Raw genomic sequence first — 144,179 nt, forward strand, 5'->3', positions numbered from 1 at the left:
CTGCATGTGTGTGTGATGGGTTCTGGAGTGGGGATGGGGGGGAGTAATGGGTGAGGAATATCTCAGGGGTGAGGAGAAAATGCACAGGTGAGTCACAGGTGCAGCCGTCGTCGCACACGCTGCATATTTGAGGAGTATGATCACGGGGCGGAGGGGCACCTGAGCGTGGGGCGCGCCATGTGCCTCCCTGCTCGTCAGACAAATTATTCTGATGTCTCATTGTGTAGAGCAGGGAGTGTGGACGGGAAGACCTGTTGGTTGTGCTGAAAGACGGAATCGATTGTAGTCTTGTTCTGAACGCTTCAAAAGAAGAAAACTGGTCTCTGTCAGCAGACACATTTAGATGCGTGTGAATAGTCGGCCTGTGTGTTGCATTCAGTTCTGTGTGAAACTACCAAGGAAGTAATTTGTAGTTAAACTTCCCTGGAATAATACCTAAATTCTGCTAAACCCTCATTTATTTGACTGAAATTTTTACAGAAAGTTAGAGTTTTTTGTTTTTTTTTAAACAGCCCGTCCACCCACTTTCATCATATTTTTTGCACATTAAAATTTGAAGTTATGTTTGAACGACTATATCTCAGGAACTATTGGAGATAAAAGTCAAGGCTTAAATCCAAGGGTGACCGGGCCTTCTCCTTCTGGGCACCTCAGCTTTGGAATGACCTGCCTGAGGAGATAAGGCTCACCCAATCAGTAAATTCTTTTGAATCACCTCTTAAAACCTACTTTTATAAACTCGCCTTCAAGTAAAGTTCTCCTTTATCACTATGTTCTACCTGTCAAAGCACTTTGTGAATGTTCTTCTGAAAGGTGCTATACAAATAAAATAATAATAATTCTTATTATTATAAAAATCTAAAATTTTCACCATTATTTCTCATTTTACCGTTAATTCAGAATCTGCAAAATTGGCCACAAAAAGTCAACAAAAAAACTTTTTTCCCCATTTTTGTTAGTAAGTATTCCATATTTAAATATGTTCTGTTTTGTTTTGTATTATTGTGACATGAAACTACAGGATTCAAAAAATATCACGAGCTGCCTTCTGTATAATCAGCTTTTTTTAAAATATGTGCTCAAAGATGGGACATTTCATGAGAGCTTCAGTGTATTTTTCACACTTCAAGTCACACATAATCAGAGATTATTTGATCTACTTGTCCAATACTACAGATTCTTAATCCGAATCAATGCCATGATGAGAAATAGCAGTGAAAACTTCAGGCCTTTATCTTATAAAAAACTACTAAAAGTGGATTGAAGGATTATACAACACTGTACATATTAATCTACATTTTCACATGTACTATTTTAAATATCCATAGTTTACAAAAAAAAATTAAAGTAAATCAGAAAAGGTTGAATAAAAGGTGATTTGAGATGGAATAACCCGCATTTCTGTGATGTTGTTTCTTGAGTGTTTTTTTTCTTATTTGTTTGTTTGTCCCTCTTGAGAACTATGGAGGCTGCATTGGCAATTGTAAACAAAAGTCTGGACAGTATTTTGTGTCTAAACTAATTGGGGTTCATTCACAGAAAGCTCAAATCCGTCAGATGAGTAATTAGATGGATGAAATGACAGCATGCAGTAAATCTGTCTTTCAACAGCCTTTTAACATCACAAACGAATAGCGTCAGTAACGTCAAGTCTAGTAACATGCAGACCTTGCAGGTGTGGAGGGCTAATTTCTAAATCACACGAGGTCCTACAGTAATACTCATCCTCTGAAAAGTTTAGTAAGTTACCATGATGATGCTTTTGGCAGATGTTTTTTTTACAAACCAAAGTATTAGGCAACTTTGACCTAACCTGCTGGATAAAAAATGAAAGCACCATCAAAGCTGCTGCATTTTATCCTGAATCCCATTCATCTTGGAAGTGTCTGTATAAAATTTTCACCAGTTCATCCAAGTAGATGTTGAGATGTTTTACTGGATAAGGCATAGAGTTTGTTGTGCTGGTCCTGCCTTTGATTAAAAGTCTAATGATGACCTTGTCTTTATGATTCCTCTTCTGAGGACTATAAGTATCTGTACATATGTGGCAATCCATCAAGAACTTGTTGAGATGTTTCTCTAATTTGATTAATTTTATGATCAAAAACCTCTGTGTCTGTCCCTGCTCTGTGAATCCGACTTCTGGGATCGCATAAAGATAACTTGATAGGTTTTATACTCATGTTAAATGTTTTGCTGAACCATTTATCCATTTTAACCTTTGTACATATGTAGCCTTGGTGGCTCTATACCTACGTCTCAAGAGAAATCCTTCACTCTCTTCATAATTCCTACAGTCCCATCAAACGTCCTATAATGAAATATAACTGGATCATAAACAAAATGGGGTAGTTCAGTATGGAGGACAGTCTCTCCTCCAACTGCATTGGGAACATGTGAATCTATTGCACCCTTTCAGGTAACTTTATTTAATTTTATATTATTTAGAAGCATCAAAATTTAATGTATAAGATTACAATTCACACTTTTATTGAAGCTATGAGAGTAGATACAGAAAAAAGAACAGCAAAAAATTGTGATATGTAAGGACGTCCGTAACCCTAAAATTGTTTTGCATCCTATTTGGTCTGTTTTGTATGGTGATTCAGTGTTTCATATGATTTAGTATCAGGTAATAGTTGTGAAAAATGTGTAAGGATTCACTGTAATTTATTTCTCATTTAAGTGTGAAAGTATTTACTTGTAATTTGTACTTGAATTCTTTAGGAAATTTAAATTTTAAAAAAATGACATCTCAGGAGTTCTGCCTTAACTCTGGGCATTCTACATGGAAAATATTTTCAGCAAAAAAAAAAAACAAGCCCTTGGGTCAACAAACTGCTGAATTAGAGTTTTACTTGTCTACAAATTCATGGGAATGTGCTTGTTGTTCACAGCAAATAAGAAACAATGAAGCTCATGTGTAAGCTGAATTATTTACATCATGTGAGAAGACAAAAAATGTTGCATGTTCATGAGACGAAATTTTCACAGAGAAAGTTTCTCTCTGCCCTGACTCTGTGTGTGTGTGTGTGTGTGTGTGTGTGTGTGTGTGTGTGTGTGTGTGTGTGTGTGTGTGTGTGTGTGTGTGTGTGTGTGTGTGTGTGTGTGTGTGTGTGTGTGTGTGTGTGTGTGTATTTATTTCATTCACATCCTATCTTGACCTATGTGACTCAGCATGGGTTTCTGCGGTCATATAATCGGGATGCCCTAGCACATAGACCATAATCATCTTCTTTTCCGTCTCTCAACATTAAAGGCTGCTCATTTTTTCAACCATGTAATAATAGGGAACTTCCAATTCATGCCTTACAACGGCTTGTAACTTTGTACAAATCACATGGCCATCAAAAAGCTGCCGCTTCCCCGCTGGTGTTTATATCACTTGGGTTCAATTTTTTATTTTTTAAAAAAATGCTGAGAAAAATTCTTCAGATTTTCTATAAATGTGTTTTGGTTTAAGTCAGTGAATTGTTGCAGATATCAGGAGAAAGAAAAGAGGAAAGAAAAGACAGAAACGGAGACGGTGAAGGTCAGCGTTGTAGACAGAAGGAGTGACAAGAGATGAATCTCTGAGAAACTCTCCAAATAAAGCAGCGACATGGGAGGAGGGAGTAATCTCTCTGCCTCACCCGAGGAGAGGAGGGTGGGGAGAGCTTGGACCTCACTGCACACACACACATGCACACACACACATGCACACACGCACACGCACACACACACACACACACACACACACACACACACACACACACACACACACGCACACAGACGCGTTTCCATGCAAACAACTTGGCCGTGCCGGGCGGTTAGGTGGGAGGATGTAAGGGAGAGGGCTACACCCTTATGCGAAGCTTTGTTGTGTGACACATAGACAGCCCACCCTAACATTCCCACCCCTATATTTGGCCTTGAATACAATTGCAGGTTTGAGAGTGACAAATCGGACTGGGGCAGGCAGGCAGATTTCAGCTGAGGACGAGGGCAAAATTACACGAGTAGAAGGGGAAACCGCCACAGTGGAGCGGTTGTTTTGCAACAGTATTAAAGATAAAGACTCTGTCCAGCACAAACAGAGAACACTCATTTTAAATCTGATTTGTTGTATCTGCTCTGTCGCTTCGGATAAAAGCGTCTGCTAAATGAAATTGTAGAATGGTATAAATCATTTACAAAGCTCCAAAGTTGTGGATTTAAATCTTCCTATGTGGACGTTGTTAGTAATATTTCCAACTCGGGGTGTTTTTCTCCATTTCTCTGCATTTTGTCTGCTTGTTATCCGTCCAGTGCACGCTGGGAAATAGAATGCTGTGACAAGAAGTAACAAGACATAAAATGAAAAAAATCCTGAATAATAAGTGAGAAATAATTTATTGTATTTTTCTAAATACGTCTCAACAATTGTGGGTTGGTGATTAAAAAAATTTTGAGCACACAGATGAATATTTTTTATTTTTAAAAAGTATCATTTTGAAAATAGTTGTGCAGTTATTTGTCTATTTCTGGAGCATTGCAACCAATACAATTTGCACTGTGTCTAAATATGCAAAACCCTAAATAAACTCAATAAATACAAAATCTAAACTTGAAACAAGTCTGGAGATTTAAAAAAGGGGGGAATTTAAAGTTCAGATTTTCAGTTGGTTTTCATAATAAAATATTGATAATAAAATATTATAATGCCATAAATTGGGTGATGATTTAGTTTCAGTAGTTGTTAAATTTCACAGTTAATGAACTTAACTATTGCAGCCTTGGTGATTCCATCAGTTATTTTATCCTACATTCTCTTTTCTCCTATTTCTCTTATTTTAAGACAAAAACATAATTCTGAGATAATGTTTTTGCAGTAAGGACACACAAAATGTAAAAAATATTACAGAAGAAAAAAGTATGTGTAACTTTTTTAAAATCAAAAATAACAACCTTAAAATGTAAAATAATACAATAGTTGAACTGTAAACGCACATGTGCACCTGCAGTACAAATAGTTAAACTGTGCACAAAAGTACAACAGAAATTTTTTTTTTTAAATCTGTCAGTGTAGCAGCCATACATGTGTGTGTGTGCATTGTTTTTTGTTTATTTTACTACCCTTGTGTTACACGTCTCATCTATGTGTGTACATGTGAGCGTACAGTGACTGCGTGCTTGTGCTGTATGACTGTGTTTGTAATTATGCGTGTGTGTTGTGTGTGTGTGTGTGTGTGTGTGTGTGTGTAATTCTCTGCCTATATATGTGTGTCGGAGTAATTACACAGTAGTGGACTGGTGGTGGGACAGTAAATCAACTGTAGAATGACTTGGATTGGGCCGCTATACCGGCAGCACTCCTCACTCTAACCGGTCATCAGGGAGGGATACACTCTTAGAATAAATACTGTGTCTACTGTGTGTGTGTGTGTGTGTGTGTGTGTGTGTGTGTGTGTGTGTGTGTGTGTGTGTGTGTGTGTGTGTGTGTGCAGGCATGCATGCATGTCTATACACATCTGTGCACACACCAAATTTTCTGTATGTTTCTGTTTGCATGTGCGCACATGTTTTGTCAGTCTAAAGCGGTGTTTCCACGTGTGCTATGCAGTGTGTGTTTGTGTGTGTGTATGTGTGCACGTGCAGCGGCATGGGCGTGTCTGTGCACGAGTGTATTCGTACGTGCACAAACGTTGGTGGTGTGTCAGCAGAGTTCCTCACCCAAACAGGTCATGAAAAAGGGACTCTTGACTGCTGCCTTTTCACCGCAGCAGCCACTCGGCCTGCAGCCACACGGTTAGCTGCTATTAAAAACACTCTCCACAAACCCAGAGTGAAAGAAATATTTCAGTGCGTCACTCACATTTTAAAAGCATTTGTCAAATTTTATGAGACGGCCCTGCCAGCAGAATCGCAATCAGTTATAGTATATGTTTTTTGTAATCTTATGGATAGTTTTGGTTTGAAATGTCCAGGTTTGAGGATTTGTTTCTAAGTCATTCATTGACCTAAAAGGGGTGTTACCACAATGCACAAATACTATATTGCAAAAAAACCCAAAACACTAGGGCTGGCGCTTTAACGCGTTAATTTTGATTAATTACAGAAAAATAACGTGTTAAAAAAATAACACATTTAATCGCACCTTTCTCAGTTCCCTAATTTCTGACACATCGATGCACACTGCAGCCCAGTAGGGGGCGGTAATGCACCTAAAGTCTGTTTGCCAGCCGTGAAGACGGGACGCACTGTCATGGGCCACTAGCTGGTCACATGACAGTGAACTTTCAGTTTTATTACACAAACACTTCAGCAAAAACTATTTCCGAAAGCATTTGAGGTGAGAAATAAGCTGTACAGTTGCTGAATCTGTCCTCATTTTAGTTCAACGACAGCTAATTTAGACATTTAACGAATATTTCGCGATGCGTCGGACCTCTGCTGCCCGCACCGAATTTGCATAAAATATGAAGCCTACTTTATGCAAATGAGCTCTGGGGAGATGCATCGAAACACCGCTCAAAACGCACCACAACACAACCAGCATGCAATACGCTGCGTTTCACATAGACAATGAATGGAATGCGAGAAATTGACAGTCCTGTGGACACATTAGTCCTGGTACCAGTAAACGATGTAGCCAGCCTGTAATAGACCACTTTTCAAGACATTCAAAGTGCTTGAGTTTATAAAAAGTCTTAAAATGTTGAATTGCTATAATTGGACTATGAGTTTGCAGTAGTCTGTGAATGTAGTAGATAGATGAAAAATGCAGATAAATATAAATGAAACAGTTTTGCTGTTTAAGTTCACGTATATGTCTATTCATCAATTCAGTCGTCAACCAAAATTTATTTGAACTGAAAAACCTATGTGTCAAATATTGCTATTTGGCAAAAATGCGATAAATCACGATTAATTAATTACAAAGCCTCTAATTAAATAGGTTTTTTTAAAATTGTGACCCACAACTGAAAAAAACATACATTGATTATTGTAATTTTGTAAAATGACATTAGTGTCATCAGCAAAATATATCAAATGTATTTTAATTGTCCAAAAAGTGCAAGTTTTATATATAGTACACTACCAGTCAAAAGTTTGGAGACACCTTCTCATTCAATGCTTTTTATTTATTTGTATTATTTTCTACATTATACATTAATACTGAAGATTAACACATTTTGTTTACAACATAATTCCATATGTATTCTTTTATAGTTTCGATGTCTTCAGTGTTAATCTACAATGTAGAAAATAATTAAATAAAAACCATTGACTGAGAAGGTGTGTCCAAACGTTTGACTGATAGTGTACATACCTGAAATTTAAAATTAAAATAAATTGGTATTGCATTAAAGCAGCAAGTCTCAGCTTTAGTTTGAGCGGGTTACTGGGTCATTCACATGTGAGATGTAGTACCTTTTACCATTTAATGCTGAAACTGCAAAGGTTCAAAACTATTTGGACATTTGGCTCCAAAAAATTTCCTGGAATCTTTGTGTTTTTTCAATATTAGTTTGTGCTCAAAAGATCTCACACATGGCTCAGAGCTCAATCTGAGAATTTTTGAAGTTGCCTAAAGACTGATAAGAGGATAATAATGAGGCTCAGTAAAACAAAAAGAATTGATCCGAAATCAGGTACATTCTAGAAAGAAAACCTATTTGCGTGGTAAAAAAAGAAAAAAAAACCTTATGACTTCACTGCAAGTCAAGAATGCTCAGGTAAACACGTTTCCTTGTCAACAACCAGGAGAATACTCTCACAGGATTCACCAGAAGATTTAAAAACAGAAGGTCAGGTTGGAGTTCACAGCAGCATACAAAAGAAGACCAGCAGAGCCGAGAGAACAAAGTCCTATGTTCCTGTAGAAATGAAAAGAAGCAGCTCATGACCCAAAGCAAACGGCCTTATCCGTCAAACATGGTTCTGTTTTTGGCCTGGGTGTGTTTAGCTGCCAATGAAACTGGCACTTATTGATGATTCCACTGCTGAGATTAGCAGCAGGATGAGTGTAGAGGTGTTCAGGTGCTTCATGTGTGGTCAGATTCAGCCAGATTCATCAAAACGCAGTGGACGATATTCCATCATTCATCCGGACGACGAATATAAACATGCGGCCAACGCAGCTAAAGCGTGAAGAGGGGAAATAACGTCGAGTGTTGGGCGTCAATTGTCTGTTCAGAACCGAAGTAAGAGGCCTTAGAAGAAGCAAGAGATTAAAATGGCTGCATTGAAGGCTTGAAAAAGCATCGTGAGGAAGATACAAAGTGTCTGCTGATGACTGTGGATTAAATACTTTAGACAGTCATCGACATATTAAATAGGATTTTGCTGAACAACCAGACGACTGAGTGGTTCAGGTGTGTGCTCAGTTTTCATAGGAACTATCTCTTCAGAGAAAACTAGTTTGATTAAAACCTCCTCAAAGAGGTTTAGCAAATATAATTCTTATGATTGTCACGTACATTTAAAAAAAGTAAATATGTGGCCTTATTTAAGCCTGATGAGTGTGTTTGTATGTTTGTGTATGTGTGCGCCTTCGTGATGATGTTGAAACTGCCACTTCTGCCAACACACAGAACGTGACTGACTCCACAACTCAGAAATCAGAAACGCAGGCATGTTCCAGCATGAGTCACACACACACACACACACACACACACACACACTCACAAACAAACAAACACACACACACACACACACACACACACGCAGACTGTCCAGATTATTGGAACCAGCCATTATTGGCAATAAACGCCAATCAGCTTGCCTGCGCGTTTGTATATGTACCTCTTCCTTTACAAAGCATAAATGTGAAACTTGGACACACAGTCCTCCTATCGCTGCACACTGGGTGCCTTTTTGTACTATTTCTTCACGATGAAAAGAACCCAGTTTCTGCTGTGCACATGACCCACAATGCACCTTGCCTTACTAAAGCCACACACACAACTAAAGTTTGTATTCTCGATCATATCACATCTTTAGCCACGGTGACAGAAACCCCCAGCCTCCACTCACCATGACTACCACAGACCAACCACACACACACACACACACACACACACACACACACACACACACACACACACACACACACACACACACACTTGTGCTATCTCTCTACTGGTCTGAATTTGTGGTGACAGCCCACAGGTGCTCAGTGTGGGTACAGTTACTTTTGAAGTCCAATAGTTGACATATTACAAGTTACCTTGTTTAAAATGTAACGAGTACTTTAGGTATTTTAATTTATTTTGTTCCTACAGTAAGGTAAATCCGTTGTATCACTGGCAGAAAAACAATCAATCTTTGTGGCAGCAGTTGGAAGAAAAAACGTCCCCTTTAACAGGAAGAAACTTCCAGCAGACCCAGGATGAGGGAGGGCGGCTGTCTGCCTCAACCAGTTAGTGTGAGGTGACAAGAGATAAGGAAAGCAGAGAGACATTAGAAAAACAATGCAGAAGAGAAGAATAAACACTGGGGAGGTTGGTGAGGCCTGTAACTGCAGATCACAAACTTGTAGCTCTGCAGAGAGGACGAAACACAAACTACAGGAGTGAAAGAACACAAACACTGTGCGCCGAACTACATACTTTTTCTTAGTACTTTAAGTACGCACTGTTTCATGCAGTAGTCATACAATTGGCACACACGGCTTTGTCATAATCTCGCACCTTAAACTTTAACCGCTGCAGTCTGTAGTGCGAATGAGCTGTCATTTGTCTGCGTGCTGTCAGTGTGTCAAGCTTGTTTATAGTCACGTGAGACATCGTGATGTATGTGATGCAACTATGCAGAGGATTGTGGGTCAGAGCGTCCAGAAAAGGATACTGCAACATCCAGTTCATAGCATACCGTATTTAGCATTAAATCTTTTTCTTGCATACTATGGTATAGTAAAATATTGGAATGCATCTAAAGTTAGTGGCATGCAATGGTGGCATATAAATGTATGGACAGAGAAAGAGAGGTGAGTAGAAAAGAGGTGCTCAGTGAATCATGAGAAGACCCCAACAGCCTAAAGCAGCATGTCTAAGGGGTGATTCAGTGACACCTGAGCCAGTCCTCAGAAGCTTTATCAAAAAGTTTTGAACCTGACATAAAAGTAGAGAGGATGTTTGGTTCCTGATCCCAAACTGGGAGCTGGTTTCACAGAAAAGGAGCCTGATAATTGAAAGCTCTGCCTCCCTTTCTGCTTCTGGAAACTGCGGATCACAAGTGAACCTGCAGTGAGAGCAAAGTACTCTGTTAGGATGATATGGTACAGAAAGGTCTTTAAGACACAATGGAGAGTGGTCATTTACGTGAGAAGAAGGATCTTAAAGATTCTTCTGGATTTTAAAGGAAGTCAATGAAATGAAGCTAATATGGGAGCTCTGACTGCAGCATTTTAGATCAAATGGAGTTTCTGGAGCGTCCTTATAATAAGGAATTACAACAGTCTACCTAACAAATGCATGGACTAGTTTTTCAGCATCACTCTGAGGCAGATTTTTTCTCATTTTCATGCAGAGACAGAAGACTGACCAAGAGACTGGCTTTATTTGTGACTACTGTAATGTATTATATTTGATTACTTTTCTAAAACAAAAAAAAAAAAAAGTTTTAAACTGGGTAAGAAATCTGATAAGTCTTGAAAACATCACTGTCAAAATTTTGTTAAATGTTCTTAAATACTACCTTAATTAAGATTGAGATGTAACAGTTTTAAAGCACAATAAACTCTTTTCGCAGAATAGGAAGAGATGTAACCATAACCTCAAACCAAGTCTATGCAGAGGTCACCTCCATGCTGAGAGGTTTAGGCTGTACTCTAATATAAACACTTCTGGATTCAACTCTCTTGGGTGTGTTTCTTTGATTGGACTAATTCATCCAACCGATTAATTAGTCTAACTGGCCTCAAGTTTGAAGGATTCCGGGTTATTTTATCGCACCACTAAAGCAAAACAGAAAAGAAAGGGAAAAAATCCTGTTTTTTCAAAACTCCTTGATAATTATTTGTATTTAATCACATTTTAATGAGAAATATATGCTTGGATGTCATGCACTGACGCACAGAGGGTTTTAAAAATAACTCCAAGTTCAGTAACTAAAGACAATGAATACCATAGCAACTTCGTGCTTTAAGAGCTCACCTGGCTGAGTTCAACGCGAAAGTGAACCACCTGATTGCAGTGCTTGATCTGTAACTTTTATTTTCTATTATAAGTAGAAAAAAATCAGCCCACAATAAGTGTCAAGTGGTTTTAAAGCAGTTCACACCTGCTCATACGAAGCGAGCAAGAGAACAAATAAAACGCAATGCAGCAGCTGTGGAAAGAGAATGTGATGTTTAAGACATCGAGGCTGATGGAAAAGCCACTTTACTGACAAAATACTATATATTTTATATATTCTCTCCTTATATGTAATAAAAAATAAAGGAGTCTACATTTGTTTATTCCATTTTTTTACAATTCAGTCTTACTATTTTTCAGTTCTCATCCTCAATCATATTATTTCATTTGTGTGTCATAGTCAAATCAATGACTCAGATAAACCCAAATGCCATGGTTACTGTCCTATTTTGGCGATTTTATTTTATCATAATGAGCAGATTTAACTTTTTTAATAGCCACAATGTCAATTACACTCTCATATCTGTGTTGCACGCATAATATATTTTAGCATCAAATCTGAAAGCCTTAAAATGCCAATATGATTACAGTACAGCCATGACACACACACACACACACACACCACCATCATAACAAAGAAAGGAGTTTTTATTTTAAAAAAAAGAAAAGAAAAGAAAAAAAAGAGAAGGACCAGAGGAGCCCACAGTCTCTCAGCCTTGTGTGGGATGTAGTTTGGCTGGGCATGAACACAGCATAACCCGACAAACTCTTTTCATTTTCCCCCTTCCAGACAAGACACAAGCAAGCACACACACACACGCACACACACACACACAGATGTTGTGTTTCATAATTTTAACACCCCACTCTGACCCGAAGGCACCTCTTGCTATCACTGTGCTCACTGTACGGTTCAGACAAGGTCAGTTAGTGGGCTGAGAGTTCTGTTTTAACACCCCTAGTTGGAGTCCTGCCCGACACACACACACACACACACACACACACACACACACACACACACACACACACATGCACACACACACGCACGCACGCGCACGCACACACACACACACACACACGAAGAAAAGGAGTGAATGTCAGTCAGAAAATGTAGCCACATCATGCGAAGAAATATGGGAGAGCAAGTTACTGTAAAACAAAAAGCTGATATTTAAAAAGCTACTTTTTTACAAAAACAGAAGACGACATTCTAGATCTCATTCATACCGGTAAAAAACGAGCAGATACTTTGAGACAGCTATTTATAAAGACTTCACATAGAAAGTGCAGATCAGCTTATTATGATAGGAAATTATAAAAGAGTAATGTTACTGTATCAAATCCTGTGTATCGCATGTTTCCAAAAAGGCGGTACACATTCACATTGTCGTGTTAAAATACAGGACTGTGAATGCAACTCTTCACCTTTTTTTGAACTTTCCGTTTGTTGTCGAGTGGATTCAATTACTCCAACACTTACTCATGTCCAGACAGCATAATGCCACTGCATAGGCCCATAAATGAGAAAGACTAGAATAGAATAAAGTGCCAGCGCATTGACACGAGGGAGATGGTGTAATGAAAAATCCCTGAAGAGTGACGCAAATGAAGAGTAACACACACACACACAAAAAAAAAACATGTCATCAGCATCTGTCACGAACGTTCGGACTAAAAAGTTAGTTTAACAGATTTAAACAAACACATGACATCGTGTTGGGTTGTGTCTGTTTTTGAGACGTGGTTACATGAGAATACAGCTCTGGGATGGTTTTATGGTTAATTGGTTTTGGGTCGGCTTTGTGCCCCTCCAGTTGTTATTGTGACTTCACTTGGATGCTTGAGCTCCGCTGTACAGAAGGAAATATGTGCAGTTTGACACAAAGAAGCTGATTTCATTTTTATCTGCATTAATCGGCTTCTCTGTGCTTATGTTAAATCTCACTCTAAGTATGTAAAAGTATGATTTTGTGACCTTAAAACTTGTTAGCAGTGGTGTATTGCAGGCATATACTGACTTATTTATCAGTCAGTATTACATCTAGCCACTTCTAAATTCCCTGTGATGTACATCAGTCAGTACACTGAAAAAAAAGAGAACCGTTGGACCAACTACAGTGAGTTGCTTCATTTGGTAACATGCCATTGAATTAAGTTAATCCAATTTAACCCTCCTGTCGTCCTGCAGGTCAAAATTGATGCATTTTAAAGTTTGAAAATGTGGGGGGAAAAAAAAGATTTTCACAGTGAAACTTCTGATGTCCACATTTTCAACATTTTGGGGAAATCTTTGAACATGTTTTGGTGGAAAAAAAGAAATGTTAAAAATGTTTCTTAAGAACATTCACAAAAAAATCTACCAAAATCCAGCGAAATTCGCTGGATTTTGGTTTATTTTTTGTGAATGTTCTTAGAGAAAATATTAGAAGTTTATCACTTTAGATATTTTTAGGATTTTTTTGGAAAATTTTTACTCATTTTTTGAGAATATTTACATGAATTTTCTTGCCAAATTTGGGGGATTTTTAAAAAACAAATGTTTTACAGGAAACTTTTAAAGAATTATTGGAATTTTCTTCCTGAAGGTTTTGCAAATTTTCTGAAATTTGGGGAAATTTTTTGCTGATTTTTTGGATTTTTTTCAGACAAGGAAACTATATTTCTTGATGCCTGTAAATGAAGACAACAGGAGGGTTAAGTCAACATGTAATATTGTTGCTACTGGTTTAAGTTAGATATATTTAAATCATTCAGTGCCTCTCAAATGAGCAGTTCACTTTGCTGCACTTTAATTTTAACCCCCTAAGACCCAAGCTTTGGTTGGGCTTGCAATTTAGATTTCTTCTAGTTATTTGGGATAAAGTGTAACCAATAAATATAATAACTGGATAATATTGAATATATGATTATTATGTTTATTATACTTATTACTCTTTTTGAAGAAAAAAAAGATGTACACGTGAATGCCAGGTCTTAAGGGGTTAAGAAAAGCCACCTTGAAGTTTTCGATTCAAGTATTTACTTCATGCAAAATCTAAAATTGGATTTTGTCATTAGACCTACTTTCCCTACCTTTTCTTTACTCTGTTATTCTACCAGAAAACAGCAGTTGAGTTGTAGCAGAAAACTGAAATGTCACAATGATGAGGAGGAGCAAGCCTAAATTTCACCCTTTCATGGAAAGGATAATACCAGTTTTAAAGGACAAAACGTAATTTCAAGTGGATCGAATCCTTGAAAGGAAACCGTCATCACCAAACCAGAAAGTAATTTACTTCTACTACAGCTCAAATGCAGTGTTTACAGTGTAGAGTGCTGCAGGTCAGTTTTGTTCTTCTACATTGGTAAAGGCATGAAACACACTGTTCTGCCTCTGACTGGCTGTTACCATTGTGTCCATTTGTTAAGTCAGTTCAGTTTTTGTAAAATGGGCTTAAAGGTGCATTTAATCCATTAACAGCAGCTGTAAACATGTATCAAGAATAGCATCAAGAATTCCGTTTTGAGATATCTTATTTTGAAAATCAGCTTTGTCATTCTGAACGTTTGTTAAAAATAAGCCAATCTATGTTTCCCTCATCTTGAATATATTCCTTTATTAAGCCTGTGTAGGGCCAGTCATATGTGTTGTCAAATAATAGGAATAATCCGACTTGCACTGTCTGTCCCAAATCAGCTGCTCTCAGAAAGAGTTTACAAAAGAAACTACTGGCCCACAGTCTTACATGGTGGGAGATTTTCATGTGTGTATGGCCTCGGGAATAAGGAATAATTCACTTTAAATGTATAAATATGTATAGATGTCTCACCCTATAGTCTGTGAACCAGTATTGATCGTAAAATCTGCACCTACTCTGTGGCTGATGTTAATTTCATACTGCTCCTTACCCTCTAAAGTGAAGAAGTAGCAGTAAAGACAACGTGCAAATACTACTGACCCATTGGTGAACTATATATACAAGAGAAGTCTTACATGTCACTGTTTATAACACTTGGCATTTATCCTTTTCTGGACTTTAACAAAAAAAACTTGGGGACATAAATTCAGAGAGTAGCCACTTCTCCAGGCACCACGGCTTGTTTGTCATGTCATGGTTCAATATTCAGCTTCCAAAAAGTGTCATGTGGAAACTTTGGAACACTGAGAATAGACTTTTTATTGAAGTATGAGAGGAAGGGGGAGTAGATGATTTTTTTTTTTTTAATGAAATGTTTGAGGGTGGAAAAACATTTAAAACACAAAGAGTTTTTTAGATGTTTATATTCATCTTTTTTTGCCTGCTTTAAAACACTTCTATAAGGGATCTTTACAGTTTAGTGAAATTCAATTTACTGTGTAGACTGTTATGCCAATGCAAATACTGTCAATAAGTAACTGCTACATATTTATTGTGAAATAATTACTTTGGCGTGCATTAATTCAAGATACAATGAAACAACTGACTCAACTGACAAAAAAGCTGTTTCTTTAAAAAATAAACATCCAATATAGATGGTGCTTTAATATCCTTCCTGACAGTGCCAACTCAATTCTTTCTCTTTATTGTACAATATCTGGAGGCTGCAGCTTTAAATGACAGGCTAGAAATATATTTTTGCAATCAGGAGTTTTGTAGATAATATAAATTAGTGCTTGATATTCTTTCTGTTAGGATCCCAAGAATGTAATTTTAGTTCATTCTATTTAAACTGTGTAAACCCAAACTGTATATAATGGACTCTACTGCTGCTTTTGCACCTCTGGTGAGATGCTAAACTGCATTTCTTTGCACTTGTACTGGGTGCAACGACAATAAAGTTGAATCTAATCTCATTTTGAAGCATTTGGGAAAGCAGATTGTTCCTACGAAGCCACCTTTCTGTCCAAAATGTAACATCTTTTCATCCTTTTTTGCCCACAACCAACGATCAAACTATTTTTGAAGGTCAAAAGTACCTCCCTCCCTCCCTCCCTTCCTCCCATATCCACCCATCCTTGTACCCTCTTGCACCTGCTATCATTATCACCCCCCAAACCCCAACTCCTCCACCCTCCATCCCTACCTGTCACCCTCCCTCCTGCTCCCCGCTGCTTGTCGCAGCTCTCTCACCTCTCCCTCTGGTACCTGACACATCTCTCACCTCTCCTACTCCCCCTCCACTTTCTCTTTACCACCCGCCGGCCCCTCCGCCTCTTCTCTCTCTGCATATCTGTCCCCTCATTGTCTCAGTTTTTGCCTCCTCTACCTATGACTGTCCCTGCTGCTCTCTCTCTCTGCGATCCCCTCCCTCTCTGTCCCTTCTCTACTTTCTGACACTCTATGTGTCGCTGGTGAACTTCCTTCTGTGTTCCATCTGCCCCTTTCCCACCTCTCCCACTCCCTTCCAGCAGACCCACCTACTCAACGGGTGCTCACCATACATGCAGGCGGGCTCACTCGGCCCAGAGCTGTCGGCGTGCTCCTCGGACAGTCCTTTCTCTACCACGGTTCAGCAGCAGGGGGAGTGTGGGGCTGTTGAGGGCAGGACGGAGGAGTGGGTGTCCAGAACAGCCCCTCAGCCTCTGCTTCTGGAGAGGGAGGCTGAAGGATAAAACACGGAGCAAATACTCGTCATTTTGCAACTTAAATTACCCATAGTTTATTTTTCATCACTGAATAAGTCACTCTTCTCCTTAATAACATTTTTGTGCACCAAAAACAACAATGCTGCAATTATTAGACACTGATTTGCTGATTTGATTGGCAAAATTGGGAAAATATTTTAATAATAGTTACAATAACAATTTAATAAGTAACTATTGAAATCATTATTAAAATAAAACTGCCAAAAAAAATTCCTAAAACTGCTTTACTTAGTCTCACATTACATTTAAAATGAAATAATTAGGGGTTTGAACTACCTTTTGGACAAATCAGTGGTTGTTTTCCATGATATTGTGGCTGAGGTTCTTTTATTTGCCTCTGATATTCTATAGATTGAACAATTAATCGCTACATCAAGAAAATTAACACCAGATAAATCCATAAAACAAATGATTGTTAACAGCCCTGGACCTATGGTTGTGGTCTGTTTTACATGATAGCTGTTTAGAGTTCATTCCTACAAATCCAGAGGCACAAACATGGTAAAATTACATTTATTTCAATTCTCAGCTAAAATTGTTCTGTTTGCTGTGGCGTCTTGTTACAGTATGGGACTTGTACCCAGATAAAATAGTAAGATTTTGTCCAAGGATTCAAAATATGTACAGTTTTCCAAGGCTGAGTGAGGATTTGTTCCAGATAAGGGACCAAAATGTTGCTTATTGGGGGATTTTAAAGAATGTGAGGATTTGTTTTTACTTATTTTTGACACAGAGTTAAATAAATCTCAATAAAAAGTATAATATTATCAGTTGTACGGCAGCCCGACGTATTGCAGGGATAATGTAATAGGCTTTATTAGAATATTTCATAATTTTCCTTCCACCCCCTGTGTATGTAGGTTACAGTAGATCTGTGACTTACTGCACATTTTAATAGCACCGCTCGGTCCTATGATCTGTCTACTGCCCCCACCTGCTGGTTAGAAACCATGTTTTCGTTACTCAACAAATTGAACCCTAGCCAATCACAGTGTGTTTGTTTGTCTGAGTGTTAATGTGTGTGCCTGCGTTTGTGTGTGTGTGTGTGTGCATTTTACACAAAGAGATGTTCAGTCACTTCCACCCACTTAGTTTCTCTCCATCTAGTTCACAGTGATCTTTCTCCCACACCTATCTCCTGCAGCCATTCAACCAAACAATAAAAGAGCAGAGCTGCAGAAGACCACTGCATCAGGGTGGCTGGCCCCTAATGAACTTCACATACCGACAAGCACAAATAATCCACCGCCCTTTTGTAAAAACCCATACATACAGTAATAACAGTTTGCTGGCCAGCGTTGTTTATATCACACCGTTGCTCTCGGAAGCCGCAGGAGGGGAGAGTCTGTGACCTTAAGAGCTGCGGGGCCTGTACTGTCTAATTCCATGTTTATGGTTTTGCCTTTTATAACACACACAGACGGAGCTGCCCCGGCCACAAGCACACGGAAATATCATCATGCGCTCTCTCTGCTGCTAATTGGTGCCTTGGTACCATCCCTCTGGTGAGGGTTCAGCTCTGCACAGGGCGACCTGAGGAGCAACGCCAGCTTCAGCTTTGGCCTCTCGTTCTCTCACACCATCGAATTTTCTGTACCATCAAACTAGCTTTAAGACATACATTAACTTAGTATTTTTCATTTCTTTAAAAAAATCTATCTATCTATCTATCTTTCTGTCTGTCTGTCTGTCTGTCTATAATAATAATACTACTACTACTACTACTACTACTACTAATAATAATAATAATAATAATAATAATAATAAAAATAATAATTTTATTTGTATAAGGAGAACATTCACAAAGTGCTTTGAGAACATAAAAATGACAAAAATGTACAGAATGTATAGCTAATTAAAAGCTGGCTAAAAGGACGACATCACACAAAGGGGTTAAGAGAAAAGCTGAAGAGAAAATAAAAGATAGAAATAGATTAAGATCAGGAGGTTAGAAAGAAAATTCTAAGCAGTGAAAATTTTTAAAGGGATTAAAAAGATTGAAAAGGCAGAGAGTGATGAAAGGGAAAGAAAAGAGAACTTTATTTGAAGGCGAGTCTATAAAAGTGGGTTTTAAGAAGTAATTTAAAAGAAATTATCTATCTATCTATCTATCTATCTATCTATCTATCTATCTATCTATCTATCTATCTATCTATCTAGTGCAAGAAAAACAAAACTAACATGAAGTAAGTAACAAAGCACATTTACTGAAGTAGAATTTTCAGATTCTTGGACTTATTCTTGTTTTTTTCCCCTATTTTTTGCACTTTAATTTCTTAGCTTTTAAATACAGAAGCATTAAAATTATCCCTAACGTTACCATTTTCAGTAGATACATTAATGCATCAATAATTATAATGCAGTTATATTATTATTCTGTATGATGAGTTTCATTTTTCCTAATTTAAATGAATTTTCATGCTAATGCTTTTGTACTTAAATGTCATTTTATGATTTCTATACAGTTTGTTGCTACTTTTACTTCCACAGTAGAGCTTCTCCCCCTCCCTGTGTGTCCTTATGTGTAAATTCATATATATTCATCTACTGCTGGCACTCACTACAAAGAATTATTATATTTTATAATAAAAATAGAAGTTCTATACACAAGATTGATCTCTTCTGTGTTAATATTATTTAAATAAAAGCAATATTAATGCTTTTCTGCATGTGAGAAACTGTTCAAGTTCTGCTTGTCGTGCATCACGTGCAGACATTTTTAGAACAATGAAACTATATAGCAGTTCAAAATTGTGGTTCCCTTGGCAACAGTGCAAATTAATTTGGATTTTCCCGGCAATTACACCTGAGCTTTAAAAGCCTTAAATGTGATGTTCAGTCAACACATTGATTTAAAACACGACTGAGAAAGAGAGTGAATTGTATTTTCTGTCTTGTGCCATTTTTGCTCAGCTCACAAACAATAAAAGTAGATTTTGGGATCATAGATTGTACTTTTTTCAGATATCAAAAGAAGAAAGCTATAGGTTAGCACCCATGAGAAGAGGCCATATAACGGGAACGTCTGCGCAGAGTAAATTCTCAACAGCATGGGAGGGAAATGGAAGGCTGAATAGCTTGCGGTGCTGCGGGTGATGTGAAGAGGACAACAAAGTAATTATGGGATGACTAAGGATAGACATAGAAGTGGGAGAGTGAGTGAGAAGGAACAGGAGACGGAGAAGATGAAGGAGGAGATGAGGAAGAAGAAGAAGAAGAAGACGGGGGCTGGGGGATGAAGTGACCTGCTGGAGTCTCCAGCTCGCCTTGGTAGTTAATTAGCCCCTGACTGTGACTTATTCTGCAGCCATCTGGAACACAAAGAAACTTTTTTCACTCGCCTGTCTGTCTACCTGTCCAGCTTCACATTCATGCATCTGGCTTTGAATTTTACTTTGTGTGTTTTTCTTTGTTATTCCATCCGTCCATTTTCTGTCTCTGAACTGGCGATCAAAAGCTCTGTTTTGTGTGTATATGTAAATCTATTTGTCAGTCAATCTGTCTGGGCTCCGTCTTCCAGCTGTCTGCCATATTGACTGAGGACCCTGATGAGTCCCTGTGGTATAGCTGCATATTCATTATATGTACACATACACACATCTATAGCCACAGGATCACACTCAGACACAAAGTGGAGGAGTCTGTTCCTTTAACTGCACTTTTCTCATTTTCCACAAGGGGTCATGATTACACTAAAAAGACTGAGTTAAAACTAAGACCTGCAGTCATTTTTTTGTCTTAGTAATCAGACTCTGTGGGTTGCTTTTATAGCCTATTTATGCAGGCCTGCTTGATGGTTGTAGTACAGCAGTGTTTGTGAAGCTTTGCTAGGATTGACAAATGCAAGCAAATGAAGTAATTCCACAGAGAATAGTAAACAGTGATAACATATTTTAAGCTTTATTTAGACGAAAGTCAGCTAGAAATGTATAAGGCTAGACTGTATTCACATAGCTACTTCATTAACTGCTGTTACTAGTACTAAATTGCCCTCTGCCAAGCTGAACAAATTACACCAAACAATAGGTGCTGCCATTGCATTCACCCATAAATTAGAAATTAATAATAAACTAAATAAAATAGCCTCATTAAATCTGTTAAATTTAGGATGGAATAAGCATTCACTTTAAACTCGCTTTCATATTACTGTGTGCCAACTTGCATATTTCTCTTATATTTCTTTGTATGTAAACAGACAGCTCTAGAGCATAAGATACATTCAGCTATGAAAGACTCTAAACATTTTTTAACGTTAGATTAGACTCAACTTTAGTATCATTACACATGTATAAGTACAGCTAACAAAATGCAATTTGGCATCTAACCAGAAGTGCAATAAGTAGCAAGCGCAAGATTTGCAAATGTACAGAGATATGTACATGCGAGTCTTAAATTTTCCTCTGCTAAAGGTGTGTTTAAAACAACTGTGTCAATTTTTCAATAACTTCATGAGTTTTTTTTTTTTTTAAAGAAGCATAAATAATTAAGATGGTTGTGTATTTTTTATGGCAGTTAATGAGATGGTTGCTTTGTTTCTGATAATAAATTTACAGCACAGAGATTAATTTGTAGTGAAAATGGTTCATTGAGGCATTTTTTCCCAGTTAAACAAATGGAAAAAATGGATTGTCCTCAATTTAATTTAATTCATTTTAATGTACTTAACTGCAATTAGATGTAATTAACAGCAATTAAATGCAATTAACAGCAATTAAACGTAATAAAATAAAATTGTAGCATCTGTTGCTCAATCAAAGCGGAGCAAAAAAAATGGCGGTTTACCTGCCTGAACTTCATTTCCCACAGTGCTCCGCTCTGAAGTGCACGTGTCACCGCTGCCAGCAGACCGGACTGAACGTCACATTCCTGCATTCCCTTTTTCCTCTGAGTGGGACGTCGGAGTTACACTACACAGCTAATCCGCTTTTCCCCCTTTTCTTTTTGAGAAACACACCCATGACACGGCGGATTTGATCTCGGGGGGAGAACCCGGGTTCGCCAGGAGTCACAGTCTCAATTCGGGTGAGGATTTCTGTCATTTTAAGCCGCTGAAGGTGTCTGTCTGTCTGACTTCTCCGTTGTAGCCAGATAACAGTTTTATAAGATGCGCTCGGATTTGCTGCAGGTTGTCTCCGTGTGTGACCTGCTTGTGCTTTGACTCCCCGTTGCAGACCTGTTGATGCTGCTCCGGTAACGGTGAACGGTTTGACTCCGTATTTCGTGGCCTGTTGTTTACTGTTGAACTCTGGAGCTAACGTTAGCCGGCTGGTTAGCTGCAAAGCTTGCGTCACCATTGTTACCGGTGATACGCGGGCGGACACGGCGGGGCGTGGAGCTGTCTCCAGATGTGTCTTTGTCTCGGTGACAGGGACATTGTGCTGCGGTCTTTCTGCCAACTCTGCCGGTAACGCGTGCAATGAAACGCCGGGGTAACGGATACAAACACTGCTAGCTTCCCAGACAGCATGGGCGTGGCTTTAAGTGCAAAATAGAATGGAAAACTGTCGCTAACGTGATGCTGGAATTGTTATTGTCAGTTGGATGAAGTAACGTTATCTTCTACCTGTATGGCAGAAATGATAGCAAGAGTCGGTTTAAGTCTTAGATGTCAGTGTGCTGTGGAAAGGAGCTGAGCTAGCTGCAGATCAGCAGCTGAGACAGGCTGCTGACCCTCACAACAAAGACTGGATTACAACTGCTGCTGTGGCAAGACAGAGAGGCAGCACTGAAAACTCACACATAGTTTGAGTTTCCCAGGTATTTGCCATCTCCTGTTAAAATCTCACAGAAGTTGAAGTGTTTTGTTGGATAACATAATGTTTAATCAGTATGGGATGGATCCAATCCTAGCTTGGCCTCATACCTCAAGAATCTGTAAGTTATAATTGTTAGTTAACAGGCCTGCCAAACTGAAGAGTCTGATCTGAGGCAGAGCAATGAAGCTATTTCTAGTTGAAATCATAATGGTTCATCATCAGGGTTTAATCCGGTGTGTCAGTGGTTTTGCAAATTCATGCTGTCCTCCTTGTGACAGTTGCACTTTTCACCGTTTTTCATATGGTACTGTTTTATTACACTCTAAATATTTAACTGAAGTTTGGCTTCTAAGAAAATCTGTCTCAAATCAAATCTCAATGTCTTTCTTAAAAATTGCAATTCAATATTTCCCAGAAATTGCTCAGTCCTAGTCTGCTCTGTAGACGTCCACACTGTTTGTTCTTAGGTCCACTTAAGTCCAGTTTGCTTGTAACATTCCTGAGATTCCTGAAACTGATTGGATCACAGTGACTTTAATGTGGAAAAGGAATGCTTGCATGCTGCCACAAGTCACGGGAGCTGACATCCGCCTAGCCTGAATTAGATGAGATTATGTCCCACTGTAATGCAGAGAAGTGAGACCAAATTTGCATGATATGTCTTTGACTGACAGCATTATCAGTGGAGAACTGGAAACTGCTGAATAGGAATCAAAGTGAGAGGAAGAGTGTTCCTTTGAGTAAAGTCTATTTTCACAGTGTATGATCCTCACCCACGTTACTGTGATGCCTCAGCTGGAGTCATATGCTAATTGTCTAGTTTGCAAAGTGGCAAGTCAGGTTGAGCCAGTATCTCAGTCTGTAGCCAAGATTCATTGTACTGACACTATTGTTTATGCTAAAAGTCAACCCAAACTGACACGTTTGTTAAATTTAGCACTTATGTGCAGATGCAACAGTGAAATATGTGAAATTTAATACAAAATGTATTAATGAATTAGATGTTAGTGGCTCTGATTTGATCTTTTGTAAGCCCAGAAATACTTCTCTAAAGTTGTTTCCAATATGGAGAATGACGATGATGATGTTTGTGCCTGGGAGTGCCCGAGCTTGAATGTAGGCTTGCAGGAAATTTTAGGGTATGTACATAAGTGAACCTTACCTTGGTACAATCAGCCATTTAACTGAGGACAAAGCATATATTTGACGCTGTATTTACTGCATAGCTCAATGATAGACCCTGTGGATTCATGTTGTTACATTTTTAAAATGTTAGATTTATGCATCCAGGTCTTTATTTACACTCAAAATTTATGTGTACATCCTCAGTTAAAATATTGCATTTTAACCAGATTTCATAATGTCTTCTGAGTAGTTTGCTCCTTCAGTATTAGAAAAATGAGTCATGCTGATGTGTGAACTTGGCCTGAAATACTGCTTCATTCAAGAAGAGTCAGTGCATCGTCGTCACCCCTGTGATGTGCTGCCAAAGCACGTGAGTGCTGCATTGGTGTGAGGAATCATTGTGGTGGTGAGCTCTGCCCTCAGAGGTTAAACAGTAACAGAAAATTAAAGGCAGATCCTCCTTTAATAGCAACAATTGATGATGGCAGAGATCATTGGAGTAGCAGCATGTAATTCCTAGCTCTGTGCTTCACTTTAAAGCGAACACTAGGAAATGAGGTAGTGTTCAGGGTTGTGACGAACACCCAGTCATAAGCATGCAGTGTTTCTGAAGAATGGTGGAGCAAACACAGCCGCATGTTATGATGGAGAGAGTGGGAGTAGCCTGCAGAAAACTCGAACAGCCTGAGTCAGGCTGTGTTGCAGAGATTTAGCCTCATTTCAGTGGGAGCTGCTGCTCATTACGTTGCCTGTGTTGCATGGATGAGTGAGTGGGAAAAGAGTAAATGAGGAGAGGGCTATTACACGGGTCATGATTTAGAAAAACGTACAGCAGGTCTGTGAGAGGGGAGATATCAGGTGGTGGCTTAAAACAGAACACCTTTACCTTAGTGCAGGAATGCAGAGTGGCTCTATAGCAATGTTATGTAGCCTCTGTCTCTTTCCAGCAAGCAATTGTTTGACTATTGTCACCATTATGGCTAACCTTTTGTCACTAGTTTTGTCATCATGTTATGTGTTCAGCCCTGACCAATAATGGCTGCAGCTCTGTCACCGACCAACCTTTGTTGCCTCTCTTTTCACCTTTGCTTCTGTTCAGCTTTGAGTTCTCAGAGCTGCCACCCCCAAACATGTTTTGAAGCCCGTTAGCAGTTTTACACTCTCATTTGTTTGCCGGGACTCTGTGTGGGCATGAATCTGAACAGAATAGCATTGTGGGGCTACGGTCCCAACCGTTCACAGTACTGCACAGGCCCAATCCTCTTTCATTATGTCACTACGGGGACGCAGAGGGACAATGAAGTTATTGTTTCAAGTGTGCACATATGTACACACATCCTTAGACCCCCTGTGTAGACTGTCTGCTACTGGTCTGTTCCTCTAGATTCAGCTTAAACACTGCACACCTAAATACTTTAGATCACCTGTTACTCTACCAGCTGAGAAGTTTATTGTTTATTATATTTTTGCAAATGTATTGCCTGAGTTTCTTGATGCTATTTTAAAGGGCAGCCTTTCATTTCCATCTCCATTTTCCAGAGACATTATATAAGAAAAGCCTCTATTAAGGAATTTTTCATTGATTTGTACTGACTACATATAACTAGACATTTTTTCACATTGTTGCAAGTCAGTAAAGTTCCGAAAAGTTCAAATTATATGAATAGAGTGTGTATTTATAGTATCACTGAAATAATTTTGTCATTAATTTGTTTGTGCTATTGATAACTTGTTCAGATCTCCCACTGGAGCTACTGTTTTCCATCAAGTTCTCCATCTGTAGCCACACAGTAGCTCAAATGTCAAATTCTTCGGATTGGATTCCTATCTAGTACTGCAGCACCAATTCAACTTTCATGCAGCTGAAGTATATGCACAGTACAGTCAACATTTATAGGCTACACAACATTGGAATAACTGACGCTGGAGTATTTAATTTTTTCTGCAATATATGCTGTGATCTGAGAAAAAAACATAAACAGGAATTTTCACCAGAGCAACTCAATTTAAAACTAAGTATTCATCCTGGAATGATTGAGGTGAGTTTGTAGGGAAGGGCGTCTGCATTTAAAAATTAAAAGAAATGGAACGGGGCTGAAAGAAGCCATTTGGAACCTTTCTTATAGGATGTATCACATACAAAGACATCCAGAATAGTTTCTTGCTTTGGGTGACATTCAGATTTGGCTGTGCACTTGCTATACAGAGCTTTTTGGTGCGGATTTAAGTGGTCGACAAATTATGTTGCCTCAAGTAGTGACAGCAATTGTAGACACTGCAGACAGAGTAGCTGAAATATTTCCAAACAACTGATGCTTCTTTTTGCAACCAAATCTTCCTTTTTTTAATGCTTCTCCTGTTCCCCACGCATGCCACTGTGCACATGTGGAGCCTGCACGTCAACAAACTCTGTGTCTAGTAAAAAAAGTTTTAAAAAAAGGCTCAGTGTATTAACAATCCCTTAAATGAGAGTATATCAGCTCTTAAAGCTAAATCAATCAGTGTGGTTTCTCCATCGAACCACTTCTCGTATCTACTATGACAAATATTCCTACTGAATAATTAAACTCAAGGAGATGCTGTTGCCTTCCTGCTCTCAAAATAGACTACTGCAAATTATATTTAAACCCAAGTGTGAGTTTGTTGAGCATGCCAGCTAGTCAGTCAGTAGTAGACCCGATTAGACATATTACCAGATCTCGCTGCATGGGGTGAGAACATGGACTTGGACTCCCACTGGGGAGACTGGGTCTCATGTTGTACTTTGTTTGGGTTGTAAGGATTATGGTTCTTACTGTTTGGTAGTTGTGTAACCATATCAAAGGCTGCAAATCACTGGTGGCTTGTGGTTGTTTTACTGTATTAGCAATAGAAGTTGTGTTGCTGTAAGTTCATTCTATTAGAGTTGAGTTCTTCTCATTGAGTCAGAATCTGCAAAGAAAGTCCAGAGTGAGAGTGAAGCACATGCATAACAGATGAAACAGTAAATAATCAGTAAGAGCAAAAACAGGCGTTGCTAGAATATGCTGACACTTGGTGACAAGTATACTGATAGTTCCTTATTCGCTGGGCCTGGGAATGTCTAAATTTACCACATTCCCTGGCCTTCTCAGCTACTTATCAAGTAGTTCAGAAGACATTAAGGCCAATTGTGAAGTTTTTATTGCTTGCAGGAAAAACACCTTTAACTCAGACTTTAGGTGGGCACAGAGAAACTTTACTGAAACACTAAAGACGTCATTCTGTAGAGTAACATTCAAGCATCTAAGACAGGGGTGTCAAACTCATTCAGTTCAGGGGCCACATTCAGCCCAAATTCATCTCAAGTGGGCCAGACCAGTAAAATCACAGCATAACAACCTATAAATAACGCTAAGTCCAAATTTTCCTTTGTTTTAGTGCAAAAAAGTAAATTCTGAAAATGTTCCCATTTAATGAATTGTCTTTTTTGTTAAAAATTATGAACAAACTGAAATTTCTTCAGAGAAATTAGTGAGATCAGCAACATTATGCCTCAGTTTATCATTTACACATTAAAACTTACAGATAACAGAGTGTCTACAAAAGAACACAACATTCATTCTCAGGTATGTGGAACTGAATGATATAGTATTTTACTTAATGATCAAAACGACCAAAGTCTGACAAAAAAAAGGACAAAAAACAATAAAAACAAGACAAAATATACAAAAATAAGACACAAAATGACAAAAATGAGACGCAAAATGACAAAAAATGAGACAAATTACATGAAACAAAACAAAAAAGAGACAAAATATTAGACAAAAAAGTTACAAAGTGACAAAAATGAGAAAAAATTCCACGAAACGACAAAAATGAAAAAAGCAAAACAAAATGACAAAAATAAGACAAAAAACACAAGCGAGACAAAAAGGAAACACAAAAGGATAAAAACATGAGACAATAAATCAGACAAAAAAAACAGCCAAAACAAGACAATCTATTACAAAAATGAGACACAAAATGACAAAAGAACAATGAGCAATACAGTATTTTATTTTATGATCAAAACAACTTGTCATGGTCTAGAAATTATTATAAATTTCTAGTTTTACAAATGTACAATTTGCAGTTAATGTCTTCTCTGTATTTTTACACTTTACAAAGTCTTCTGCATGTTTGACACCTCTGATCTAAGAGAAGCAACACTCTCCAAATCACATTTTTTGCACAGAGAGAGATTGAACTGCAAATACTACATTATGAGTCAATCTTCTCTGTGCTCTTTGGTGATTTATTCTATCTTTTAACGTACACAGCCAGTATCTGTCTGTACCCTTCAAACAAAGAAACAGTGTGGCGTCCAGTGCCACGCTGTGTCTGTCTGGCCAGTTTAGTGTCTGTCTGAATGGTGCTGGGCTTCGGGCACAGTTTTCAGCATGGGCAACTGTAGCACAGGCTGCCTCGCATTCTGCACTGTTGATCTTTCTCTGCTGGTCTGTCGTGTCGCTGGCTCTGACAGGTATCCCAGCACCTCACTGCATATTAGGACACAGGTCTTACAAAGGTTTTGGTAATGAGGTGCTCAGTGTTGGCGGCTGGTTGAAAACTGATCGTGCAAAAGTCGGGCTGGTTTCGAGACACATCTCTGATTATTCAGCAGATGAAATATATGAAGTTATCAGTTTATTGGATACTTGTATCTAAAAGTAGTGCCGTAAGATATAACAGCCCTGCAGTAGAGTCTACCTTCATGACATTTATGATGTCCTGACCATGTCATTTGTATGAATAGACTAAAAAACACCTCCTAAAACAAAACATTGTGCATGCTGTGAAGGTAGAATTTACTGCAAGATGGCTCTGTTCAATGCCACTAGTTTTATTTAATCTGGAAACGTGTAGAATGAACCAAATAACTTAAATGTAAGGGTTCTTCACTGTAATCGGGCTAACAACAACTCCCTAGAACGTGCAAAGAATGCGTGAAACTGATTGTTTAGTCTATCGAGCAGATTAAATTACGTTGCCTGAGCTAGGTATTCCCGAAGGGGTACAAGAACACTTTAATGTCCACATGTGCTGCACACTGACATGCCAGTTCTTGAGCACCGACCCAGCAGTGAGGCTGAAAGTGTGGCCAGGAAAGGATGGCAGGCAGCTCTTTGTTGGAACAGCTGGTGGAATCGAGGCAGAGGAGAAGGGTGGAGACAGGAAGGAGCAGGGGAGGAGTCGGGGATTTTGCGGGATAGGAGACTAAAAAATATAGCTTGAGAAGGAAAAGGGGGAGTGAAACAGCCTCAGAGAAAGGGATAGAGAAAGGAGGAGGTGGTGTGTCACACTGTGATGACCCATGTTGCTACAAACCACAGACAATACGCATGAACATTTTTGCACTTCAAAAACCACTGCAACAAACTGCTTCATCAGATCTTTGTGTGACTATTTTTCTGTCTTTGTTGGTCTGAACACCACAACTTGACTTTGGTTTCCACTTTCCATGTATTCTAGAGCAGCTGGTCAATTAATCAAAGAATTCATCAACAGAAATCTGCAACTATTTTGATAAATTATTAATCATAAAGTATTTTTTAATGAAAAAATGCTAACTATTTGCTAAATTTCATCTTCAAGGTTCTAAATATTTGCTGATTTACTTAGTAGTATTTAACAATAAACTTATCTTTGGGATTTGGTATGATGTTTGCATAAAATGAGCATACTATATCTATAAAATATAGTGATGCAACAGAATCAGAAATAGTTTATTTTTTGTCGCATGCTAGAACTGAGCGTTTTGGAGAAAAAAATATCTAATGGTGATTTTTATAACAAATATTGTAATTTGTGAGTTCAATATTTGTTTTGTCATGGATTTAAAATATGATAGATTGTGACCACAATAGACACCATAAAAATATTAAAAGCTGCTCTATATTGTAATGCAATGATGAGAACTTAAAGATATAAACTCATTCAAACTTACATCTATTACATTGTTTAATGGCGCAAAAGATAGAGCAGTTATCGCAAAAGCTGTGATTCTGGTAAGTTATATAAAGCATTAATAAATAAAAAATATAAATTAATGAATAAATAAAGGAAATAAATAAATATTCCAATTAGAAAATAATATCACCTTAGGTTGGTTATTCACGCATCAAGAGCAGCATCTACATATTGCGTATGCTGCAATTTAAGTTAAATAAAAAGCCTTAGTGATTTAATATTTGCATTGTTTTAAATTGTCATTTTGACTTAAAATCCATTAGTTATTCAACTCAGTTACCTGTTTTATGTATTATGTACAATGCAGCTGATTTATAAACTGTTCCAACACACAATGGTCAGAGATTTTGTTGTATTCATGCTTCCAGTGACCATAGCAGCCCCCAGCAACTAGCCTCAAACTAGAAAGAAATCAATTCTTTCAATCTACAGCCCCAGAATTTTTTGCTTTCAATCTTCTATTGTCTCATTGTGTCTGAGTGTGGAGGGAAAGACTGAGAGATCATTGCTAGTAAGTTAAAATGCAAACAGATTTTTTGAATGATTTCCCTCATCATTTGCATCACCCTGCTGTGATCTGAGAGCCGATATTGTTGATTCATCTTCCACTGTGCGCACTGGGAAGATGAAACCTGTGTTTGGTAAATCTGAGATGCCTTGTGATGCTATTTGTGTTCCTGACCTTGCAGAGTCTGTGTCTGTTTAGTTAACGACTATAAGAGCCACTTGCCTGCAGTCCTGCTTTGTGTTTGCTTTTCTTATGTATGCTTAATACAGCAGCCCTTTCTTTGTCTGGGTCAGATGAAATCCTCACTTTAATCTCCTCCCAGCCTCCTTCTCTCTACAGCGCCCTACAGGGATGATGGTAGCCTGGCGTGTTGATTCTCACATGAGCAAATGAGTGCTACCTTCGAGCATCACACTGATGTTATCTTAAAGCCTGTTATAAGCAGAAAGTCAGACCCACTGTGAAAGCAGAACTTAACTGATTACTGCAGGTTTGGAGTGATGTGTTATGAAGCGCTGTGTGGACTTTGAGTCTGATTGCACAGACAACAGGTCAGCTGAATGATAAAGCAGAGCCAGTGTTTGCTTTCAGTGTTGAAGTTGATGAACAGGGCTGGTGATTTTTTTGGTCTTGCGTAGTTGGATTATAAAGGCACTACAAGTTTTGCAGAGACTAAAATAGAATATTTTTTAGATGTCAAGACAAAAAGATGGAGTGCTCAATGCTAGTTGTCTTAATGGAAGAGTCAATAACTATTGGCAGCGGTTTCCCTTCAGGCAGTAATTCTGTACTACATGTCAAGGACAACAGGAGGGCATCTGACTGGCCTGCAGCCACTACCAATACGTATCTATCAACCTAGTGTTGCATCCAGACTACTATTATTGGATGTGTCTCCTTTTGTTCAAATTGTATTGGAATTAATGTCATTCAGCTCTATTAACTTCACAGTTGGAGTGAAGATGAAAAAAATTATTTTCATTCCATTCATCGCTGTTTTCCCCCTCATTTGTATAAATTCTCAGCGTCTACCAAACAATAAATCCCTGGTAATGTGATGACAAAAACTCAACTTTGTAAGCTTTGTACCTCCACAGTTTATTGCAGTGCTGTTGCATTGATGCACATTAGATTGTACAGGAACGCATCACAAATGGAAAACGAACTCCATTAAGCTGCAAAGGTGCCACATCTGAATGTCAGTGAATTTTGTTTTAGTGTGCGCTGTTCTGCCTGCAGGTTGTTGGCTCTGGTTGTACTTGGATTGGCTGAGAAACTTGAAGGTAGCAGGCCTTGAATGATAGGGTGAAATCTGTCTTTTAGAGGTGAGGTGGTGACAGACAGTGTTGTGACATGTTTGTGCTTTAATATAAGACGTTTAGTTTTGTGGATGGAACATAATCTACCTGAGGGCTGTTCTATGATTAGAGGTTAGTGACTGTATATGTTGCAGTGCAGTTTCAACCTACGCGCCTCTTTTATGTGAGCATGCTTACAATCTGAAGCAGAAGGCCTGAGTTAACAAAGAAAGTTGATAACAACCGTCACTCATTATCCCTGAATGGGATTTTATGTTGTGTCAAGCTTGTTGTCTTAAAATTAACTCAAATATGTACATAGCAGGGCTGTACTGTGGCGTAGTGGTTAGCACTTTCGCCTTGCAGCGAGAAGATCCCCGATACGCGTCCCGGCTTTCCCGGGATCTTTCTGCATGGAGTTTGCATGTTCTCCCTGTGCATGTGTGGGTTTTCTCCGGGTACTCCAGCTTCCTCCCACAGTCCAAAAATATGCTGAGGTTAATTGATTATTCTAAATTGCCCGTAGGTGTGAATGTGAGAGTGATTGTTTGTCTCTGTATGTAGCCCTGTGACAGACTGGTGACCTGTCTAGAGTGTCCCCTTCCTTCGCCCCAATTCAGCTGGGATAGACTCCAGCCCCCCCCGCGACCCTAATGAGGATTGAGCGGTGTATAGATAATGGATGGATGGATGGATGTACATAGCAGCATCTGTAGAGTTTAATGCCAATAACAGTAGTGAATCAAAGAGATGCATCTAAAGTGTAAGATCGTGCACACATACACGTACTTGTGTGCCAACGTGTGCTTGTACTTGTACACATGCACTTTCAGTATGGGGCTCCACAAAACTGGCAAAGACAGACAATGCGATATTAGGTTTTCTACTATACTATTTTACAATATGAAAGAAAATCAGAAATGTTCACCAGACACCTCCGATAACTTTATCTGGAAAGAATCAAACACAAAAACTATTCATGTTGCCACATGTAACAGAGTACTTTTTTTTTTGTCAACATCTTTCTACTGCCGAAATATTTCCATTTTCATATCACTTCTATGTTGTGCTACATTCCTGCTTTTGTACAGTGAAGTCTCTAGTCTCCCTGCTCAGTTACTGCAATGTACACAACTCAGGCAAGTATGTGACCAATGTTCCTATAATTATGCGGCCCTACAACTGACAATGTTTTTCTTTTGGCAAAGAAATCTTTTTTTTTTTTCAGTGTTTCTCTCCTGTTCCTTGCCCGGTTTTTTATGCACATGTGGAACCTGCATGTCAATGCATGTCTTACAAATAAAGTACAAAAAAGCAGTTATATCAGAAGGGTTTCTCTTGTAGATTAGGCACTGAAAATGACAACTGTGCAAATTTTCTTTTTGTAACAAACACAGAAAAGGCGGGTGTGTTTGAGTTAAATCACCTTACTTCACATCATACTTCCTCGACGTGTCTATTGTGCATGCACACTTTGCAGTGTTAATTCTGACACAATATATGGCAATACTGTAAATTAGGCATCCTAATTACCTAATTCAGTTTCTTATGTGGGGTTTTTTATTACTGCACTTGGTTTGACAGTGCTGCTTTGGTACTCTACTAGCTGCAAATCATGGGGTGAATCAAAGCCCCAGTCTTAATGTTTGGATGGATTACACTGTTGACATGTATGGATTATAATATGGACACTAGGTCATATTAGAATGAGTTGACCTGCTGCATAGAATGAAGAGATTAAAGCATTAGTCCTAAAGGTGAAGAAAGAAAAGCAGCAGTGAAGTGATGAGTAGAGAGATTCTGAAGTGCTAAAATGACCTTGAGCGATAGACAGGTTCAGGTTACGGTCTCTTGCTTAACAGGGGTCCTCTGGCTGAACCTGAGGCCTGATCTTCTAATTGGGCATTTTCCTCTCAGTGTTAATAACTTAATACAGTATTTGTAAATGCATTTTTAGTATTGCAGGTAGTTAAAGAGTAGTATAAGGATGATGTGTTGTTTTTACTCATTTGATTTTGTGTTTACTTTGCTGTGTTGTTGTTGTTTGATGAGATCCGACTGTACACAATGCAGCAGTTGGCAAGAATCAAACTGAGTTCAAGAATAGACTGCAGAGAGTCTTTAGGATATACTTCTCTCCTATATCATGGCAATAAATAGCCCTGTAGCGAAAAACCAAAACAAAGGCTTTAGACCTTGTGTGGCTGACTTTTTTGGCTGCAAATGCACAGGGCTCCCCAGTGAGTCCCCAGGGCTCAGCAGATACCATTCTGCGTGCTCCAGCCATAAATCCTCTTTGCATGGCTGGTGATCAAGCCATGATGTAAAGGAGCTTAGCAGCCATAGACAGGCAGGCAGGAAGCTGCTTCCCTGTTGGCCAGGGGTCAGGTGATTACACACAACACCGACAGGAGAGAGAGAGACAGCAAGGTAGAGGTAGAAAAACAAACAGCGAAATGGCCACAGAGAGGTGTGGGAACGGTGACCAGAGGGAGTTTGGGCAGAGAAGTTAGCAGAGATGAGTCAGAGGTTTTTCATAAAATGGATTTGACATAATCTGAGTGACAACCACAGCCTACGCCTGCTGTAGCTCCGACACAAGACGGTTTTGCTTGTTTGTCAGCAGCAAGCGGTGCCTATATGGATGTTTACTGACAGCAGTGTACCTTCACTGAATGTTGGGAACTTGAGGGGGCACAAGGTGAGAGAAACTCGTTGTCATTCCTGCTACTTAAAACTGCAAGTAACCATTATTTCCATTGTCAGTTAATCTGCCAATTATATGCTTGATAAATGTATTAATTCAGACATGTAATGGTGTTTTTTACGTACAGAGGTGTATCTGTGAGGTGTGTGCACGTTTAAGTTGTGACTCAGTTTGAAGGGTATGTAACTACTGTTCATGTGGTGGCAAGTTTACGTACATTAATAAGCCATAAGTGACCAGATGATAAAATGTCAAACTAAATTTGAGTAGAGAATATTATCAGCCGAACATTTAGCCAAATGGACACAAGTAGTTTGTATGATTTGTGCCTAACAAGTTTGAAACGTTCATTCTGAGGAAAAGTTGCAGTGCACCCAGAGGTCAAGCTCATCTAACAGGTTGGGCTGTGAAAATGCAGCCAAGTAAGCTTTCATTTCCTGCAGGCATTGTGGATGCAGCACAGACTGTCCACGTTTATAAGGCTGGTTTTGTAATGTTTTTTGCCAAGGCACAAAAAATGACATATAGAAACTGTCAGAGGAGTGACTGAATGAAAACATGAGTGATGCTTTTTTCATCTTTAATAGCTAAAGATAGCTGGGTTAAAAAAAAATTACTGAATTCACTGTCTTACTTAAAGGTTACCAGCAGATACTGGAGACTTCTAAATTTTATTCTAAGTTTTGTTTTCATTTGTTTTTACTGCTTCCTTTGCATGGCATCCTTCTAGATGATGACTGAGTCCTCAAGCACTCAAAAACTCTGAATATTCTATTTCCTGACTTGGAAAGAAAAACAGTGAGCGTTCTGGTGCTAACACTTCTGGATTCTACATTTGGTCTTTACTGGTTTGACTGTTAATTAAACTAGGGACAGAAAAGCATGGACAAACAAATCTCTGTTAGCCTCATTACACCTGTGAATTTCCACAGATTCACCTGTCTCTGTGATGAATTGCAAATGATGAAATATGTTTGTCGAAATGTATGAACTAACTGTAATGTTCAACTCAGAAATCAAATAGGTCTCTAGCTTCTGTTGTTTCATGATGTTCAAGGAGAAAACATGGAATAGTTTCTCTGCTGGAGCCTGAATTAGTAACTGAGGATGCTGTGAAACCTCCACACCTGACAGAAAATGTGCAGATATGTACAAAAACAGTTAATGTGAGGAAGTTAATGTGGTCCACAATGGAGTAAATACTTTTTCCAGACTACTTACCAGTAGTTAATGTGCTTCTTTAAAAATGCAGTTTAATATAGTTCCGTTTTGCTAATGTTTATCTCTTCTACATACAAAGTACAATTAAATTCTGCAGCGTTCTGCTAGGTTTATTTGCTCTCTTGCACTATTTTTCGGAACAAAACAGTGAAAGTTGTTGATCTGATGTTGGCTGTAAGTTTGAACACAAGACGTTTCATGTGCTCCCAGCATCTAAGGAACCGAACACACATTGGATTAAGTGTATTTTTGCAGGGCAATGTCCCCACAACATTAGGACAGTCCTTCATGGTGAAAGATCAAATTTCCAGGGGCTGCCATGGCCACTCCCTTTGACTTTTGAGGAACATTTTGATAACTTTTGATCACTAAGGCCTGCTGTATGTACTGGTCGAATTTGAGGTGAATTGGAATTTCCCTCTAGGAGGACTTCGCTCTAGAAAATGAGCAAAAATGAAGAAAACTTATCAAATTTCCCACAGTTAATGCAAAATAGCGGACTTCCTGTTTGTTTTAGGATATGGGCACCACTGACTTTTTTGTTCATCCTGACCAGCTGCATATGTGTACCAAATTTTAATAGCTGTAGGTCAAATGTGGCTCAGGGACTGAATTTTCAAAATATTGCAGGGGTGCTATAGAGCCATTTTTCCATACACACGCGCAATTTCAATAAAATATGAAAATTTTCACCACTTCTGGTGCATCTTGAAATTTTCACGAGAATTTGAGCATGTTTAGGCCTTGAAAAACGCATTTAAAAAGTCGATAGAACAAAAAATAATAATTCCTTGCATTTCAATAGGATCTTTGCACCATTCAGTGCTTGGACCCTAATAATTATCAAGGTCTAATCAAACAAAGACCTTGCAGACAAGTCTCACCCTGAAGCAACCATCTTTGTCACACCATTTTGAGCTAATAAGAGTCATAACTGCAACTTTGAAGGTCACCAGGACAGAAAAACTGCATGTCTAGAATCACCAGTCAGATCTTATAAAAACACTTATGATGTTTGGTGACTTTGCTGCAAAATAGGGTTTAAAAACAGTTTTTCTCCCCATGTTATTTGTGTACTAGACATGCATGCAGTTTCACAGCACTGCACTTGTGTTGGTGCAACAACATGATTGGTTGGATGTTTCTTGGTTGTACTATTACAATGCAGACAGGTTTTTGGGGAAACAGGCAGGACATGCTCCCATAGATTTCTTTAAAGGATTCTATAAGTGGCAAGGCCCTGCTTTTTAATGCCTCTGACACTGACTATTTTGACAAAGTGAAATGTAAACAGTCTAATCTATCCATTCCTGTAGGCCGCTGGTTCACTTTATACCTCTCTGACAGTAAATAAATAGCATCTAATTGTAGGTGATGAATCTTGTCTATTTGTCCGATCTCCTGATAAAGCTGAATGTTTCACTCACTCCTCTTTCTGTGTCTTGATTTTTTCCTCTCTGCACAGGCCACTTTCCTCCCTCCCTTCCCCTCTTCCCCTTCCGCCCATCACACCGGTTGCCATGGAGAACTCTTCGGTGGCGTCTGCATCGTCTGAGGCTGGGAGCACACGCTCGCAGGAGATAGAGGAGCTGGAGCGCTTCATCGACAGCTACGTGCTGGAGTACCAGGTGCAGGGGCTTCTGGGAGACAAGGCAGATGGAGACTTGGACTTGGACAATGGCGGCAAGGTGCCACAGGTCAGAGCCTTGTTCCTGAAATAGACGACATATTTTCATTCTATATGTTAACAGAGGAGGTTTGTTTAGTGCAGAGGCTGGCAGTGTCTGTGCTCTGTGTCTGCCAAAACAAGCTGGAGGGATACAGCCTGCATCAGAAAAGCTACCGTTATTGTTGTAATGTACATATAAACGTAGACAAAGGCGGAGGTGCATGCATCACCACTGTGGGTCAGTATGAAGCAGTCCTGTTTGCTGCATGACAAATTAAAGATGCACTGATGCTGTTGTTAGCTTTATTATCTGCTGTTTATTTAAAATGGCTCAAAATATCTGAGAGTTAAGGATGAGGTCAAAGAACACATACTGCGGTTGTTTACCACTTTTACTTTACTTCTGTGTTCTCTTGGAGTTTAATTTACATGTAAACTAACCACCTTTTCAGAAAAGATATAATAACATACTGTCCTCATATCTTTCTTCTCTAGTGGACAGATGACTTCAATGACAAGAGAGATGGTAGCTGGACATCATCACGAGGAAGAGGCTCATCTAAGCCCGTAAGTGTGTTCATTCACAACCTTTTTATGCACAGCATATCCTTATTTGAGCCAAATTGCCAGAAAAACTGTGGTAAACCTGAATTTCCCTTTCCTACACACAGTCCATAACAGCTGAACCTATCAGTCTCTATTTGAAAGACATTGTTGAGTCAAACACACTCTATGTTGGCTTTTATTTGAGATCAGCAGAGGGAATATGACTGAATAACACCACTAGCTAACGGGGAATTCATTTGTTTTTACTGTAATTGCATCACATAGTAACAATCTGGCATGAAGACCAAAAATATAAGCAACTGGTATCTCTAAACTGATCACAACTGAAACAAACATTATTGATCTGAGCACCTTTCAACAGCATCAGAAAACATAATCTTTTTTTGTATTAGTTCTTGTTTGAAAAAATGTCTTAATTATTTTATAACAGGTTCTAATCCCATGTGTTGAATTTAATTGGCTCTATATTATAGCCAAAAAAACCTTCAAAACTTAACAGATTTTGTGCCCGCTCAGATCTTTTTCTCTCCATCACCCAACACTTGGGCCAGCCTTAATCAGTTTCTGGCTCTTCATTTATTTCCTATTAAATTTTAAACCACTTGCAGCTTCTTTACTTTCACCAAGATTCTCTTTTCAGGCTCCACTGTTAAATCCTGCCTTTCTGCTTGCTTGCATCTCCTCTGCTTATCCCTGTGTTTCCTTGAGATGCCAAAAGCCTCCATTTGAAAAATCTGGCAGTTCTGAAACTATGAAGCTTGTTCTATAAAGCTGGTTAATCACAAACAACTGAGATACTCTGAATAGTTAAAACAGCATTACAAGACTAACTAAAATCCTTTGGTCTCATTTAATCACTCAGATTTTTGTCAGATATTATTTGATGCAGCATGTTTCAAAAAAGACATATGTACCCTGCTCAATTCATATGATCCATGAAAACAACTCCAGCTTGCCTGTCAGCATCAGCATGTTCAGATTGTTTGTTTTAATTAGCATAGATGGTTACTATTCTGAGAGTCCTAGAGCCCTAGTTTTACCCCATGAGTAGGTGTGCAGAGGAGTAAACACCACTTAAGAATTGAAGAGGTTTCACCCTCTCCTGTAGCCGTGATTCTGCTATCACCTCTATGTTAAATCTCTTCTTTGGTCACCTAGACCTTCTTTTCTGGTTTCTGAAGCACCATAGTGATTAAAAAAATACAATTTTCCTGCTCCGTTTTGCATGTTCGGGTTAATCTTTCTGTCACCGTCAACTGTTTATGTGTATGGTTAGAAGAGAGAAGTAACCAGCCTTAAGCAATACACAGCTCGTCTACTCGCTTCCTGCAGATGAAGTATGCTCCAGATGACTAACATGGGATTCTGTGATGTTAGAGACAGTAACTAAATAATGCTAAATGAATTTTCAGTCAATTAGGCTGATAAATATCAGTATTTGTGTTGCTGTGCTGTGTCCTCTGTGCAGACACTGATTTAAAGTGGTGCTGCGCCACAGAGATTAATCTTTAGCAGCATGGCTGAAAGGTTCAAAGAGAACAGAATGATCCAAAACATAAGGGGGTAAATGGAAAAACTAAAATTGAAATGTCACTATGTATAGTAGTTCTTCAAATTACAGTCGATATTTTTAGATTTTGCAGCAAAAATGAAAAGCGCCCGAGATCGTACCCTCTTCATTTTCTGTTTGTTTTGACATTTAGTTTTTGGCAGTGTAATATCTGAGACTTGGCAGTGAAACTTGAGTTATGTTTAACCCCTGTAGTGCGTCTTCCTTTGCAGTATATAGTAAAACAAACACCCGCAACAATCTGCAACAATTGAATAACAAAGAAACGTGGTGACACAAACGGGAGCTATTATCTCAGTCCAACAACCAAAACAGTGCTGCAGTGTTTAACACACTTGAACAATCTGTTGTATAAATCAAGTGCACTTCACATTAAAGCCCCGTGGTAAACATAGCAGTGTTACAATCCTCATATGCACGCAAAAGAGGTGTAAAAGCAGGAGAAATCTCTTCTACAACCAATCAGAGGCAAGTATTGTCTGTCAATAGTGAGTAGATGTCGTTATCACCTTAAAAAAAAGATACACACTTTGGCCCAACTAGATTATTCAGTTTAACCCAACAGTAGCAGCCGTGGAGACTTGTGTTAGTATTCATTGATTTTGTCTAAGAAGCAGCTGTGGGTTCCTCTGTGTTCCCTACTGTCACACAGACTTTTGAATACAAGGCAGTTCTCAGTCTAGGTTTTGTTCTACAGGACGAGTGGGAGCACAGCAGCAACGGCAGTACAGGTTCCAGGCCCAGTTCAGGCTCCAGACCTGGATCTGGCTCACGCTCCGGCAGCAGGGGCCGAAACAACCAGTTCAAAGGTCCAGCCAAGGTACAGAAACTTCTGTTATGTTTGTGTTTGTCTGCCGCCTCATATGTCTCACTACAAAACTTCTTCAGTATTTCTTTCACCTGTATAAGAGAAAAGAGAAAGACAGATCAAATCAAATCACTAAAGGGACACTCCGACTATTCTAAACATGAAGACCAATCAATCAACCAGTCATAAGGGCGTCACTCAGCCAGTGAAATAGCTGCATATACGTGGGTTGACAAAAAAAGTTAAAAGAAGATCCTTATCTGTGCAATATTATTCGTATGTGCAGTATTAGTATTTCCACATCTGGAGGAGTTTGGACAATCTGAACTAGTACTTGGGTATGTTTTTTTGTTTATTTTTTAGTTTTTTACTGATATTTCTTGAATGTTTGCACTGTCCCCATTGCTGTAACAAGGCAAATTTCCCCACTGTGAGATAAATAAAGGCTTATAGTATTTTATCGTATAAAATGAAAAGCTGCACCTGACTTAAGTTTAATTAGTCTCCTTGCGACACACTGCTCCCAGCACTTCTGCAATGCTTCTAAAACTCCCTGGAAACACAGTTATATAAATATGTACAGCTCCATGTGCTATGAGCGCTGAAACTTCTTAACTGTCCCAAACACAGTGACCTGTCAACTTGAATTGCATTTTGAGGAAGATGAATATGTTGCAGGAAGCCAAATCTAGTGAGTCGGGCTGATGGAGAGCGACAGTTGTGGTGTTGTGGCAATAAAACCTGTATGTATTCACCGCATTACGCATTGGAGCATACACATGCCATCACCCCACAGTTCAGGTCATTGTGCCAAATGTTCTCCCTCAGGATGTTATAGTCTAACGCAGTCTTGAAAGTCTGACCCTGGAAGATGAATTCCGTGTGCACAACCACGTGAAAGTGGAATACAACGAGCAGGTTCTTGGTGCATTTCTGACCTGATGTGCCTTGTTTAGTCTTGGAAACTTCCACTGTATGAACAGATGTGTCTTTTCACATGATGCTAGGCTCATCGCGGCCACTGACTGAGACAGAATGTGGTGTTTTCTTCTCTACTGTAGTTTTCAGTGCACGAAGAAGCCACAAATGCACACCTACCAGTGATCATGCTGTCATGCGACATCCTCACTTGTGGACAGTTACCGCTTGTACATGTTTCATGCATGTGATCCTGAACGGTCCCAGAACTCGTTGATCCCCCCTGTAGTGTCTGCTCTGATTTTGAATGAGATTTTGAAGTAACCCTGAATGGCTAAATTTTAAAATAAAGCCTCAGCTACAAACTATGTATGTGTAGTCTCAAAAATGTGTGCATTTACTATTGAGTTGCATTATGGAAACATATTTGGAGCTCGGCCCACATAAGGAACTGAAAGTCAGGTAGCTCAAGCTTCTGTTGCTTGTATTTTGACCTTTGTCCTTTCAGTTTTGTCTCACACAAGTCAACTTTTTGGAAGTCTCATGCAAAGTTGACTTTAATCAACTAAAGTGATTGAAATTTATATAAATTAAATAATAGAAAGAATTTCTTAAAAGCCTAATGTTAATTAAAAATAAAGGAAAGAAAATATTTGGGTGTTTCTGGAGATTTGCCTGTTAGTTGAATAATTTTCTTCTATCGTAGTCACTCTGACATATGCATTTTTGTTTTTCCTTTGCTGTCTAGAATGGGAACAGAGATGGCTCCTTTGACATCCTGGGGACAGACATTTGGGCTGCTAACACTATGGACTCCCATGGGTAAGTGCCTTACTGTTTCACGGATCTAATATGTTGCACTGTCTGCTGGGTCTGAATTCCAGCCATACTTTCAGGAGGGTCACATGACAAGTGTAAACACACACAGTCTCATAACTTTTGTCTCTCACTCTCATAACGAGCTTTGATTTAGTTTGATGTCTCCTCTCACTGTCTTAAAATTACTCTGAATAGATCTGATTAATTTAAGCTTCAGTTTATTTTAATCTTTTGATCTAATTTTCTAGTTTTTATTACAAGACAATATTGTCCAGCTCTCATCTTTGAGATCTAGAGAATTGTTGCCATTTATTGTGGTTTTCTAAAGAAGTGGAACATAATGCTGTAAGGGACATTATATTCAAAACGTTCATCTTTACATAGATTGTTTGTTGTTCATTCAGCCTTAATCAAGAGGAAAAGAAGAGTTCATTCTGAAACGTATTTTGTTTCAGCCATATTTATATCACAACCGAGACTGCAAGCTTGACTACCTCCTCTGAGAACATTTCACCTCAATGCTTAAAATCTCGTTCCTCTTATATAAGTGATGCCACTGTGTGTCGGCTTCTGTGTGTCTGAATGATTTCGCAAGGAGGAGCTAAACCCAAAACTTAAGAGGAGAAGAACATACAGGTCAGAGAGGAAATAAGCGGGATATAAATCTGTTACAGTGGCAGGTAGCACCGGTTGCCATGGTAACATCTGCACAGCAGCTTCACCTACCGGAGTTCCGGCCACATTGGCACATCTGAGCACGCAGTGGATGATGCAGCCGCCACAGTGGGATGATGTCAGCAACTGTCCCCTGATGCAGGCAGACATGTGGTTTATTAATCAGTGATGTATTCAAATTATTTTAGTCATTTCTGCCTTCTTGGTTAAAGATGTGTGTGTGTGGAAATCTAAATAATTTGTCAGGTCGTTTGCACACATTTTATTTCTTACTTTTAGGAAAAAATACCCTTTTTCTATTAGAGTTAGACTAATAAAGCAGAAAGCTCATTTATCGGCATATTTCCCAGTCTCAAGAAGTTGCAGTACAGACATGACAAACAAGGTTCAGTGTAATTTGTGTCACCATTGCATAGTTTTCTTGAGAAGGTACAGCAACAGTGAAATATACCTTTTTATCTTCACAGTAAAAAAACAACAGGTCTGAACTATCTGTATCAGGATTGTTTGTGCGTGTGTTTATGTAAAAAAAAAAAAAAAAAAAAAAATACAACTGGCCCATTTCATTGACGTTCTTAATGTCATTATCTGTATCCATTTTAAACATTTAGCATTCATGGGGTCATAATTTGTATGTGTTTTTTGTTTTTTTAGTTGCGGTTAATGGTAACACTTCACCACTGCAGTCTGCAGTATTTTTGCTGTTTTGCATCACTCAGTCCTCAACCTTTGCTCCTGCCAGTCTATTTCTGGGCACATAACACCATCTTCAGAGGATCTGAGCAGAGTATCCAAGTCACGCTAGATCAAGCATCACATTTCGTACAAACATGTCAAGCTGGAGAAAATGCTTGTTTCTTCTGCACCATTAATAGAAAAAACACACTTAACTTGAATGTGTTTGCTGTAATTAAAACCCATGAAGTAACAAGAACACACGTCATGAGGACTGTTAGGCAAATAGCATTTCAGCAACTTTGCTTTTCTCCGGTTTTCCTCTGCAGTGTTCAATTAAAGCTGTGTTTATCCGAGTGAACACACGGGAAAAAAAATCTGTGTGCCACTTGTAGATGTCGTCTTGTACTGTTTTGCACCTTTCCGTTCTATGTCTCTAACCGTTATTTTACCACCTTGTTACAGAGGTGCAGGTTGGGACGTGCAGCCAGAGAAGCTGGATTTCAGCCATTTCCACAGGAAACATTTAAGAGGAACGCCAAAGCACCTGCCACACATTGACAGAGAGGGGTATGATCTATCTTTACCTATGTGTAGCTTTCCCTCAGTGCGGTTTTTGACATTTGATATTCTCTAAGTTAGGTGTTCATGATTATCCTCTGTCACTCATTAAGCCCTATAATGTCTGCTGATGGTTACAACTGACTTATTTTCCCCGTCTGTCATATATTCTCCCTTTCAGGATGAACAAAACCAAGTTTGAGGAAGATGACGGCATAGACATGAATGACATAGAGAGGTTCCTGCCCCATCTGCGCTCTGTAAGTCACTGATTTAATCATTATTGTACAGATAAATGTGCCTCTTTTGGCTATTTTGTCGCTTTGAAGTCCAACATGTTTTTACTATACATATTTTTGTACCACACTAGCCACATTATAAAGTTTAGTAAAACAGTTCTTACAGGAACTGCACTGATTTGACAGTGAACAGTCCTTCACCAGGTAGTAACTTTAGATTCTATTATTTGTAAGAGAGTGACCCCTGGTGGTATAAATGAGGTGGGGGAAAGAATGCTCACTGAACAGAACTGAGTCATTAAAATCACTAGTATATTAGACATTGGTGCAAAAAAAAATGGCACAAGGGATCAATTTTCCTGTCTTACACGAACATTCATTCATTATTTTTTTTTCTTGAGCAACTGGAATGTAAGAACAGTCTCTCTATAGTATCACAGTACCAAATGAGCCTGGTTAGTTATAAGTGAACCTTTGCTGACACCTAGTGGTCAAATAGTGAAATGAGCTGTAACCGATAGAAAAGTCCATAAAAATATTATACCTCCCCTAGTGGTTGAATATATGCATAACATATAAAGATCTATCCGATAATGGTGATGTAGGTTGTTGGTTCCTGAGGCAGTGGCTGTTTCTCATCTTCTGCACTGTTTGGGGTCAATTTATTAGGTAGGTTCACATTTTCTACAAGTCTCAAAACAACACTCACATGTCCCAAAGGTATTAGCTGTTGTAATTGCCTCTCTTCTTACTGGAGCCCCGTGCAGAAAGTACAAAATCCGCTGTCCCTTTTTTGAATGCAAATGTATTCTTTAGTTTGGGTGAAGTTTATAGCACTTTCTTGCTGTTCTTCAACATAAAGATACTAAAACAAAGGGGAAAATTTGTACCAAATATACTATACCTTAAGGAAATCCCTACCTAATTTAGCCAACTCAGACTTTAAGGGACTAGTTGAAGTACTTGGGGTAAAGAGGCCTTGTCTAGTGAGGATATATGTTCTTCCTGTCTTACTAGGCGTGTGCAACAACAGCTTCCTAATGCCCTCATACAGTATTTCTGCGTATGGCGTGTCTGGCATCAACAGAGTAAAATTAATTTTCCAGCTGCTAAGTACAAAGTATTAAGCAGTGTGTTTTTCTGCAGTTATTTGTGATTCATTGGGGTGACAGAGTTCAGTTTAGGTCACCCAAGTCGCCCTTCTCTCTTCCTTCCCCGCTTTATGAGCCAAAATGTCTTCCATCCTTCACAGCGTTGGAGCTACAGTGTCTTCCTCTTTCCTTCCCCTCTTGGCTTTTGAGCTGAGCTGCGTTTTCGCCTCTCGTGGTGTTTCAGCTGAGATCAGTCTAGTTCAGCTACCAAGATGGCTTCCTCATTGTATAGTTCCTGAGCCAAGATCGCTGTTTCCGTTCATTCAGTAAGCGCCAAAAGAGAGACGGGGTCAACTGCGTTTGTCTGCTGTGCTTGGGATCGGATATGTGCTGGCACTGGGACACAGTAAGGTCAGAGACACAAAGCTGGGGAGTGAGTGCCACATTTTCTGTTTTTGTTTCCCTAACATTCCTCAGCTGTTTCTGGCTTCCACCATCCTCACCCAGTCACTGTTTCACATTTTGACTGTGCCTAGTGTCGTGCCCTGGCAAGTTTATCCCAGAGCTCTGCCAGGCGGAGTCATGCAGCTGTGATGCCAGTTCACTGATACCCTGTTGTTACCCATTGTCATTCATGAGGCCGTCCGCTGACAGTGCCCTCTTTGGTCTTGAAAGGCCCTCATGGCAGCTAGTTAGGACACTTACATTTCCATTTACCATGCGAGAAAATAGAATCACTGTAAACTCTGGCTGTATTTAAATGTATGAACCACTTCCAAGAGTTATGTTTTGTTCCTTGTCAGATGTCTCTAAGCTTCAAAGCTAACTGTTTAATAAGGATGAATTACAAAATACATTTTAACTCGCAGAGTTATACTATGCCTATACTGAAGCTGTGTTATGTTGGAAAATTGGAGCTCTACGCAGAAAGTAAACATGCGAGTAACACGAATAGTAAATGCCATGCACTTTATGATATCTTACAGTTTAAAGCAGTTTTGTTTTGAGTTAGTTCTGGCTCTGTATGCAGTGCTGTGATTAACTTTTATTACACTTATTACACAGATATGTGTCTTCTGTAGCAAGAATATTGTTAGAATGGCAGCTGAATTTCAGTTACTCTTTATATGCTTGACTACTTTTCAAGAAAATATATTTTTTACAGATCAAGACTTTGCAGAAAAACATGATACCTTCATGAATATAACTCATTTTTAGCTACAAAACCAATGACACAATTATTTTGACTTGTGAACCTTATGAAAAAAGATGTCAATAAGTGGGGCTCCCCTTTATGTTTTAGTTCTTTAAAGCTCCAACAAAGAGATAGTTCCTCTTTCAACTTCTTGGATAGTTTTATTTAAATACAAATACAACTAAATACAGTAAGATGTTTGAGGCCTTGACATATCAAGTGTAATAGTTCACAACGAAGTAAAAGAATATTATCCAGGTTAAAGATTAATAATATAAGTGTGTCAGAACTTTGCTTTTCAAGTTTTTATATCCCATTTATTTAGATTCTAACCTGTAGGTTGTGAACTTCTCAAACTACCTAATTGTTTATTAAATAGTTCAAACTGACCCACTGATATGGTATTTTTGTATTGATGGAAAGTATATTTTGGACACAGGACACAGTGTTTTTGTACTTTTATGTGAAGCTGTGAGTACCGCTCGCATAATCCACCTGTGCATTGTGGATGTTTGCTGCCCGTAAAAATCATCCAGCACTTGTCCAGTCATAATGTAAAGTATCCAAGTAAAACCGGTAACGTGTCTTCTCCCCCCCCCCCTTAGCTACCGTACAGCGGGACTACATCATGCAAAGCCCCCGTCTATGTTGCACACTTCCTGGCAGCATTTACTTCCTCCTTCCAGGAGCCAGAATAGACTTGCAAATAGCTCTGGGATGTGGAAAACATGTCATTTGTGTATGTGTGTGGGGGTGTGTGGGAGCGAGAAAGGGCTTCCTCCTATTGCCCTCAGACTCTGCTGCACCTCTACCGGCCTCTCTGGAATGTCAACCTGCTCACACAATAACCCTCCCTTCACGTCCAATGTCAGGTCGTAATGACAGAAGCATGCAGGGGTCAGGGAGTAACTATTTGATCTGTGGAGTAACACCAAGAGTAAGCAAACAGCGCTTTAATTGAATGAAATTAATACTAGTAATGTTATTCTTACACATTTCTTCACACAGAACAAATAAAACAAAGATAAGAAAATAATGAATGAGATTGAAAACTATTTTTAAAGTTTGCATTGGGCACAAAATTAGACATAATGACATATCAAGAATAAACACAAACTAGTAAAGGAATGAAGTTTTAAGAAGCATTTTATAAACAATGATTTGATGGCCTCAAACTTTACTTTATCAAGCAGGTTACTCCAGTAGTGGAGTGTGTTGACAGCAAAGGCATGAGTTTGTCTGAAATAGCTTTAAACAGACTTATAAACAGTAATTTAAATTCAGTCAAAAAAAAATGTGCTGCTATAGTGTTAATAATATTCCTCCACTTTAATGTGATAAACCCACACATAGTCAGGAATAGTATCTTAATATTCAAACAGATGTTAGATTCTGACAAAAAAAAACAAGACTTGACAAACTAATTAACAGATTTTTTTTTTATAGAAAAATGTCAAATTACAAGAAATAATATTTTCAAGTCAAGTGATCCCTCTGAATAAAAATTTAAAGCCCAAAGTCAAATTTTTCTAAAGAGAGACTCTAGTTGATGACAGTATGGACGAGGGCTGTAATTTATGATTACTTTTATTATTGATTTATGAAAGGTTGACATCAAACAGTTTTCTTGTTTGACCAGCAACCCTCAACCTAAAGGTATTTGCTTTGAAATGTTGTCATGAAAGCAAGAAATCCTCACCTTGAATTAATGAAGACTATGTTTTTTGCTTTTGTTTATTTTAAGAATTTGTCAAGAATTTAAGTTGCCTATTAAGTTTCTGGTGATTTACTGTAATTTATCAACCAAAGCTCCTTTCAGACACACACTCCTTACTGTTAATCAGATAGCATCTGTCAGCTTTATGTCTGTATGAGCATCCCAGTCATTTTTTTGTAAAAGTTGTGACAGCTTTCTTGCTAGGTTGGATCTAATAATATGTCTGCATCACTTTCAACACGGCACTAGTCTGAACTTCATGCAGTCACAACTTTGGTTCAGCATGGAAAAGCGACATATTTTGAGTTATGTGAAGCATTCTGGGAAAAGCTTTTTCCACATTTCAGCTCCAGTATTGATCCATAAGCACCACAGAGAGCACCAAACATTTGCATATAAAAATGATGAAACACTTTTCCCGCTTGCTTTGCTTTATAATGTCCAGGTAGATTCAGGATTCAAGATATTTATCACCAACACAGTTATACATAGTATAATGGGCAGTGAAGTGCATTGTGTACCTGTTCCACACCGAAACTATAATAATAATAATAATAATAATAATAATAATAATAATAATAATAATAATAATAATAATAATAAAAGGTAAATGTGTGCATTTATGCCTGTATAACAAAAGCATTTACTTCATTAATTACTTCTAATTATAAATACTCCCTGACATGCAGACAGAATCTGTCAGGATCTAAGTCACACTGTGTGCTTTTCTTCACCTCAGACAGGTGTACTGTCTCACAGTGAGTCACCGTTTCTAGGTGCAGCTGAATGATTTGTTCATAGCGACTGTCCTCAGGTTAAGTCCTGAGCTCCACCTGTCTGGTTATTTTTTATTTTACTGTTAGTAAAGTAGTCGTTAGTTTATCAACACACATGGACACAATGTTTTGTGTGTCTATTATATAGTTATTTGGACACTTTGATAAGCTTGATTTTAGTTTTTTTCATTATTATTGCTTGATTATGCATTATACTCAGTTAATATATTGTCCAACTGTGTGGCTTACTGTAGCTGTCTCCATCACTGCTGTGGGTATGTCTGACTGAAACCATGAGGAAGATTAATGTAAAATTGACAGATGTCAGAATGACAGAATGCTGTCACTTTAAAGATTGATGAAGCCAACAATAATACATATCTCATGTCTGAAAATGGCCCAAATTTTCATAGACGCTTCTTATTTCTCAAATCTCGAGCACTGACATTGAGATCTGTTTGCTTGTTTTTGGTAAAGTGTCATTCTTCTGAGAGGTACAGAAATAAAATTGACAACTTTTGTTGTGTGTCCTTATGTGATTTTCCCCTGAAGGCTGAGCATTTTTACATCCCCTTCAACATCCCCTCCTTCATGACACATGCTGTTGGGCTCGTCGGTATGATCATGTCAGCGTGATCCTCGCTGTTGTGACAGAAACAATTCATATGCATGTGTGTGGGTTTTACGTGGGTGTTCGCAACACTTGCTGTATCAGAAATAATGCCAGCAAACATTTGTTTATCCACACATCAATAGCTTTTGTGAGTGCATGTTAAAGGTGTTGTCTTTATTATGATGAAACAACACCCAGAATGTTTTTATGTAAGATATTGTTTACAAAAAAGTTTGGGCAGAGGATGATGGGTTTGTGTGACACGTATTTTATGTTTTACGAATAGTGCACAGATACAGTCTAATCCCGTTAGAATACAAGTTTGTGTCCGATCATAATACTTTCACTGGTTAGGTTTATCATGTACAGTTGAGTAGCTGTTTGTGTTTCTGTACAGCGGTTCTGACTGTTGGAAGCTGATGTTCTTAGTCTAAGCTTAGCTACATCTGAAAGCAACACAAATGTCAACCTAGGATTTATTAAAGCAGTAGTTCAACATTTAGAGAGATGTGCTCACTGGGTTTTCTTTGCCAAGATCAATACTACTGTCATGTTGGTAAGGTATATATAAAGCTACAATTCGTTCGCTTAGCATAAAGATTGAAAATGAGGTTAGCAACTTATGGTACAGTATTGGAATTGGGCCCAATCCAGCACTTGGTTACAGTTCAGTTAGTGTGAGGTTAAGTCCACAGGGATCCATTCAAAGACCAGCTTGGAGAAAAAGAAGAAAGTACAAACATACACCAAAAATCCCAGAGTACTGTACCGGTACATTGTCAGTTTTAGCATTTGAAAGGGACACTTACTACTTATTGTACCTAGCTGCTTATTGCGCTGCTCACATTAGCCATAACGCTATTTTATGCACATTTTGACATATCATAAAAGTTCATGGAAATGGCAAAATATGACATATTTTACAAAACTGTTTTTACATTTGCTTGTGGTAGTTTTTCCATTTTTGCTATCAAAATGTATTCAGAATGAATGACCCCCTTGACTGATGAGCTTAAAATTGGCCTGATTAAAAACAAACCTGATGACTTCTCTCAATTTTTCTTTGGTAGATTGCCACGTTTTGTTTGTTTCGGCTCTGTTTATTCGCTGCAAAACTGTTAGTGGACACGAGCCTAATTTGTGTGTTCTTTTTTAATTTCACAGTTTCCTCCATAGTCACTTGATAATTATATGGAAACACACAAAAAAAAATCAACACGTAATTTCAGAAATTTTTGCAAAGTTACATTCATGTACAGATTTAGATGTGCTGATTGTTGAATTTAAACTTTAGATCAGATGAGTTAACAGTCTGGCAAACCAGCTGGCGGTTGCTTGATATTCAGTGGACATACTGTATTAGAAATGGTGTCAGTCTCCAAGAACAAAACTGTTTTCTCAGGGTTGTAGTCTGAGCTGTAGCAGGATATGAGTATATACTGCACATTTATCATCATGAATCCACATTAAATGCATTTTTGTTTCAGATTGTTTCATTGCGAATAAGTATTTTGCTGTCACACTATCAGCAGAAGAATTGAACATTTCTTTGAGAATGGAGGGCACTAGAGTAGGAGCAGAGGGGCAGGGTGAGACCAAGGAGAGAAGGAGAAATCAGCCAGTCACTGAGGAGACATCCGGTCTCTGGTCTGTGAACAAAGCCGTCCAGCAGGAGAACAAAGCAGGAGTCTGGAGCTGAGATATTACAGACTGGTTGGCCCCTCTGTCTGGAAGTGTACGTGCTGCAGAGCAGGACTCCGGTTGTGAAGGGACATTGGGGGGCGGGGTGGGTTTTTCTGGTGGTCTGTCTGTCAGCTGTCAGTTTGTCTATAGTTTATGTAGCAGCCACAGCAGTACCTCGCGCTCATTTACTGTTCCTGAATGCTTCTGCTTACCTAAAACTGTCACCTCCGTGTCTTTTGAACCATCTTTTACCTTGTCTCCCTTTGCTTCTTCCTATTTGCTGTTTCCTTTTTCCTATTCTCTTCTGACCACCATCATTATGCGCTGCCCTCCTCCCTCCTATCCTCATGTTGTCCTTCACTCCTCCCCTCCTTCATCCTCCTCCATCCTTCAAATGTTGGTAGGCAACAGAACAATATCCAGGGGGTCACGGTGACCGGCAGCCCCCTCCCTGTGGTCACTTCCTGCTATTGTCCCTGGTCCTACTGCTGATTGGCTCCTACACTCTATTAACTGCACACATACTGGCTTAATCACCACTGTGCACTGTTCTTCTCTGGGCGTACAGCATGGGAGAAGCGCTGGCGACCTGAGTACATGCAGGACAGCAGGATAGCTTGGGAAGTGTGCTCCCCAGAGGTGTTCAATAATAGTCCATCAGCAACGTGGCCAGTTAATCACATCTGAATAGTAGCCAGAATATGCATATATGAAGAAAAAAAACAAGAACAGCCGTGTATTTTATTGGAATGCATGAAAATGAAGCAAACTTTGTACAATAGGAGTAAAAGAAGAGTAACTTAAATTTCTGGCTACGCAATGAGAAGCTGAAAATGTTCTCCAGAGTTAGTTTAAAGCCTAAATGAAGCTTCAGCAGTTCCACAAAGGTACAATCAAGTACAGTTCATATTTCCCCCTTTTCGTTTCTATGCTGAATCGTCTCAGATGCATAACTTCTAGTAGTTGCATGTAGGTTTTGTTGCCTGAACCAGCTTATTATGCAAGTGTTACAGAGTGACTCAGAATGCGATATAAACTACTAAAATAGTTATGTTGGACTTTGAATGCCAGACACTAACACTCATCTCACAAAGCTGACACAACTAATGTAATGTCTAATGTAATAACTGTAATTTTCTGGCAACACTATCTTCTGCTTACGTCTCCAAGTACCTTAAGTTTGTCTGACTGATTAATACCTCATACTATGCATTCATTTGCCCTTACATACCCTCTTGTCAGCTGCTGAACAGATGATTGCACACCCCAGCACCTACACCTACTGTGGTAATCATCCTCAAAGAAATGGGCTTCAAAGATACCGAACTCTGTCAGCGTTTCATACTGTGTATTTATGTCCAATTTTGCTGCTATTACCGGCAATTTGTTTTTTTGAGGATCTCTGAGGGGAAGTCTAAGGAACACTTTGACCCAACACTTGTCACTTTCAGAACATTGGGCATAAACGCAGATACCAGACATATAGTATGTCTTATAAAGCATCGAGGGGTCTGGTGGCCACAAAGAGAAAAAGCTGGATGGACACGGAGTCAGAGTGGGTTTCAAAATTCTGAATTTCTCAAAACGACAGACTCTAAAAATATACCAGCTATCAGTCTGTGAAGTATAAATTAACTTTCAAATTGTGTTAATCTTGAGATAAAGAAAACCTGTGCACAAACACTAAACGGGGAAACAAAAAGATGGAAATTTGTGCTAAATTGAGTGTAACTTCAACTCAGTCTAGCTCACTGGGACAGCTAGATCCTCCTACGAGCCTAAAATGATGAACATTTTTTTCAGAGAACAAATTAAAATTTCACCCCTCAGTTTATCAGCCAGTATGGAGATTAGAAAGAGAGACCAGGACCTGGTCTCATTTAAATGGGGCACATCCGTATTATGTTAGAATGAACTGGTAAAGTGTTAAACCAATCCTTCAGTAACTAAAATGTTTTTCATTTTACTGGTGTGCTAAACCCCAAGATGCAAGTTAACCTCCAGCTCATGCCATAATTAAAGTCATTATCTAGCTGCCACAGTGTCCTCACAGGGGTAATAGTTGATCTTACAAATATAATGCAAACCAGATCACAAGGATCAGGATTAATTTAACAGAGAAGATGAGGTGACTGTCGGTATAATGTAACACAGAGGACGTGTGGTTGAAGCCTTTTTTCATCATTCAGACATGCAGAGAGCAGAGCTGTGTGCATGTGCTACCTGCTGCTGCAGCACTGGTTACATTTCTATAGGGTACTACTGGTTTCTCCTCCTTTTTTCCCCCCTCTCTGACACTTTGATCCCACAATGGCTCCATCTCCTCCTGTAGCTAGACCACCGAGTTCTTTGATGTACCTGTCTATCCATCTGTGGCCCCGGCTTCAGATCACTTATTAAATGAGACACGGATGTCAGGACCTCACATCTTTGCCTCTTATCACAGATCACTCGCTATACGTGACTGTGGCAGCTCTAAATCTCCTCTTTCTGTGCTGTTGGCAGCCGTAAGTTACATGAAAGGCCTAAAACACGGATCATGGAACATGAAGTAAACCCTGTACTAGAGATTTTACAGAAAAACAATTTGAAAAATTCGAAATGTTAACTGACAAGAGAGAGTGAGACGCAGAGCATCCAGGATCAGCACGCCTCTGCCAATTTTGACAGAGCTCTTCCTGGTACTTAATCCTCAGAACTGGAACATTAATTTCTTTGATCATTTAATGTTAATTATTATGACCTAGTTGTAAATGGTCATGAAACATGTACTGAGAAATTTTATTATACCCTCAGTGCTGCTCACAAATCATAAAATATCACTTTTAATGCTTTTAATCTCAACAAAGTTAAGATTCAAGTTTAGATAATGACCCTATTGGTTCAGAAGAAATTTAAATATCTGTAAAATTCCACTTGAAAACTAAAATTTAAGTAATCATGGCAATATTTACATCAGCTGCAGACTAAGTTGCATGAAAGGCCTAAACCACGGATCATGAAACAACAAAAGGAAAATTATCAATTATCACTTTTTACCAATTTGCTAAATAATCTATACAAGTTAAGATACTTAAAATCTATTCATTTTGACTGTGCAACACACACCTTTAATTTGTCTTTTAAGCTAATTTTATGTCAGCTGCAAAACTCCATGCATAGAAAAAAACTAAACCGGATTCCCTTAGAGACAAAGGAAGGAGCAGTATTTATTGGAGCTTGGTATGTGACCAAAAATTTTTCAGCATATTAAGTTCTCCTCTCTCTGTATTTTACGTGCTCGCTATCTTGTATTTACAGTCCCTCTTGTCATTCTTGTTCTCTCTCTCTGCTCTGCTCTCTACAACCTGTCCTGTAATGCCACCCCTGGGGCAGTTTTAAATTTATTGCTTTTGGCTGAGGGCCCTTGCAACATAAATAAGTCCAGAGAAACAATGGACTGACTGAACGAACATCATACCAGAATTGTTACACACTAGAGGAGACAGGAAAGCATGCACTTCACTTTCTATGCAATTGCAGCAAAAGTTCTATAATCGTTATTCTCCGTTCATATTCTCCACATTTCCATCCCTGTTAGCTTTTCTCATTTCCTTACTTTCCTTCCTTGTTACTAATACCCCCGCCATGCTAATGCAGAGTCATTGTTATGAATGAATCAACAATGGTATCTGACCCACGTCCATGACCTTTACTGCAAATCCTTGGAAAATGCTAGTCTTTTCAGATACTACCAGGGGTAAGGCATGAAATTAGCCTTATAAGAGTTGGTCGAACCTTTAACAGCAAGCTGTGCTGTTGTTGCTCAGGAGCTACGTGGGTTTGATGTTTAAAAAAAAAAAAAAAAAAAAAGGACACATCCCCTCTATTCGCCTCTCCCAGTGACCTGTGATTTTCCCTGGAATGCTACAGGGTATGTCAACTTCCTCTGAAGGCAGACTCGCACACCCAAGCGCATAATACAGTTCACACACAAAGACACACCTCAGTCAAGGTTGTAAAATTCAAACAAATTAGTTTTTTTTGGTTGCTGGGTGAGGTGGACGCTGTTGGCACACTGTCTGACGACTGAGACTCCATGTTGATTTAAACCTGCTGAACTCGAGTTCGATGCTTGTGATTTACAGCAACGTACCTGTCGACAAAATGGGAGCACGACACAGACACAGAGGGACTGAAACTAGTAACAGTTGGGATTATTATAGTCATTTAAAAGCAAAATAAGGGCCCAGATAGCTCAACTGGTTGAACGGGCGACCCATTAACGGGCTATAGTCCCCGACGCAGTGGTCTGGGTTCAATTCCAGCTCACGGCCATTTACTGCATGTCTTCCCCCAGTTCTTCTCGCTACTTTCCCGTCTGCCTCTCAGCTATATCTGTCTAATAAAGCCGCCAAAAAAATAACTTAAAAAAAAAGCAAACTAAAACACTTGTTCCTTTTTAAAGGGCTTTGCTTAAAACAAATAATTAATACTCTTAAGGGAAGCCCTGCCTTCAAATTAACAATGTTCTGTGCTGCAACTATCACCTCCTTTTCCGTTACCTTGAGGATATAAAAACCTGGATAAAAACAAGTTTTTCTCGTATGTTTTCATCATTGGCCCTGAGTCCATCAAGCAGCTTTTGTGATGACAGTTCTCTTCATTTTCTTCTTGCATTTTGATTCCGTCTTTTCCTTGAAACATGCATTGTCAAAGCTGTCTTTTTTTTCTCACATAAAAGCATCAACTGTACATCCACCCTTTTCCTACGCCTCCGACATTCTTATGCTCATTTTGCTCGTCAGTACACAATAATCTCCTGGTTGTCAGTGACCAATGAAATCCTTGCAAACACACTGACGCTAGATTGCTTTATAGCGTGAACAGGATAAGTCTAGTGTTTATCTTGCGATTGTCTGGATGGGGGATAAAATGATGGCTGTTGTGATGACTTTCCCGCTCTATAAAATCCTGTCATACTGTTAATAACCGACGTCTGAAGGATTCTCTTGGGTCTATTACTCATACTGGATCTCCTGAAAATTGTTTTCATCTGTTCCTTCAGCTACTCATCACGCCGATGCAACCCTGTAGTTTCAACACAGCTCTATTTTCAATCTGAATGCCACTTGGGAGTAAAGATAGACAGGATGAAGGGGTTTTTCCTTCCATCCTTGTTCTTCGTAGCGCAGTAGCAACTCAAACTTGCCTTTTCCAGCAATCTCATTTTTCCTACAAACATACAAATGTGAGCAAATCCACAGATACAATTTGCCTTTGGTTCGATCATCTCTCTGTCCTTCTCCCACTTACACAACCAGCCCCCCCTTCACCATCCTTGTCACGTCCACAGGGCTCGTACTGCCTGCCTCGAGGTGAGAGGTCTCCTGGCTGGGGACCAGGACAGCACATGGCTCTTTTTGATCTACCCAGCGCTGGCTGCTACCTGCAGATAGCATATTCACACACACAGCACTCCCTTTCAGCCACAGAGACACTCCGACATCTTTCATTTCCTCCCTCTCTGTTTCTGTCGGATACATTCTAAACTGCCCCTACACAGTTCAAGTTCTTCCATTTTTTTACCACCAGCAAATATCTGACATTTTGTTGAAAAATCTGAACTGGCGATGGAAAGATCTGACGAGTTCGAAGTTGTATGTAGGGTGGATCGTTTACTCTTTGTGTGTGTGAGTGCGCCTGCTGTCATCTGGTTACCATTTGAAGGCAGAATTACAGCTAATGATATCCTGGAGGAAAACTACAGTAGCTAAACATGCAACAGCTCCTCTGATTCTTTATTTTTTTCTTCTCTCCTCCTACTTTTTCCGCCCTTTCAGACCATTCCAGTGGTAAAAGATCTGGGAGAAAAAAGAAGCACAGTTTGACAGATATTAATACTATTAATACCGTTGGGTTCATATGTGAGAGGCAGTTAGCGTGTGTTTATGCACATTTATACACTTTCTGCCTCTCACATCTGGATCAGAATCCCACCATCCCCCAGCAGCCTCTCCGTTAGAGAGAAGTAGGTTAGAACAGCAGTGTCAAATATCAAGCTCGCTCTCCAACTCATTTGAATATCTACAGTACGTGTTTCTGGTTGTCTGAATGTGCAGTGTGTTTGAGCCAAAGAGAAAATTACAGAATTGGATTGAGGCAGACAAAAATATAATAAGTTTGTGTTTTTACAAAGCTGTGACGATACCGTGCAGATATGACGCATGTTCTGTGTACAACATCTCCTTGAAGATTTGTAAAAGACCGCCTAAAGCCACTGCAGAATAGTTCACAAACACTGGTACTCTCTTATTTTCTCTATCTGCCCTTTCTTTCGCCCCGTATTTAACTCGTGATCAACAATGCCAACAAAATGCACTTTCAGAACAGTCTGAATGTCACCGAGGAACAGATAAGAAAGAGCATTGTGATAGGATAAAAAATTGGAATCATCCAAATATGCACATTGTGTGTTCCTACAAAATAATCAAATAAAAGGAGGACTTGACGCTAATGTTATTACGTGGAAGACACTGACAGGTCATGAGGCAAAATGCACAATAAGATTAAACCAGTTGTCAAATCTTTCTTTTATCAAGAAAACCAAAAAGAAAGCACAAGGCACTTCTATTATATTTAGAAAACAGCGCACAGGACTGTGCTGCCTTCTTCCAGACTGCGGTCACCTTCTTGCACAATGCATCGGGTTGAGAGTTTGCAGACATTTGAGACTTTTTGACTTGCATCAGCATCCAACTGTCTGCACAAGAACAGTCATCCTGATTAGCGACAGATATCGGCATGCTCACACGAACTCTGACGTCCACAGCTCATGATACAAATGTGCTTTTTTTTTTTTTTTTTTTTTGACAACACCCTCTGCACATATACACAACGCTGCTAGTCTAGGTCACCTGTAGCCATGGTAACAACACATACTAATGCTGAGTGGAGGGGGGAGTGTGCTGTTCGATTGACAGAGCTGATGTTTAATGGATTATAGATGGTCTTATTTTCTTTCCACGGGATGTGAACTGTATAAGTTGTACATTCCATAATGATATCAAACACAGTGGCCACCTGCCAGCAAAACGTCATATGTAATCAAATTTTTTTTAAATGTTATCTGCCTAAATAACACAATATGCTCTTTCTTTTTGTAACGTCATTACATATTGTTCTGTTCCGAAGAATTTCTGTTGCTTTCACTGCTAGGCAACATTTACTGTTGTTAAACAGGGAGGAGTACATTTAACAAGGCTTGGCCAGTTTTTAAATCCTGATAAATGTTTAAATCAGGAGAGCATGACGTTTCACAGATTCCTTGGAATCCTGATTATTATTCAGCTGTAAAAAAATACAGAATAGCATTGCACACCACCATGAAATATTAAAGCTGTTTCTTTAGCGCTGTCTCACACACTGGCTGCTTCTCGGACCTCCTCCCCCTGTCTGTCTCACACATTGGCACACTGTCTTTCTTTTGGAGCTGCAACAGCAACACCTTATCAACATCAATTATTCTGATAGTCATTTATCAAGCACAAAGGAGTGTAAATTTCTGGTTCCAGTTGCTCATATGTGAATTTTTTTTTCCTTCCTCTGTTTTACGTCATTGCAAACTAAATATTTGGGTGTTTTGGAAAGTTAGTCGAACTAAAGAAAACATCTGAAGGCATACCCTCTGGGCAACTGTGTGTCATTTGTTGAAAACCTTCTATTTGTTTCCAATCTCACACGTACTTACATGCAGCCTCTGCTGATCTCTTTATTTTGTGTTCAGTTTTAGTCACATCTTCTCTTTTTTCCTGCTTTTCTCATGGAGAAGCTATTTAGCTCAAGTCACTCAAATTCATGCCTGCAGAATGGCAAACTAAATCTGAAACATACACACATCGCCTTCTGCTAACAACCTCACAATTCAATGCATTTAATGGATTTGAAAATTACTGTTGCAGATTCTACACCTCTGGGTAGGACATATATCGGAGGCAGTGAATGAAAGTAAATGATGGAGTGATTTCAGCTGCACCTGTGTTTGTAGTCGTCGGTTATTATCCGGTAACTCCAAGTCAATCCAAACTTCCCAAATAATCCGAATCAAGAATTCAGGAAGGGAAAGGAACAACATGTTTGACATCTGTTAGACGGGAAATTCTGCTCATAATCAGTTAATCAAAGACATCTTTAAGGATCTTTAAGTTCTAGCTGTAGATGCAAACATACCATGACACACACACATCAGTGTATACAGGAAAAACAAGCATGTTTGAATGTGCATTTGCTTGTGTAATTTTCAGTGATATAAACTGCTGGTCCTGACAGCAGCCATGTCTTACGCTATGATTTATCTCCAACAGGTCTTCCCACCACTTCCTAATGAGGCAGAGATCGCACACACCAAAAAGCTCTTCCGACGCAAGAGGAATGACCGACGGTAATGACGCATCTCCACACACGCACACACACACACACACACACACACACACACACACACACACACTCATGCGTGACAAACAAACCTGCCCCAGTGAGAGGGACTGTTTTTCTGTGTCGATGTCGGTGCACAGCCAGGTCTATAGCCTTAATGTCTCTCCCCATCCAAAGCAACGTCAAGACAGGAATGCAGGCTCCACACTTCACTGCAGACAGAAAAAAAGAGAGGGAAAAAAGTGAGGAGACGCCGAAGGATTTTTCACGAGCTGAATAAGTCCCTCAACAAAATTTATGCCAGTTATTCAGTCATGTGTGTCTGCTTGCCATGTTAAAGCAGATTTTTTTTTTGACTTACTGCAACATTTAACCTGCTGTCCTGTCCCAAAGGTCCAAACTCAGTCCAAACTAAATTTTGCATTTGCACATCTACTCTAGTTGTGTATACTGAAATCTGATTTCACCCAAGTCTGACTTCATTGAAACCAGGCCCTTAACGAAAAAAAATTCTCTCGTTCTCTCGCTCCCTGCCCTGATGTCACTGGAAAACTGTTCTTCAGTTGCTAAGAGACAGGCAAAGAGAAAATGTTTTGGTTGTACATTTGTGGTTTAAAAAGAGGAAATTGTATCTAAACCAAATGGACAAAAGCACTTTCATCATTGTTTTTAAGTACAGAGAATAATTACTTCTTTTCAGAGCCGTTGTATTTATGTGACATGGGTGCAGCGCAGGTTTGGCAGAAAGGAAAGAACAAGAGTATGAACTCGGACCAGCAGCAGTTTCCTTAGGTTTCAGTCTATTTGTTTTGTTCGCTAGAAATGTTAACAAGAGGCCATCCTGTTTTCTTGTGCACTCTGCTTCCAAGCACGCGCTCCCAGTACTTTACAGCTTCAAAGCTCCAAAAGTTTGAATTCAGCATCAAGACTGGTAAAACTAAAGACTTGTTGCATCTATTTTGCATTGTGACCACAGCTTAAACTATTCTGCAAACACAAATTAACCCACTAGTCTGCTTAGCCTAAATTAGTTTTCAAGAAACATAAAAATACAGTATTTGCCGCATTTTATTCTGAAGTGATAACAACAGGCTCAAAGCAGACAAGCGTTCATTTGCCCATATTCATGTGAAAACAGAACTGTACCAACTCATCATCCCAGATCAAGAACTATTGGAGAAAAAAGCACAGACAAGTTGCCCTACAGTTGTTCAATGATATGCTGGTTTGGTTGTTGAAATAGGATATGGAAAATGCTGTTAGCAAAGTTTACACTCGACTTTTCGGCCATCTGTGTTAACAACATGCAGCCACACAGACGACTTTGTTGACTTTGTTAGTGTCGATTAATTTGGAGTCAACACTCAGTAAATGTAAACAGGAAATAAGTTCGACTTAGCAGTCTCCATTAGTTTGTGCAGTTTCAAAGTTTTCAAAACCCAGGGGTGTTCACAGGTTGTGAAAAATGGAAATAATTTAATAATGGATTAGTGGAGCAGTCGTGGAAAGCTTTTGGTGTAGCTCTTTTCTCCTTACTAAGCTAATTTGAAAATTTGGTGGGATGAGAACGTATCGACCAACTAACACAACCAGTCAACCTGAAGACTACAGTCCTAAAAAAAAATAACACAAGGTTCAGTTACCTCTAATTATTCTGAGGTTTTCAAGACCAGAAAATGTGTCCATAGATAAAAATTGTATGATGGGGGAGACTGAAACTTAAACACTGGAAATGTCTCTGCATCCCTTTTTCCAAGCCTTAAACCTGCTTCATTGTTGGGTGCCGTTAAGACTTTTCGATACAGATGTCCCACCAGGCTACAACCTGTACAATAGCAGGCTATTAGCATTCATCTGTTCTGTGGTAATGCTTCTGGATAACATTCAGCCTCCTGTCTCTTTACATTAAAGACAAGCGCCACACAGGCTGGCCGAATATATTCGCGCTGCAGTAAAGCAGGAGGATGAAACTAAGGATGAAAAATATCAAAGGAAGCATGAGGCAGAGGATAAGAAGACTGGATAGACATTAAATGGAGATCAGCGCAACTGGAAAGAGAAAGTTATGACTGTTCTCACAAAGTCTTTCCCCACACAACTGGATAATCATTCATCAGGGATCTCTGTGGGGTTTTTTTTTTTTTTTTGCAACACATAACAATAACAAAGACAGGGAGGACAGAAATGAGGCAAGTGAAGCAGAGGGAATGCAGAATAGAATGTCATAAAAGTTGGTAGTTAGGACGTCTTTTAAACACAGTAGCTGGGACTCGGGGAAAACTATGAATGCGATATGCTCGGGTCATTACGGCCATGGAATCTGCTGCAGAGCATTGAAGGCTTTGCATGAATGCAGGTGACACAAAAAAAGGCAACTAAAGTTGTCATTACTTGGCCCTGTTCTTTATGAAGCTTAGCATGTGTTCATCAAATACATTTACTGAATTTGTTTGTCCATCAAACATGCTGATCGTCAGAGGTCGATATGTTAGGTTCATGTTCAGACAGAACAAAACCAGTAGCCTGAAGGCTGTAATGAGAAACCACACAGATAATGTTAGACTTGTGTTATGTTTTGTGTTTTATTGTGTGTCATGTATCAACACGGCTAGGTGAAGACATGCCAAAAGTGAAGTTGCTGGAAGCAGATGAAATATGGAAATAAATATTGATCACTGGACCGTATGTACGAAGCGTGAGGGCTGTGCTGAACAAAGCACAAGAAAAGAGAAACCGAGTGAGACTTGTGAGATTGAGTAAAGGAAAAGTGTAGGCTGGCTGTGGCAGGAAGGAAAAGAAAGGGGAGGTAGTGCATGTGTTTCTACTTTAGTAGGCATGTCAAGCAGGGCTGAAATTAGTTGTGATTTACTGGAATGTGCTGCTTACCGCTTTCTGTTTCAAAACAGAAAATGTACAAAGAAGGAGCTGATGTCCTCCTCCTTTGTACGTTTTGGTCTTTCACAAAAGAGTCTGTTAATTATTGAAGAGCTTTTTACACATGTAGACTTTATTTTATCTTTAAAGAAGTGCTCTTTGTGAACACCGTTTCCATTGTACTGAAGAAAAGACTATTTTAACACTAAACACTAAGCCTGTCTGCTCGCGTCTACACAATATTGTTTTAAGATGAATAGACTTCTCATTTGAGCTGTTGAACTGAGAGTTTAAATGTTTATTTTCATTCTTAAAACAGTTTGTGCAGAATAAGATGTCATTATAACAAGTAGCAATTCCACAATCTGTTGTATGAACAAAATGATGTCTGTGTGGCTGCATTTAAGCACTCAAATAAGAGAAAACATCAAATTGCATAAAACTGAGCGTAGACACATGACTGTGACTGTGTACACACACAAAGACACAAATATGCGTGCACATTCCTCCCATCAGATTTATGAAGCTGCGTGTAGGCCTGGTCCTGTTTTATAAATGTCAATCACAGTGGAGCTGGCTGCACGTGCACAAGCCTCATTTCCACTCCCACAGTTAGTCATAGATGGATGCGGATATATCCTGAATCCTTCGTTTTCATATCGATTCCTGTGCCCACTCCACCACTCGTTCGACCTGACCTGAAGTGTTGCATTCAGTGTTATACAAGTTACTGCAAATTAAGAAGTAGTTACAGTTTGATTTACTGAATTACTTCACCAGTTATTATTTAGAAAAGTATTTGTTAGTTATTAGCATATTCTTCGTCCACATAGCTGGAAAGTCTTTCACAGTTTCTACTTGTCACTGGTATTTTTTAAATTTCTTGTCTGTTGATACTGGTTGCATATTAGTGACAACATGCCTGCCAGTCACTCTGTTAAGTTCTGTCTGGTTTACAGACTGAGCAAACAAATTCTTGGGTTCTAAACTTAGCCTTGGTTGTTTGAATGGATCGGCTCCTGTCTTAGCAGCGCTATAGCACTGACGTCTTGTAGAAGCGTGTTGTTTTAGCAGGTGCGTCTAAACATTAGAAAAGCTGATGTTCCCTGAACTATATGACATAAATTTGCGTTTGTCGTAAAACCTCAGGAGACACGCCCAGTCTTAGAAACAGATTCCCATCCGTCTAGACGTGTCAGGTGTGTTTTAACCTCTATAAATACAGTCAAAGGTTTAAATAGTCAGGTAGCCTGCTGTAGGTCGGCAATATGTTTAATCATGGCTCAGGTTTATGTGTTCTCTGTCAACAGCTCTACAGATCTATTAAAGTTATAATTGAGGTAATGAGGTGAGGAGGTGAACATGATACAAACCGCTTTGTGTCTGAAAAGGGCATATTTCAGCCAGCACTGGTCACATTTGTGATGTTCTTGAGCAGCACCAGAGCAGCTGTCACTACACGAACCCATTACACATGGCAGAGGTTATTTATAGTAAGTGACTCATACATTAATAATATGTACCTTTTAAACATAATGTCAGTGATATCTTAGTCATCATCATTTAACATCGGAAAATGATCAATGATTAATCTGTGGTGCTCATATCGAAACTGACTTTGTAGCAGGGCTTTTCCCTACAAAGAGAAATTTTTCAAACCCCCAATAAAAAGGTATTAATCAGTGACAAAGGAACATCGCTAGCACCAAAATAAAGATTGGGGTTACATAAATATTTAAGCAGTTTTTTCATTTACTGAAGTATACAATACAGTTTTCATTTGCAAATGGTGAGAAATATCAGGAAATTGCAAAGATTTCTGTTCAGTAAGGTAACAGACTTATTGCTTTTACTGTCATATAGTCACAAGTTCTATTTTGAGGCAGGAAAAACACGGCACAGAGGAGGATAAAATGAAATGACAACAATAAAACATTTCATCAGCCATAAACACACTTTAAGTTGATCAATGTGCCTGAATCTCATTTTATAAATTCCACCATATGTATAGCACATTTTATCTGCCTTATATATACATCTGACCCCATGTCTGCTTCGTTTGCATCTACTATGAACTGCCTGCTTTTCTGCTTAGAACCACGATAGCTTAAAGTTATTGAGCGTAATCAATAGTATTTATGCATGCTTGTATGCTCACAGATTCAGTACGTTCCCGAGTTTGAATCTTAAGACTTAGCAATGCAAATGTTCAGTCAGGCAGTCGAAGCCTTTCTCCCCGCAGTCCATTAAGCCAGTGTGTTGTGTCCTATATGAAGCTTTGGCCATGTTATCGACTGTCTAGCCTGCAGGCTTCTCTTCCCCTGGGCCAATCGATTCTTCAGTCTGGGTCAACCAATGGTTCCATGAGTTCTCCATCCGCATAGCAACAGCCATGATTGATCATCAGTATCCTGCCTCCTTCCATGATCATATCTACCAATTAATTTCACCTTTTTTTGTTACCATGGCATCCTTCTATACTTCTGTAGTTCTGTGCATGTTGTTTTATATGACATAGTTATCAACCTGTAGTTTTTTTGTTTCGTTTTTTTCCCCTCTTTGCTTTTTTGCTTTCCCCCCTCTATTCTCCCGTCTTCTTCTTTATGGCATCTATAAAAATCCTTTCAAATTGTCCTGCCGCTTTACTCCGCTCTCCATCTATCTCTTCATCCTTCCAATCACCTGCATTGTGGCATACCCTTCTCTCCTGCTTGTAGAGACCAGTTAACCATACTTCTACCTACTGGCCCAGGGGGAAGGCGGCAAGTCTCAGCCAGGTCAGTGACAACATAAGCAAGATCGTGGGAGCGAAATGAAGCCGCAACACATATTTGACCTTTTTGAGAAATGAGTGGGAATTGCATTTTATTTGTCGCACTCAACAAAACATCCAAAGGTCAGGTAATAATTGGTGCCTTTTTCCCATCAAACGCTCAACAAGCTCAAAATAAGAAGGTGGGATAGAAGGTAGGACTCGCCAGGCAACATCAAATATCAATTTAAACCAGATTAATACCTTCAAATTACCACACACATCATCCCAACCAGAAAAATAAGTAATTTTTCATGTGATTAGATGCTTGATCGCGCCAGAGTCAGGTCTGTTTCTAAGTAACAAGATATTGTGAGATGAAATTTCATCACTGGCCCCATCATTCATCCTTAATGCAAACATCTCCTTGGCAGTAATGTGACTGATGGATGGTCAGTCTGAGCAACACTCAAGCTACTGCCGAGCTCACAGTCATTAAATATGATTAACATTTTATTAGTGTCTCACTCTCACCCCTCTACATCACCAGTGGATCAGGAGGAACGGCTTATTAGAGCTGAGCCTCAACTAACAGCGACTGAGGAGATTCAGTGCATAACCACAGCGGTGAATGTGTGTGTGTGTGTGTGTGTGTCTGTGTGTGTGTGTTTTAGAGAGAGAAAAATGTCGTATTCTTTAACACTCTCTGTCTCTGAGCAATCTACGGCTTAGCTCGAGATTAGGAAATCTCACTCTCTGTAAGTCAAAGTAAATGAGATCTCACCATTTCTGTCAGTCAACGTTGAAGTTATAATCCTAAAAATTTCCATCCCCGGTTGATGTGGCAACACCTGTGGTTACCGTGGTAACAGCAAGAGCAGTTTTAGTCTTCTGCAAACACTCTTAAAGCATCTACTTCATCAAAAATCCAACAGAGGAGCAACAAGTGTATCTGTTTACAGTGCAACCAAACAAACTTCTTGCTTCAATTTGTTCTCGTGCCGCACACAGCAAAAGAAGTTTTCCACACAGCACCAGACCAGAGTTTAATTGGGTTGGTCACTTTGCTAAATATGCAGAAAATACCCCCGTCTTGTTTCATACACATACTTTTGGATGAGCAGTTTTAGAAGAACACACTGCTTTCTTTGTGACTGCTTCGGATTAAAGGCTGCCCTTTGTTTTGCCAGTGAAAGGCTTTTTAATGTAAAGCAGGAGGACGAAATCATCAAATAACTTTAGCAGTAACTTAATACAGCTGATATTGCTGCTAGGAAAGTAAACCGTAAACAGCGATTCTTTTATCAGCGAGATAAACTAACAATTAGGCTGGATTACATGCTGCATTGTTTCTTTTGAAATATATCATTTCAGATGCCACCATGAATAACTCCTGCTGAGAAAATGACAGGAAGTGCTGTATTTTATGATTAAGTAGGGCACCAGTCAAATATTAAAACCTTCACGAAAAGCTGTATACTGTAGTTACTGTTTGATGTACAAGCAAAAACATCTGAAACGAGAATCCTCATAGATGTGCGTGACTCTTACCATTCTGAAGAAAAGGGAAGGAAGGGAAGGGATGTGATTAAAAACTTGTCAGGTTGGCGCAGATCTGGCTGAGACAGAATATTTATAAATTGATGGAGGCAGGCTGTTGGGTTGTGAAGAGTCAGTAGATGAACTGTCTCCCAACCTCCCTAAGAGAGTGGAACAGAGCGGCCAGGCGAAACATAAACCACATGAACACAGAAAAAAGACTATAAATGAATTTGGACATTTCTCTACTTCTTCTTTGAGACACACTTCCCGAGCTTCACTCTCTTCATTTCTGAGAATTTGTTAAGACATGCTTAATTGCACATAATTGGCAATTTGGTGACATTTTGAGCTTGTAGGGACTGGTGGGTAGTTTTCATTATTTTCTGACATTTTGTAGATTTTATTCATCAAGAAAAAAAGAAATATTAATTTCACTTACCACCAATCTCCTGGTTGCTTCATCAGTTAGTCATTTGGGGGCAAAACACCAGAGACCCATGAAAAACAGCCATTTTAATTTCTATGTCCAGATCTGAAGTGAAGTCATCAAATCTCGGGTTTTGTCCAGAATAAATTAAATTTAATCGTAGCCAAATGAAGAAAAACAGCAAATCAGTTTCTCATGTCAGAGAACCTGAAACCATCAACAGTTCACAAGAACACTGAAATCTAATTTTTCTACAAAATACAACATAAAATGATTTAACTGTACAGCAGGGTCAGCCATCCTTCTTGCTATTCTTCACTCACTGTTTTTCATGAATGTAAATATTTTTGATCACCACTATATTTGGACCAGTCCACTGTTTCTCCATCCAGGATAAATGTTTGCCGCTGGCCACAGCACCAGGTTTTGAATTGCTGATCCTGTCAGAGATGTGGGCAACAATTCGACGCCCAAAACCAGGCTACTGTCTATCACAACAGTCCAAAATCTTCCACTGGTGTTCTTAGTTTGAGATCTGATGGCTGAGAATTACACAGTAATTGTTTAAAATAATTTCCATACATATCAAAACCATAGAGTCCCATCACATGCTCTGGATAAGACATGCTGTACGACGTCACTTCTACTTCTTTAATCATCTGCTGTGACCACAATGATCCAGACCTTGCCAAAATGGAATACAATTTCCTTTTCATTTATCTGGGTTTTTAGTTTAATTTGTTATCCACATTGGATATATTCTGAAAATTTTATAAGAGGTAAATCTTTACAAAGTAGTGTTCTTTACAGGAAAACCACAGTAAACGTAATATATACGCGTTTCTATACTGTGTTCACTCACTGTGTAAAGCACATTAATCAGCCACCATGTTAAAACCACTGGTAAGTGAAGTGAATAACATTGATTTTATCATTACATTGGCATCGGTCAAGGGGTTGGATATATTAGGCAGCAAGGGAACAGTCACGGCTTGAAGTTTATGTGTTGGAAGCAGAAAAAAAGGGGCAAGTGTAAGAATCTGAGCCACGCTGACATGGTCACACAGCTGGGGCAGATCATTTCAGAAACAGCAGGTTTTGTGGGGTGTTCCTGGTACGCAGTGGTTGGTACCTACCAAAAGTGTTCCGAGGATGGACAGCTGGTGTTATTGTAGCACAAACCGCTGAAAATGATAGAAAGGTGTTGGAAGACAGTGCATCACAGCTTGCTGACCACTGTCTACTGTTGAGAGTGCCTGCAATGTGCACATGAGAGGCAAAACTGAACTGTGTAGCGATGGATGAAGTGTTGTTTTATTTTACATCATGTGGACAGCCTGTGCAAAGGCAGTGTGAGGCTCAGGGCAAAGTTCTGCTGCGAAACCTTGGGTCTTTGACTTCTTGTGGGTGTTGCACTGATACATGCCACTTACCTAAACATTATTGCCAAACAGCTACACCCCTTTATGGGAACACTATTCCCTGAAAGCAGTAGCCTCTTTTAGGAGGATAGCACATCCTGCCACACTGCAGAAACCGTTCAGGAATGGTTTAAGGAACATGCCAGAAACTTTGAGGTCTCCATATTCCCCAAATCTAAATCCCGTCGAGCAAAAGGATTCCTTCATCAGCCACATATTACTCTGAAACAGCGTCTGGAAAACAGTAACGGATAATGATTTAAGATTTAGGGCGTAGTGGGCAATAAAGTGATAAAACAGTGAAAGATTGTCAAAGCAGAGAAGAACAACAGACAGAACTGCCAAAGAAAACTGTTCAATCAGGATCTGCTGCTAATGTCTTAGTGTTTGACACCACAGGAAACTTTCCGAGGTCTTGTGGAGTCCTTGCCCCAACAGGTCAGAGCCGTTTTCGCAGCAATATTAGACAGATAATTTTAACATTGTGGCTGATCGGTGTATATAGACTTTTTCTAAGTGCAAAGAACATTTCCAAGGATGTTTTTGAATTAATCTATATGGGGTGGAGTGAATGTTTTTTTTCCATGTAGCTTCAATGTCAGGTTAATTCAATCCTTAAAAAAAAAAAAAAGTTTGAAAATGAACCTATTAAAGGTATGCTAAATAATAATAAAAAAAAGACTTAAAGGAGGAGATTTTGTGAGGAATGAAAAAGCCCACACTGAAATCTTGGCATTGAGAAACCCTTGAGGAAAGTTACCTTTCTGTGCTCATCAATCCAGCCTCCTACAAGGCTTACACAGCCTGACGGGGTCACATATTTGGCTTTTGTCAACATCTTCTTTGTAATTTCTGTTTATTCAAGAAACCTTGCCCATGTTATTCTAAAAAAATGGAAGTCTTAAAAGCTTGAATTAGACTTCAAGGAGCTCCAGTGCAGTTTAACTACTTGAACTTACAAAGAGACCCACTGTACTGTCACTGTGTATGCATGTAAACACAACTTTTGTTATATTGAAAAGCACTGTTGTCCATATATCGTCCATATAGCATACACAAAATATGTTTGTGTATGCTATATGTTGTGTAAATGTCAGAATTTCATGCTTTTTTTTGCTGAAAAGAAATTACATTCTTTTCTGTCATATATATGTAATGTTACAATGTCAGATGTTCATATTAAAAATGGTCCAAATCAGAAGTAATGAGTTTAAGGTATGTCTGGCTGCTAAAACATGCTGATTAACAGTCGAGTCCAGCTATGGACTTTCCGGATGTATTCAAACTGTTCAACTAACTGATCTTTATTTGCTTGCACATTCAATATTGTTGAAATCGGCTTATATTTATTTTTTCCACAGCCTGTCAAAACACTTGTGTGTGTAGAGTTGAGTGCATCTGAACAAAGGTGAGTTAGCTGCTGCTAGTTGAGTTTGTGCAAGTTCACAGGCTGAGGCAGATGATAGGTTGCCTCCTCGGTGCCAGAGTCACTAATCCCCTGGACCATATGTCAGCGGCTTGTCGAGCCCAGAGCCAGTGCACCAAAACGACACAGCGATGCAGGACAGGAAAACACAGACACACTGTGCATCCACATGTAAGCAGGGGCTGGACTTTAGATTCTGTAGTTCGTAGTTCATAGATGATAACATAGTCTGTTGATCTGGTTTTTCACTTGTCACAGTAACATTTACAGGACTACCGCTGTGAGATGAGGAGTAAGGAGCACAGATAAGTTGAAGGTACAGGTCAGGTGCTCCTGAATCATAGTGAAACTGGTAACTGAAATCTGCTCTCTCGTTCCAGGAGACAGCAGCGGCCTCAGGGAGGAGGAGGAGGCGGCGGAGGAGGTAAAAACCAGCCTCAGCAGGTACTACAACAGTCACCGCAGCAGCAGAGGGCTCAAACCCAGCAACAGTCTCCAGAACTGGGAGATAACAGAAACAATAGTGCTGGTCGGCCGCCTCGCCAGTACCAAGGAGGACATGGGCAGCGCCAAGGAGGACCCCCACACCACGGATACAGCCAGAACCGGCGTTGGCACCACAATCAGAAAGGTCAGGGACATGGACAGACAAACACTTCAGGTGATAAAGGAGTACCCCCAAGAACAACCAAAGACAAAGAGACTGAGAATGTAAAACTGGGTGATGAGCAGATCAGACCACCTCAAGACTGGAGCAGTAAGAATCCCAATGAATCACCCAAATCTGACTCAGTCCCCAGTACAAATGTTTTCCCAGACCTGACAATTAACAAGGAGTCTCCCAACCCGCCGCGAAGTGGAAAGGCAAGCGAGGGCCAGTCGGAGCAGCCCAAAATCAGCCTGCTGCAGTCGTCAAAGGAAAGGCTGAGGAGGAGACTAAAGGACAAGGTACCGAAAAGCTGCTTAGTACCTGTCAGTCAGTATTAAGGCAACCGGGATTGATGCGTATGTGTACACACACACCACCATTTGGTCTTATAATTACTTCCACTGCATTCACAAACAGACATTAACCGTCGTTAATATACACACAGACAGACACACTTTTTCCCACACTACCATGGTTGAATCATTTGCCTACTTATTTATTCAGCATTCAGGCTGACACACACCCAGACTGGCAGGGAGGCGAGTACATGTTCTCACTAAGGAGGTGAAGAAACTAAAGCGGCATTAGCCTAACAGTTTTTGATGCTTTCCACTGCGCACTAAACTGATGAGTCGACCAACTCTGTTACTGCTCTCCGCTTCCTCTTTCTACAGCTAACTCATTACCACCAGGAGGGGATTGATTTGACAGCACAGGACTTCCAAACAGGGAGCGAGGCAGGAATTAATAAACATATCCTTAGTGATGCCAGTTTATCAATGAATCCAGACTAGGAGCCAATCTTTGCTTGATTTGAGCAGATCGACTAATGTCTTATATTGCTGTGCCCTAATTTTTTCATACCTTGCAGAGTTAGTGAAGGGTATTCAGCTCAACTTTCAGCGTATATAACTACGGAATCCATGTAAATTTGGTTGTTTCATCTGTTCAATCTTTTTTGTTATATCTAACTAATTACAAAACTTTAGCATATTGATTACATCCCACAACACTGGCTTAGCGTCATGTGCTGTCCACATATTTTGTCTGAGCACTACATGTAAATATGAAGCAAAGTGTCATTTGTTTTGCACATTTAAGCACAGTCATTGGAAACCATTAGTTCCTGAGCACCAGGAAGTGCATTGAAAGATAAGAAAGTAGCTAACATAATTTGACAAAAACAGTTCAGAGTGCAAGTAAACTCATTAGCAAGTGAACAGAGGACTAAATAGTTAAAAGGCCACTTTTTCATGGCATAAATGCATATTTGACCAAAACTTAGTAAACAGTGGCAATTTACTTAAGTATTATACTATATAATATTGTAGTAAATTAATGAAGTAAAATTGCATTTAATTCACTACAAATGTATGCACTTTAATGTCTTTTTTTTTTTTTTTAAGCGACTTTCCCAAGGAATAAAAAGTAGCACTAAATCCATGACATTTACACTTTATAAAATTTGAAACCAAGTCTGACAAACTGACATAATTTATTTCTCCTTATAAACACTCAGTTTATGGTACTGTTTGCTTAAACTAAACATCTTGTATCATCAGCAGCAGAGTCCAACCCAATAAATCAGTTGACCAAGATCATCAGCCAGTATCGGTCTGCTCGGATATATCAGTATCAGGGTCTCCATTGTTTACAATACTCTCAGCACTGTCTGCAGCACATGTAGCAGTGTATGTGTCACAGCTGAGCAGACAGTGGTGGTGAGTCAAGCTCTGTCTTCATAGTAAGTTGCTAACAAGTTTGGGAAACAGGTTGCTGTAAAGTGCATTGACAATAACCCTAGAATTGCCCTTTACCAATATATCTGTTACATACTAGAACCCTAAAATTGGTATCATCTCCAAAAATCCAATATCGGCCAGTCACCTGCCACTCATGTGCCTCATCCCATGTCTCACCTCAGGAGGAGGCGCGTGTGGAGAACTCGGGCTCCGGATCACAGAGCATGGACCGGCTGGTGGACCTTCTCAACAGCATGAGGAGCAACAGCAGCGGGGTGGAGCAGCAGCTGGCCTCCTTCATGGAGGAGGCGCAGTGCTCGGCTCGGAACGAGGAAACCCTGGCTCAGGTGGTCAGCACCATCTACTCCAAGGCCGTGTCCGACAGGAGCTTCGCAGCAACGGCCGCCAAGCTCTGCGACAAGATGGCCCTGTTCATGGTGGAGGGGACCAAGTTCAGATCGCTGCTGCTCAACATGCTGCAGGTGAGAACGCTAAAAAAATCTGTTAATTCTCGCAGCAGCATCTTCAAACTTTACTGAGCTTTTCTTCAGTATTTCCTTCCATCTCATTCATTCTTGCACTTGCCTTGCATGTTTGTACTCATCACCAAAGTCCTCGCTGACTGACTTGCAAAAGGCGTTCTACTTGAACTTAAGTAAAAAAAATCAGAGTAATCCTATAGTACAGTTTTGTTGCTGTTGAGACTGGCTTGATAATAAGCTGACAGAGCATTTATTCTGTGGTTGAAAACTGTATCTGTGTTCCAAATATTTTTTTGAATTCATTTTGTCGGCTCCACTAAAGCTTAATATTGACTCTCTCGTTACACCTGTAAAGGTCTTTCACAGCTGATTTACGTTGAAGTCACAATTAGTCCTGAAACACGTAGGCTCTTAGCAAAAAACTATACAGTAACAGTTTTAACATTAATCTGTTTAGGTCATTTATAAAGCAAAAAGACTGACTATTCTGTTATTGCTTATGTTTTTTTTGATACATTATCCTTGGAATGAGACTGTTAGACACATCAGTCAATTTGAAGATGTCACCTTGGGCCCTGGGAGATTGAGATTTCCACTCTATAAAATTTTATTGACTAAATAGTTAATTGATTAACAAAATCAACTGACTTCTTTAATCCTTTGGATCATTTGCATTTTGGGGGGATTTTTTTTGTTCCTGCACATATGAGGAAACTCAAGAATGTCTTTTGTACAGCACAATAAAGTCATCATGCCATAAATCATTCAAAGAAAAAACAACAGTTTATATTTAACTTTTACTTTTTGGGTTGGATTATTTGTGTAACAAAATTTTTTAAAAGCTGGAATTAGTTTTACAACTGCCCACAGATGTTACTAATATTAAAAAATGTTAGCGCTACACACTGTAGATATTTTACTACTTCCATTGTTGTTTCCATCCTTGTCTCCTGTCTGCTGTCCTGACTATATAAACCTGCAGTTTACCTTAGTTCCTAAAATGTGATTTTTGGCCACAGCTGAGTCACTAGTGGCTTTGTGGTTTCGCCCAGAGGAGCAGGATCTTTTGTTTTTTTTACATAATCTGGTTATTGCAAAATTGAAAATGAGACATTAAGAAATAACGGATTTGGATTAAAAAAAAAATCACAACCTTAAGCCTAGATGGGCTTCATTTTCCCAGCAAAACCAAAAGTCACATGACAAGTTTGAGTAAAGCTCTGATAAATGGTGTCATTTTGCCCATTTAGAAAAAAACTACTATCACATACAGGCCCACACCCTATGTACCTGCCCTAATATCCACACTTGCTAAAGCAGTAGATGTCATTTAGCAAACTATTTTATAAATTCTATGGTTTTACACAGTTCTCTCTGTAATTTCAGCAGCTGCATTCAAGCTTGGTTTATAAGAACTTTCAGGTGGAAGCCAACTGTGTGTGAGACGCTGTAAATGTCAACGGGCAAAGCAGCTAATCTAAACACCCAGGGGAGAGAGAGACCCGTTCCCCCTTCACCCTCCATCCCTTCACTTAACTGCACAGTTCCAGTCTTGCACCCGTGATGAAAACGTCCTCTCAGCCGTTACTTATTTCACTGCCTCTCACTCCCGTCCTCTCCCCCTTCACCTCCCTCATGAGCTCTCTATTCTCGTGCTCCCCCGTCTTATCGCCTCCCCTCACCCAGAACGACACGGGCCAGTGCCTCGCTGCTTCTCCCTGTACAGTTTCCATATCCCCCTCTCACTGTAACCACGCTCCTCCCTTTCCCCCTTCGCTCCTTCACTCCATCCCAGGAGTCAGACAGCCTCACCAGAGCAGCAGGGAGTCCAGAAGCAGGCAAACAAAGACAAAAGTACATGCACGTTGTCATCAGATGACATTCGAGGTCTAAATGTTAACCCACCTGCTGCCTCGCTGTGCTTCCTTCCTTCCTTTCCTTCCCCTCACTTTTACCTCTGTTGTCTTCTCCTGCAGTTGCTCTTTTCTACCAGACTCCTAGAATTATCTTTTATCTCCTCCCTTGTGTTTTTGTGTTTTCCCACTTAAACACCTCTTTCTTTAGATGTTGAGATCTTTATCCCAGACCCAGCAGCTGTGAATCCCGCCTTGATCCTTTTAGCCCCTTCTCCACTTCATATTCACTCCCTCTTTATCACAGCTGTGTGGTCCCTTCTCTTCTTTTATTTCTCACTTTAGTATCCACTTCCCAGCCAGCTCAGGCCCCCTCCTTGTCTTTGACATTTTGGCTTTCTTGCTTTGAAACATTCTAAATGTTATAAGTGGGCTCATGAAGGTCTTCATTAACGATGTTGCTTCCAGACCCCTGGATCTCAATATGGGGGCAATTAGTGTGTGACTGCTCTGCTTATTAAAGGTGAGGCATCAGGGTTTGTTGTTGCTACACTTAAACATAGCCAGTCTTTCACCTGCGAGAGACGCTCTTTTCTTTAACACGACGAGAAAAATGAATGTTGTTGACACCATCTTTATCCTTGTATTTTTCTTCAACAATTAGCCGCTTGCTGCTCAAGTGTCTACATCTTTGGAGATGTGCGGTGGTTTTGAGCATGTTTGTTTATGACAGGGAAGTGAGTTTTCGGTCAGACATTTTCAAGGCTGCACAACCTGTGTATGTCTGTGTACACGCAAGTGTTCAGTGTAGATGTACAAATCTGTGAGAATATAAACCACTCATGTTTCCACTTCACTTCAGTCCTAACCTGCTGTACACTCGGGGAACAATGTGAGAAGCGGAGCGAGGCGCTCTGACTGTTAATAAAGTTTCAGGTTAACCTGCTGAATAACATCTTTACAAGTGCACATTAAGCATTAACCTATATTAACCCCAACACTTTTACAGCACTGACACAGTTCAGTACCCTTCACTTTCACACCAAATTAACATACTCTCCCCTACTTCTGGCTGATAAAAGAAATTCATGAATTTGTTTAATGTGTTTTCCAACTGCGTTTTGGCTTCAAGTACCTTCGGGCGCATGGTTAATATGTGTGCCACCTACAAAAACTCCCATCAGAGAGTAAGCAAAGTGTTAATGGTGATTAATGGTTCTGCCAGGAAAGATAGTTTACCACCACTGCTTACGAATTTATGAAACACTTAAATATCCACCTACCCACTGCCTACTTCCAACTTGTATTACACATTTACTAAAGCTGACTGTAATGTTTCAGTGTATTTCCAGACTAATAATTATGCATGTGTTGTATTTTTTTTTCCTCTTATCTCCACCTCCACAGAGGGACTTTTCCCGTCGTGAGGAGCTCCAGCAGTCAGATGTGGAGCGGTGGTTAGGTTTCATCACGTTTTTGTGTGAGGTGTTCAGCACCATGAGGAGCAGCTCTGGAGAGCCGTTCAGGGTGCTGGTGTGTCCCATCTACACATGCTTACGAGAGGTCTGTATCCAGTTATTATTTGTCAATAAGCATGTCAATAGCCAATCGATCAACACCGTCCACATATTCCAGTAAGAGGAAAACGTCCGGCTGCGTCTGCATGTCTGTTGTGTTCAGTTCGATATGTGCAATAAGCCGGAGTTTCTTGTTTTTGGCCAGACCTCGTCTAGACTCGAGACACCACAGCGGGGTTTGGTTAGTGGTGCAAAGAGTCTGGAAACCAGCAGTTCCAGGAAAATGGGTGACCCCAGGTTCATTTCTCATCAGCTGGTCATGCTCTCTTACACACACTCCCTCAGTCGCCATGGAAACCATAGAGGGCAGCCACAGCAGACGCACCATGATACAGAAGTGGTTAACAACAGATGGAATATTGAAAGGGGAAGTGAGTCGGGGGGAGGGAGGTGAGAGGAAGCGCAGGAGACTGTGGTCAGGTTGACGGTTAACACAGAGGAAGTTTACTCATGGCATGACAGGTAGCAAAGAAAAGAAAGAAGACAAGGAATAAAAGAAATCCGGGAGTGAAAATTGCTTTTAATACGTAGCTTGAGCGAGAGGAAGCAATGATGGCAGGTGTTGAGGCACGTGCCAGCAAGTTTTACCAGCCGTGTCCACACCTCTGTCAGTCTGGCACTTATCACACACCCAGCGTCTCGTTAACAAACACAACAATCGCACACACAGCTAATGTCATCCACACCCTGTCTGAGGGTATGCCCAGGGCATTATCTCGGCTTGTTAAAAGGTTCGGCAGCATGTACAAGGGTGTGGAGTAACAAGTCCGAAATATACACAAACACACCTCCGTATTCCAGCATCAGCAGTCCCATATGTAGCCGACTGACTGTGCATGTGAACGTCAAAATATTTATAGGATTTTACGTGTGCAGTTGCGAGCCCATGTGCTCATTTGACAGTCTCTATTTCCCAGAGCCATTGTTCCTGACTTTGATCTGTCTGCTGTTTTGACTATCCTCTTGTTACATTGTCAGATTCCAGCTACAAGCTATGTGCCATAATGTGCACGCTGCTCCGTGTCGGGGTGTGTGTGTGTGTGTGTGTGTGTGTGTGCGTGCGTGCGTGCGTGCGTGCGTGCGTGCGTGCGTGCGTGCGTGCGTGCGTGCGTGCGTGCGTGCGTGCGTGCGTGCGTGTGTGTTTGCATTTGCATATGCAAGCATATGTGCCTGCACTTGTGTGTACGCAGCGGCTGTCTTCTATAGATGTAGCCTGCAGAACAGGATTAGGTAACAACTGAGGTGTCAGCAAGTGTGTTTTGGTATAAATGACAGCTGTATGTTTAGACAGGGCAGGATAATTAGCAGTGATCTCATCCATTCATGCCTGACATGCGCTTAGAGTTGCAGTCTTCTAATGGAAGAGCTTTCCCACACAACCCACTATATTTTTTTAATGTTACAAATAACATACATAATATTCAGCTAAGTTTGCATTGAGGCACACCTTACAGTGAATTATAACGTAGTCTGTTACACAATGTGGTCACTGGCCAACATTTTTTTTTTTTTTGTCATGTGCATGTCTTCAAACATTTCTGTATTTACACACTTAATTTCCATTCATGTTTGTGACTCAAAATCCAGTACTTTCTCTCCTCTATAGCTCTGTTTTGGGTCTCCACCAATTAAGAAATGTGTGACTCTTACTTAGTTGCAAAATGCTCCATTAAGTTCACAGAATAGTTACCAACTTTAGCCGTTTTTCCTCTTTCAGTGCCTGAAACGTCCTTCAAGCAACTAAAAGGTTCCTTCGGAGTGTTGTTTATCTGCGATTCAATCAATGAATTAAAAAAAAAAAAAGTCTGGTATATGAAAAATGACAGCTGTTTTTCCTCATAATTTTTGCATGTCATGCACAGGTCCAGATTTTTTTTTTAAATAATGGTGAAGGAAATAAAATGCAGTCAGTACTTGACCAATCAGAAATGTTCAGTGTTGCAAGGTCCAACCCCTAAAGTTTCTGTACTTTTGAAAAATACTTTCCTCTAAGTAGGGACTTTATGGGGGGTAAAATAGTTCCCTGGGAACTTTATTTAGATCCTGGTCCCTGCGGGGGAAACCCTGTGAGTTCCTCCAGAGGTTCCTAGCCCCCAGGGAAAGCTCCTACAGTAGAAAAACAGCTTTTGTCTGCTGTTTGATGTTGAGCAGGTAGTTTACAGTGGGTTTATCACGGTTCTTTAGCTGCCTGCTGCAGCTGAAAAAACAATGCTAAGAGAGTAAACTGAAACAGTGAAGTTGCTGCTAGGCAGTACAGGTACTTGGAACAATCTGCAGATTTAAATAAATTTGATAATGGACAACTGTGTGCATGCAGAAGGGCACTTTTAAAAGATAGTTTTGTCCAAAATGTCGAAAGATGAAAATTTCCCTGTTTTTAATTGCTCCTGTTTCAGCATGTTACCGTGGTTACATAGGTTCAGTATTTACCCAGACCCCAGTGAAAATCGTAGTATCCTATACCAAGTTGCACGGGGTAAATACATTTTTTTAAAAAAGGAGATTCTTTTTATCATACCTTACCAAAAAATAAAAGATAAGGGAACTAATGAGTCCCATCCAATCTAAAAGTTCTGGTCAATCTGAGGGCAGGTGGCAGGTAACTTGAAGCAACATGTAACACGTATCTTTTATTGAAGCAAATGACTTGCATGTGGCCCACAGAAGCCGTCATCAGGATATTGGTTTGCAGTTGCACACTCCAGAAAGCATGCACATACTGTACGCTGTGCCTAGTGGTGACATCAGGAGCTATTTATATGGTGCCTTGGTATCCCTCTTAAAAGTCAGCATGGGCCATCACAGTCAAGTATATTTCAGATCTTGTTTTGTTTACAGGCCTTTTTGTTTAGTAGTTAGTAAAGTACAGATCTGATGCAACACAAGTGTAGTAATGTTATGTACTGTAGCTACAGGAAGAGCTGGTCCTGTACGTGCTGTTGCTATGCAACTACTGGAAACACAGTTAAAGGTGAATTTTGACTTTGAGTACACTGTGTCATTCGTGCCGTGATGATTCTTGCGTTCCTCTCGGGGCAGGTTCATACTTCTTTTTTTTTGCCGTCAAAGATAAGATGACAGGTTTCACCATAGGCTAACAGATGTGTTTGAGAAATGAGGTCAAACACATAAAGCCTTGAAAGAAAATTTACATGAATGAGGATGTGTCTCATGTTGAGTTCCCTGAGTCACTGGAGGTGTTGTCGTTGGATGCATTCCTTTCATTTGGCTCTACGAGAGGATCACAGCTGTCCTAGTTTTTGTTGCTTTTTATGTTCCTGATCAAATGTCTTTTGAATGAAAATACTGTAAATGGAAATCACACAGAATCCCGAGGTTACCCAGTGCTGCGAGATTTCTTCTATTGATGATGTAACGAAGCAGACATCTGACTGTGTTCAGCTTTAGCAGGAGAGATGGCACGTTGAGCATTCTCACAGAAACCATTTTTTCTGCAGCTGTTCCTTTTCTACTTAAAAACAAAGGTAATGTGGAGAGATGGAATGCAAGTTATGGTGCAGCAGCTACAGAGGAGAGCTAATGCAGTGGAGAGACAGAGAAGAAAAAGCTGTTGCAGTGGAGAGGAGAGCTGATGATAGATGAGTATAGATTAGACCATTTTAAATGTATTGAGTAAAACTTCACCCTCGGCTCCCCAGAGAACTCATTATGAGCTAATCCTGCTTGTCACATAGTTCTTCTACTCTGGAAACGACGGGACTTGAGTTCCCACATCAAACAGCCACATTGTCACCACGCCCGTCTAAGCATACTGAGGGACTGACGTCTGTGCAACTGCTGGCCCTGAATGATAGGTGGAATACCATTAAGCTTACAGTGTGGAAATAAGAGGCCAGCATACTGAACGTTGATCGCAGCATCAGATGGAGGTGATTCTTGGTTCATTTTCACTTGCGAAGACATTTTTACGACAGTGTTTTTATCAAAGCAGGCTTTAAACATGCTTTAGTTTGTCTTCTTTGTGCTCAAGTGAAAAAAATATTTTGCTTCTGTGTATACAGCAGGTAGGCTCCATCAACTGGCTGGAGACGAAGCAGAAGCACCTCCATATCATGCCAACAAAAATGCTTTTGTGATTCTTTAGTTTAATTGTTTTGATTATTGTTTTCGCTAACTCTGGCGTAGCAAAAGCAAGTTGTAAACAACCTTAGCCGTATTTGTAAATCGTTGTCAAGCAAAATTGAAGTAAACTGTAGAAAAGGAATAATAATAATAAAAAAGACTATTTCGCTTTGTTTTCATTGACTACTTTGGAGTATGTAAATTAAGCTGCATAGTGTCGTCAGAAGGTGGTAGTATAGGCGACGATATGTTCTCATGCGATTCCTCAAAATGCACACGAATGTATGTAATGGCATGACTATTGACAAATGAACACTTTTTAAGCTAATACAGTGAAAATATTAGCAAACAGTTGTCTGTTTTCACATTATTACTGAAAGAAACATTAGCATACATTTGGAGTCAGTTTGGTGAATATAAGTCAAATATTCACTCTCTTTTAACTCTGTTTTTGGTCTCTACCTACCTACTCCTGAGAACACTATCTGAATTTAGCAGCTAAATGCCCCACTGTGTTCACCAGTTAGTTGGTAATTGTGTCTGTCTGCTGTTTGGAGCTTAACTGGTAGTGGACAATGGGTTTTATAGCTTTCTGATACAGATTCAACTGAAAACAGCATTATGACAGCAGTACAAGTGACCCAACAGCATTAAGTTGTGAACCGACGCTCTAAGTAACGCAGAAGGGAGCTGCAGATTCACATGACAACTGCCTGTTGGTTTGCTATTTTTATACACTATTATAAAAAATGCAGATTTAAGACATTCCTATTACTGATCCTTCTCCTAAACACAGAGATTTCCTGTGTATTCATTGAAACTTCTCATATTTTTGTACCCTATACTTCATTTTCCTCATTTTGAAAACACATCCAGCTTCCTCCCAGTTACTTCCTTCCCTCCTTCAAGTTAATCAAAGCAGCACTTTGTGAACAGTTTGTGAGGAGTAAAGCAGTCTTGGAGCTACAAAAACAGTATCTAACCAAACTCCTTTTGGCTGTAATCTGACACTAGATGCTCAGAGTTTAGGCTCTGTGTTGTTCTGCCTCTCTTTGTCACCATTCCTCCCTGCATTGTTTGAAAGTGCCAGTTGTATGCCCATCTGTGCATGGGGCCAGTGTGGGGGACAGCCAGCTAGCATGTTTACCAGCTCCACTGTTTGTCTTTGGCTACACTGTGTGTTTACAGTGTGTATGTACATTGTGCATAAAGCAGGCCTTGATGTGTGATGTTTACTAGCTTGCCAGGCTGAAAGCTTGCTCTGTTGTCTTCCAAGATTTAATATGTTAATGCTGAAAATATTTACTATCAGGATTAGGTCTCTCTATTGCCTTTTCTTGTGAACTGATTAAGACGCACAAACACTTGCATTTGCCTAATCTGTCCATGTTGTTTAAATCCACACACATATATTTATATATCTTCTGGCCTGCTGGGTTTTGCTCACTCACTAGGCTTGACTTCTTGATGTTGCTGCATTTGGATTTCTCTTGTTTCATGCTGTTTTGAGCAGCACTTTGGTGTCTCAGTATAGTCATGTAGTGTCTGTTTTTGTCCTGTGTAGTTGCTCGAGTCATCAGACGTAAAGGAAGATGCAGTCCTCTGTTGCTCCATGGAGGTACGGAACACACACACACACACACACACACACACACACACAGGCCTTACACACCAACTCTTAACCCTCAAAAAGCCCTTTAAGGATTGTCTAAAATTTCTTCACTCTGCAAGATTGTCCTCAAAAGTCAAATTAGACCCCGTAAACATAGACAAGTACAGAGGGCGATCAAAAAGTTCTGATTCTCCTCCTGTTGTGTACAAATGATGTGCAGCATAGTGCAGCAGGTACAAGCCGTGACTCATGAGTCAGGATTCTGCATGAAGGTGAGCGATCAACATTGGGATCTGTGACGTGTTTGTGAACAGTTGCCAATGTGCCTTTGCAATTTCATAATGTACCTGCTGAAGCAGCGCTAAATCGAAGTCTGTGAGACTCTTGTGTAAAATTGGAATGACCCAACATGCAGCTTTCAAGACCGGAAGAAGGTGCGTCAGGTCAGGAGCGCACAAAGCTCATCGTCTTCTTCAACATTCACAGGGTTGTGCACAATGAATTCATCCCCAGGGTCAAAACTGAAACCACTGCAGAAGTGACTTAAGCCTGCATTCTTTCTGATGGCCAGCAGGGGGAGACTATTGGGCTGTTCCCCAGGAGTGTTTATCTTGAATTATCGCCTTTCTGTGCGAATAATTTTAAACATTTTTTTTCTGCCCTAAACTAAACAGAAATCTGCCACGAATAACAATCATTTTGCCAACTTTATTAGAGATCTTTATCAAGGGATAGTGGCTAGCTGACCCCCAACTCTTTACACTAGAGCGTGCAAAGCTAGCCTCACCCACTGAACTACAATGGCCACATGAATGGGAATTACACTAAGTTGAAATAAACCAGAATTGCCCTTTTAGTAGCACAAAACAAGACTACACATAAAAGAACAGAAAGAGTAAAGGCAGGTAAGCTGTGATTGGTTAACACTTCCCAGATGCTCACAAGCGCAATCTCTGCAATCTGGATGACTTACTGGCAGGCTCACACACACACACACACACACACACACACACACACACACACACACACACACACACACACACAAAGCTTTATTGCCTGAGGGTGTGTGAAGCTCTGCTGTCTGACTACATCCACAATAACAAGGTGCCAGACACTCTGTCTTGCTTTCAGTAAGAGACACACACTTTCCCTGACCTCCTCCCCGCTTGTGTCTCCTTTTCTCTCCACCAGTTGCAGAGCGCTGGGCGTCTCCTGGAGGAGCAGCTCCCCGAGATGATGACGGAGCTCTTAGCGGCTGTCAGGGACAAGATGCTTTGTCCGGCCGAATCTCAGCTGACTCGCTCTCTGCTCATGGAGGTCATCGAGCTGCATGCACACCGCTGGAGCCCCCTGGAGGCCCTCACCACCCAATACTACAACCGTACCATCCAAAAGCTCACCACCACTGCCTAGGTTCCAGGAGTAGAGAAGACAAGCCCCCCCCCCCCCCCCCGGATGCCCCAAGAAGATGTTTTCTACTTTTTAATTACGATACCATCACCCTCTTGCCTAAAATTAAAGAATGGGTAATGAGCTTAACTGTAAATTCCACAATTACTCCAAGATAGGTGACCACTGCCGCAAACAAACCGCACACGAGCCACCAAACAGGTATCAAGGCTTCAACACTACATGTGGCGCATTTGACACACGTTTGAGAAAACAGTAGGAGATACGTGGCCGGTAGGGGCATGCTTGGCCACACAGAGTCTCGCCTGGCTGTGGCTAGTGGGGGATAAAGGAGGCATCAGACAAGAGAGGGGTCATGCAGGGGAGAGGAGGAGAGGGCAGCAGCCTGTCCGTGGGGAATAGAGAGATCTGTACCCAAAGATGAATAGAGAAGGGCAGGGGTGGCTGGGTGGGTGGGGGTCAGGGTGGTCTGTGTCAGTCTCTTCATTGTGTTCATTTGCCAAACCACCCTCCCCTCTTTCTGTCTCTTTCTCCTCCCTCCCCCCTTCTGTCTCTCCGTCAGCCCCTGGGGTCTGTGTGGCTGATAAAAGAGGAGGAGGAGGAGGAGGAGGAGGAGGAGGAGGAGGAGGAGGAGGAGGAGGCAGAGGCAGGGAGTAGACACGGTGCTGTCTGTCTGGGCCGTCTGCCCCGCCGGGCCAGGGACCAGGTCAAAGGGCCTCGCTGTGGAGCTCCCCAGCTCCCACAGCTCCTCCCCGCCTTTGTCTCCCCAACTACACCCCCCACAGCAGGAAGCCTTTTTGAGGGGATGAGACAGCGGGCCTGCTGGGCCGGGCTGGGCTGAGGATAAGGATCAGGCTGGCTAGAGTAGGGTGGCAGATGGCTGCTTGAGCCCCTGTGAGACGACACACTCCTAACACACCCCGTTGGCACCCCAGCTCCAAGCTCCCCGAGCTCAGGCCAGTGTTTCCAATACAAGCAGGAGAAATACTGCAGTGGTGGGGGGGCAGCATTAGAAAATTAAAGCAGACACTGCTGTCTGGTAATTCTTTTGTTTTTGTCTTGCAGGGGAATGTCTCTTCTCCTCCGTTAAGCCGTGCATGTCTATGCTTTGTTAACCACATCATTGATATTATTATATATTTTTTAAATCATTTATTGTTTTTATTATTGATGTTTCATTTTGAAGTCTCGTTTTTATGGTAACACGTATGTATGAGATATTATAGTGGTAGGCCTTATTGCACAGATTTGATTAGTTTTGCACTGTTTTGAGGCGATTTGCTTTAAAAATTCAAAAAGAAAAATAGGAAAAATTTGAATTTGACTCAGTGCTTGTGGATTAATATTAAATCTTAGTAGTGAGAGTAATGGGTTGAGCATAGTGAGGGAGTTTAGGATGTTTTAAAGGACTAGTGGCCTTGTCAATTATCCTTTTTTTTATAGAAGCTCTCTTGTTTCAGGGCCTGCAAGGCCAGTGGCTACAGAGAGCATGCTGAGGACTAAACGGTTGGACTTTATCACATTGTTCTGTTGCTGAAGGAAAAAAACAAAACAAATTGAAACAGCAAAGAAGTGATGTGACAACATAAAAAAAGCATGGCACACTGAGAAACAGAAGCGAAATGCTTCTTTACTGTTTTCTCCTATTTAAGCCATTCTTTGCAGTGGACATTTTGCAAGTGTTTAATATCGACTGTATCTGATCATGCTTTGTTTTTGAGGAAAATGACAACTATTAACCTGTGTATTTGAAGATGACAATGATGAAAAGACAAAAATCTTATTGTTTGACCTCATATTAGCTAGTCATATGTGACCCTTATTCCAGCTAACGTGTGTACTATGATATTGACGTACCAAGCCAATCATGTACCATTTGTAAATGGGCTCTATATATAGTCTGCATACAGTATATTTACAAGTATTTAAAAACACTGAAATAGAGGGGAATAGTGCAACAGAGATGTTACACATAGGAAGACTGTGGTCGCATGGCTAGAAGTTGGACTTCCCATGCATTTCTATAAGGAACTAGCTCTTTGCTTGGGAGCAGTCACACACACATACATGCATACATACATGCACATATGCACATGCATACATATACTTAGTTCCCCACTGAATCTCTGTGGGCAGTTGTAAGTGTTTTTATATTATTTTCTGTGTCTTGCATCAAGAATTTTAAGATCTTGTGTGGTAGTAACACACCCCAGAAGATTAGTTAGATGAGATGGTGATTTAAAGCTCAAACATGTTTTTGGAGGTGCAACCTAATCATCTGTATGTGTGTCTGCTTAAGAAGTGGTTATTGTTTTTATGTCTTTTGTTGTCCTTACTTCATTTCTAGGTTTCTATTTAAATTATATTTAGCTCATTTCTATATAAATGATTTTTTTCTTCTGGTGGGTTTTCAAGACATCTGAAACAGTGATACCTAGCTTGCTGGCAAGTGTGTAAGTGTGGTATTTACTTTGTGAAAAGAAAAAAAAAAGCCCATCGGTCAATGTCCATTATGCAAAGAGCGGCTCACTCACAGCAGATCGGGGCAGGTGGGGATTGCCCCCTTCGTCTGTGGCTTTGGAGCCTCCCCGCCCCGCGTGCCCTTAGACCCCTCTGCTCGGGTCACATGACTCACTCGACGATTGAATGAGATGCACCTTCATTTGCATAGTGTCATGAATATTGAAAAAATACGAGGCGCCGGTCGGTGCGCAGACGAGCTTTAGATTGGCAATAGTGGGTCATCTGTGAGTTCTTGTTTGTTTTGTTTTTCTAAGCAACTGAAAAATAAACTAACAGGAAAGTTTAAAAAAAAAAAAGACGTGACGGAACAAACTGTGGTGTCTTTTCTGTCTGCTCGCTTATCAGCACAGTCACACGGAAGTCAGCGTGGTGTCATAAAGGCATTCAGACAACACAAAAGAAACACAAAGGCGCACACACGGTCGCCTCTGCCTTTACCAGATAGACTGCGTAACTAATCGTGGCGCTGCAGTGGGTCATTATACTAACAATCCATACATGCGCACACTGGAACTCCTCATTTACATGCCTTCGCCTTTACATCGTCACACATTAAACAGACCACGCTTCAGAATCTTAAACAACACCCTGTATGTTGACGTGCCTGAGTGCTGCACAACGTCCTTGACCAATGATTCGCCTCTGGTTAGCCCCGACACATGCCTGGGGCTCCGTGATTGCGGGTGTCCCAACGGGAGCTCTCGGTGCCGTTGTTGCCTCCCCACTGAGGACCCCGTCCCTCCAACCTATAGGACGTCCTTCAGCACTCGTCCACATCGATCAACATAATCCCGCATGTTTGAATATTCAAACGCATCAGACAGAGTGCAGCACTAAATTTGCCATCAATACCACGAGAAGCTTTGAAGTTGCTCCTCTGTTGGGTCTCTGACAGGCGGATTTATGACATCGGTTTCCGTTCATTTAGAATCACAACACGTGCGAGCTCCTCGTCCACACAACACAACCACCGACAATAAGGAAGATGTACGGTTGCAAATGCAATTTCTGCAAAGTTGGAGATTAGAGGGTGGGAAGAAATGGTGACAGACAAAGTGAGGAAAATGTAGGAGATGAAAGTGAGGAAGCATATGGATATACTATATATACATAGGGATGGCTGAGTCTTCGGATGGTATGGGAGCCTATTGAGGGATAATTGCAAGCGGTGGAAGAAAGACAGAGGCAGCCCTGGCTGGCAATTAGCATCACAGTTAATTTAGCTCAGGCCATTGAAAACAGACAGTCGAACAGGCACGGTAGCCTTAAGGATGACGTTGGCCGCCATGCTGTTGGAGCCTTTACTGCTGAGATGCTGGGTCTCCAATTCAGAAGTAGATCACATTACAACAAGACGGTCATTTGTCCGCAAAAGCGTCACAATGAGGGACAGATTAAGAGCCTCATGAGCTGATGAGCGAAAGAAAGGACTGTAGGCTGCGTGGCTTCAACACTAGACTAGAGCCAATTAGTGGAGATATCAATCAAAAGAAAAGTCATCAGAAAGATGCAGCAGAATAATAATAATTCGACCTCGATGTTTTCCACCACAACTGTGTCTGTTTTGCAGCAGACAGCGTCTTTTGACATTTCAATTGCTAAATGCGTCATTGATAAAATAACTGGCTAATGAATCGATTGTGTAAACAGTCATTAGTCGCAGCACTGATATGCTGGAATACGCAGGAGTAAATATAATCAAGCAGGCCTCAGGGTGACATATCATGACTGGAGCTTTTCCTTGCGTTCTCCACCGGCACTGATGAATGGATTCGTGCGTGTTTGTGTGTCCCGAGTGACTCACACCAGCATCGGCCGTTGTTCGAGCCAGACAAAAGCAGGCTGCCTCTCTGCTGGCCTTGATGACGAAGTAAAGATGAGGAGGGAGGACACTTTCGTTAAGACAACAGCTTACACACTCAGACACACACACACTCTCCCACAAACTGAAACAACACAAGCAGATCCCGCGTTCAAGTACCTCCTCGTGGATGTGTCTCGCATTCTTAAGCTGTCTGATGGCTCACACATTTTATTTTTTAGACCTTTTTGGGATTTTTTGTGGTTTGATTTCTTTTGGCCTCCCGTCTGCATGGCGCATCTTTCTGCGTTTGATCAGCACACAGGCAAACAGAGGAGAGCACTGCAGAATGTGTTCTGTTTAGTCCAGGGGGGTACAGAGGCCAGATATTGTGTAAAACAAAACTGGAGTTAAAACGCACAGAAGCATCCCCAGATGTTTTCTACAGCATGCTTTGCTGTGGGAGAAATCAATAACTGTGGGCTACGAAGTGGTTTTAGCTCACTCTCTTGACCTTTCCATCTCAGCAGCAGCTACTGCACTGTTTTATTCTACTCCCCAAAAAACTGATTCCATCTCAACTATATTTGGATTCAGACATTTTAGTCGGCTATCATATTTATTATTACTTTATGGCTGCTTCTAAATTAGATCCTCCCACAGTATAAACCTTCACATTTTGCTAGGTGCTCTATATGCAATACCACTCATTTTTCCATGTTTTTTTTTTTTTAAATTGAGTTAAATCTAGCTGCTGTCCTAATGTAAGGTACAAGTAAGAAACATTAAACACAGATATAACAGTGAAGCCTAGGCACATTTATAAAAAGCGAAATGAAAATGTAACTATTTTTTTAGGTCGTTCATCTGTAATTGTGTTTATAATTTGATGTTATTGCCCCCATCCTCTAATAAAAATGAAAATTTGATTTTAAAAGCTACAGTTCATTACCTTTCTGCTTAACAAATTGTGCATATTCTGCCAGTTGAGGCAAACTTCATGAACCGGCATGAACCTAAAAATACATAAGTTGGATACAGTAGCCCACTCTCTCTCACTCTCTCTCCCTCTCACACTATTTTTATAGCAAAACTGAGTTTTTCGAGGAAAAAGTAAAAGGTTATCTCGGCCCGAGCGGAAGCTGGAAAGCTGTATTCCTGTTTCCTGGACAGGCGGTGCAGTAAATGATGTCATGACCTGCTCACTTCCTGAATGGACTGATTCACTGGCACTTTTGGTGAAGCAACTGGTGAGTTAGTAAATTAACCAAATTATTGGTTTCTGTGGTTGTGAATGCATCCATTCAAGACACCACATACAAATATAAACAATGTATTATTAATGAGCCAAATGACAAAAGAATCAAGGACCCACACAGACGCATTTATCAAAAGCAGCAGCTAGTATAATTTAAAGGTGAGGAGACAATGTTAACAAAAAGAACAACCTTGTCGCTATTAGCGCACAATTAAATGCCTGACAAGCCTTCTCATACAGTGAAAGAATGTGTAATTAACTTTTTTCAGTACAAATCAACTTGATTTCACAATTCCAGGACTGCCACAATTATGCAATTATTTCCGCTCATTGCAATCATTTTGCACAATCGTCTCCATTCACCTGGATAAAAACAGCCGGATGATAATGTCATGTTTCAATCACCGTTTCCACATCATTTTCCATCGTTTCTCCCCCCTCCTTCTTCTCATATGCTTTAACGGCACCGACTGTTTATCTCTAATGGCGCTGAACTTCCAACAGTCGACCTGGCTACATTTCAGTGAGCATCTGTTGACATAAACATCTTGGATTGAGTTGCAAAGCCAAACACCACAGCACCGCTTTGGGCACATTTTGGTTTGAAGCCAAATGAGAAAGGAGACTCCGGTTAGTCAGAGGGGGCAGTTTGTCTGGAGTGAAGAGGTGATGGTCAGAGCTCCGAATACCACTAATCTAAAACTCATGGAGGAATAAAATTAACAGAAAAAGAATCAAATCATTGATTGGCATTATTTGTATAACAGAAACTTAATTTTTCTTGATTATAGTGCAGCAGTTTGATTTGTTCTGTTCTGTTTCTAGCTACTCACACTTGTTTCTGGTGAATTCTTGATTCAGTTTGTTTTAATTTGTTATAAAAACAAGATGGTAACACACTGTTATCTTGCAGGTGTAATGTTTACCACATTTGCTGTGTTACTTAGCATGTTAGCACGCAACATTTGGTAAGTATTAAACACAAAGTCCAACCAAAGCTGATGAGAATACCGTTCATTTTTCAGGTGTTTGATTGTTAAACAAAGTGGGATCAAGCAAAAGTTTGACCTGATGTGGCTCTAAATGCAATGTTATGGGAACCACAACATCAGTCAGGTCAATAACGGGTTTAGATGTTCAGTATTTTTCACATTATCAGAACTGTAAGTGATTTGTGCTATAAAATAAATCAGTTTAAAGATGTGCTACTTTGGCTCTGATGCAGTCAGTCCTCTCTATCTGTGGTTACCACTCTGCGCTACTGTCACGGGTAGGTGCCAATTTGTTTATCAATAATCTTTATCAATATCGGCCCTGAAAAACATTGGTCAACCCCCAACCCTCAATGTTAATATTACAATTCATCCAACCCATCCATAGTCAAGACAAACTGTCAACCTCAAGGTGAAGAAAAAGTCAGAAAACAACCAAAGAATTCTTCATTCTTCATAGACTTTCTGTAAAATGTCATGGCAGTCCATCCAATAATAGCTGAGGTATGACAGCTTGGCCTAAAGAGGTGGACTGTTCATCCAACAGACTGGCTTCCATACATCCATACTGCAGACATGGCTCATAAAAAACAAGACTGTTTGCATCAAGGAGAAATATCTAGAGCCATCACCATCAGTGCACAATTTCAGACGTACATTCTATCAACAATAGTGAACCTGAGAACAGCAGGGGCCATTTCAGCTCCATGAAAGCATAACAACATGCCTGTTAACATTGTTTTTGCTGCAGAAATGTGAATAGCACACTTTAACGCATATCACTGACAGGTCTTAAAACCGCTCGCTTTGAGGTGAGGAAGCATGACGTCTTTGTTGTTTAGGAGCATGTGCGTCCTTGCAGTGGCCTGGCTGTAAAGTGTGCTGCAGTAGGCTATTCTCACTTTGTTGCTGCCAGCAGCAGCACACAAGCTGCCAAAGTCAACAGACGGATCTTTATACAGGGAAAGGAGGGGAGCACAAAGGTGAGGTGGAGGGGAACATTTTCTTTTACATGGATGAAACTTCCAACAAGAAAGGAAGAAATGCATAGGAAATAATCAGTAGAGCAAAGAAAATAAATGGAGGGGAATCATTAGATCATTCCCTCTTTCTCCATCTTTATCTCTCTTACAAGGTTCAACTCGGCTAAATGCTGCAATTTATGAGCAGTGGCGTGTGTGTGTGTGTGTGTGTGTGTGTGTGTGTGTGTGTGTGTGTGTGTGTGTGTGTGTGTGTGTGTGTGTGTGTGTGTGTGTGAGAGATTTCCTACCCTGACCAGACCAGCCACCCAGAAGTGTGTCTTTCTTTGTGGCTGACAAGCCAGCGTGAGCAAAGCTTCCGCTGTGAGCTGCACTCAGTGACCGATCAGTCAAGCAGAAATCAACACACAAACACACACACACACACACACATACACGTGCACACCATAATTAGAGACGGCAAAGGGACCCGGGCAGCGTCCGCACAGCCTCTGCTGCTCACCAGAGCAGAAGTGAACACACACATACTGTACACACACACTGCAGCCATTGGAGGTCGATGGAAGTGTCCACAGACAAGCAGTGGGAAGTAACACCTGATGTCTTTGTTGCCGGGCTCCTGCCTAGCGACTGTCAATGTGGCAACCTGCTGCGACAAGCACGACCCTGTTGCTAGGCAACCCGAACTTCGGTGACAGATAGTGGGAAAGTTCTGAGGGGAGCAAAACTGAAAGATAAAAAGAAGAGAAGTACAGAGTGCTGGATTCAGACCTTTATGAACAGCAAAAAAAAAACAAAAACAAAGGAATGAAAACGCTAAGAAGTACATGGAGGTCCGTGGACAGCTTATCAAAGAAAGCACTGAAGCACAGCAACAGCAAGAACTGACATTTCAACCTGAGTGTGTCTTCATCAAAACTGCTGCAGCTGTCTGCCTTCTCCTACTTTTACAGACCCACTCCCCTGCGTGCCAGCAGTCCTTTGATTTGTGAGGTGGCGTGCTGTGCAGGGCGTGTTCCTGGTATACTGTGAGTGTAAACACACACATAAAAGAGCTCAGCGCACCGCCAGAGGATCACATGAACTCTTGTACAAGGTACCGCTCTGTCTGTGGTCATGCACACTCTCCCTCAGCCTCCTCTGGCACTGATTACACACACAGACACATGGTAAGTCAAGCCAAGTCAATTTTATTTATGCAGCCCAGGATCACAAATCACAAATTTGCCTTAAGGGACTTTAGAATCTGTACAACACCCTCTGTTGTTAGACCCTTGATTCATATAAGGAGAAACTCCCCCAAAAAACCCTTTGGCAGGAAAAGAAAATATGAACAAACCACTAACACATTCCCACTCACAAACACATAAACTGATTACATCTCATCGGCACAATGCCAAACCCTACATATATACATTGTGTTGACTGTGTGTGCCTCTCTGTTACACAACTGTCTACAGTGCCACACACTGCATGTTTTGTTATTCACAGCAACTGTACAGTATGTTCACAAATAAATGTAAACATCGCCTTACACCTGTAGTGCGGAGCTGAAAATAGCAATGTGGTCAAAACTGACAAATAACGTACAGGAAGTGGTACTGAAGCACAAAATAATGTCTTCATTTTTATTTCCTTTCATCTCACCAAGCAGCCAAAAAATAAAATAAAATCAAAAAACACCAATAAATGGGACTAAATGCGTAAATATCTCATTTGAGATGCTGTAAACAACAATTGTGTAGGTCTTAATTGGAGAATTATTAACTTGATGAAGGCTGCAAGAAATAATCTTTTCCTTTATAGGTTAATCTGATTATTTCCTCAACTGATTGCTTAGTGAATAAAATATCTGAAAACAGCGAAATGCCAATCACAATATTCTAGGGTCCAAAGCGAGTTATTCAAACCATCCATCCATCCATTATCTATACACCGCTTAATCCTCACTAGGGTCGCGGGGGGTGCTGGAGCCTATCCCAGCTGACTCAGGTGAAGGCAGGGGACACCCTAGACAGGTCACCAGTCTGTCACAGGGCTACATACACAGACAAACAAGCACTCTCACATTCACACCTACGGGCAATTTAGAGTAATCAATTAACCTCAGCATATTTTTGGACTGTGGGAGGAAGCCGGAGTACCCGGAGAAAACCCACGCATGCACAGGGAGAACATGCAAACTCCATGCAGAAAGATCCCGGGAAAGCCGGGACGTGAACCAGGGACCTTCTCGCTGCAAGGCGAAAGTGCTAACCACTACGCTACTGTGCAGCCCCAGTTATTCAAACCAATACAAATATTTTTGTGCTGTTTTTAAAATAGGCCTGACGGACAAAACAATAGCAATATGTGACACATCATTAACAGGAAAAGTAGTCAGACAGTGCAGTACCCGCTGCAGTGTTGCCAACTTGGCAACTTTCTCGCTAAATCTGGTGACTTTCCAAAGCCTGCTTGGCGACTTTTTTTGTCAAAAGCTACTAGCTACAAATCTAGCGACTTTTTCTGGCGTTTTGGAGACTCTGACATCAGAGTGGCGGATCTTCCGTGGGGGCAGTGCCCCCCCCCCCCCCCCCCCCCCCGTGATCTCATTGGCCACCCCCGTATACCCCCGCAAAATTTTCGTTGGAAATTTACATTTCTGAAACTCCGATTTCCGACGCTCCGGACGCAACTTCGTTGTCCGACTGCAATTGAAAGCACCAATGACGTTAGTTTGATATTTTGATTGTATTTCGTTTGGATTTGAAGACGCTTTGAAGACGTTTCCTGATGCCGGAGGGGAAGATGAGCAGCTTTGTACCTTTGCGGTTAGAAGACTATTATATGGCCGTTTCTCAGTACGTAACTGTCCGTACTTGCGTTCTCACGTACTCGTGAAACGTCATCATCAAGACTGCATCGGACCAGACAACTGTGCATAGATATGAATGAGTAGATAGGACACACCCCTTTGAGCTGCGTGCTACAGCGAGGCTAAGCTAGTGGGGACAAAGTTTCAGTGCATTCCGTTGATGTAGACGGCGTGAAAACGGAAACAACAAGTATGCCAGCTCACTGTGCTGCATACAATTACACACTGCGTCGTACGACTGAGACAAGGAAACTTGGAATGACTTTTCATAGGTAAGAATAGTTTTTGGCTCTTTTTTCATTATGAAATCTTGTTGAGAGCTTCCAGTCTATGAGAGCTAACTAGTTAGCCACTAGCAAAACACTAAGGCGAGCTAGCAGCTTGACAACCAAATACCAGACGATTAATAGTAGCTGTAGTATAGTTGTACAAGCAGTAGTAGTAATACTAAAAGTACAAGCAGCAGTAGTAGTATAAACAGCTGTTAGAGTCGTAGAAGTAGTATCAGCATTTGTAATAGTATTCCAAGTTGTAGTAGCAGTGGCAGCAGTAGTGTATCACTACTACTAGTAGTAGTCACATTGCTATTACTACCACCAATACTACCAATAGTAGTTGTAAATCCTAACTCATATATATCCAGATTACCATCTATGTTCTTCCTCCAAACCCATTTTATGATTGGGATTACAGGCAGTTCTTTAGGACTTCTCTCAAATAATTGAAATGTTACTAAACAAGGTTATACTTATCAAATTAAATAGCTCTGGTCTCCAGTATATTAGCTAATTTGGTTCTTTGGACTTAATTTATTAGCATGATTTCTTTTTAATATGTTGTGTACAGACTTATTTACTTGTCTGTCTACTTTTCTTACTCCATGTAGGTTTCCACTTTTCATAGTCCACTTTTAAAAGTTCAGCAGACAGGTGCTCTGCTTTGGAGTGTGACGATGTCGTCGGTGATGTGGAGAGTGAAGTTTCCGTTTCACCCACAGCGTGCTTTAGGGCAGTCAGGTCAGACTTGATGTTTGAAATACTGACCGACAGCTCAGATTTAACTGTCTGTTGTTCCGTTTTGATGGATGTTAAATTTTCATTCAAAGCCGCCAGGAGCTGGGTCTTTAAAATAACCACCATTTCTTTACAGAGTGAAAGTAGCAGTTCCTCCTTAAGGTCAGAGATTGCAGCATCTGAGGGCCTCTTCAAAAGAAGACGTAGTTGATGAAGGCGTTCTGGAGCAGGACCAGAAAGACCACGACCAAGCAGCCTTGAGATCTTAGGCAGCGTCTCCCTCAGGTGGGTGTCAACGGTGTTCACGGTCAGGTCTGTGGTAATCCTGTCAAAAAACAAAACAGAAAAAAATCTAGATTATAAATCAACATGTAACCAAAGCACTCTGTGTATAACGCCATAGTATAGGATGTAGTTCAGAAAATGTCAAAGTATAGTATGCTTTACTCAAGAATAACATAGTATGGCCTGTAGTTCATAGTATAGCATGTCGGCAAAAAAAACCCAACTGATTATTATGTGGTTCAAAAAGTACAAAATGATAGGATGTTGCCTAAAATTGTCATGTATGATATGTGGTTCAAAAAATGTCATAGTGCAGTATATTGTCAAAATAGTATGTAATTCAAGAAAACAGAGTATAATATATCGTCTAAAAAATGCCATAGAGTAATATTTCATTTCACATGTAAATGTGTAGTAATTTTTAAAACTGTTCAAATTCTTATGTTGCTAAAAAACAAAAAAACTAAAACAAAAAAGTCATAGTAATATGTCAATTAAAAAGCCTATAGTATAGAGTGTCGCCCAAAAACATCATAGTATAGCATGTCGCTCTAAAAACGTCATATTTTAGCATGTCGCTCTAAAAACGTCATAGTTTAGCATGTCGCTCTAAAAACGTCATAGTATAGCATGTCGCTCTAAAAACGTCATAGTTTAGCATGTCGCTCTAAAAACGTCATAGTATAGCATGTCGCTCTAAAAACGTCATAGTATAGCATGTCGCTCAAAAAACATCATAGAAGAGCCTTTAGTCCACAAAACGTTGTTATGTCCTGGCTGTCTGAAGTAGGTGAGGAGCAACACAAAAACAGTCCAAACACTGGTTTCCAGAGGGTTAGACAAGTATTTATTTGAAAGAGTAAGTTTACAACAACACAACATGTGAGGGGGTTAAAAGCAAATGGGTGTTAGTAAAATAAAAATAAATCAACAGAACTAAAAGTGAACTTCATGTTGACATTGATGGACATTCCAACCAGGAACAAAGTAAAAGATAATCAATACGGGAAAAAAACTCTTCCTGTTCACCTCTTCAAGCCCAAAAACACATCGCAGTAGCACCCAAAACTAAAACTACCAATTGATTCCCTGTTTTCCTTTCTGAACAATTCAAAGGTCCCTCTCTATCTCCCCACACATCCACCAACCACTGGAAAACATCTCCAAAGTTCTGCCGGGCCAGCTCAGCTTCCCTTCAGAAGAAGTGCCGCCACCTGACAGATGAAGGAGCCTTTTGAGAGGCAGCTGGCATCGTGATTGGACTGTACTTTGGTCTGTTCCAATCCAGCTTCAGCTCCAGAGACGGCAGGCGGGACGAGTCAACGGAGGCCTGGTGGACGAAGGCATGAAGCTGAGTACAATCCAGAAAACAACAGAGGAGGAGTGCAGCAGCCCTGGGCCAGAATATACAGAGTAGCATCGTATGTCTCTTAGAAAACATCATAGTAAAGCCTTTGGTATGAAAAAACACCATCATATACATCGTATATTGTACAAATAACAAGTCAAAGCAAAGAGACATACACTGTAGAATTGTAGTAATTGTGGGCTGACTGATTTACTGATTATCAGTATTTTATTTTTTAATGATTTACAGTGATAAATACATTTAAAAATGGTGCTACTTTGGCTCTGAACCTTTATCTACCTGTGGTCGCTCTGTCTTCTGGAGTGATTTGATTGGCTATACGTCACGAATAAAACTCCTTTAACTTAACATCTGTAACCAAAACAAAAACGTATCAACAAAGTTGTCTGTTAGAGTTTGTGTTCTTGTAAGTTTAACTCTGAGATTTTAAATACTTTCATTTACTGCAAATGAATATCGACTCCAAATGTCTCACTAATAATCATTATCAGCCTTAAAAACCCACAAAACACCCCTCTATACTCGACGACACTTAGTACAGTCTGGTTCCCCCTTCTATAAATCTGTTTGGAATCTTCCACTTCCTGTTTGTCAAAGTGGCCTTCTACCTGGACAGGTTTTGTTGGAGCTCATGCAGCAAACATTTTGGGTAACTGCACTTTAATATGGATGGATGACACTGAATTAGAGTCTGTTTTAATGAGACTGAGTTAAGATGTGTAGCTCTGTCATTAAATAGTCAATTATTTCTCAGAATTCACAGAGAAAAGTCTGAAATGTTTGCTCGGTTAGCGTCCCACATGTTCTTTGGCTCAGCTAAAGCTAACTCTCTCCAACTTCTGGATCTCTTGAGTTGCTTGTTGTTAAAATATCTTGCTAGAGGTGCTGAAGCTCAGAAAGTCTGAGATGTTTGTTCAGAATAAGCTCATTCTCAAGTCTTATCTGAACTGTCCTCTTTTGTTTGAACTTTCCCTAAACTTAGGAGTTAATGACAGAGCAGCACATCCAGACTCAGTCTCATTTATGTAGAGATTAAACTTCAGTGTTATTCATTGATGTTAAAGTGCAGTTTTTCAAATGTTTGTTGCACATGCTCCCGACCAAACCAGTCCAGGTGGAAGACGATGTGAAGAGAAAGCTCCAGAGGATGAATATCACACATTTACGTTGGAAATAAATGTCCTTTAATTTGACATTGTCATGCAAAAGTTGGATTTCCCTTTAATGATGTTCAAATCTTTGCTGAGTGTTTGTTGATGTTGGTTTCTAAATGTTTGTTGACACTCGGCCCCAAAGATAAAAACCTTCTACGGCTCACAAGCTGCAACAATTCACACATTATCAACTATCTTTCTGACTAAACTAAGATAAAAAGTGAAAAACTGCCTGATTCCTGCATCATGAATGTAAATCTTTCTGGTTTTTATGACAGTAAACTGAATATATTTGGGTTTGACATTTTATAAACCAAAACAAGAAATGAATTACTGGAGAAAACAATCAACAGATTAATGGACAAAGAAAATGTGTTTTCCAACATATATGGCTGAATTACTCCAACATTAAAAGATACATACAATTTGAATTCAATTTTATTTATATAACGCCAATTACAGGTCAAATTGTCTCAGACGCTTTATTTTTTATATTTTTTTGTCATATTTAAAATATGACAAAGTAAGAAATTTCAACCTCTTGACTAATCCAATTTATTATTTGGTTTTTAAGAGACTAATCGACAACTAAAATAACTTTCTCCACTAAAACTAATAAACATTAGGTGAAATAGAAGGAACAGTTTTAAATACTGCAGTTCCACGACGACAAGAATAAAGTTTGTCAACAAAAAGTAAATCTGCTGGTGGATTCCATGAAAGTCCTAATAAATGATAATAAAGTGTGATACTAAAGGTTTGTGATGCTAAAAATGTCAAAGTAAAGATATCAAGTTGAACATCTGGATGGAGGTTGATAAAAGTTGTCCTTCTTTCATTTCTCTGGAGTCGACTCCATGGATTTTATGGATGGTGGTTAAAGACCTGCTCTTCTAGTCGTCTTCCTTCTAGTCGCTGTAAAAAGTCAGTCCATCCTGGCTGACTCCAACATCTCTTCATGACAACTTGTCTTGCCTCGGACCTCGTGGAAACTCAAGAAACTCGGGAAAACCCGTCCAGACCCGAAGAACTCGTGGAGACTCGAAGAACTCGTCGGGCGGAGGAAGGTGTGGTGGGTGGTGGGGAGAGGTGGGGGAGTAGAGGGGGGAGGCCGCCACCCACCTCCCCGCCTACTCTCCGCCCTGACTCCACCCAGACTCCGCCTTGGCTCTGCCCACATGGTCACTTCAGCAACTACGATGACAAAGGGACGACGAAATTATTTCTTTTTGTCTGATCTGTAGCTCAGTGAGTTAAGGATTTGCCTATGGAGCTGCAGGTCGCTGGTTCAAGACCAGACCCTTCTTAAATTTTGTCAAAATCCTGACAAAGACGAACAAAGAAAAATGCCGGTGGTGGGTCTTGAACCTGCGACCTTCCAGTCACCAGTCACTCTTCTTTTCCCCTGAGCTATTCGCTCAGATACTAATTCTTCTTTTTTTTGCGCATTTATCATCTATTTTTTGCCATTTTCGAGTTTTTTTTTTTACTTGAGTCTTGACTCGACCGTTTTTCTCAGGAGGTTGGACTTCAGCCTTTGTGCTGGAGGGTGGAACCCTCAGTTCCAAGACTTTCAAAGCTTCCAGACCTCCCGAGTCCTCAGGACCTGAGCTTTCACACAGTCTGAGGGCTGAAATTTTCTAAGTCCCACAGTAGTTCTCTGTTAGATTTAACTTTCAGACAGTCCAAGGACTGATATCTTCTAAGTTCCTGAGTAGTTCTCTGTTAGTTTGAACCTTTCGACAGTCTGAGGACTGAAATTTTGAAAGTTTCTCAGTACTTCTCTGTTAGTTTGATCTTTCTGGTTAACAGAAGCCTTAAAACTTGTGACCATGAGTCTTGATTTCACATTTAGACCATCCATCTGAGTTCTTCTCAGACCTTCACCTGTGGGTTTTTTAGAAATCCTCAACAAACTTTGATTCTCTTCACTGAACAGTAAAGTTTGTTGAGATCAGAAGGTAACATTAGTTTGATCAATGCCTTCAACTACTAGTAGACTTTATCTGGAAAGCAATTTTCTTAAATGAGCTCTTAGTAAATCTGTCCACAATCAAACCAAGAACATAGAAAGAGGAAATGTTTGAAGAAACAACTTGATGTTTTCGTTTCAGACTAGACTATCTGTTTTTGCTCTTTTTGATCGTTTTATTGTCTCTTCTGTTTAATTTGATCTTCTAAAGTCTAACTGGTGTCTTTTCAAATGTTTTGTCTTTAGTTTGATTCTTCTTAAATGCTTAGTTTTGCTTTTTTCTCACCTTTTATTCTTTTCTAATGTCTGATTTGATTTTGAAATGTTTTGGCTTTTTAATGTTTGTTGTTTTTTCAAATGTTTTATCGGCTTGTTTGAAAAATTTCCTTTTCTTTCCCAATGTTTAATTTTTCGATTAAATCTTTAAGGTTTTTCTTTTTAAATGTTTTACCACCTTTTAATGTTTAATTCTCTTTTTAAATGCTTCATTGTATTTTCTGTTTAATTCCTATTTAAAGTTTTATTGTCTTTAAGATTTAATTTCTAATTAAACATTTAATTTTTTAATTAAATGTTTTGTCGTTTTAAAGGTTTAATACTCTTAAATGTCTTGTATTTTTAAAAAATGTTTAATATTCTCGTTTAATTGTATTTTTTTAAATGTTTAATTATCTAAAATATTTCATCTTTAATGTTTAATATTTTTGTTCAAAAAATTTTGTTAATTTCATAATTACATGTTTTGCATCTTCTGTTTAATTAGCTAATTAAACATTTTGTCTGTTTAATATAATTTAATTGTATTTAATGTTTAATTTTCTTTTTAAAAGTTTTATTGTATTAAATGTTTTTTCCTTTGATTTAATTGCTTTTTTTAATGTAGTTTATTTCTTTAATCTTTTTTTTCTGTCAAGATTTTAACCCCAACCTTAAAAATGAAACAATCCCTTAAATCACAATGAAAATACTTCTGTTGTCACAATCATGAGTTAGTCAATTATTCAGTTTATCAATTCAACTTTATTTGTTTAGCACCTTTCACACCAATGACAAAACTAAGAAAAGCAAAGAGAAAAAACTATGATTAAAACTCAGTAACATATTTTTAAAAAAAGATTTAACATCATAATAAAATATGTTGTGTCCAGGGGATGGAGGGAGTTTATTGAAGTCTTTTTGGGCTCACATGGGAAATCATTTAAAATATATACTTGATATTCAGTCTAAGGAAACTGCAGAGGGACAGAAGAACCAACAATATTTCCTGTTTTCTCCTTTAATGAGTCGACTCTTCTTGTGCTTTCAGACCAAAGAACTACAGACTCTTCACAACCTGCTCAAACTCTTGGTACAGGACCTCACCACACGGGTCAAGAAGGTTTCCTGTCTCATTTCTACTCTGAAGCTCACCTTCTCCTGCTCAAACTGCTGACAAATGTTTCTGCTGCTCTAAAGTCTGGTCTCCAGAACTTCCTAAAAACTCTCAAAGTCTCTTCTGCTGCAGGTTGCTATGTAGAACTGTTCCAGAAAACCTCACTAAACCACATGGAGGGGCCTCAAGATAGTCGTCCAAATGAAACCATACAAAAACCAAACTAGTACAACCCAAACGCTAAAGTCTCCTGCAGCCTACCAGAGAACCTCTGAGAACAGAGAATCAGGACAGGAACTCTTACCTTCTGGACAACCAACGCTGGTTCACAAACAAGAACACAGAATGTGTCTGACCAGAAACCTCTGAAGACTCACTACAGCCAAGACAAAGACACAACTCAGCTGCGTCAAACCCACTAATCACTGCACACATTAGCACCATGTGCTAACTGTGGCTAAAGAACCTCATTTACCAAGACAACTATCCAGTACAAAGCCCTAAAACACACCAAGAAACACATTAAAGAGGATTTTACTGCTGGAAGCTGCAAGCCAACGCCTAAAGACCAAACTAAAGCAATGGAGCCAAACCCGGTTCAGTGGTGAACAGAAGCAGAGGAAATGTTTGTCTGCAGCTCAATAAAGCAGGAAGACACTGAGCTGCTCAGGTGTTCCTGATAACACCAAGCAGCTCAGGTGTTCCTGATAACACCAAGCAGCCACCTGGACAGCCAATGGGAACACAGCTTCCTGGAAGTCCAGAGGGCTGGGTTAGTGAAGGAAATTTAGTTTAAAGTTGAAGCAGAAAGTTAACAAAGAAAGTTGAAAACCACCTTCTGATACCTGAAATCTTTGAGTTTTCACACAAAGAACACCTGAACATGTCAAACTGGTTCCATAGTAGAACCATCATTGTAAAAACATCATAGTATGGTGTGTTGCTCAAAAAACATTAGGACCTGGCTGTCTAGGGTCGCCAAGAGCAACACAAAAACAGGACAAACGCTGGTTTCCAGGGGGTTAGGTGGCTATTTATTTGAAAGAGTAAGTTTACAACAACACAACATGTGAGCAGAAAAATCACAAAGTCTGTCTTTAGTTCAGCTGAAAATATTAGTTTTTCTCTTTTTTATTGACCAAAGTTTTCAGGAAGTAGATGAAGAATAATTAAAGCTCTCATATAGAAGTCCAACTTATTTTGGATCCTTGTGGAGAGTTTAATCTTAGAGTTTGTAAAGCTGTTGAGTTTTTAGAGTCACATGGATTGTTTTGACATTTAATAACCGAGTCCTGAAATAAAATTACAGTTGTGGATTTCTGTCATTTATTGTGGACTAAACAAATAACAGCAGCATAAATCTCAAACGTCATCATGAGGAGTCTGGATTGAGGTTTCTCACTTGATAATGATCAAAACATGAAATTTAGGTTGGTTTAAAGGAATATTCCACCTTAAATCTTTGAATGTTGACCTAAAAGGTTGGTTTCAGGAAGTATTCCACCTACAAGGTCCTCAAACATCCACCTTAAAGGAACATTCCACCAAAAATCCTTGGACATGCACCTAAAATGTTGGTTTAACCGAGTTTTCCATCCAAAATCCTCAGAGACCTGAGGGGCTGGTTAAAAGGAATATTCCACCTAAAACCTCAAATACAGACCTGAAAGGGTGGTTTAGAAAAAATCCTTCAATATAGACCAAAAAAGTCAGTATGGAGGAATATTCCACCTGAAATGTAGACCTGAGAAGAACATTTACCTAAAAGGTTGGTTTAATGGTATATTCCCAGAAGAACCCTTGAACATCGGGCTTAATGGTATCTTCCACCCAAAATACTGGTACATATACCAAGGAGTCAGTCTAAAGGAAATGTAGACCTAAAAGGATTGTTTAAAGGAATATTTAAACAATTATTTTCATTATTTAATAATCTGTTATCAGTCAGAACCCTGGCAAACTTATTTTCATCAGTTTTTTTCGTGGAAGTCACAAATAAAGGAGCTCTTGGTTTTTACCGGCGTTACTGAGTCAAAAGCTGCTGTTTCAATACAGACATGTTCACATGCATCCACAAACCTCTCAGCACTCAAACACCCACAGACAAGGGGCTGGCTGGACCGAGGCTCGGTGGCGTCCTCAAAAAAACGTCATAATATAGCATGCCGTCCAAAAAACATCATAGTATAGCATGTCGCGCTTAAAACGTCATAGCATAGCATGTTGTCCAAAAAACATCAGTTTAGCATGTCCAAAAAACATCATAGTATAGCATGTCGCTCAAAAAACGTCATAGTATAACATGTCGTCCAAAAAACATCATAGTATAGCATGCTGTCCAAAAAACGTCATAGTATACCCTTTGGTCCAAAAAACGGCATAGGATAGCATGTCATGCAAAAAGCGTCATACCATCGCATGTCACTCAAAAAACGTCATAGTATATCATGTCGCTCTTAAAACGTCATAGTATAGCATGTCGTCAAAAACAACATCATATTATAGCATGTCGCCCAAAAAATGTCATAGTATAGCATGTCGTCCAAAAAACTTCATAGTACAGCTTGTCGCTCAAAAAAGTCATAGTATAGCATGTTGCTCTTAAATCGTCATAGTATAGCATGTCGTCCAAAAAAACGTTATAGTATAGCATGTCGCTCAAAAAACGTCATAGTATAGCATGTCGTTCAAACAACATAGTATAGCATGTTGCTCAAAAAACGTCATAGTATAGCATGTCGTCCAAAAAACATCACTTTGGTCCAAAAAACGGCATAGGATAGCATGCCGTCCAAAAAACGTTATAGTATAGCCTTTGGTCCAAAAAACATGATAGGATAGCATGTTGCTCTAAAAACGTCATAGTATAGCCATTGTTCCAAAAAACATCATAGTATAGCATGTCGTCCAAAAAACGTCATAGTATAGCATGTCGCTCAAAAAAAGTCATAGTATAGCATGTCGTCCAAAAAACGTCATAGTATAGCATGTCGCTCAAAAATGTCATAGTATAGCATGTCACTCAAAAAACGTCATAGTATAGCATGTTGCTCTTAAAATGTCACAGTATAGCATGTCGTCCAAAAAAACATCATAGTATAGCATGTCGCTCAAGAAACGTCATAGTATAGATTTTCGTCCAAAAAATGTCATAGTATAGCATGTCGCTCAAAAAACGTCATAGTATAGCATGTCGTCCAAAAAAGTCATAGTATAGCATGTCGCTTGGTTTAAAGGAATATTCTACCTTAAATCTTTCAATGCTGACCTAAAAGGTTGGTTTCAGGAAGTATCCCACCTACAAGGTCCTTAAACATCCACCTTAAAGGAACATTCCACCAAAAATCCTTGGACATGCACCTAAAATGTTGGTTTAACCGAGTATTCCATCCAAAATCCTCAACGAGACCTGGGGGGCTGGTTAAAAGCAATATTCCACCTAAAACCTCAAATGTACTGACTTCCCCTCTTGACGTCCCTTTAGTTTGTCCCTAGTTATGCTGCTATAGGCCTAGACTGCTGGGGAACCTCTCTTGATGCACTGAGCCCTTCTCTAACTACCTATGTATTTACTATATATACCATTATTGCATTACATTCACTCTGTTTCTTTCTGTGTCCTTTCTCCACGTGTCCCTGGTCCCAGAGCTGGATGCTTCAGATGTGTGGTTGTGTTTTATGGTCCTTGTGTCCCACCCCCCACCTCTATATCTCTGCCTCTACACCTCTATCTCTACCTCTCTACCTCTTCTGTCCCTCTCAACCCGCCCGGCCAGCAGGCAGATGGGTCCCCCCACATTAGAGCCGGGTTCTGCTCGAGGTTTTTTTCCCTGTTAAAAGGGTGTTTTCCTTGCCACTGTCGCCTTTTGGCTTGCTCTGGGGGTCAGGCATATGGGTTCTGTAAAGCGTCTCGAGACAATTTGACTGTAATTGGCGCTATATAAATAAAATTGAATTGAATTGAATTGAATTGAATATAGACCCGAAAGGGTGGTTTAGAAAAAATCCTTCATTGTAGACCAAAAAAGTTAGTATGGAGGAATATTCCACCTGAAATGTAGACCTGAGAAGTTGGTTTGGAAGAATATACCATCCTAACTTCCTTAAATGTAGACTAAAATACGGCTTGGAAGAAAATTCCACCTAAAATCCTCCAATGTAGACCTAAAAGGTGAGTTTAATGGTATATTCCACCTAAAATTCACTACTATAGACCTTGGAGGTTGGTCTGATGGTATATTCCATCCAACATCCTTGAACATAAACTTAAAAAGTTTGTTCAAAGGAATATTCCACCTAAAATCTTTCAATGTAGACCAAAAAAATCTTGGTGTAAAGGAGTATTCCACCTTAAATGTAGACCTAAAGGATGGTTTGGAGTAATATTCTACTCTAAAATCTTCCAATGTAGACCTAAAAGGTTGATCTGATGGTATATTCTACCCAACATCCTGGAACATTTACCTAAAAGGTTGGTTTAATGGTATATTCCCAGAAGAACCCTTGAACATCAGGCTTAATGGTATATTCCACCCAAAATACTTGTACATAAAACAAGAAGTCAGTGTAAAGGAAAAGTAGACCTAAAAGGATTGTTTAAAGGAATATTTAAACTATTATTTTCATTATTTAATAATCTGTTATCAGTCAGAACCCTGGCAAACTTATTTTCATCAGTTTTTTTTTGTGGAAGTCACAAATAAAGGAGCTCTTGGTTTTTAGCAGCGTTACTGAGTCAAAAGTTGCTGTTTCAACACAGACACGTTCACATGCATCCACAAACCTCTCAGCACTCAAACACCCACAGACAGGAGGCCTGCTGGACCGAGGCTCGGCAGCGTCCTCAGACCCACGAGTCGGGGAGTCGCTGAACTTGTTGGTCCGGTTTGAAGGCCTCCATGTGGTCCAGTAGAAGTCCACGTAGTCGGTGTTGGCTTTGAACCGCAGCGACTGGCCGCCATCAGGTGGACCGGCTCGTCCTCATAGGGCTCCTCCTGTAGCCTTGAGGGGACCACAGGAACATTCAGTAGCTGTTGGAGTTCTTCCTGTCAGGCTCGTGGTAGAACGGCTCTGAAGTATCTTGTACTTGTCTTATCTGGAACAATCTAACAGCCTAAACTGTTAACAGCAGTGTAAAGAAGCAAACACACAGGCATAGATTAGGACTCAAACTAGATTTATTTTAGAAAACGAATCAGCTTAGAGGCATTTGTTCACACATGTGGCTGAATAGGAGGCCGTCCAATCAGATTTGAGGCCTTCACTCTGTAGGTTGTTTGTTGGGTGAGACTCTTGGACCTCCATCAGCTGACGTGGATGTTTGATGGTCTTCCTCTCTAGTGCCAGATGATTCATCCATGAATTCAGCAGCTACAGACTGAAATGAAGCTCATGCTGCCGTTATTGAATTCCTGTTCCAGATCAAATGTTCAGAGCTCACCTTGAATGCAGCCGTCTGCTGTCTGATAGTTTTTCTCATTGTAGTCTTCAATGAAGTCTTTTTCCTCATGTCAGGATGTGGTGAGACTCTTTCTCAGTCTCTGCAGACGTCCCTCATTGTGCATCTCCAGAGAAGAAACAGAAAAACTGGTCACTGCTTCAGCATCACAAACGCTCTCCAGCACTGAGAGTGTTTTAGGAATTCATTCATTGTGTTGTGAACTTTGAAGGAGCAGAAACTTTACAGCTGCCAAAGATATGAGCTCCAATTCTGGATGTTTTAGGAAATGAAGTTCATCAAATGAACACTTGATTTTTGCTGATAACTCATTAAATTACTGAAGAAATCTAACATAAAAACCTGTAAACTCTCAGGCAGCTTTTGTTAAAGTTTGTCTATGATTCTATCATCATGTTCTGGAACCAGGACTCTGCAGAAGTTCCTTCAATCAGATACTTGTGTGTTTCCATTTAAGGCCTCAGGTTTGAACGTACAGCAGAGGATTAGAAAGGAGTGATTTTAATATTTAAATCAGTCCAGTAAATGTTTGGAGTGAAAATGATTAAAATTTTGATTTAGATAGATTTGTGTCAAATAATATTGTAGAGTCTCACTTAAATATATCCAAATGAGTTCAGTGTATTTACATTTTATAGAATATTTGATTTCTTAATCTCAATACTGTAGGGTCTGACCCAGAATATTATAATAATGACATAAATTAAAATAATGAATAATATTTTAGTGCAGAGTCATAAACTTTAATCAGCTAAACTTACATAATACACATCACTGCACAATCTTAACCTGAACATTCATATTATTGAGGTAAATTTACATAAATCATGATATTCTAGAGTCTTAACTGGAACATGTCTAACGAATCTTTTTATATTGTGCTGATAAACAACAATAACCAGACTTTCAGGTAATACTTATTCACTGTGTATTGGGTAGTACTCATTTTGATTTCGACTGATTAGCATACAGAACCCTATGATGTTTGTGGTTTACAGCTGAGAACTGGTTGCTAAAAGTACAGAATATTATTTCTTGTTTTATGTGTGATAATTGGCAGGAAACATTCTAAGAAGTGGAAATTGACAGGGTTGTAATAGTGCTGTTCTTGCACAATATTTGTCACTTAATTGCCCTCAGGATTCTGTCGTTGAGCTCACCAGTTTTATATAACAGGCAGATGTTGCAGCTAATGATGCTGTAATTCACATAAACAAGGAAACACGTCCATCATAATTTGAATGTTAACAGTCCAAAATGAAAAGGTCATATACAGCTTTCCTACTGGGTTAAAAAGCCAAAAAAAAAAACCCAAACAAACATGAAAAATACTTTGTAAAAGCGAGAGGTCGGTAGCAGCTTTCATTTTTTCTTACAACTTTTCTGATAGATGAGTCCCGATAAGTCCGCACTGGTCGATATGTAGCAGGATCACAATCATGTGATCGTCAGCAGGCAGCTGTAGTGTTGTGTTCACTTGTCACAGTTACAGTGATGCCGTGAAGCTAACTCGCAACGATACAGGAATCCTTGACAAATCCATGGATCCTGACTATAAGCCGCATCACTGCCAAAAACTAATCAGCTGGTCCTTGGGTCATTTCTGACCGTCCCTGAAAATTTCATCCAAATCTGTTTTTGAGTAATGTTGCTAACAGAGAGACAGGCGGACAAACGTACGCTGATCGTCACATAACTCCACCGCCTTCCTTGGTGGAGTAATAAGAAAATAGTTTGATAGAGTGTTAAATTGTTCTCCTTTGCATAAGATGGAAACTGCCATGTAGGCAAACAGGAAAGACAAAGTTTGGTTCCATGATCAAACACAGACGGCCCTAGTGGCTCATCACAGCCCATCATATCGTTTGAACCTGTGACTTTTGTGCAGGTTTCCCGAGACGAGCTAGTCTGCTGCCACCTGGGACTCTTGACGGCTCCGTTCATGCCAACTGACCTCTCCTGATGTAGGCTGTAACTGGTGGGAGTCACTGGTTGCCTCTGCATGACTAAAAGTCTACAACACCCTCTAGTCTGGTTCCCGACCACACAGGCCTGACTTCACCACCACCTCCAACTAAACAACAAACTTCCGGCTGCCTGCTCCAAGAGATGACTCAGTCGAAGTGCTGTGGAGGCTGATGGCGGGGAGCTATTCACAATCTTAACCTCAGCAGGTGCAGCAGCTTTGCTCTGGTCACCTCCCATGCATCCTTTTAGTTCCGAAAGAAGCTGGAATAAACCTCTAGTCAGTCCACCTCTGCCAGCCAGACCAAAGAGGTTGATCACAATCCAATCCAGTGATTGTGACCTGATGGATCCTCCAAATTGCTTTACATCTTTTTCAGAGTTGTTAAATATTACTCCAGATTCTCAGGAACACTCAAAAGTACTTATTCTAGACTTTCATCTCTGCAGGTAACGCTATAATAATCTTGTATTCATTTATATTTGGCTCTTTATCTGGTACTTCCATGGCTAAGCTCACTTTTCATCTGAAGTTCAAGCAATTTGGAATATCACAACAGTCAAGTCAATGTTTAGCACACCTTGTTGAGATGAATTTCGTCTCTTCTAAAGTAGATGAAGCTTTTCTGACATAGAAATGACCCAGAATACACTGGACAGAAACATTCCCCCCGGACTTATTTTTAGAAATTACACTAACACTGGACCTCGTTGCTCAGCCAGTTGTCATGGTGAAAAACGTGCCTGCTTGTACATCCACTAATTAAAGAGCGCCTTTTATAATAAATAACACATCGCTTGATTAAAATGAAAAGATTTTCGTCAACGATAAAACTGTGCTGAAAGCTTGAAACTGTAATGATCATGTTATGTATAAAGTGACAAATCTAGAGGCATGTTAGCACTTATACAATATACACTCGAGGTAAGTGTGAAGGCTTTTCAGGAGCTGAACAAGTCAGTGAACCTAATGTGCCTAATAATGGGCAATGATGATTCAGAAGGTTAGGCAGTATCAACGCTGCACCCCTAAATATAACTGTTAGTGTCCAAACTCTTTCAGTATTGGCAGAGTGTGAATATTTGTGATGTGTGAGTCAGAGGGAATTTGGCTGCTGAGTGTCATACACCCACCAGATCCAGCAATCACTGTGGACTATTTCTAAATGATGCTGCGTTTCAGGGTGCTTTTTTGAGTGAGTGATCAACTGAGTGGAAGTTGAATCATCGTGGTCGATCAAATAAATCCCCCTTCTTTGTTATCTGTTACATCTTTATTTTGTGCGGAGTTACGGTACATGAACACAACCCACACACAGACACAGCCTACGTATCGACTAAGGCACAACGTGGCCCCCGACATAGATGAGTGAATATTAGTAGTACACGAAACGCAATCTACGACCACCAAGATGTATCGGTTGTGTGTAGGGATATTCATTGTGACTCATTTCCTGTCGATTGAACAATAATTTTATGTTAAGCCAGTCGACTGGTCTAACAAAACTGGTATACTAGTTGTTTTAGGTGCATGTTCGTCATCCAAAACAATAACAGGAATGTGCAGATTGAGATGTGACTAAATCGCTTCACAAACTGACAAAATAAGGATAAATCATGTTTTTGTACAAATGCTCCTCCAACTTAAATATAAATGATCTCAAACTCAGAGTCTGTGATTCTGGAGAAAGATGACTGATACTAAGCTCATTGGCAACCTTTTCCAACTGCCTTGTAGCTTGAACATGCACAGGATGCACTGAAAAAGTGTGTATATCGTGTGTGTATCACCCTTGATTTTATTTGTCAGTGTGCACACAGAATGGACAACTATTGGATTGCAAGGAAACATTAGCTGAATTCACCTCAAAAAATTAGATTAGAATTGCTTACTCTACTTTTACTATGGAAAAATCTTTTTCTGTGCATCACTTCATGCAACTTGTAACCACAGGCAGATCTCTGCACTTCATAATCCTCAGTGTAATGTCTCCAAACTGAAGCAGAACGTGGTTAGTTAATTTGAACGCAACACAATGTGTTTGTGTGGTCACTCATCCAATCACAATTGGCCATTCAAGACTTCAGATTTGCTTTTTGCTGAGTTTTTGCTGTGTAATATGGGTTGAAATAAAAGTGAAGTGTGCCATGCAGCTAATAACTTGAGATACCTTCCATTTTAAACTTTAGATTATAGATAAATCGATTTACAGATTTTCTTTTCTTTGTAGTAAAGATGGTTTTCTACTGGTTAAGAGTGAATGAAAAGTCATAAAGTTCAAGTTGACATAAAATATTCATGCAAATGTACCACAGACAGATCCACAAACTGTGCTGATTCCACTGAAATGCAATAATTTGCTGTTTGAAATGCGGCTATGTTATAGCCTTAAAAAGGAATCTGCTGTTTCTTCTTTCACAGGCTTGCTTCACTCTGCAAAGACACGTTTTTCCTACTGAGCAGAGTACTAAAAACAACCCATAAAATATTTTGTAATCCTTTATCTCCTCTGCACAGCTCCAGCTTGCAGAAAGCTGTAGTCCATCACAGCATGCAGGGCAATAACCTGGACAGGTAGTCAGGCCATCACAGTACTAAAGCAGATAAACATAGAAGCACTCACTGCTGCGCTCACCTCCATCAATAATCCAGTCTCCAGTGAGTAGAGGCACCTGATATGTGTGTTTGGATGGATGAGGAACCTCAGAGATGCTCCTGGGCTTCACACCAGAAGCACCGCTGACCTTTCCTCTCCGTTTCCTCATTTGAGATTTGATTGATTTATACCATCGTCCTGAGACTTTGTAAAACACGATAGTAATATTGAACAAAACAGAGACTGTTAATGAGTGTGCTGCAGCCAGCAGAAAGAGAAGAGACAGCATAATTACACCAAGCAGAGAGCTCAGTTAATTCATCTAATTGAGAGTACTCTTGCAAGCGTATCATCTCACATAGCACTTTTAGTTTACTAGTCCGTGCTGAGCTTTGAAGTTTGCGAATAATACAGTTAAAAGTGAATTAATAAAACTAAACAATTGGCCAGTGTGTAAATTATTTACAGCGTCTTCATTATTTTAGTCTGTTTCCCAACCAGCAGGTTAATTGCTCTGAATTCTTTTATCTTACAGTAGATTCCATGCAAAAAGGGGATGTTGTCTTGTTATTCCCCTTCATCTTCTCCTCATCCTCTCTTTCTCTTCACATTATTTCTTGTTTAGTTGTACATAACAATGACGTACTCATGCAAATACACACCACGTATACACACAAATAGCATACATGGATATAAGGTACAGTAGGCGTCTTTACATATGTAGTCTTCTGGTTCCCTAGTAACCAAAGTTGGTGCAGCAATAGAGCAGCTACTGACGTTTTATTGCTCAGTCCGTTATATGCTGTTCTGTACAAATCTACTTTTCACTAAATCTTTATAACAAAGGACACCAGTGAAAAGTTATCTCAAGCCACAGAGTCAACAATGGGAAATATGCCAGGTTCAAACGTACTTCAATCTTCTGAAAAAATTCCAACAATTAAGTCTGAAAAATTGCATTTAGAGAGATACAGTTATGGCATAAACACACTGCCACGCTGGTAAATGTTTAACTGGTGCTTTATTTTTGTCGCATCTCATGAACAAATGCAGAAATTTCCATGTGTGTGTGTCTGTTCTTCACTTTTCTCAACAACTGTTCATCTGATCTACTTTACATTTGGAGGGTGTATTGCTGGGACCCTGAGGAAGTGCAGTGTCGAGTGTGAGGTAGTTTGGATAAATGGTTGTTGTGAATCACAAAAAACAAACATTAGATGGCAGTTGATAACAGTGGCTGGGGCTGGAGCATCTCGGTGGCAAAATTATGTCTCCAATTATGACAATAGTGTCTCCTAAAGGTGGCTGTGCCAGATCACAACATAGATTTCTCCAGAAAATTGGAACTGTCAGACAACAGCGTAATACTTACTTTTTGTCTAAAATCGAGCACGTTACAGACCGTTACGATGATCGACATGCATTTTAAGTTGATCACTTAAATTGATTTTCTAAATCTTTCTTCATCTGCCCCATGTACAAAGTAACTTTGACCCCACTGTGTCATGTAACAATTGTTATTCATTTTCGTATTTTTAGATTTTGTGGCCACTTTAATAGCCATGTAACAGTGAGATAATAGCTTTAAATAATGTTATAGGCTGTTGTTACAGTAAATTATTTAAATTATTTTCTGTGTCCCGCAATGACGTAAAAATGCATTTACTAGTGATAATCTTAACTGATCTTAATCTTAACTTTACACTCATCATGAAATGAGTCTCTGCGGTAACCATTTTCCTTTTAACTCAAGCACTCAAGTAAAAATATGGATTCTCTTGTTCAGGGAAAGATTTGCTTTGTCATACAGTGATTAAATTACTCAATCCCTCCTTTTGAATCGGATATAAGGTTTTTTCTGATCTTACAAACATGATCTAGTATTATTATTATTAACATCATACTACTGCTTCATGATGTTAATAATAATAACATGAAAATAATATGCAGATAATTAGATTATTAAAAAAAATGAATGTTCATAAATGTTAATAAGACAACTTTTTACTATTTGGGGTAAAATATTTGTTATTTTAATTGTGGAATTAAAAAAGCATCTTTACCATAATTCCAAACAAAAAATAAAAGTCATTACAGGAATCAAAAAACCCTGTTATTTTAATCAATAATAATTGTTATGCGCAGCACTAGACTACATTATACTCAGAATCAACAGTTCTGGTTATATCTAACATGTCGTCATCTAATTTCAGTTTTTGGTGTTAATGTTTTGATAATCCTATAGAGTGCGTGTCGAGTGAGAAGTAGTTTGGATGAGCGGTTAGTCGCTGATGTTGAGAAAGCAGCAACGCCGGAGGCCGAGTACAAACGCGATGTGAACGGGCACTGCTCCAGTGTTAACAAAGCAAACTCTATTAACTTAACAAAGGCTTCAACTTCTAAGAGCAAATGCTGTCGCAGATGCTCATTTATCCTATCTCTAGGAACACATTTCAGAAAGACAGATGAAAGAATGCTCAAAGAAAGATTGCACTGAGTTACATAAGCTAGTGCAACACAGTGGTAAAACAGCTACAGAGGAAGTGGTGTGTGAACTTTGGATCTTTATCAGACGATGTCTTCTTGAGGAATGAGGTTTCCCTCCGCAGAGTTTCGGCAATTAGAAGAATCTATACCAATAAGTATTTATCTTTTCTAGTAGATCAACATCATTCCTAAGACAGTTTGTTTTGTTAGATTTGTTGGTCGTATGTTTTCCCAATTGCCATTGCTATTTAGAAGCCGTTTTTTCTGTCGATTCCTTCACTCTACATCCAAGCTCATATTGATTTCAGCACAGCTGAACTAGTAAAGGTTTTGTGATGACATATCTTTCTGTGTCTGTAATCAGACAACTTTTGTGACACACTTGTCATATTAAATCACTTTTTTGTTTTACATTCATGTGGATGAGGATTTGGTAAATGGCCACATTAAAGGTCCCATGTAATGATGCTTTTTGGTTGTTAGAAATGTAAAGGGGTAAAGTAAAAGCTGTTAAGATGTGAAGACACTACTCAAGCACCCTCACAACTAGATAGCCTCCCAGCATTACAAGTCAGTAAGAGTCTTACTGAGCTGCTGCATTTCAGCTGAGGAATCAATAGTCGTCACGCAAACTTTGTGTAGTTTTGCTTCCTCACTTGCAAAGATGAACCATTCAGAATGAGCAGATGCCTGACAGTTTGGAAGGTTTATTCACTTTCTAAAGCTCTTTCTGCCAACTTTAAAATGTCTGAGCCACAAGCAAAGCACATCAAATGATCTGCTGTTGGCTCTAAGAGCGAATACAACAGTCTTCATGCATTCCCAGCATCTGAAGAACTAAAGACCCAGTGGATACTTTTGTTAGTGATTGGAATGTCACCGCAATGATTGAAAAATCCTTACTGTCAGAAAAATGTGTGTTCTACCTATGTGAAATTATAATACTAAGGGACATTCATAGATGAAAGAAACTTGAGGACCGATATGAAGCCAAATAAGAACTATGTGGATTACTGTGTTTTCATGTCATCTGTTGTGCAGTGCGACCTCAACTCAACCAGTGTTTGCAACCGCTTCTCTCGCTCTCTCTGTGCTCACAAATACTGCATTTTAATACATCCAAATTCCCAATAAATCGGGTTTTTTTTTTTTAACATATTTTTCCTTTTATGTTGTGAGACAATGGAACAAGTGAAAAAGAGACAGGAATGCAGCCCACTATGTTAACAGTGGACTCTATAGCCATTTCCAAGCTGTGGCTCTGTACCGCTAAACTACTGGTTTTATAACCTGAACGCTATCTGATGAACTCACTGCACGAGTTTAAAACAACAACGATGCTGTGAATTCTACAATATTTCTATTTAAAATAATAACTCAGAGAGAAACATGGAAGGAATAGAAAGTTCTGGTCTCGCATACTCATTCATGTCTGTTTTAGCTACCGCAGAGAGAGTTTTCTTTCTGAAGCGGACGTGGACAGCAGCAGATCAGCTGTATTCAAAGCTACAGACACTGAAACAGCCCATTTAGAACAAGACTAAAACCAGGAGTTATACAGTCATTGTGAAGTGAATCATCTTTGCAGTATTTGGAGATGAATAACTGAATGACACATTCTGGAGACATGTGCAAGAGGGCACAATATGAGACCTTTGACAGATTGTTTTGACATTATAAGAGAAACCAAAGCAAATATAGAACCATAGAGGTGTTTTTTTTTTTTTTTTTTTTTTTAAATCTCACTTGTATGCCATCATTTCTCTGCAGATTCCTGGTGACATTTTGATCCTGTCCCCTGTGAAAGCTTATGACAAAAACAGCCCCAATGCCTTTCGAGAAACCCCGACAACATTGGCTGTCCAAAATCTGACCGACTCCATCTGAGTGCCTCAGCTTCACATCCTCCCACACTCGACCTACACTCTGTGCCTGGAGCCCAGAGGCTGACGTTCACCTGTCACATGCTCTCTGCAGAGGAGGGTCACGGATACAAACACCGGTCAACAGAGCGGGATTAGTCATGTGATTCCCGAAACCGTTTCAGTCCTGAGGGGTAGCCGGCATGTCGGCAGCTATCTGTGTTGCCGTCTGACGATGAATGCTCCATTGTTCAGTCTGACAAACAGAAATAAAATGCAGTATTTCTCCATCTCTGGCTGCACTAAGGCAGAGCAGACAGTTCATTGTACTGTGTCTGGCCTTTAATGATGATGTTTTCAGCACAAGGGCACTTCTAGGCAATGGCAGTGAAAAAAAAAAGAAGTTCCACCAAAATTCCATTTTCACAGTGTTAAGCTCAACAAATAACAGCAAATACATTGCTCGATTGTCAACCCTGGCAAAGGGTTTTATTCTAAATCTCTGTTAAAATGAGATTTGTAGTGAAGCGTTGAATTTCCATTAAAGCTTTTTTACGACTCCCAGAGGTAACAATATATATTACTGCTCCTTTATGACAATAATAGCATGCTTAATGAGATCAGATATGATGCACAGTCTATATGGCCCGGTACTCTTCACCCAAGAGTCATGCTTTCATTAAATGTGTACCTTTTTTGACATTGAGCCATGAGTGAAATGCCAATACAATATATATGATAATTAGAATGTGTGGGCTGGAGAATCTCACCTATTTAATGTCATTCATTATCCATCTCCCCAGGTTTTATATCTGTGCATCTGCATATGTGTGTGTGTGGACGGATGTGTGTGTGTGTGTGCTAGTAAATGCTTCACTTAATGTAATCTTGTATGAAATGCAGACATAATGTTTCACTCTGGCCTCTACCCTTCACTGAACGTATCCAGTAGATGAGTGGATGTTATAACAGTGTGTGTGTCTTTTGTGCGTGTATATCAGAGCCTCCGTGGCTGCACTTCAGACACGAGGCCCGCAGACAAAGGACCATTCATCTTCCCATTCAGGCGATTGCGAGGCCTCTCTTGGAGACACTGGGGCTGACACCGAGATTGGCGGCACCGGGCACCACAATAGCTGCATTATTTGGTGTCAGCACAACTACACCACGCTTCTTGGAAGAATGACTCGAGGCTCCGGTTCACGAATGCGAAACGCACACACACACACGCGCACACACAAAAGGGCGTGCACGAGTGTAGGATGTGTTTGTGAATCAGTGGGGTGTGTGTGCGACAGACACCCGCAGAAACTAAGTCAGACAAAGGGTTTGGCAGTTGTGGCTCACGATGCTCGTTTCTCAGGGTCAGAAGGTGTTAAAAGGCATGTTGTCATGGTAACTCTATATATCCAGTCTCACTCAAGGTGATCAGCTTGGTTCATGCATACTTCCACTCCTCACAATCACTCGTTGTGATTATAAGTCGTGCCAGTGAAGACTCTGCAGTCATTCGTAGCTTCAGTTTCTGCTGCAACTATCAAGTTTGTTTTCTCAAAAAAAATAGAAAGCACTGATTATATAATAGCTGAAGTGCCACTGAGACAGGTAAAATACTGTTTTTGATGAGGACGTTTGCTCATCCACGTAAAAAGTGTAGCAAACAGCACAAACTACAGTAAACTGCCATTGACCGTGGCCATCTTGCGATCAATTCTAACTGTAAATCCTCAACTTAATTGCAAATATGAGGAATATCTCAACCAAAATCAGCTTTATTGACAAACCCTTTAGACAATCAGATAACCTTGATTGATTTTTCTTTAACTGATTTGTGTATTATTGATAGTCATGCAGGGCTGCTTATGGCAAGACAATATTGGACTTGATTGTGCATCATCATTCGTGCCTCTCCCAGACAGACTGATTACGTTATTGATTGGTTACTGCAGAACATGACCATTATGGCCAACATCTCCTCTGGCATGTGTTTTGTCCTTTATAATGACCGAAGGCTGCTGCTGCTCTAAATTATTGATGAGGTACACACCTTACACATGTGGGTTTGAATTAAAAGTAGGCAAAAACACAGAGACTGAGAGGATGCTGAAAACTACTGAGTAAAGTAACTGAAAACAGAGAATAGCCGATATTAGCCTGCTCTTATTTATAGGTGATTTCACACCTGACCTCCACAGGCTTTGGTGAGCTTCCCGGCTTCCTCGTGGTGCCGTAATCCACTTCTTCCTCCAGTGTGTATTTACAGTGCAGCCTAACTTGTGTGAGTAGTGACTGCTTGGCAAGCCATTAAGCTCTAGTTTGTCTTAACACTCACCTCAGAGCCAAGGGAAACACCAAAGCGTCAGAATTAACATACAGGTGTAAAAATCTGTTTGGCCTTTTGTTATTACAGAGCCACAAGCTTGGCCGATATGTCCACGTTTGCACACATATCTTACACTGTGAGTTTAACTAACACAGGAGAGGGTTTATTTGAGTAAGCATTTAGAAGCCTTTTAAAGTAAGCTTACATCAACATGTTTGACCTTAACTCAAAAACCTTGCACTTGAATATCAAACAGAAACGCAGGTAAATTGCCGCCATTTTTTTTCTTTGAAAGAGAGTGTACGGGTGGTTTTAACCCATTAACTATAAATAAGTTTACTTGAAACTGCTGTTTGAAAAGCATATCCATAAAATTGCAGATTCATGTCCGACATTTTTTTTTCCTGCTGGAGAGATCCATCCGTTAGTTTTTGTAATAGTTACAGTATTTGTCTTACGGATGTCAAAACTTGACTCGCGGATGGAGTTCTCTGTAGAATTTGGTATTTAGCAATCAAATATAAGACAACCAGTTGTTTAGGGTAAGAATGAAATGATCACTAGATTAGTCAGAGCTATTTTAATATTAGCTATAGTGTAAAAGAAAAAATGGAAACAAAAAAAATCTAACGTATAAACACATAATATGCTTTGGAAATTGTGTGGCATAAATAGTCAATTAACTATGCATGATTTGTGATTGACAGGCTGAAATCTAATTAAATTTCTCAGCATGATGAGCACTGACAATGATTTTAATTTATTTTCCTTTTAGACTAATTAGACTTTTAGACTTTTGGTAGAAACTTGTAGCAATTACACCCAAGTGTAATCATAGAGACTAAAAACCTAGCATAAGAATTCCCACAGATGAGAAGTGGGTTAAAAACAGAGTCAGACTGAAGGGTAGAGTCTGTTTAGGATGCTAGTGATGCGTTTCGAGATGCTGCTTTTCGGAGGTTAGGTTTCAGGTAGTTATGAGGTTAAGAGGGGAGAGAAGATTGAATTTAGGAGTGAATTGTGCAACGTTAGATTTAGATGAGAGACCATTTTTTCCCCTAATAAGAAAGGCAGACACTATGGATATCCTCAGACAGTAAGATGATATATACCTCAGTATTCTCATTCACTTGAGACACTTCTTTACGCCTTTTCTTCAAAAACACATTCCGTTTATCACCTTCTTAAACACACACACGCTCGCCACACATGTGCAAGAAGTCATAAGGGGCCTTCTTTGCAATATTAGCATTCAGGCTTATGTGTACGTGGTGAGTTTCTGTCTGTCTCCTTGCATTATCACCCGTCTTCAGCCCCGCAGCCTTCCTGTTGACAAGCAAAGCAAGAAGAGCAAAAAAAAAAAAAAACTAACTGTGAAGCACAATGTGAGAGACGCTAGATGAACTGTTAACTTCCTCAACCCACGTCTCACACACAAACACACCAATGCACTCCTGCACTCTGCTCTTTGTCCTCCCGCTGCCATCTTTCTCTCTGTTCCAACCCTTCTCCTCCTCCCCCTCTTCACTGCATGCCTCTATTCAGCCTCTTTCCTCTCTGCCACTGCCTTTGACCTCAGCCCCAGTATAAAAGCTAACCTTACACGTCAGAGGAAGGTCACTTACACACAGGGAGGGTCAAGGAGAGGTTGCATTCGTGCCCTGGGGGCGCTGCCTCTGTCCCAAAGGACTGGAGGCAATGTGACAAGGACGAGGTGGGGGAAGGGGGGCACTTGACCTCTGGGGGGTTTTTGGATGTTCATCTACGCACATATGCAGCTGTGTACATCGAATGGCGGAGCCTGCAAGACTTTAATTCAGTCACCATGCTGAATATGGGTCTACCCGTCATTCAACAACACTTTTGATTAGCTTAACGCAAAAATGGCAAGAAAAAGTCGTTGGATTTGATTTGAGTAAAGGCTGAGATTCATTTAGAAGGCGAGTTCTCAAAATTCATAGCACTTACACCCAAATAAAAATGGCAGCAGCCTGTTTTTTTCCCCACACGGAGCAGATATTGGTACTATATCTTCATATTTGTTCATATCTTGCATGAAAAACCTTCCATACTTTCATGTTTGCCATCAGCGGTGCGTGTGCATGTGTGTAGCATGAATCTGCCTCCTACAAACTGATCTGTCTTCCTCAGAGCAGGGTGACAGGTCCCTCTGAGTCACACAATAGAAAGCCAACCCCCTCGAACACACACACAGAGTCACACTTACCATACAGCCAGATGGGCTTGTGTCCCCCATCGCCAGACAAATTAAGTTTGGGCCCCCAGATTAATATTCAGGCAAAGCACTGGCTCTATATAATTGAATCATGGTGCCATGAGTGTACAACAGGGGCTACTTTAGATGCAGCCACCATGTGCGCACCCACAGACACACACAGAGACACACACTAACATCAACACTTGGCTGCCAGCTGCGCTTGGTATCCTGTCTGCTGGTTGGAGACAAGTCATGAATACAGAATCACAGTTCTCTGTGCACCACACACTGTTTTATAGTGGATTTTACCTTTAATTCTCTATTCTGCTATTGAAAAACTATTGCACTATAGTTTCAGAGAAATACACTACAGACTCACGTATAAATTCTTAACCATTTATTATTTAAAAACGAGGCCTGTAATTATATGAAATTGGCAGTAATGTTGCTTATAGTTTATTGTAGAGTAAAGCTGCAGGCTGTTGGGATACAACATATATATTTTAACTAGAATTGTGACCGTTCCAACCGTAGATTGTGCTCATGTGTGTTCAATAGTTTATGAATATGGTCAATTTAAAGAAAAATTTAAAGGAATTTAAAGGAATTCATAATTTTTAATTGAGTAACCCATTAATTTATGTAATGCTGCTTGACTTCCCGGCTGAATATCACTAGGAATTATTGTTATATACTGCTGGGTGGTAATGAAAAAATGCAGCAAAATAAAAAAGGATTACTGGCCATACAGTCTTTTCTGGCTTTCCGTTATGCGCTTTATGCTTTGAATGGTATAATAGTGACACAAGTATTAAACTACATTCAATGTGAGATACAAGATTTTGTAGAAAGTCTTAAATCTAACTTGATGTTTATGTTGAAAGTAAAAGACTATCAGCTGATATTAGATTTTTTTTTTTATATCTCCCCTGAAGGAGCTCTAGACTCAGCCACTGAAAACCCACAGCAGTCGTCTGTGGTGTATGAATGAAAGTTATTTCTTGTTGATGCTGAAAATATTCTGATATTGCAGCACCTGATTGCTACTAATCATCTTTATTAGACAAGGAAGCAGCTTAATGTCCCCGCATCAATGCTGCTATTGTGCCACCTTCCATCAAAAAAATTCCTTTGAACCTGTGATGGGTTCATGTATGCTGTGTATAGTCAGTGGGTGCTATACGTAAAAGAAATCAAATATTTAAGTTCCCTTTTGATAAGGATTTCCTTTTGATTAAGTATGCTTTTTGAATGAAACTTTCATTTGTTTTTTTGTCTTTAACAAAAGTGATTTTGTGTTTTCTTAGTGCTGCGAACATCCTTTGAGGCTAAATTAAATTCATCATTACCACCAGGATTTTGCTTGAAATAAATAGTTTTTGTTTTTTTTTTCAATTTCAAGGAACAATAGCGTGGAGACATAACAATTGTTCAGCGGCTCGCTTTCTTCAAAAGATAGTTTTTTTTTTAAATATTTAACTGGGTGGGTTAATGTGGCTCCTCTATGAAAAGCTGTTTGATCCCATAGGGAACAATCGGGTGCTTCAGGAAATTAATATTGGATTTTCAAGTACAGTGGTACACAATCTGGTCAGTCACATGAGCCATGCTTACAAGGAAAGAAAAAAGGATTTAGATTCAATACTAGGTACTTTAATTGAACAAATTAGTCTTGATGATGGAAAATCACTCTGAGAGCAACTTGCAAGTTGAATTTTCCACTAAATTTACATATATTATTTCTCTTAAGTGAACATTTTGAAAGTTAATTTATGATTTCATATGTTTTGGGAGATATAAAGGCAGAAACTGGTAAATTGGTCATACTATGTCACATTGATGGAGTTCTGAGCCTGGATGTGTGAATGATAGCTGGTTCAGCTCCTTCAGCTACTCCAGTTCCACCATCTTCTAGTACTGGCACCGTTAGGAGTAATAACTACAGATTTGACAGAGATTCAGATTTACAAAAATGCAAACTGTGCTGTAAATCTTCTTTATGTTTGCAGATTTCTATATTAGTAAACTCTCTCCTTCCTCTCTCTTTGTAAGTGGTACTTTAAAATGTTGAGAAATGACTGATACCCTATGATCACCAGCTTCTGTTGTTAGAAAGTATCAATAGTCTAGTATTAACTGCTAAGTACTAGTTGTGTTATGTCCTGATAAGTGATTGGAAACATTATTGTACTGTCGTGTAGCACAATGCTAGCCAACATTAATAAATGTTAGTCATTAACAAAGACACCTTCCCTGTTCTCCACTGGTTATCCTCACATAATTAATGAATTTCTCATTGATGATCATTATTTTTTCTTATCTTCATCTGTTGGTTGTTTCTTTGTCAACAGGTAGGCTCATAATTATTAAGCTGCATATGGGTATGAAGGTAAGTTTTCAACATTGCAGTGTCAAAACTACTGGTAGGACTCATATTCCTTTTTGTTAAATTGAACCAAGCTTGTTTGCTCTTCCTTTTGTCATGTCATAACCAAGTTAAGGCAGGCACAAAAACTGCTCTCAATGTGATTATAGTGCTTATATAGAAATGTTAGATAGGTTTTTGAAAAATCTAGTTTCTGCCTAATTTTTCGACAAGTATACACTGGGTTCACTAACTAGTAAGTTGCTGTTTAACGTTTTGAAAGGTGTGTTAGATTAAAAAACAACAACAAAACAAAAAATTGTTGGATTTTCACCTTTCTAATAGTTCTACAACTACTCATTTGTGACATGCCATTCCAATGGTAAATATAACCAAATCTAAGCTTAAAATTATAATATTTTATCAAAATCATTTTATTCTTCAGGTCTCATTAAAAAATTTGCAAAAATAGGCTCCCAAATAGCTCAAAAGGTTGAGCAGGTGACCCATGAACAGGGGTTACAGTCCCTGATGCAGTGGCCTAGGTTCAGTTCCAGTTTACAGCCCTTTACTGCAGGTCTACTCCCCATTTTTCTCCCTGCTTTCCTGTTTGTCTCTCTAGTTACCTATCGAATAAAGCCAACAAAAGGCCAAAAAAAATTGCAAAAAATGAACTATTCGCACGAACTGGGTTGTGTGAAAACCAAAAATTCTGCAATCGTCACTGCATCTCTGTAGCCATGACTGAACCAATGTCACAACAATTCCGACATGTTTTGAATGAACTGCAGGCTGGGTTTACACAGAGCAGAAATCAAATCGTTTTTATGGTTTATGGCAATATGACTGTGTTCTTTTGCACAGAATGCATTTTTCCATTATCTCTCCATTTCACTATGGTTGTGCTGTTTCCAAAGAGATGCAAGACTTTATATTGCAGTGAAAAATAAGCCCACAGTGAGTAAAAATGTGACAGGAGCAAAAACACAACATTCAGAGGGTTAAAATTTTTCTTCATAATTTCTATTTGGTTACATTAAAATGCATTAATGTAGGTTTTATTTCCTGAAAGGTGGCTTCTGCCTAAAAAAAATAAAAATATTGATCCTAATAATAGAACAAGTGCTAGTCTGTTCAGCTAGCTGTGAGTCTGTTACCCTGTCGCACACACGGACTCTCCTCTGCTTCCTGTTCTCTCACTGGCTGTCGCCCTCACAGGTTTTGGTGCAGAGAGAGAGGAGGTGACATGGACACACCCACCCACACACACACACCCACCCACACACACACACCCACACACACACACCCACCCACACACACACACACACCCACCCACACACACACACATACCCACACACACACACACACACACACACACACACACACACACACACACACACACACACACAACCACACACACTTCATTTCTCACCAGGCTTATTCTGTCGCTCCCACACCTCCTCCTCTTCCTCCTCCTCTTCCTCTCCGTCTCTCACACCCTCCGTCACACTCAGGGTTCAGTTGTGGGTTAGCTGGCTCTGTCCCTGCCTACTGGATTTCATGCCGACTATCCGACTCATTTCTACGTTTGTTTTCATCAGCATATTTCATTAAGGTCATATTGTTCTCGGTGCTCATCATGCACAGATAAGACTGCAGTAAATTCCAATTCTTGTCTCTTTCACAAACACAAACCGGTCAAATGTAAAGACCCTGCGCCAATGAAGCTGATTCTCCATCTGCACCTTCCTGGTGATTTCTTCACGTCTTTACTGCCAAAATGAGCAAGGAGGATACTAGAGAGGAGTGAAGGTATCAATCAAAGTCATTTTGGCATGAGCGCAACCTTTACTCCTCCAACTATTCCGACTCAGTCTCAGCACGGACAGTAAGACGTACAGCTCCGGTTGGCTTCCACATGCAGCTTTCAATGTGTGATGAAGGCCCTAATGCCAGTGAAGCTGAGTCTGTTCCGTGGTTCAGGGGTATCTGTGATCCACAGCTGTTTGTATGCTGTGTGAGAACCATCACTTTCAGCTGATTAAATCCCCACAGTCATCTTATCTGAAGGCAGCAGGACAGGTAAGTGTGCTCCACTGCCAGCCGTTAATCTGAGGGATGTGTCGCACATTTTCAAAGAGCCGCCCCAATTACACACACCACTTCCTGTGTGGGCGCCTGGTTAACAGAACTGCACTTAACTTCTCTGTTTGCGTCAGCACTAAATTGGCCGTCTTGGGTGCTGAAGCAAAGCTTATGGTTTGTAAAAAATGTAAGGGGGACACAGAGACAAAATATGATCTTTTTAGAGACATACGTATTCACATGGAAGCCAGATGTCCCAATACAGACACTTGAATCCATGTTCGCTTCACCGGGTAGCAGGAAAAAATGTCCCACGCAGAGCACTCGACCTACACTTCTGATACAGCTGAAGTGATATTCAGAGCTAGAGTATCCCACAATTTACTACAGTAGCGCATCAGTCCAGTGACTGGGGATAGTGTGCCTGTTTTACAATGTCATATATTGTACATTTAATAACCTTTAATCAATAATGTCGAAAAATGTGCCCGCTGAGGGATCAATATCTATCTATCTATCTATCTGTCTGTCTGTCTGTCTGTCTGTCTGTCTGTCTGTCTGTCTGTCTGTCTGTCTATCTATCTATCTATCTATCTATCTATCTATCTATCTAATTAAGAAATGCATTCTTGTTCTAATGACAGAAACTATTCACAGCAACATGACATTATGCCTTGTTTACATCCGAAAAGCTTGTAGACAACTATCTTTTATTGTTTTATTTACTCTATCTTCCCTCTTCTCCTTGGTGTGTGTTTGTGTTGCACTGTGTCATCTGAATGTGCGACTAACTGTAATGTTGTATGGTCCTGCCAACTTGTTTGCTCATTATATGGAAATTAAATGAAACCAACAAAGCATCTGGGCTCGACTGAGCTATGTATTTGCACATCAAACAAGTATGTTCCGATGTGTTCTGAAGAAAAAAATCCACATGCTTTGTGTCTTAACAGGAACTTGGTCACTGTTGGATGTCATCGGAAATTCATTACACAAGTGGACACTGACAAATACTGCAATATAATTACTGAGACTGTATTTGTGGGCACATTAGTATCCTGGTTTCTCTCATATTTGGCATAAGGAATCTATATGGAACATGGTTATAATTAGCCATATACATGACAATATGTAGTAATTTATGGATGAAACCTCACCAGTGGATTTTGCCTGCAGTTTATTAGTATCAAATTTTGCAGTGTTCTGTGCAGATACAAGTGTGCCTTTGATTTCTCACCAACTCAACCACTTCCTATCATTTCTGTACTGAAGGTAGCAAAAGACGAACCAGGTTTAGTTTATTGATTGAGTGCTTGTTTTTCTTAGCTTTCTTTGACGTCTGATCAGCAACAATAAAACTCTCCTGTATCAGACTTTCTTTTCCTTTCAGCAAAAATCTTTCATTCAATTCATCGTGATCAGAGACTGTTTTCTATTTATTATTAATCAGACTGATAACCACTACCTGAATCCAATATACATGTTGTGAAAATCAAAATGAGAAGTCAAAATATATGATTACAGAAAACTGTAACATAAAGCATCTTTGAAATGCAATTCTTTCATGTGTCACATACGTTTCATTAAGAGAACTTTTGAACATTTTATCCTTCAGTGGTGATAAACTAATAATCATGATATATAACTAGTCAGACAGTGCTGTGGGTGTGACATTGCTCAAGATCCTAAAGTGACAACAGACAGAGAGAGACAACTATCTCAGAGTCAGTGTGTTTTAAAATGATTTTTAAGCTGGAATCAGTTTCATATTAAATATCAGCCTGGTCAATTATCAATCAATCCCTTATTGAGATTTGCTTTTTTTGCTTTACTAACACAGGTGAAGTTATTGAAATGACTACCGACAGGGCTGACAGCACTCAGAAACATAAATTTGATGTTTACACTCCATAAACAGCAAAAAGAAAAACTTAGCTAATAGAGGCACATTCAACAGCAAGGGAAAAATATTTCCCTCAGAAGCAGGTAGAGACCAAAAATGAAGCAACAAGAGAACATACTGGACTTATATTACTTATATCAGCAACTGTTTGCCCACAACTTTGCCCTAAAAGCTTAACAAGCAACAATATGTCAGTTTTCTTTTTACTGTGTTCCTGTTTCCCTTAAGTAGCAACAAATATCAATTACTTTAAAATTAACTTCATGCAAGACAATGTGTTTGCAGTGTATTCAAATAGAGCCTAATTTTGATATTATTTTGCCACTATGACAGCTTAAAACCAACCGAATCAAATTTGACTATTATGTAAGGCTGCACAATTATGACCAAAATGATAATCCCAATAATTTTGATCAACATTAAGAACACGATCACTTATGACAATTGTTTATCGACTTAAATGACAAAATATTTCATTGCGCTTTATATGTAATTAAAGAGAGCACTGCTTTTACTTCCATGTTGTGCTACATTTCTGCTAATATACAAAAATTTTTATCTAAAACTTAAGAGAGCACCAAAAATGTAAGCAAAATTGTGTCCAAAACACTTGATTTGCTGAACATCATACAATTTACAAACGTTCCCTGAATATCTCACATGCAGGCTACAGTCAAAGCTAGGCAGGTGTGCACAGACTACAAATTAGTTTGAAAAGAATAGATATGGCATCCTAACATCAGATTTCCCCAAATTAAATGGGCTGGTTTTCTATTAACAGATATTTTGTTGGGTGGAGCGCACATTTTAAACATCAAAATTGCTGCCGATCATTATCACTTAATTGTGTGAGGCCAAAATCTTCACAGAAGTTAATATTTAATAATTGTGTTGCCCTACTAACATATATTTATCATGATTACGGTCACTAAGGTGTGTCGTACCCACAACAAACACACATAGAAAAGCTGAAGAGGATCGAATGCAAATTGATATCAACACCCAAAAAACAACAAAAGAGCAGTCCAGACTAGCCGCTCCATTTCCCGTACTAGATGCTACACACACCCATAAACTCAAACATATAATCACAACAACAGTTCCACTAATGACATGCTTTAAAATGCCACACCTTTATTAACTCACCACAACATAACTAACCAGGGAAACAGGCCTTTGAACTGCAGTAGACCAGTCGCCACAATGCACATGGATTTGCCACTGTAATCTACTGTACTCCTCCTAGCCAGATGAAAGTATTAGCAGCATGAATAATTAGGCCAGATGTCCCATTCTGGGTCAGCAATACACAGCTACTTTCCCAGAATTCATTGCAAACACGTAGGGGAAGTCATTGCAAGAGACGGTCAAAGGCAAAGCATAGAGGGCTGAAGATGAGATGTCATGGCCACAAAAACCACGACTGGTTAAATATCTTTGAAGAGGAGAGAAGAGGAGAGAAGAGGAGAGGAGAGGAGAGGAGAGGAGAGGAGAGGAGAGAAGAGGAGAGGAGAGGAGAGGAGAGGAGAGAAGAGGAGAGAAGAGAAGAGAAGAAGACCTAGATATCACTGGAAGCCCCTGCAGTCATGTTTTTCAATGTCTGAACCACTTAGCGAATGAGGGAGCGACAGAGAGAGAAAGAGCGACACACACCACATCTTTTCCTGCACTAATGCAGCAGAGAAAGTGGCAGTTCTGTTGAAGAGCACATGAAGCCCCAAGGCAGCTTTCTGAACCTTGGTAATCTTCCTCAAATCTCATGCCTAATGCTCACTCACACCCAAACATCCATCTGAAATGTTCCTAGAAAAGGCAGACCGGCCACCTGGATAACTGGATGGCCGGCTAATTGACTGGGTGAGTGAAATCAATGTTGTGAACTGGATGTGCTTTTCAGCTCCACTAACTGTACCCTGGTTCAGAAAGAGTTCAGCATGCCACAGTAAATGGTGTGGGGGAATAGTGTGCAGCTCAGCTGGTAGGACACAGAATCGCCGCTGTTACCATGAATCCAATACTGAGGTTGCTTTACTGACACATGTCACCTAAATGTGATAGAGTGCTTTAGAAAACTGTGCAAAAGGAGGGCAAATGGACGAAGAAAGCTCGAAATGGCAAACAAATATAATACAAAGTGTACTGGTGACAAGTTGTGTTTGCAGTGGGTAAAAAACAACTATAAAAAAAAATAATCCTGTAAAAAAAATGGTGAAAATCTGGCAGTAAAGCCAGAAAAAGTACATTTAAAAAAAAAGGTATAAAACTCTAAAAAGTGGTTAAATAATGCCAAGTATCTGGAAAATAATGGCATATTTAGCTGATTAAAATACACTAAGACAGTGTAGTTTTACAGATGTGGACACTGTGTACAGTTTTGGCCTTAAAATGGCAAATGTCTTAATGTATAAATACTTTTTCTGTGATTTTACTAGATATGATCTGTAATTTGTCAAAACGGGGAAAGTCTAACCATTTTTCAATACACATCATTATTCAAATAACAGCAGATGTTTCTAAAATGTCTGTAAAGTGAATTTTTTTTTGTCCGTGGCTGGACGCAGTCATTTCTCTCTGCTAGTGTTGTTAATGACGACCATACACGCTGCCACTGGGTAGGTTTTCTAACCTTTGGACAGAGCCAACCTAACTATTTGTCTCTGCTTCCAGCTTTTATGCAAACCATCTTCTGGTTGTAACTTCACAACGAGAATAAGACATTGAATAAAAATATCTGAAAATGTCAAACTACTCCTTTAAATGAATGCAGTAGTTGCTGGTTTTAAATGTTTCATTAGGTTTACTACAGAAATAGGCCCATTAGTGTGAGCACTGTTTATAAGGTTAAGAGCTGAGCAACCAGTTATCCAATTTAAAAAAAATGTACAGACTTAGATTGAATACACTCAGTGCAGCTTGAAGACTAAGTGGGAAAATTAGTTCATTCATGTATATAATATAACTTCCCTATGGAGGATGCAACACAAGTCCTACATGCAAGACTAAACCTCTGCTGACCATTACTAATCAGATTAACATACTAGCAAAAAGCTAAACTAGGGCAGGGTGATTAAACAAATTTTAATTTCAATTATCACAATTTTGGCTTTAAATGATTAGAAAAACAACACACTTGAGATGAAAGGATTATTCTGCCACATTCCATTTCATAATGATACTCTTGTTTTGCCTTGTTATAAAAATGTATTTCTTTAAACCAATCACAATAGGGCAGTGCTAAGCTCAGGATGCAGCAAGAGCATCCCTGCAAAATAGTAAGAGAATTGTTTTGGTGGAACATTTGCAATCAGAGAGATGAGGACTGTCATTAAAATTGGTAATTCCCCAAAAGAATCAAGCAGAGCTGCCTTATTGTGTGATTCAAATCACTAATAAAGCTTGCCATTTTCAGCCATTTAGGTTGCAGGTCTAAGGCTGTTGTTGATTGTTAAAATGGTAACATGGAGATAGCAGAGGACAAAGTTGCTTGAAAATGTTCTCATGTCTAAAATCTACATCCTGTGAGTCAGTCTCCCGTTCTGATGATGTGTTGTTGCAATAGTAATCCTGCTCAGTACCAGAGGAACTGCAGGTTCAGACATTTGGTGTAGCGTTAGGCTGAAGAACCAATGATGCAAAGCTGCCATCTGTGGGATTATGCCTGAACGCCTGTAAGTCAGAAGCTAACCTCGATATGTTACTGAAGCACCGTGGAACTTCAGATGGTTTTTATCTGTTCTTCAGTTGATTATATTTAAGTTTAAAGGAATTCACCAAGTTTTTTTTTAAGTCTCACAAATGTGTTTCATGTTTCAGTGACTAACTTTGTAGAAGAGCCAAGATTCTGACATTGACCAAGATAATTGTGACTGTTATTCTTGCCATAACGGAGCAGCTCTTAGCTGAACCACATGGAGATTCAGTGAAGCTCAGTCATTCATATCTGTCTAGCTGCACATGGGTAGACGCACATCTCACACAGACTTAAACATATGGCATCACTGCTTTTGACCTCCTCTCCTTCAGGGCTGCAGTGTTTTTTCCCCATCCCATATACAACATATACACACACAACCACACACAGAAACATTCACACAAACATCTACACATCACTGATCAGCCAGACTTCCGCTCTTGCGTCCAGGGAACGTCTAAGATAGGCGCAACGTTTAAATCAGTCCCCAGGAAAATTGGATCTCTTCCACTGTTTAAATTCCACAGACTTTGAGGCATGCAGTTGCTTAGCAACAGCAGAGCCATGTCCCCCTCTCTGATATCCATTTTGGTTTAGTTTCTGCATTTTTCAGCTTTGACTCAGTCCTAAGTTAAAGATCTGAAATATTTTTCCTTTATCTAAATACACACTGGAAGCAATAGAAAATATTTTGCAAATAAACAACTTCAAATCAAACAATTTTTAGTTTTGACTTTCATGTTATTTATTGTGCATGGGGAGAACATTTACACTAAACTGTTTGAACTGTAGATGGAAATAAATGTTTTAATCAACTCTGACACAGAATACTGAGTTAGTCAAATACACTCAACACTTGACTACTCTGTGTGCTAACATGTAAACAAAGTTTGACAGAACTACAGCAGTGGGAACAGAAAGAAATGTTTAGCTTCAGAATGGTAGAACCTCTCCAGCACCAGATTTTGGCATCTTTTAAAATTATTATCCGTCTCATAATTAGTAATTACTGTGTTGTGTAGTTTTTCCTTCACTTTACTGAGCATTGCTTTGCTTCTAAAACACACAAGAGCACAGACAGATGATGGAATTGGTTTCCGCTCTGACGGAAATCAGTGCATGTTTTGATTTCATGTCTGATGGGACTGTAAAGCTTAAAGAAACTGTGTGTATGTGAGTGTGTTTGTGTTCTTTTTGTGTCTACTGCTGTAATTACTATAATAACTTCTGAACATCACAGTCCCCAAGGGTGTTATGTTTGTGCATGAGAGACTGGTGTAGGTGGGGGCTGGGATTGAAGGGACTGTGTGTCTCCTGCTTTTTTTTTTCTCTGCATGTAGGTTCAGACACGTCTGCCTATCCATCCTAGAGGTTCCTTTTCTTCGCTTTTCACTCTCCATCGTGGTCACAGGAATCAAAGAATCTCTGTCTGGTGTCTTGCCAAATATTTGATGAAGCTTCACATTGCCCAGATAGACCTTGGGCCCATGGACAAATTCCTTTGCTAACAAAAGGGATTTCATTACATGAACAGGATTGGCTGTGGGTATGGGCATGCTTTTGTACTGCTTAGAGAGTGAGGGACTGAATCAAACCAAGAGTGGTCCAGTAAATTCAATGCATTCTCATCAGTGTTGCTCACTAATCTCACCATGTCTGCCTCTGCTGTTTAAGTTTTCATGCCCTGTGTTGGAGACATCACTGGCTTCAGATGTTTACAACCAGCTGCACTCCACACACTGTGCTCTTACTATCTCAGTGTTTCTGTCTCCATTAAAAATAGATTTCATCTACACTGGCTTTTCTGTTCTCTGCCTACATCTTCTCCTTCTGTTTTATTCAGGTCTTGGCCCAAAGGTAGCACTGCACTAGGTGTAAGTATGTGATTAGACATAGTTTTAATCATGAAAGGACTGTATGCTATTAGAAAACAAACTCATAACTCCCTGCCCACACAGGTGCATTCAAATGCTGGACACATGAAAGAATGTCTTTTATTGTGAAGTGAGCCTTTAGAATGCTGGTGAAGCTCATCTCTTCACAAGAACTAAAATGTCACCAACTCCATGTAACCTGGAGAAGCACATACTAGTTTTCTAATCCAACCACCTACATAAAATACAGAATAACCCAGGCTTTGTCAATGGCTTAATGATCCTCTGCGATTCACTATTAATGAGGCGCCATGACTTAGAGGACAAGGCTAAGACTACAGCCACCCTTTCATCTCTCTTAAGTACACTGCTGCTTGGAGCTAAATGTCAATCTCAGAAGACAATGCTAACACGCTCGTCTAATGCTTACTTTGTTAATCGTCTCAGTTAAGCATTTTAGCACTGGTTTGGTCATACAGCAGTGTGGAGGAAAAGCTGAAATGATGATGTCATTAAAGAAGTCAGCAGGTCACTAAAGTTATTAAAAATTCATCCTGTGGATGGTACGAGCACCTGCACAACATTTCATGGAAATCCATCCAATAGATCCTGAGCCATTTCATCCAAATGGGGCTGACTTCTGGGGCTGAAAAATGAAGCCGATGCATAGGTGCCAAAATCTGAATGTCCACTTAAAGCTGGCTCCAAAAGCAAGTCAGTTCCCACAGACCTCCATGGTAAAATGTTCAACTTTACAGCAGAAATAAACATGTTTATAGCCTGGTACAAAAATACCTTTGGTCTCTATAGCTAATTTCCTGATTGTGACAACTGTATAGGGACGGAATTTTTACATAACTTGTTGAAATCATATGAGCAACTAAAGTTATGGAAAAATAAGAGAATGGATGTTTTCAGTAGCAGGTGGATGCAACTACAGGAGAGTCCAGCAGTTACTGAGATATTTCTCAGGATAAGTCAAAACCATGACCTACTAGCGGCACTGGATGGAAAAGGAACAAGAACCCAACCAGTGCTGAGGAAGTAAAACACATTCTTAACGCTTAAGGCATGCATAATCTTCAGAATCATGACACAAAAATAACAAGGGAGTAAGGGTGGATTAACACCAATTCATGCTTTTCATGTCCTCATGGGTCCACAAGGGTCCAAGTGACATGAATGTCATCACTCACCCAGGTCTGGATGGGTCTGTGTGGACCTCTTTCTATATGTCCATGTACAGCCTAAAAATTATGACCACACAGACTGCACCCAATGCAAGTGCATCAGCTGCACATGGCCAGGGAAACAAATGGAGTTCAAAACAAACGTGAGCACACCTTTCTATTTCATCCTTAAAATACTGTGAGTGAGTGAGTTGCTGCCAGACTTGGGAGATGCTTTGATTTTGAGCTACATGATTTCCATCAACGGAGCTCAAACAAAGTGGCAAATTCCAAATTCTCCAGAAACCCTGTGTTATATCTGCTCGGCACACCTCAGGAATGATCACATCGGCATGGTGGTACAGCTCAAATTAGCAAACTGTTACATCCTGTAAAAAACATCCACGGGAGCCCTGTGTGTTCTCCTGTGTGAAGGACAATGCAACCATCTGCACAGCAGGCCAGCATGTACTTACACTGTAATATAAATGGAACCATGTGCACATCCGCTGTATGTGTTCAAAGTCCACATCAGTCAGCACATAGGGATTAGAAAACCATGAATTGGTCTCAAGGAGGGTGGGAAAACATTCATATACATTTGATATGTTTGCAGTTTCTCTCTTTTCTGTCAGAAATCCAAAAAACACTTTTGTACAGAGAAGTTGCTTTGACTCTTCAAACTTCCATTTGATGAAATAACACTACTAAAAAATATTATAGTAATTCATGTTAATGTGGTCCTTTAAGGATTAGAAGCCAACGAATACATTTGGCCTGATAATTGGACCAACGTCTTGTGTGTGCTGCCAGAATCTCTGCTACTACATGGTTGCCATTATCCAAAAAAAGAAATAAAAAAATTGTCTTTACAGGTCAACAGGGACACACAAGATTTTCAGAAATGAACCCAACTGCTGTGATGTGAAGTTCCTCCATCACAAGCTGCATTATATGATGATACCTTTAACAGCACTCACTATTTTCACTTATTTGTGAATTGAGATCGATCAACGTCAGTAAAGCAACTCTTCTTGAAATAATTGTCTGACAGCACTCCACTTGTTTGTCGTTTTACCAGGAGTTAGACGAGAAGATCAATATCAATTTTATCTCGGTGTGTTCACTTCAGAAATAGGCCAGAGACATGTTTAGCCTTGCTAAACTGTGGAAGCAGCTCTTTGTGCCACCTTTTTGTTCTAATCAATGCATGGGACACAAATTAAACCAAGGAAGTTTCGTGACTTAATGCCAAAATGACAAAAATAAAAATAAAAGATTCCTTGATGCAGTTTTTATACACATATTGAAATATCCAGTCCAGCTCGTTGCTTCTGACATCCCTCTGCGAGTATGTGATTTGCTGTAAAATACATTTTGTTGTGTTAAAGTTTTGCTTTATACGGTAGACTTGAATATTGATGCTAGTTAACATTCCAAAAACGTCGGCATTCGTGTAATTGCGGTGAGTAACAATGGCCAAGATCTGGAAAGAAAAACATTTTCTCAGGCTCTTTTGAACAGGGAGACCTACACATCACCATGCACATAATGCTTGTCAGCACACTTCTCTCTCCGTCTGATTGTTCTCAATAACCCCTGTTGCCCAGATGAATGATGGCAGGTACTGGATGAAAGCCAGCATCTGCCTCACTTCAGCTAAAAGTCTCTCTCCAACGTTTCATTCAGTACCATTCAATATCAGGCATCACTGCACAAACCAAAGAGCAGCGTGTAATAGCGAGAGAAAAAAATGTTATAAGATGAAAGAGCGCCTGGTTACTCACGTATGATTAGCGCCATCAAGTGTGACTGAGGCAATTTAGAGTGAGGTGTTTGTCAATATGCTGTTCAAAAGCAGATAAAGAAAAAACATGAATGTGTGAGACAAACTCTATATTGTTAACTTTTGACAGCAACTGGTTTTCAGAGTCAGCCTCAATTATTTGTGAACTTTCAGATTTAGAAAAAGGTATGATTTTCACAATTTAATCGAATTTAGCAGCAGAGTATTTGTCACGATTGAGACAAAAGTTACAGTAAAGCACTGGTTGAAATGCAACCTAAAGCTAGAGCACCAACTACAAAGCACTACAATATTCAATAAAACTCTAAGGAATGAAAATGAGGTTATTCTACCATGATTTAATATAGGAAACTTTGGGAGAAATATCCATTTATTCTACTGATAACAAACCCTGATGTTTACCACGACATCTCGATGTACTGTCTGTGGAGCACAGTGCATACAGCACAATAAATCAAACTGTCTCAAGACTTATTTCTTTCTCTAGTATCTCATTTTAACAAACAGTCCCTCCCTGGTGGTATTTTTTTCTCTTTATCTTGATCTTCTTTCTGCCAGTGTGTCTCTCTCAGCCTCAGAGTGTTTGTTTGGAGAGTACAGCTCGCCCAGTACAACATGGAAGTACGTCAACGTTGTTGGCTTGTTCTTAGAAAAGGGCAACAGGAAAAGACCACTCAGAGAGAGAGAGGAGACAGGAGGGGGGTGGGGAAGAGAGGGGTGAAGTCATGTTAGAGAGATAGAAAATATACATGGTGGGAGGAGAGACTCTGAGGTGATACACAGTGCAAGACAAGATCTATTGCATAATAAAGATTTTTGTTTTGTCTATTTAATGCTTCGACTCCTACTCATCAGATTAATTGCTCTGAACTCTGTAAAAAATGGATACGGGCGTCCCATGTTACAGGAACACAGATTATATCACTTGTATATAGCTGTGCACATCCTTTTGATATTATTTACTCAGGTTTTAAATTGTCTGCCCCTGAGATTTCAGCCTCCAGCCCCAGGAGCATAATAAAGCCATATTTCACTGCAGGAACTTGCAGGCGGTTTTAAAGCAGCTCCAAACTTTGTGTGTGATCCAACAGCAACAATCTCTTACAGGAGGTTCCCAACTCCAGGGCAGGTATTTGTAAGTGGCCCTGAAAAGCTGCTGAGCAGGTCTTGACACTAATTGGGTAAACTCAGAGCAAAAACGCTGACTGGTTAAACTCAGAGAGGACAACAAGCACCGTTTTTCTGCATTTCAGTCTTTTAGTAGCATCTCTCTAGTGTCCTCTGACTGTCCACTCACCAACACCAACATGAGAGCAAAGTGGACTAAACAAGCGGTGAGAGTTTGGGAATTGTTCTGCATGCGATTTGGCCTCGCAGGCAACATAAAAGTAGCCCTTTCTCATCACTGGGTTTGGAGTAATATGTTGCCTTTTGGAAAAATTTCAGTGAAGATAGAACTTTTTAGTCATTTGACAGAAAACAAATCGGTAGTCATTTTTACTGCCTGTTTCAGTAAATTTTCTAGCAAAAAGCCAAACATCCCCTTGTGTACACTTCTTCAATGTGAGGAAGTCCCTGTTTCTGACCCCAGTTATGAAACAGACACATGTACCACCACTAAAAACACTGGTATCCTTGAAATACCTGAGCACTGTTTCTCTGAAAATAAGTAAATACATAAGAAATTAATCAAAAATTTTAAAAATAAATACTTAGAATTGATTTTTTTCAACACATATTTCTTGCATTTCTCTCTTCTTTTATATTGTGAACTGAATATCTTTGACTGCAAAATTATAACCAATGAAAACAATAATTTGTTGGAGCCCCAGACTGCAATCCTTTGATTGCTTTAGGGGTAAATATAAATAAAATGTTACTTAGAATCAGAAACACATTAAGGACAGAGTTGTTTAGATATGGAAATAGTATACTGTTGATCATAAAGTATTAGGTTTCCATCTAAGAAACATCAAACGCAATGCAATAATTCAGCAATTTTCACAGATAAAAGCATAACTCCATGACTATGAAAAACCAATGTCCTTGTTCATGTAAATGAAATAAAAGCATTTTTAAATGTTTAACCAAACCAACAACTGTGTTTGAATTCATCTGGATGATCTTCAGATATCACACACATTTTTTGTGAAACTGTTTTCTCAGAAAAAGTAGCACTTCTGTTCAAGGCAATTTCTGCAGATTATCTTGACTCTCAGGTACCAAGGACGTGATCACCAGAAAGAGATGTTGCTTTTGAATTTCATAAATGTCAACTATCAATGCTGTGAATGTGGCAAAACAAAATCCATTCGAATTTATTGTAGCATGGTGGAGGTGAAAAGCACAAAATCTGTCTACATGCCAAGAAACCGTAGAAGTAAGTCAGTATTGTTACTCCGAGGCCGATGTGGAGTAGAAAGCAAATGAGTCAGTAGCACAGGAGAAACTGGATCTTCAACAAGCTCCCACTCCAATGTGTTAATGATGAATAGAAAGCAGAGTTTCTCTGTTGCTTATATTCTTCTGGCATTGAGTGAAGAGATAATTAGAGCAAAAGCAGAAGTTATAGAAATCATCCCAGGATGTTCATTCTTTCTCTCTCTTTGTATCTTCTTCTCTTTATCTCTTCCTCCTGCTTGGATCAGCACTCCTGCTTTGATCTGGCTCTTCATATAACAAGGCCCCAGGGTCTACTGTACAAGACAGTAGAAAGAGTCCACACTTCATTGTCTACGTCTGCGCACGCACACATGCACATTTGAGTACGTGTATACATACTTAAAGAATGTGTTGAATATCTTCTTGCTTGTGTCAGACACTCGCCAAATTTTCCCTCAGGGATTAATTCTTCACCAGTTTTTTTTTCCTGAAATGCTCACTCCACTTTTATTAGTAGACTATATCACAGACTATTAGTGATACTGCTGCTCTGTGTGTGTGTGTGTGTGTGTGTGTGTGTGTGTGTGTGTGTGTGTGTGTGTGTGTGTGTGTGTGTGTGTGTGTGCGTGTGTGTGCGTGTGTGTGCGTGTTTTCAGTTCAAGTCTTGTGGATGCTTAATTGGCATGAAAGCAGGATTCTCTAAGCCACAGTTGTGAAAGGTGATAAAGTGAATGTCAACTGTTAACTGTAGAAAAATAAGGCAAAATTGATGACGGTTGTTGAGCATTGTTGTCTGTGTTCTTTGTTCTACTGCCACAATCAACACATTTTATACATTTACTGACTATTCTCTGCACAATAGGGGGCTGGATGAGCATTTAGTTGGTAAATGTCAGTTAAATCCATAACATACATGCAGCACATGTTTATGTATGTTTGCATTCATGTCTAGTGTCTAACGTTTTGTGAAATTAGCACTATATTGAAATGTGAATGTATATTCTAACAAGTGGGAGCAGATACATTCTTCAGGCATAAAAACATTTTATTCGAGGAATGAAAACTGTCTACCAGTAATCAGAAGTTCTATACTGAAATACATATACAAATACTACCGTGACTGGGATGGTGGACGTTACAAGTAATCTATACAAGTGAAATAATATAATATGATAATACAAAGCTGTTTATAAATCATTTATTATAAGTGACAGCTCTAAAATAAGTCATTCACAAAGACAGTTTCTAAGTCTTGGGATTGGGGGAACGTCTCCTTTACTTGTCCTAATGTGCATTTATTTATTTACAACAACAGCCAGTCACTTAACTGAATCTGCCCCGACTGACAGACAGACTCGTGGCATTCTTTCCACAATGGAAACCAAATATTCTTCAGAAAGTTCTTCCCAACGCTGTTGCAGAAGTTCCCATAAATGTGTGGCACTTGTATGTTGTTTTGCTTTCACTCTTCTGTCCAGTTCATCCCAAACCAGCTCAATGAGTGCCACAGTGTGTTCCAACACTACTTTTATGCAGACAGAGGGTTGTAAGAGATCAAGAAAAGTTGGGACACCTGTAGGATTTAGTACCACCAACTTTCACAGCTTGATCAGCCTCCACTGCTGCAGAACAGCTTTAAGATGTTAATCCATTTCTTGTTCCCTGAAAAAGACCTTTTTGCATAATTCTGAAATGTACATTATTTTTCAGTTTTGGGCAGTTTACCACTTACCTTTGTACCATTTCAAGCTATTCATTGGACTTGAACTACTTGAAATGGTACCAAAAAAAATGAAAAAATTGGGGCGTTCTAAAACTTTTGACCAGTAGTGTACACGTTTTTAAAGCTAGTTTTGTTAATTGGGGTTTCATTTATGCAAGCAAACCAGAGATTTCTGTTTTTTTCAAAGAACAGAAAAAATCCTCACTTTAATTACGCTCATTGTCATGCACAGAAAAAAATCCTCAGTTTAATTATGCTCATTGTCATGCACAGTCAGCGTTACAGGAGAAACCCCTGGCCTAGCACCAAGAAAATGAAGATGGGGAAACCAGATAGTCTGCTTCTTTTTAAATTGTAACAAACCCACCGATCTGCATCTCTAAAGCTCAGTTGTAAACAAGTTCTACCTCAGCAGTTTAATCCATATGAAAATCAAGGTGTGAAAATTACAATTCTGTGTTGTCTGAGTGCCAACCTTGATTGTAGCCTTTATTGTCCAATGGACAGATGTGAAAGCAGTATCCATCCTCACAGATAAACATCGTTGCCAGACAGAAACAAGGATATTTCAAAAACTGTAGACTAGTGTCTTTAAGAAATTAAATGAACATTAACAAGTGATAACCAATAATAACCATTAGAAATTCAATCCAACTCATAAACGCTGTACTACTGAATGCCTTATTCACAGAAATATCATCGTCTTAGCCCAGAGATATTCAGTTTACTTCGACACTAGATAACTGTAAGCAGTGGATTCTCATGACTGAGAATCTGAAACAATGGACTGCTAAGTATTTTTGATATTAAAAAATGCTGAACTGATTTCCTCTTAGTTTCAGAAATCTTTCCTCAATGAATTGAGCAGCTGTTTGAGCTTCAGAGCGGTATCAGCACTGCCAAATGTGCATTTTAGGGTCTATAATCAAGGACAAACAGACAAAAATTAGATATTGAGTGAGGGTGGGAGGCTGGACACTCTAAGGGCCTGGTTTGGGTTAAAGGAGAGGGGAAGTGGTTATGTCCCAGCCAAAGTGTCTCCTGCAGGAGGTGGTGTGTCGGCGTGGAGGGATTCCCATTCCTCTGAAGTCTGGCAGTCGGTATCTGGTTACTCCTGTAGGTCTGCTATGATTACCCTCCACTCAAATTCCACAGCCCTCATTTACTCCAATCCACACAGGAATCTTACAGAGTCAGCATTACACAGAGAACAAACACACATAAACACAGGGGCCAACAAACCCAGTAGCAGTTTTGAACCAACTTTTAACTCAAAACATTCTTCTCGAATTACTACAATTGTCACCCTAACTTCTTCAGATTTTGCCTTCCATTTGTCGCTGTCACAAACTCTTTGTCTATTAAAAAGTGCAATACAAGTCGAGAGTTTAGATAACGACTTCGACTGTGGGTGAGGTTTGTGTTGCCGCCGTAGTGCTAACCTTGTTGTAAAATGCCAGAAATGCTGTAATCCACATGGAGGCGTTTGTCACCTCACACCAAACTGCAAGGAGAGCAGTGGTAATGTGGTGGTTTAGCCCTCGACCTCATCTGTTACCCTCCTGCTGGAAGGAATGCTGTCACAGACGGCCGACTAGACACCCAATCAGCTGCTCATGTGGCCACATATTACACAGTTCCTCTGTGATACTGCATCAGGACTCTGTGTACTTTTAGAGCCCGTTCGATGTATGACATCAGAATATGAACACATATGTGTGTGCTCGTGTGTGAACTGGAGTGCGGTAACTGCGCTGCCGTGCCTTCAGCCTCGTATTCGAGAGTCCTCTTGTCTCCACACGCCGCTTCCTTCCTTTGAAAATGAATTTCCCATTGCTTTATTAAAGTCAGCTCTCTGTCAGTGACTCTGACATCAACATTGTTCCTCTGTGGGGGTTTTTGGCCTCTGGGAGAAAAGGCCCAATAAGACTGAAGACAGTGCAATTCATAATCAAGAGGCAAGCGAGGAAATGACTCTTCTTGGTTAACATAATTGAAAAAGAAAAAGGAAAGGATATTGTAGTCTTTGCAATCTTATCTCATGCTGATATTGCACCTATCAATCATTTTTCATAGCTTATGTTTGATGTGTTCACTGACATTTCTCTTGATTTATCATAGTAATAATATGCACATTCTATACTGTACTATACGAAAGAGAAGGGACATCAGAGAGGGGGATGCATGTGATGATTTAATGTGATGTGATGTGTGTGGGAGTGTGGAGGGTATACTATATAAAATATAGAAAATACAGCCAAAGACAGGCCTTAGCTGGATCTTTGCACCCTACAGAGTATTGTATACAAAAAAGACAGATTCTGGGTATAGTATCAGTTTCCAAAATATTTATTACCACAATGATTCATTCCGTTTCATCCATAAAAGAAAATGCCAGCATCTGAAATAAATAAATAAATAAAACTGTTAATCCACTCTAAATAAATGTATCACAAATTATTGATATGATTTGGGTTGTTTACCTATTTGAGCTCTGGCAGTCACGTGACTTTAGCAGCTCTGCACTTCAAAGTCAATATTGTCAAAGACTGAATGCTGCCAGAAATATGCTGCAGATGCCTGAATTAACAATGAAATTGGATAGATATTGTATGAGGTCTCATCCTAGGGGGGGTATTTGTGAAAAACAACAGTCAATGAAGGGAGGAATCTTGTCTCCATCAGCTGAGATATTTTGTGTGAATATTTGTGTTGCCCAAGCCTGAACTGAAGTAATGTTTCACGCTACTACTAACGCCTTTTTTCAGGTTGTTCTCTATATTTGAGCTATTCTGTCACATTGTTTTTCAGTTTTTAACTGACATGTTACATAAGTGATGTTGGAAGTCATGAAGAGATCCTTGTTTTAAAACGCTGCTAGAACTCAAAAGAAACTTTTAGTATATTTTGCATTTCTTTCATTCACAGAATAAATAGATGAACTACAAATTATCAAATATTTCAATTGCAATCGGACTTTACAACTATGATCTCATTATAAGCTGAAACACCAGGTTGGCCAACAGCTTCCCACCTTTGAGGATTTGCTGATTTTTTTCTGTCTTTATTGATCATAAACTAAATATCCAAAGAAAGAAAATAATTAAAGAATATAATCAGTCGTTTGATAAAACTAATTAAAAATAACAGCTTGTTGTGGCCCCACCTGAATGTAAATCTGCTGCAAATGACCTGCTGAAAATGAGGATGGAATTCCTGCTTGTCTCAGTGTTTGGTTTGTTCAGCGACCAGTTGTTAACTGCACTAAATGAACAGTGGTCACATAGTGCTAAAGAATGAACATTTTCCTGAACCCAGTAATGCATGAAATGCTTCTCACGTCAGTCAAAAGGCTTTCATCAACAAAGTCATAGACACACTGGGTGCAGTGGGAGAGTTACTATTTGATTTTTTTGCAGTCTCCTTTGATATGATTAAGTTAACTTGTGTGCTAAAATATTTTTTGAAATGACCAAGAAAGAGATGCAGTGAATAAAAATGTGCTTACTATTATGAGTTTTCTATTTATTCCAATTACATTTGTATTCTATACTGTTGTACTAAGATCTCTTTCTATTATCTAACTGCAGCCTCCCAATGTTTATTATTTAAAAGAGTTAATCTTCCTGTTGGATGGAGCCACCAGCAAAGCAAAGGTTAAAGATCCTACATGGTGATAACCAATTTAATTGTGTTAGGCATAAAATAAAAGTCGTTAAGATATGGAGAACTGTGTTCTCTGAGTGTTTTTCTTGTTTACTTCTGCCAACTCTAGAATGTCCCAACCACAAACAAATCGCACCAAATGTTCTGCTGTGAACTGCAAGAGTGAATACAATGGCCATCATGCACTCCCCGCATCTGAGAAACTAAAAAGTCAGGGGATAGCTATTACTATTGAAGGCAATGTTACCAGATCAACTGGAAAATGTGTTAGTGTAGCAGTATTGTACTCTCTATCCTGTGTTGTGTGGACAATCAAGTGCGGATCATTTTCCGTTTCGGCACCAAAATCGCTGTTCATTTGCAGGAGCACGGTAACCGGACACAGCAGACTGAGAGCGCATATTAACATAAAAAAAAATTAAAGAACATGCACTAGTTAAAACAGACAGTATTCTCTCACAGTCGCACACATGGTAACCTCCTGATAATGCTAGAAACACAAAAGAAATTATTCAGCACGGAGGCTAAACGTAACTAGCAATTTTTCTTTTTTTTTTAGCAGAGCTTATACTGATCGACTTACAAAGGTAACTGGACACAGCAACGTGGGGGCACACATCCCAAGTCTGCAGTGGCTCAAAAGAGTGTGCCCACGCCAATCCAATAACCGTGGGAAATAAATATGTAATATGTGGTAAGTGATGGCAAGTGGAATCATTAACTCTGCTACATTAGCACATTGTGCAGCTAAGGTGGCTAACACTACCATTAGTTTTGATTGCATGCCCACAGGTCAGAGCTCTGTGGACATTATAATGCTGCAGGACATCCAGAGATGATGGAAACTCTAAGACTGATTTGAAACCAGTAAACAACTAATTCCCAATACAGCTGTTCTCATTTACATATTCTCCCGCTATCGTTATGAGACAACAGAATGAGAATGACATTAAAAGTAAAACATGCATTAACAATTTCCAATGAGTAGCTCTGCACTGCTAAACTACTGATTTTATAACTGAAACATTGTCTGACAACCTCACTATTAAATTAAACTAAAAAAAATGTTGTGACATGAAAATGATCACTTAGAAAGTTGTAAGAGATAGAAAATCTTTTGTGGCTGCAGTGCGGTCAGCTGTTTTGCTCTTTGCTGTCAATCACAGATGCAGAGAGAGTCTTTTTCCTGAAGGGGGCGTGGACAGCAGCAGCTTAGCTTTGACACTGAAACAACCTATTTAGAACATGGCTAAAGCCAGGGATTAGATAGAAATTGAGAAATGAATATTTGCAGTATTTTGAGCTGAAAATGGCAACACATTCATGTGTGACTTTCAATAATTTGCCAAAATGGGGTACAGTGTGGGAACTTTAAATTTTAATACATTCCTTCAGAAAAACATTTTAGTGTTGTTACATCTGTGTTTGTTTTTTTTTTCACTCTACGTGCAAACATGTGTGGTGGCACAACTGAGTGGAGGATGATAATTAGTGGCAGCTAAACTCACAAATCCTAATCACAACTGTAAACAGTGCACAGAAAAGCAGTTCTGGGTGTGACTGTTCCCAGTAACAGATCAATATTGGCTCAAAATTCATCTCATGGAAAGTGCTGCACTCAAAGCATTTTTCTAATGACAATCAGCAAACTGTATTCTTGCTACTGTCAGCTAATTTTGCCGACAGTAATATAAAAATCCTTTAATTGGCCACAATTTGGTTTTGACTGACGAGCAGAGCCTGCTATGTGAATGGAACATACATGTGCAACATACATGTGCAAATGCTCAAGCCATGTGGGTGTGTACTGCATTTGCATGTGATGTTTTCTGCGATTCACTGAGGTTAGAAAAAACATGACTACAGGCTATGCTGGGGCTAAATAAGCATATGAATGCCAG

At 39.6% G+C, this 144,179-nt stretch overlaps 1 protein-coding gene across 4 annotated transcripts; it reads left to right on the forward strand.

Annotated features, from left to right (window-relative positions):
• Positions 1-21,566: 21,566 nt before the first annotated feature.
• Positions 21,567-85,962, forward strand: ctif (CBP80/20-dependent translation initiation factor). Of its 4 annotated transcripts, none has more exons than XM_023285606.3 (14): positions 21,567-21,726; positions 36,755-36,986; positions 37,454-37,525; positions 39,793-39,915; positions 41,570-41,643; positions 43,456-43,560; positions 43,733-43,811; positions 59,208-59,284; positions 64,869-64,928; positions 70,100-70,667; positions 72,293-72,592; positions 75,853-76,008; positions 81,670-81,723; positions 82,909-85,962. In XM_023285606.3, exons 2-14 carry the CDS (start codon positions 36,810-36,812, stop codon positions 83,128-83,130), a joined length of 2,067 nt encoding a protein of 688 aa, XP_023141374.2. In that variant the 5' UTR covers positions 21,567-21,726; positions 36,755-36,809; the 3' UTR covers positions 83,131-85,962. The 4 variants fall into 4 exon arrangements, with proteins under 4 accessions (XP_023141374.2, XP_023141375.2, XP_035811111.2 ...); XM_035955218.2 differs by lacking the exon at positions 21,567-21,726 and adding an exon at positions 22,127-22,461; XM_035955217.2 differs by lacking the exon at positions 21,567-21,726 and adding an exon at positions 33,818-34,062.
• Positions 85,963-144,179: the final 58,217 nt, after the last annotated feature.

The sequence above is a fragment of the Amphiprion ocellaris genome, chromosome 17 (genome assembly GCF_022539595.1).
Source record: "Amphiprion ocellaris isolate individual 3 ecotype Okinawa chromosome 17, ASM2253959v1, whole genome shotgun sequence".
Taxonomy (NCBI): domain Eukaryota; kingdom Metazoa; phylum Chordata; class Actinopteri; family Pomacentridae; genus Amphiprion; species Amphiprion ocellaris.

What these genes read in the sequence shown, in the direction of transcription:
- ctif (XM_023285606.3), top strand. Translation starts at nt 36,810, where the DNA reads ATGGAGAACTCTTCGGTGGCGTCTGCATCGTCTGAGGCTGGGAGCACA. An exon ending in GGAGGAGACTAAAGGACAAG is followed by an intron (nt 70,668 to 72,292) that starts GTACCGAAAAGC and finishes GTCTCACCTCAG; the next exon opens with GAGGAGGCGCGTGTGGAGAA. An exon ending in TGCTGCTCAACATGCTGCAG is followed by an intron (nt 72,593 to 75,852) that starts GTGAGAACGCTA and finishes CCACCTCCACAG; the next exon opens with AGGGACTTTTCCCGTCGTGA.